This window comes from Lepus europaeus, unplaced genomic scaffold (assembly GCF_033115175.1).
Source record: "Lepus europaeus isolate LE1 unplaced genomic scaffold, mLepTim1.pri SCAFFOLD_106, whole genome shotgun sequence".
NCBI lineage: Eukaryota > Metazoa > Chordata > Mammalia > Lagomorpha > Leporidae > Lepus > Lepus europaeus.
The window spans coordinates 397,141-541,319 of record NW_026909024.1 but is presented as its reverse complement, the minus strand read 5'-3'; the positions used below and the strand labels follow the sequence as shown (position 1 = coordinate 541,319).

Genomic DNA, 144,179 nt, shown 5'->3' with positions numbered 1-144,179 from the left:
ATGAGCTGTTTCATTTCATTTTGATTCCTCCTTAATATTTCATTTTCACGAGAGAGATTTTCTATCTTGTCCATTAAGGATTTCTGTAGTTCAAGAATTTGTTTTTGAGAACTTCTTAATGTTCTTATCAATTTTTTTAGATCTGCTTCTTGCATTTCCTCTATCTCTTCATCTTCATAATCTTGGATTGGGGTGTCTTGTTCATTTGGGGGCATCATTCATAGTGTCTTCCTTGCTCTTGTTACCTCGGTTTCTACGTTTGTTGTTTGGCATGTTGGAAATAATTTATGTTTGTTTTTTTTTTTTTTTTGCTGTGGTGTTTTTTTCTCGTTATACTATGCTTCTAAGTGGGCTGTCTGCTTTGATGGATCCTTAGTGGCTGTGATGTGTGTGGCCAGAGAGCTCCGCTTGATTCTTCAGGTTTAAGGCTGTGCAAAAAGTGACTCACCCAGATTGTTCTCTCCCTTGCTCCTTGCTGGATCGCTCTCTCTCTCTCTCTCTCTCTCTCTCTTTTTTTTTTTTTGACTCAGTTGGGAAGTAATTTGGCACAGGTGAGTGGAATTGAGGGTAGTTGAAATCTGTCCTCTGTGAGTATTCGTTTGATCTACCCCTGGGACGACACAATGAGTTTATGCAGCCCTCAATGTGTTCTCAAGTTTCACCAAAGTTCCAAAGTTACTGAGTTTGTGAAGTCGTTGGCGGTGCTTTACCTATGTAAAATGGCGCCTGCTCTTTGTTTTGCTTGGTGAGTGAAGAGAGAGGCCTCTGCTTTTCCCCCACAATGTCTCGGGTTTCTGACGTCTTTGTCTTACCTTCCGTTCATTTCCACACTGGCGAGATTCTGCGGCTCGTCTCCCGTGGTTGGGTTTCCACGCGGTGGGCTCCCTGTAGGTCCTCTGTGTCACATCCACTAGATCTGGAAGCATTTCCTCTGCAGTTTTTTTTCTTGAGTCTTTTCCTGAGGTGCTCCAATCTACAGGCACCGGCTCAGCCACCTTCTGAGGCCTCAGCGGCTGAAGTTCCAGCACCATTATCTCCTTAGTTTTTTAAGTTGTTGGTATATTCAGCATTTTAATCCTTTGTAAGATAGTTGGTTTGAAAATATTTTTTCTAATTCTTTTGGGTACCTCTTCAGTCTATTAACCATTTCCTTTGCTATGTAAAAGCTTCTTGGTTTGAGATAGTCAGACTTATTTAGTTTTGCTTTTGTTGTCTGTGCTTTAGGGATCTTATCCAAGAAGTCATTCCCTACATCAATGTCTTGGAATGTTTCCCCTAAATTTCCTCCAGCAACTTAATAGTCTTGGGCTTTAATTGTAGGTCTTTGATCCAACTTAAGCTGATTTTTGTATATGATAAGAGGTATGGATCTAATTTCATTTTTCTACATATATGCATCCAGTTTTGCCAGCACCATTCGTTGAAGAGATTATCCTTAATGTATGGTCAAAAATCAGTTGACTTGATGTAATGTGAATTAATTTCTGAGCTCTCAATTCTGTTCCATTGATCTATTTATCAGTTTTTATGCCAGTACCATGCTGTTTTAATTACTATAGCTTTAAGTATTCTGATGCCTCCAGCTTGGTTTTTCTTACTTAGGATTGCTTTGGCTATTTGGTGTCTTTTGTGATTCCATATAAATTTTAGGATTTTTTTCAACTCTAAAGAATGATATTGGTAGTTTGATAGGGTTTGCATTTAATCTGTTAATAGCTTTAGGAAGTATAGATATTTTGTTTCTTTGAATTGATGAGCAAAGAATTTCAGTTTTTAGCATAGTTGATGTTTTCTTTCATCAATGTTTGATAATTTTTTTGTAGAGATCTTTCACTTTGGTTAAATTTATTTCTAAATATTTGAGATTTTTGCAGCTATTGTGAAGAGGATTTCTATCTTGATTTCTTTGGAGGACCATTGTTTCTTTTCGAGGTATCATGGAATCCTGCTTCTTATTTCCTGTGCCCCTATACTGATGTCTGTGTATCTGGCATAATAGTCTCCTCTTCTTTATGGAGCAGGCTTTATTGGAAAATAATTTGTAGCCCAAGAGTGTAGCCCCTGAATTAGTTCTTTTGCTTTAATCAGTGTCAACTGTGTCTATAAGTGACACAGTGGTCTGGTTTGCTGCAATAAATAGGTGTAGCTATGTGAATTTTAAAAAGGCTACATCTTAAACTAAATATATAAAAAATTTTCATGAGACTCAGGCAGTAGACCCATTGAATCCAGATAAATGAGCCAGCCTCTTAACCAAAATAACCAACTATGTGCATTTACATGCATATAACTATGTATCTCTCTGTGTGTAAGATCAACTAAATTTTTTATATTCCTCACTCTTCAGGTGACAAAAAAACCTCTGGAAGCCTGGTAGATGCACTGTTGCACGTACTGCCCCCCCCCACACACACTTTCTTTCTTTCTCTTTCTCTCTCTTTCTCTCTTTCTTTCCTTCCTTCTCTGAAAAATCCTTCATTGTCTGACTGGTGGGGGACTTAGCATCCTTTTCACATGTTTTGGCTGGGCTGAACAATACTGGAAACAAGGAGTCTAGGAGTACTTCTTCTTTTTTTTTTAAAGATTTTATTTATTTGAGAGGTAGAATTACAGACAGTGAGAGGGAGAAATGAAGAGAAAGGTCTTCCTTCTGTTGGTTCACTCCCAGATGGCTTCAATGGCCAGAGCTGCACCAATCTGAAACCAGGAGCCAGGAGATTCTTCTGCATCTCCCATGTGGGTGCAGAGGCCTAAGCACATGGCCATCCTCTCCTGCCTTCCCAGGCCATAGCAGAGAGCTGGATTGGAAGAGGGGCAACTGGGACTAGAACTGGTGCCCATATGGGATGCTGGCACTGCAGGCAGAGGATTAACCTACTGCTCTATGGAGCCAGCCCCCCAGAAGTACTTCTAAAACAGTCACATCTGATAACATCTGGCACATCTTTACATGATTTGGCCCAGAAGAAAGGATCCATGATTCATCCTGGTCATGGATACATAAGCCACGGTGCTTGCAGAAATGGGTAGTGTCTGAGGATCAGCTGCCAAATCTTTGGCCTTTCCCTTCAGTCACATGTGGACAAGTATAGTGGCTGCAGAGAGTCAGTGCCAGGAACTTGGCTCCCACATGCTCCAGCTTTCTTTCCATGCCATTAAGTGGTTTTTTTTGTGATGGGCTTTGATATTCCCAGATGCGCTTGGACAGAAGTTCCTTTGTTGTTTGCTGACATGAAAGCAATGAGACAGCAACACTTTATTTCATGATCTGAAATGCACTGGAAATCCAAGGATCTTTGAAAATGTTGGTGGCAAAATGGCATCAAAATATGTTTATATATATATATATTTAAATGCATATCTAGGGTTTTTTAAATATTTATCTTATTTATTTGAAAGAGTTACTGAGAGAGATAGAGACAGAGAGAAAGGTCTTCCATCCTCTGGTTCACTCCCCAGATGGCCACAAAGACCAGAGCTGCTCCGATCTGAAGCCAGGAGCCAGAAGCTTCTTCCCAGTTTCCCACATGTGTTCAGGGGCCCAAGGACTTGGGCCATCTTCCACTGCTTTCCCAGGCAATAGCAGAGAGCTGGATCAGAAGAGGAGCAGCCGAGACTAGAACCAGCAGAAACATGGGATGCTGGCACTTCAGGCCAGGGCTTTAACCTGCTTTGCCACAGTGCTGGCTCCTCTAGGTTTTAATAATATGCATTTTTCGCAAAATTTCTGAAGACTCTTCATATGTATGGGTTTTAATTTTCTGCACCAAAATGAACATATATTTAAATTTCATTTTCCAGGAAGGCTTTAAAATGCCCCTGCATGGTGACAGAAACCTGAAGCTTGAATAGGTTCTGTGAGTGTGCAAGTTTGGGTGCATTGTTTCCCATTTTTGTCTCATAGAGATTACTCATGACATCTGTGATGAGTTCTTCCCTTCTGAGAGAAAACTACCACACCTTAGAGAAGCTGTAGGACTTTCTGCCTAGCTCTGTCCTCAGCCAGGGCCAACACAGAGCAGTGGTCTCTGAGGTAGCCCTTCTGGGCTGCTGAATAAACAGTTGCAGTCCTCACCATTGCTCTGTCCACCCAGAATTCTCCCCATAGTGCAGCACTTACAGCAGTAATGTAAGTTCCCATAAAGCCTATAGGGCATGGGGACACTAATTTGCAATTTGTCTGTGCTGGACCAGGAAACATCACGAGAAACCTTCCTATCTACCTCATCTTTTACCTAGATCTGGAGTCATCTGACCACTGCCTGCAGCACTGTCCTGTGCCCACTGTCAGTCCCATCCACTAGATCCAGGGATTTCTGAGATTTTGGCCAACATTGTTGAGTTGAACACCACCTCACAGCTTCTTCAAGCCTAACTCTGATCTGGTTGTGCAGTTCCGATCTCTAAAATGTGGTCTCACATCTGAGACCAGGTCTCAAAAATGAGGCTTTCCCAGCCAGCCCCTAGAGTGAGCTGGGGTGTTCTGGCAGATACACTGCCAGGGACCTTGCTGAGACAAGTGCTTTCTGGCCCTTGATGCCCCTGGAATACAAAGAAGTGAGGAAAGGTTTCTCTGCTAAGAGAGATGAAAAGGAGGATGCATCTCAGTGAAAAGGGGAGAGGATGGTGGTGGGAAATGATAGGCAGACAGCTCTGGGAGGCTGGCACAGTGAGGCTCTCAGCATGAGCCCATTAAGGAGACTGGGCATGTACATGGACTGGTTGTGGGTGGGTCCATCTCTGTGTTGGGCAGTGAACTGGGGTGGAGGTAAAACAGTCCAGTTCCAGTTCTGGAATACTCACCTGGACCCCATGCCAGCTCCCTACCTGGCTGAGCAGCTTGATCTCAGCCCTTTCCAAGCTGAATTTCATCTCCTTCCTTTATGTTGGCCATGTTCCAGTTCTGGAGGTCAGCTCAGAAACCCACTCTGGCATTTGGAATATTCTCTCTTGAGCAGTCACTCTGAACACAAATGTCTGCCAAAGGCCTCCACATGCCACTCAGACAAGGTGACATCTGAGTGGGGACCTAAAGGATGGAGACAATAAGATATGTGCATGTGTGAGGAAGGGAATTCTAAGTAAAAGGACAAGCAAGTGCAAAAGACCCAGTATAAAATGTGTCCAAGCTCTGCTTCTCTTTGGTCCAGATTAAAGGAAAGGAAAGCATTAACAGCCCTGGTTAGTAGAGCCTACTATGTTATGCAGTGTTAGTCCATCTATCATCACTATGATGAAGTCCCAAAGATGGAGACTTATAAAACAAGATACTTATGGAACTCATATTTCTGGAGGTGGGAAATTTGAAGGCTGAATGGTCTACTCTGGCCTCTGGTGAGGACCTAATGGTCAATGGGATCATGACTGGAGCAAGTGTATGAGGAAGAGATCAAATCACAAAACAGGAGGTCAGAGCCATGGAAGGGGTCAGATTTGCTCTCTCAAGAGAATGGTTCCAGTTACAAAGGTTGGATGCAACCAGTTCTGTTCAGTTTTATCAGGGACTGTGAAAAGACAGTTCTGCAAAGATAACTGTTATGGGATTGCAAGTTACTATGCAACATGTATGCATACTATTATGGGCTGTTAGCATGTTAGGAAGCCTCAGGAAGCTTGCTGTTAAGCAAAGGGAGAGAAGCACTCTGTTGTCCTCCATTTTAGAGGGAAACAAACAGCTGTCCCAGAAGTAGTTTCAGCTGTGCCTTCCCTCAGTCTCTCAATCCTCTCTATTCAACACCCTGTGCTCCATGTATTGAAGACTTGGTCAATTTCTAGTTATCAAATCCAGTGCTTGGGCTTTGTTCAATGACAAGCAACCTTAATTGGGTTTCATAAAACATATATTGCCCATGAATACACAATCTTAGTCATCTGTCCATACTGTTGTCCATACTCTGACCTTGAGAGTATCTGACCCAGAAGCAGATGTCAACATTCCAGAAGGTCATTGTATTGTAATTATATCTAATGCAGTCCAAAGAATAAACTTCTGTGTAACAAACTGCTGTCCAAAAATCTGTACGACTTAGAAAACAAGACTCACATACTTACATTTTTATATGTGACTATGTGCATGTATATTGAGGCCCCTAATACAAAAATGAGTAAGACACAAAAAGCAATTAATAAAAGAAATACAAATCATTGAAAACCTCAACCTTCTTCAGTTCAAAAACTGCATATTAAAACACTGAAGATGAACATTTGACACAGCAGTTAAGTCGCCATATGGGATGCCTGCATCATATAAGTGAGTGTCTGGTTCAAGTTATGGGTACTCTTGTTTCTGATCTAGTTTCTTACTAATATACATTCTGGGAAGCAGTAGTTGGTGGCTCAAGTACTTGGATCCCTGTCAGTTTTTATTAATCATTTTTGCTTAAAATCTGTTCTTCCTTAGGAGTAAACTTGGCCCCTTCTTGCAGTCCCCAGGCATTGCACAAAGGGATTCACATCACTGTTGGTGCGTTGTGCTGTACTTAAGCATGATGCAGTTCATCATCAAAAAAAAAAAAATGCAAAGATCTGCAAAAAAAAAAAAAAAGGTTCATAGCAGCACTCTTCACAATAGCCAAAATTTGCAATCAACCAAGTTGTCCATCATCAGATGAATGTATAAAAGAGTGTATATACAAAATTAAATATTATTAAGCTCTAAAATGAATGAAAGTCAGCCATTTGAAACAAAATGGATGCAACTGGGAGGACATTATGTTGAGCGAAATAAGCTGGATTCAGAAAGACAAATACCACATGTTCCCCTTGTATGTCAGAGCTAAAATTTAAAAAAACAAAATGGGAGAAATGTCTGTATCAGTTTTGCTGCAAATATAGCTTTGTAAAACTTTTATACCTTTGTGAAACCAATGGTTCAGAATGTTATACTAGGGGTAGTCATAGTGGCATAGTAGTCTAAGCTTCTGCCTGTGGTGTTGGCATCCCATATGGGTGCTGATTCATGTCCAGGCTGTTCCTCTTCCAATCCAGCTCTTTACTTATAGTCTGGGGAAGAAATAGAAGATGGGCCAAGTTCTTGGGCCCCTGAACTCATGTAGGAGACTCAGAAGAAGTGCATGGCTCCTGGCTTTGTATTGGCTTTGCTCTGACTATTACACCATTTGGGGAGTGAACCAGTAAATACAAGACCTTTATTTGTCTCTCCCTCTCTGTTTGTAACTCTTCCTCTCAAATTAATAAATTAAAAAATCTGAAAAAAATGTTATATTAGTATAGTTGTTATGATCTGGGATTACTTTAAATTTACTGCATATGTGTGCAATGGTCATTTCTTTTACAGGCAGAGTGAACAGTGAGAGAGAGAGACAGAGAGAAAGGTCTTCCTTTGCCATTGGTTCACCCTCCAATGGCCGCCCGGCCAGCGTGCTGCGGCCGGCGCACTGGGCTGATCCAAAGGCAGGAGCCAGGTGCTTCTCCTGGTCTCCCATGGGGTGCAGGGCCCAAGCACTTGGGCCATCCTCCACTGCACTCCTGGGCCATAGCAGAGAGCTGGCCTGGAAGAGGGGCAACTGAGATAGAATCTGGCACCCCGATCGGGACTAGAACCCAGTGTGCCAGCACGCAATGGTCATTTTTCCATTCAATTATTATTTATAGCTGTTGTCTATATTCCCACTAATAAGACCTTTTTTGCTTTTACTTGTTAAATTTCTTATTATGTGAATAGCAAACATTTTACTGTGATGTTAATTTTTCTAAAAGATTTTATTTATTTATTTGAGATGTAGAGTTACAGACAATGAGAGGAAGAGACAAAGAGAAATGTCTTCCTTCCATTGGTTTACTCCTCAAATGGCTGCAATGGCTGGAGCTGTGCTGATCTGAAACCAGGAGCCAGAAGCTTCTTCCAGGTCTCCCACATGGGTGCAGGGGCCCAAGCACTTCAGCCATGTTCTACTGCTTTCCCAGGCCATAGCAGAAAGCTGGACTGGAAGAGGAGCAGCTGGGACTAGAACCGGTGCCCACATGGGATGCCAGTGTCACAGCCCCTGCTGCACCATGGTGCTGGCCCTGTAATGTAAATTTAAAATGTTATTTCACAAACAAAAAAAAATAAGAAGGAAGGAGAGTGGATAGTAGGGGGGGAGGAGGGAGTGAGAAAGGAAGGGAATATTATTATGATAGAATTGTATCTACAATGCACATTGAGTGTGTTAAAAACAAATTAAAGATTAAAATTAGAAAAAAATTAAAGAAAAAACTTATAAGAGCCGGTGCTGTGGCACAGTAGGTTAATCCTCCACTTGCGGAGCTGGCATCCCATATAGGCACCAGTTTTAGCCCCAGATGCTCCTCTTCTGATCCAGCTCTCTGCTATGGCCTGGGAAGGCAGTGGGAGATGGTTCAAGCACTTGGATCCCTGCAACTGTGTGGGAGACTGGGAAGAAGTGCCTGGCTCCTAGCTTCAGATCAGCTCAGCTCCAGCCATTGTGGCCATCTGGGGAGTAAACCAGGGGATGGAAGACTTTTCTTTTTGTCTCTCCCTCTCATTGTTTGTAACTCCACCTTTCAAAGAAATAAATAAAATCTTAAAAAAAAAAAACTGCTAGTAGGCTGATAAAATACCATGTATATAAATTAAAACTATTAAATAAATCCAAATGCATTTTAGTTCATTTGAGTTAAATAAATCTCTGATACACAGATTATTTAAAATTTGTTGATCAAGCTAAAGATGATTTTAGAGTCATCAACATATTTTGTACCTGAGGTTGCAGGTCAAGCATAAATTATTTAATAGGTATTTAAAGTCATAAAATTATAACTTATAAAAAAGATTTATTTATTTTATTTGAAAAGCAGAGTTACAGAGAGAGATGGAGAGACACAGAGAGATGTCTTCCATCTTCTGGTTCACTCTCCAAATGACCGCAACAGCAGAGCTGAGCTACTATGAAGCTGGGAGGCAGGATTTCCTACAGCTTCCCAATGCAGCTGCAGGGGCCCAAGGACTTGAGCCATCTTCCAGTGCTTTCCCAGACTACAGGAGAGAGCTGGATCAGAAGTGGAGCACCTAGAACTTGAACCCATATAGGATACTGGCACTGCAGGTGGAAGCTTTATCCACTAAGCCACAGTGCCAACCACAAAAGTATAACTTTTCTTAAAAAAAAAAGTTTATTTTTTTATTTGAAAGTTACAGAGTGAGAGGGAGAGACAGAGAGAGAGAGAGGAGATCTTCTATTTGCTGATTTACTCCCCAGATGGCCAGGGCCATAAAGGTATAACTGTTACATAACAATAAATCATGCAAGTAGAAGTATGATGCAATCAATGTTCATTTCTTCCCATATGTAAGTTACAGTCGAGTTTCCAATATTGTTCTTTGCCAAGAATATGACTTGATAATTACCATGCTTTTCTAGTATTTTAGCTTATTTTTAAAGATTTTTTTGTTTATTTGAAAGTCAGAGTTAGAGACAGACAGATCATCCATCTGCAGGCTCACTTCACAAATGACTGCAATGGTCAGGGCTGGGTCAGGCTAAAGCCAGGAGGCAAAAAATCTTCATCTAGGTCTCCATGTGTGTAGCAGATGCCCAAACACTTGGACTATCTTCTGCTTTTTCCAGGCCTTTCGTATGGAACTGGATCATAAGTGGAGAGGCCAGAACATGAATCGATTGCCCATATGAGATGCCAACACTGCAGGCAGTGGCTTTTACCCTCTCGACCACAATGCCAACCCCAATATTTTAGTCTATTTTTTAAAGATTTTTTACTTGTTTGAGGGGTAAAGTTACAGGCTGAGAGAGGGAAATACAGAGACAAAGATCTTCCATCCACAGATTCACTCCCCAAATGGCTGCAATGGCTGTAGCTGGGCCAATCCAAAGCCATGAGCCAGGAGCTTCTTCTTCTGTGTATCTCATTTGGGTTCAGGGGCCATCTTCTACTGTTTTCCCAGACTATAGCAGAGAGCTGGATCAGCAGAGGAGCAGCTGGGACATGAACTGGTGCCCATATGGGTTGCTGATGCTTCAGGTGGAGGCTTAGCCCACTATACCACAGTGCCAGCCCTGTTTTAGTTTCTTAAGTAATCTAGTTATAATTGCTAAAAACAAATTGGGTAAATATAAAAGAGATAAATGTTTCCAAATATCAATCTATGTACTTTTGGCTTCTTAGGCTCTATAAATGGCATCTGATCCTTTTGTAAGTGTGTTTTCATAAACTTTTGATACATAGTAGTTCAAAACTGCTTGCTAGTGTTCAGTAAAAATTAAGTTATTGAGGGTAAGAAATAAGTTTAATCAATATATGGAAATTAAAATTTATAATGGAGTTAGCAAGTCTATGTTAGAAGCGCAAATTACATATATGAAATTTTAAAAACTAAAGACCTGGGACTGTGTTGCAGTGCAGCAGAGTAAGCCTTAGCTTACAACACAGGCATCTCATATGAGCAGTGGTTCAAGTCCTGCCTACTCTGCTACAGTGCTAGTGCACCTGAGAAAACAGCAGAAGATGGCCCAAGTCCGTGAGCCCCCGCCACTCACGTGGTAGACAATGACAGAGTTCTTGGCTCCTGGTTTTGTATGGCCCAGCCCCAGACATTGTAGTCATTTATGGAATGAACAAGTTGATAAAATATCTCTGTCTTTCTGTTTCTCCCTCTGCCTCCCTGTTTCTCTCTTTCTATAACACTGCCTTTTACATAAATTTTTTAAAAATTAAGCATTAATACCAAAGTTATACTGGCATATAACTAGAATTTGGCCATGTATGTTAAACAACATGATTTTTAAAAGTATATGTTGACATGTTAGTAAAAACCTACAAAAAGTTTGATCTTTAATTTTAATATCCTTTTTAAAAGTGTAACTTTTAAAAATAGTTTCTATATAATTTATGACCCTCTGTCAACTTTCTAGACTATAGTCTGCAAACTATTTTCTCCTCCTTGATTCTGACAATGTTATGAACTGACACTAAATATATTATTATATTAGAAGCCAATGATTATAAGATAACTTTGTTCTTTACTCTGGCTTTTCTTGATAAATTCAAATTTTCCCATGTAATCAGATAATAAGGGATATTCTTCTATGCAAAGTTTTCTTGTATAGATTTAGATTTTTTAAAAATTTATTTGAAAGGAAGAGTATTAGAGAGGAAGAAAGGGATAAAGAGATATTTTTCCATTCAAGGTCTACTCCCCACATGACCACAATAGCCAGGGGATGGGCCAGGCTAAATGCCAGAACATATAACTCCATCTGGGTTTCCCAAGTTGGTTGCCAAGGCCAAATAACTTGGCCCATCTTTCAATACTTTCCCAGGCACATTAGCTTGGATTTGGATCAGAAGCAGAGCAAACAGAACTCAAACCAGCTGTGATGGCAAATTATTTTTTGGCCATCTGCTGTGCACAGACTTGGTTACTTTCAGTTTGATCTGCAAGAAATATGCTACAAGCCTTGTAGTATAAAGAAACAAGCAGTTTATTTAAGTAGCACATTTTCAGAAGCAGAAGAGAAAGAGAGAGAGAGAAAGGACTGGGGGGGGGGAGTTCCTAGGAGTAGGGGAATCAACCCTGGAATTTACCACTAGTCAATCTTCACACAGCACCGGAGGAGGATCCTTACTGAGAATGAAACATCATCAGTAATCATCATGGGCAACACAGCACTGGAAAAGGATCCATACTGAGAACTAAATATCATCAGTAATCATCACAGGCAACATACAGCAGTGGAAAAGGACCCATACTGAGAACCAAACATCATCAGTAATCATCACAGGCAACATACAGCAGTGGAAAAGGATCCATACTGAGAACCAAACATCATCAGTAATCACGGGCACATTCAACATTCAGCATGACTGCGTGTTCTCCCAGGATGAAACAGCAGCAGCAGAGGCTTGCTCTGGCTCCCTTTTAAAGCCCCAAGAACAAAGATGGCTCATTGCTGGGATTCATGGCAAGCAGTGCGTCCCATCCCAGATCTTGGCCAGAGGGCCAAGGTGGCACGCACATTTCAAGATGTTCCTCAGACTTCCACCCGAGGACATGCCATGTTCTGCCTTGTTCTCCTCCCAGGAACTGGACAGGTTTCAGGGAACAGAAGGTCACTCAGCGACAAGTTGCTTACTAGAGCTGAGCCTGGACACAAGCCTCCCCATCCTAAAGAGCTGTCCTTACACCAGCACTTGGATATGAGATACCACTGTTGCAGGTGACAGCTTAACCTGCTGAACAACACAAGCTCCACTGTTTACATTGTTTATATAAACTTAGACACATACTATTCCACTAATTAAATTTGAGTACTTTTCCATCAGTTTGACTTTTCTGAATGAGCATCCTATTGGGAGAACAAATACACTACAAGAAGTTTTTCTCTATCTTTTGATAATTAAATAAGGAAAAGAAATTTTGCATTTTGTCAAAATAATCTCTTACGTTCTCTGCTGTTTTTGTTTGGTTTAAGTGTTTGAAGATTGACTCAGTGTTAAAATTTGTTGTCATAATTATGCAATTGCAATGATTCTGAGAATCTAACGTATTAATAAATTCCTTAAAAAGAGAAGAAAGCTAAAAATGATATTTGATATATTTTAAAAATGTATTTAAATGACTACTTTATAAATGTAATTAAATCTGGTGTATAACTGGTTAAACCACTCTAATTAAAAATTATTATTATTTCATAATTATCAGGGATACTATTTGGATCAAATATTTTCAAAGCATTTGGTATCTTTGACAGGTTGCCTCAAAATCAAAGTTCTACAGGCCGGCGCCGCGGCTCACTAGGCTAATCCTCCGCCTTGCGGTGCCGGCACACCGGGTTCTAGTCCCGGTCGGGGCACCGATCCTGTCCCGGTTGCCCCTTTTCCAGGCCAGCTCTCTGCTGTGGCCAGGGAGTGCAGTGGAGGATGGCCCAAGTGCTTGGGCCCTGCACCCCATGGGAGACCAGGATAAGCACCTGGCTCCTGCCATCGGATCAGTGTAGTGCGCCGGCCGCAGCGCGCTACCGCGGCGGCCATTGGAGGGTGAACCAACGGCAAAAGGAAGACCTTTCTCTCTGTCTCTCTCTCTCTCTCACTGTCCACTCTGCCTGTCAAAAAAAAAAAAAAAAAGAAAGAAAGAAAAATCAAAGTTCTACAGTAAGTCCTTTGACCTTGAGATTTACAGATGAGTCCCTGGAAATCCTCAAAGCCTGTAGTTCTCTTCTTGCAGAGATAATACCTAATTAGGCTTACTTTAATTGTAGGGAAAGTATTGTCAAGTTATAAAATCATAAACTTTAAGATACATTTATGTTAATTTTTATATATGACATAAATATTCTACAGATTATGTAACACTTAGATTTGATGTTCCTATTGAGATTTTATTCATCATGATATCTTAATTTAAAAGAAGAGTGGTTTAGGATTTTTTTTTTTTTTTGGACAGGCAGAGTGGACAGTGAGAGAGAGAGAGACACAGGGAAAGGTCTTCCTTTTTGCCGTTGGTTCAGTTCAGCGCACCACGCTGATCTGATGGCAGGAGCCAGGTGCTTATCCTGGTCTCCCATGGGGTGCAGGACCCAAGCACTTGGGCCATCCTCCACTGCACTCCTGGCCACAGCAGAGAGCTGGCCTGGAAGAGGGGCAACCGGGACAGAATCGGTGCCCCGACCAGGACTAGAACCCGGTGTGCCGGTGCCGCAGGATTTTAAAAAGACCTTTAAACCTGTCCTATCCTATCATTGTCTAAAGTGGTGGAGTATTTTGGAAAACATTGTTGTCTTTAAAAAAAAAACTATATATGATGGAAATAACTGCATCCCCTTGTCCATTGCTAAATTATTTTCTGAATTTCAATTTTTTAAAAAAATTATTTATTTATTTATTTGAAAGGCAGAATTACAGAGAGAAAGAAAGAGACACAGAGAGAAACAGATCTCCATCTACAGTTTTTCTCCCTAAATGACTGCAAAAGTCAGGGCTAGACCAAGCTGAAGCCAGGAGCCTAGAACTCCATCTGGGTCTCTCACATGGGTGACAGGGGCCTACATACCTGGGTCATCTATGCCATCCACCTCCACACTGTCAAGAGGTTCAGCTGCTCAGCACTTTGCCAATTGCTTTCCTGGAAGCCCTTCCACAGACATTATCCTTTCTTTCCAACTAGATGGATCAGGGCATTTTCCAAACCCTCCTGCACTTTGACCCAGGAACTATGACCCTTCTCACTCATTCTGACTCTTGCTCAGCCTCCCCTCACCAGAAGTCCTTAAATCTGTGCTGCCATACCTATTGTCTGGGTTAGGATACAGGTTGTTGGCTTGTTGGCTATAAATATAAAGTCATGTTCCACTTTCTGGTTTGCTTTCTTTCCCATTATGAGACCAAACCACTATAACATAAATGCAGGGCCAAAACTCTTGTCTGGCTCTCTTAACCCAAGGTTTCCTTGCCTACTTTTTGCCAAAAAGAATTCACTGACTTGAGGGAGTGATACAATACATTGACAAGATTCTAATCACCAGACTCAAAGAGTCATCGGCTTCTCTAGTAGATAAGAATCTTGGTGACCAATATTGTCCTTGGATGGATAGTGTAGGGAAATTCCAGGTCTGGGAAGAACGTAACTACCACCTGCATGTAACTCCTAGGTGAACTTAAGCCCACCTGGCCATCATAAAGTCCCTAGAGAGCATAGCATCACTGAACAAAGGAAGGTCACAAGCACCAATGACCAGGAACTTGGACATGAGTTGATCACACACCTCTTAGCTTCAATTTCAATCTATAAGAACCATCAGCCTAACTCCTCATGGAGCCTGAGAGTTAAGTAATACCTGCCTGGCTCCTTGCTTTATGCTTTGTAATAAATATCTACTTTCTTCCAGCACCCCAATGTCAGTGATTGGCTTTCTGTGTGGCTGAGATTACCAGATTAGGGGGCTTTTTTTTTTTATTTATTTTTGACAGGCAGAGTGGACAGTGAGAGAGAGAGAGAGACAGAGAGAAAGGTCTTCCTTTGCCGTTGGTTCACCCTCTAATGGCCGCCGCGGTAGCGCGCTGCGGCCGGCGCACCGCGCTGTTCCGATGGCAGGAGCCAGGTGCTTATCCTGGTCTCCCATGGGGTGCAGGGCCCAAGGACTTGGGCCATCCTCCACTGCACTCCCTGGCCACAGCAGAGAGCTGGCCTGGAAAAGGGGCAACCGGGACAGGATCGGTGCCCCGACCGGGACTAGAACCTGGTGTGCCGGCGCCGCAAGGTGGAGGATTAGCCTGTTGAGCCATGGCGCCGGCCGATTAGGGGGCTTTTATAGCATCATCTCCAATTAACGTGGAGCAACAATTTGAGGAATGAAAGAAATGAGATGAAAATTCTTCATGAACAACAAGAGCTGCCACTGACTTATCAAACACTCATTTCTTGTTTCTTACTCGTGTTGGCTTCAAAAATGAGAAAATAGTCCTTACATTCCAGAATTCATGTCTGAGTTCACACTAGAAAGCTTCCTAAAATGCTATGGTGAAAACAAGCCCAAGCTTAACAAGGTATTAACATTGTTTGATGAAAGATTATTTTTAAAAAGATTTATTTATTTGAAAGGTGGAGTTACAGAGAGGCAGAGGCAGAGAGAGATCTTCCATTTGTTGGTTCAATATCCAAATGGCCACAACAAAAGGAGCTGACAGATCCAAATCCAGGAGCCAGGAGTTTCTTCCAGGTCTCCCACATTGGTGTAGGGGCCCAAGCTCTTGGGCCATATTCTACTGCTTTCCCAGGCTGTAGCAGAGAGCTGGATGATAAGTGGAACAGCTGTGTCTTGAATAGGTGCCCATATGGGATGCTGGCACTGAAGGTATTGGCTTTATGTGCTACACCACAGCACCAGCCCTGAGATTTTTTTTTTTAAAGATTTTTTAAAAAGTTACTTGAAATGCAGTTACAAAAAGAGGCAGAGAGACAGTGAGAGATTTTCGATCTGCTGGTTCACTCTCAAATGGCTACAATATGGGGTTAGGCCACACCAAAACAGGATCCAGGAACTTCTTTTGAGTCTCCCATGTCAGTGCAAGGGACCAGCACTTGGGGCATTCTCTGCTGCTTTCCCATGATCCCATTTCTGGATCAGAAATGGAGCAACCTTGTCTTGAACTGGTGACCATATGAGATGCCAGCATTGCAGGCAGAGGCTTAACCTACTACACAACAATGCTAGACCCATAAGAAATTTTTTTCAGTTGCATATTTGTTTTTTGAAAACCTTTGTGAAAGATATAAAAATTAAAGCATATTTCTTATACTTGTGGCATATTGCCCATTCTGTGAAAGAAAGCAGGAACCAGTTAAAACAAACCAAATCCAACAAATTGCATTATCTGTGGTATCTATTTGCGCAGTTGAAATCAGGGCTGTCTGAGAATAGCCCATTCCAATAATAAGTGATTACTGTCCTTCCAACACATTCATGAGGCTGAGCATTTCAGATAAGAGATGACTCCACTGCTATAGGCCACCATAGAAACTTCTGTAGCTGCATATACCTCTGAGTTAGCCATAGTGTTTCTGACTTCTGCTTCCCTTTCCTCTCTGTCCATTCATCACTCCACTCTCAGATGTGGCAGTCCTATCCATGTGGCTTTCAGGCCCTGATTCTGGCCATGCAGCTGTGATGTCTTCTTCTTCCATGGCCCTGGCCCCTGTTCTTCCTGAAGTAAAGAGGCCTTCCCAGATTGCCCATTAACTCAATCATTGGAATCTGGTTGAGAAATCATAGTAGAAGTTTATTCAGCAATAAACTGAAGGTTTCAACCCAGAAACTTCCAGGCAGTTGCTTGGGCTGGCTGATTCACAAACCTATGTATGGTGACAGGTTTTATGCTTTTGTTGCAAGGGGAAGGAGAGGAGAAGAGAGAGAGAGAGAAAGAGACAGAGAGAGACAGAGACAGAGAGAGAAATCTAACCATTGGTTCACTCCCCAAATTGTTGCAATTTCCAGGCCAAAGCCAAGAGTCTAGAACTCCATCCAGGTCTCCCATTGGAGTGGCAGGAGCCAAAGGACTTGGGCAGTCTTCCAACACTTTTCCAGGTGCAGTAACAGGGAGCTGGATAACAAGTAGATAACAGTGCTAATATGGGATGTCAGCATTGCAGGTGGTGGCTTAAATCACTGTGCCACAATAATGATCCTGAAAATGAGTATTGTAATTTTTAAGATTTTGGATCATCCTTTTATAGGATAGGGGTGGTGCCTGGTATAGGGCCTAATTGAATAGTTAAAAGAGGTGGAGTTTGGGGCACATCTTCTTCCCACTGTTTCTCTTCTCCCTTTTCTGGGATATTGCCAGGCAGAGGGCTTTCCCAGCCTGAAATGTATGAAATCTCTCTGGAGTATTATTTTACAGAGTTATCAGACAAAGCAACTCTCCTGGTGCTTGACCAGGAATGGTTAGTTCCTTAGAAAGACCCTGGGAACTGGGACCCCACCACCAACAACAGCAAGGTCACCAAACATGGACATGACTTTCAATGTGTGAATACCTGGCCAATTCCAATGCATGCTTCTGAGGCAGCTGTGTTATAAGAAAAGGAACAGAGACCAGACTAGACACCAACAGTCATATACATCACCTGTCTCCTTCCAGGGGATGCGCTGTGCCATTCCAGAAATGTCAGAAAGAAGACCATCTGGAGTTAAAAATGGCAACGGTGGCAGCAGCAGCAGTGATGGCTCCTCTGGACTGCCCAGGTTTGTGCCGCAACTTCTCCATGGTCTGCTCCATCTTGGAGTGCTACGGGCCACTGCTAGACCTGCCTGAGTTGTGGTTCCCAGAGCTGGAGGGGGTGCTTCAGGCACCGCCACTGGACATCGGCCAGGGAGAAGTACCAGAATTGGTGAAACTCATTAAAGCTGATGAGGAAGATTGGCAAATCTATTACAGTAGACAGATGGGAAAAATATTTGATCAAAATATGCCAAGAATTTAACAACACCTGGGTATGGGAGATGGAGAAGAAGGGCTATCTTGAAATGAGTGTTGAATGCAAATTAGCACTCTTAAAGTATTTCTGCGTGTGTCAGTTTGATGACAATCTTAAATTCAAGAACATTATTAATGAGGAGTGTCACTCCCCCGCATGCAGAAGAACGACCAGGAACGCTGTTGATTCCCCTTCAGTAGGGCTGTATTACAAAGAATAAGAACAGCATATAGAAAAGTAAAAGAGAAAAGGAAAGAAAAGTCCCAGCCAGTCCTTTGTTTGGCATATATATTCTGCTCAACCAATCAGTTCTTAGATCACGCGGGCGCCGTCCAATCATCCTCCTGTCCACGCTGCTTCTCTGTGTCGCATGCATTGCTTGGTATTTTCTCATCATGTCCTTGGTATGTTCTTCACTGCCTGTTATTGTACAAGTTCTTATCATTGCTGCCAGACTCCCTGACGCTGTCTAGAACTGCACAAGGTCAGGTCGACTGGTACGTACACTGTCCAGAGGGCTGTGGGAGAGGGCCCAGCCTCCCACAGATCCCCCTTCTTTATACATTTAATGGCATGGACTCGTGCCTGTCTTAGGTGCCCCGCAGTGCTTACTCTGCTTACCCGTCATCAAGGATACAGGAAGCATGTCCTGTCCTCTGTCTTAGGTTGCTAGAGAAGCCTGCAAGTGCTTATCCTTCGTTGACTACCGGTCCACCCTAAGAACAGTGTAGAAGCAAATGGTTAACAAGGCAGTTACAATTTAGGAAGAGATAATTTGAGGCTTCCATGGTGTAGTAAGGCAGTGCACAGAGCATTTTCCCACAATGCAAGCTAAAATCACAACAAATAGCAACAATACCGCTCCTAGGAACAATTCTTTGAACCAAGACAAATCGAGTAACCAGGAGGTAAGCCAGTCAAAGAGACCAGGGATTCTGTCTTGGGTGAAGTGTGTTGCTTTTTCACATAGTTTTTGTATTTCTAGAGTTATACTATGAGAATTATCCGTAAGGTTGAAACAATACATGTTTTTTACTTGATTACTTTTTTTTTATGATGAAGTAGTAGTAAGATAATCTATGGCTGCCCTATTATTTAAGATTTCCTATCTCAAGACCTGCTGTTCATCGTTGAGCAGTGATAACGCTTTGGAGGTGCTGTTGATATTTTTTACCATAGCACAGGCCAGTTTTACTACAGTCTTATAAGCACCTACTGCTAGGCCAGGGACTCCTACAAGAGAGAATGTCAGCGCATCAACCTCTGCCTTGGAAAACAAATTGACACTCGCATCGCACGACTCATCTAAAGCTGTCAACGCACGTCTCTTACCACGTACAGTTTGATTAACGGTTAGCAAATCAGGAAAGGGAAGGAAAACAGTTAGTCGGCTAAGGCAACAATGGGTGCCATCAGACATTAGCAGGGATATAATTAAAAGTGAAATTACCACAAGAGAAAAACCATCCTTTGGGAAGAGGGTTATGCCCTGTACCATAGGAAATCGAAAGGGTTTTGTTACAATGCAGACCATTACCCAAGTTTATACATTTTAAGGTACAATTTTTTATCTCTGTACAAGTGTTGTTCTTCGCGATAGCTATCAGAGGAGTCCAGAGTCGTATCCCTTTTGCAGGTAATTTATATGATGGGGTTCCCCAGTTATATGAGTCCTGATATGTAATGGTTTTATTAGGGAATTGAGAGAAAAATGTGAGATTCCTGATTTTCTCTGTTGGATGACAAATGGGAAGAAGGCATGAACCCAAAATGGTTCCTACATGAAGATCTTGTTGAAGGCAAATGTCAGAACCTGTAATGTGTGCGAGGCGCATTCAAATACTGTCATACTCAAAGGAGGCTCCATGAATAATAGTCATACCACTACAGATCATCAGGCACAGAGTTATCTTCTCCCCCTGCCTCCACATCATCTTCAGCTACTGGTGGTTTTAGCAGACGGATTCTTCTTCCCGGAGCCCAGATGGGCTGTGTCGCTCCCTGTGGGGAAAAAAAAACACCTCCTACCCTTCGCAAGATCTGGAACGGGCCTTTCCATTGATTATCTTGTAAATCTTTTCACATTGTCCATTGTATTGATTCTTTATCCATGGTCTGAGTATGCATCTCTGCAGGGGTTTTACTCTTGCCTTTTTTGTTAAGAAAATTAATAGTATACAAGGCAAAGGCCAAGGCGTCTTTATTGGATATAGCCAATTCCCCTATCCCCCCTTTTTGTTTCATTAGAAAAGTCTTTAAATAGGAATGTGTACATTCAATGAGAGCTTGATCTTGAGGATTGTAGGGGGTGCCTATAACATGGGTGATACCAAATTCTCGTAAAAAAGCGGCAAAGTGAACAGAGGTGTAGGCGGGACCGTTGTCGGTTTTAAGAATATGAGGCACACTCCAAGTAGCAAAAGCGGATAAACAGTGTTGAATGACTTGTTGAGTCCCTTCCCGTTGAGTGGCCATAGCCATAACGACACCGGAAGACGTGTCAACGGTAACATGTACGCAACTTTGTTTCCCAAAAGAAGGGATGTGTGTAACATCCATTTGCCAAATGTGACCTGGCATCAGGCCACGAGGATTAGCACCCGTGGAAATAGTGCGCAGCTGGGTTGTTATGCATTTTTCACATGCTTGAATAATGTCCCTCGCTTGCTTCCTGGAGATGTGAAATCTGAGGCTCAGAGTATGAGCATTGACATGCCACTTAGTGTGGAAAGCTTGAGCTTGTTGTAAAGCAGAACAGGCCAATAAAAACCTGGAATAATAGTCAGCCAGCCTATTGCCTTTAGTAAGTGGTCCTGGTAATTGAGAATGTGCTCTAAGATGCCCTATGTAAATGGGTTGTTGCCGAAGAGTTAATAGGCATTGAATATCTGTTAAGTAAAGGTAAACAGAGGATGATTTGAGTATAAGGCATGGTGTGGCAAGTGTTTGAATCGCATTCACAACATATGCACTATCTGATAATATGGTAAGAGGGCCATCCATGTTTTTTAACACTGTAGCTATGATAGCAAGTTTAGCACGTTGGGGAGAGGGAGAGGCTGTTAAAACAAAAAAATGGTGCTTGTTAACAATAGCAGTCCCTGTGTCTCCTTTAGCGCCATCCATAAAGACAGTGGGGGCTCCCAGAATTGGATTTTTTCTTACTTTAACAACTCGTTTAATGGGAACCTGGGCATAGAAATTTACTAAAGGATGTCAGGGATAATGATTGTCTATCGTAATTTGCAAGACAAGGGCTAGATAAGCCCATTGCCAACATTCCCTTATAAAAGCTTCTATAGCTTCATGAACAAGAGGCACTACACAGTGGGTAGGAAATTTGCCTGCAATTTTAACAGTTCTTTTGACTGCTATAAGTAGCAGATCAGCTACCGTAGTTCCTTGTGTGTATAGCACACGGGGAGCCTGTGAGTGCAGGTAAACAAACAACAGAAGTCCACCTTATCAAATAATTGCAAAGGGATATAGTGTTTCCATAAACACTAAAATTTCTAAAGGTTCCTGGATATTGCATCTATTCATGTGTATAATTTTAATTTGGTTTTTAATTTTATTTAAAGCCATGCGGGCCTCTGCAGTCAAGCTGCAAGGAGGATTCAATTGAGCATCTCCCTCTTATATACGAAAAAGAGGCATCATGTCTTCAGTGGTCAATTTACAGTAAGGGCGGAGCCAATTGAGATTACCGCAAAGTTTTTGAAAATCATTGAGAGTATGTAATCCATCCATTGAGATTGCAAAATCTAATGGAGTTACTGTCTCCGGTGTGACCCGTAGTCCTAAGTACTGAACTATGTCACCCTTTTGGACTTTTTTCAGGGCAACCTGTAGCCCGGCTTTCTCCAGGAACATCAACAAGAGGTCATAAGCAGCATAAAGGTGATTTTCATCGGGTGTAGTAATTAATAGATTATTCATGTAGTGATAAATTTGTATCCCGGAGCACTTTTGTCAAACAAGTTCTATAGCCCAATTAACATATAATTGACAGATAGTAGGACTATTAGTCATTTCCTGAGGCAGTACCTTCCATTTATACCTCTTGTTAGGGCCTTTATGATTAATGGACAGGGCTGTGAAGGCGAATCTCTGTGTGTCCTGCTTATGCAAGGGTATGCTAAAAAAACAATCTTTTAAATTAAGGACTATTAATGGCCAATTTTTTTGAATCATAGTAGGAACTGGGAGTCCTGGCTGCAAAGCCCCCATAGGCTGCATCTGCTGATTGATAGCCCTTAAATTATGTAATAAACGGTATTTTTTGGATTTTTTCTTGATAACAAAAATGGGTGTATTTTAAGGAGAAGTAGACGGCTGTAAGTGACCCGCCTGTAATTGCTGAGACACTATTTTGTGGATGGCAGCCAGTTTTTCCTGGGTTAGGGGCCACTGTGGTATTCATTTTGGCTTGTTATCAAGCCAAGTTAATGGCACTGGCTACAACTTAGTGACCCCTATGAAAAACCCAATCCTGTCTGTCTTTGTTCCCTTGGGGTTGAATGGAGTCCCATATGCCCTTTCCCTCCAGACCTAATCCACCTCCAGTATATTTTATTTTTTGCATTATGCACCATTCTGGGGAAGCTTCCAGTTGACAATTATTAGTTAATGTAAGTCCCAATTGTTCCAAAACATCTCTTCCCCATAAAGAGATGGGAAGAGTACAAACATATGGTTGTACACTGTCTTTATTTTCTTCCTGATCTTTCCACTGAAGAACCTGGGCACTTGGAGATGGGGCTGTAGCTGTTAATAATTCTACTAAGGTGTTATCTCCTGGTTGTAATGGCCAGGATGGTGGGCAATTATTTTTAGCTATAATGTTTACATCGGCCCCTGTGTCTAACAAACCTTGGAAAGATTTTTCCTTGATTATTAGAGTCCATAGGGGCCGATCTGTTAGGGACATGGACAAGGCTGCGAATTTAATTTTTTGAGACCTATGGTCAATCTGGGCTTTTAATAACATTAAAATTTGTGCTATTGGCTCCTGAAGTTTAATTTGAGCAATTCCTTTTGTAGATTGCAAAAGCACCTTTATTCTTTCTGTAGGAAAATGCACAACCCCTGTAATTACCATGAGACCTTTTAAAGCATTTGTTGCTTTTCCTACAATAATTTTGAGCCCTTCCCTAGGGAGCATACCATTTTTGGCATCTACCTCAATAGCTTGCACCCCCATTTGAGGTGTTAAAATTGAATGCTCGGTGGCTCATAACTCTGTACAGAACATGCTTGAGCCTTTTGAGACTGAGGCACCCACTGATTGTTGTAGCCCCGGGGTGCGGGGGCTCACACTTCATTTTTTGACCTTAATGAACCTTGTGGGTTTCAGTGTTCCTGTGCAGTAGCAGGAGCCAAAGGATTTCCTGATCTATCAGATGTGGAATGGCACTCTCTGGCCCAGTGGTTGCCTTTGCCGCAACGGGGGCAAAGTCCAGGCTTCTTTTGGTTGCCTCCCCCTGTTTGCTCTCTAGCAGTGCCCTTTGATCTGTAGTTCCTTTTTAAATGTCCCTCTTTTCCACATTTAAAACATTTTGTTCTTTCCACGTCTCTCCTGAACTGTTGTGCCATAGCAACTGCTGCGTGTGCTCTTGATGCTATATCATCCATAATGTTTTTACATATTTTTAAAAAGGTGGGGATATTTTTATGCTGCCAGGGCCTAAGAGCCTCCCTGCATGTCTTATTGGCCTGTTCACATGCTAGTCTCCTCACAAGCGGCATTGCTTCTTCTACCCTTCTACCGTTTCAAAAATGTTTCCTGCTGTTTCCATAAGTCTATTAACAAAATTAGCATACGGTTCGGTAGAACCTTGCACTATTTTAGTTAAAATATGCCATATCTCTCCCTTTCTCGGAACCATCCTCCAAACTCTTCTGGCTAATTCTCTTACTTGTAATAATACTGCTATTGGCATACGAGCTTGATTGTCCGGATCCGTAAAATTGCCTTCCCCATTTAACATGTCTTCATTTCAATGTGGGTTTCCTATCCTATGATTTTGCTTAGCTTGCTCCTGGGCTGTCTGTAAGCAGCAGACCAGAGAAGGAAGTCACCTCCTCCCAATATGGCCTTTGCTAGGTTCCTCCAATCATTAGGTATTAGTCCCTGTTGACCTATGTTTTTCAGCACTGCTTGTGTAAAATTAGCATGCGGGCCATACAGTTGCACGGACTGCTGTAATTCCTTTAAGAGCTTATGATCCGGGGGGGGGGGGGGGTGTCCATCCCCGGTTTCCCTGTTGATCCTGTAGGACAGGGAATACATGATTTGGTATTTGATATTTCTCCCAGGCGGGCCTCTGATAGTCTCGAACACTGGGTTTGATCCACTACATCTCCTCCTCCTCATCTTCCCAGTCCTCATGTTTGCCTCGCGTCTGTACCGAGAACGGTTCATTTTGTGTCAGTGAAGATTTTGGCAACGTTAATGGCCGATATCTGGGTGGATCATCCTCTATAGTTAAGTTAGCTAATCTCGTTAAGCTAGGATATATTTTTGGAATCTCTTTAGGGGCAGAAGAACCTTCTCCCTTTATTTCTGCCCCTTTTTCCTCTTTGATATTTTCCATGGGATCATTTTCTGCTGGCTGTCTATCTCCCCTTCCTGCTTCAGAGCCCTTGGCATTAGTTTGGCTGCCTCTCCAGGATTCTTCTTGTACTTTTTCTAAAAGTTCACTCCCTTCATCAAGTAATAGAGCTATTCTATTGGTAGGGTCTTGTAGAGCCTGTTCCATTAGCTGCCAAAGTCTCAAGACCTCTACCGACTCACCAGCTGCACGGAGCTGTCGGCCTACTTGCCGCCATTAAGGCAGCTCTAAATCACCATACTCCACAAACCAGGAAGATGTTCTGGCTACAGCTCTCGTAAAAGCACAAACTCTCCGGCACACCGGGTTCTAGTCCCGGTCGGGGCACCGATTCTGTCCCGGTTGCCCCTCTTCCAGGCCAGCTCTCTGCTGTGGCCAGGGAGTGTAGTGGAGGATGGCCCAAGTGCTTGGGTCCTGCACCCCATGGGAGACCAGGATAAGCACCTGGCTCCTGCCATCGGAACAGTGTGGTGCGCCGGCCGCAGCACGCTACCACAGCGGCCATTGGAGGGTGAACCAACGGCAAAAGGAAGACCTTTCTCTTTGTCTCTCTCTCACTGTCCACTCTGCCTGTCAAAAAAATAAAAAATAAAAAATAAAAAAGCACAAACTGCAGCTGCCTTTTCCGGAGTTCCTGTGGTCTTTAAAAGACGACTCAATAACAGCTGTAAATGAGTAGTGGATGGCGTGTTGCCCATTTCTTACCCCTATTTATTATTATTATTATTATTTTTTTTTATTTTTGACAGGCAGAGTGGACAGTGAGAGACAGAGAGAAAGGTCTTCCTTTTGCCGTTGGTTCACCCTCCAATGGCCGCCGCGGTAGCGCGCTGCGGCCAGCGCACCGCGCTGTTCCAATGGCAGGAGCCAGGTGCTTATCCTGGTCTCCCATGGGGTGCAGAGCCCAAACACTTGGGCCATCCTCCACTGCACTCCCTGGCCACAGCAGAGAGCTGGCCTGGAAGAGGGGCAACCGGGACAGGATCGGTGCCCCGACCGGGACTAGAACCCGGTGTGCCGGCGCCGCAAGGCGGAGGATTAGCCTGTTGAGCCATGGCGCCGGCCATTATTTTTGTTTTGTTTTGTTTTTTTGTTTTTTCCCTAGCATCTGCTGTTTCTCCCCGGTACTAACCAGCTTTTACTCCCAGCATCTGCTGTTTCTCCCCGGTACTAACCGGCTTTTACTCCCAGCGAGCCGAGTCACCGCACCAGTTGTCACTCCCCCGCATGCAGAAGAACGACCAGGAACGCTGTTGATTCCCCTTCAGTAGGGCTGTATTACAAAGAATAAGAACAGCATATAGAAAAGTAAAAGAGAAAAGGAAAGAAAAGTCCCAGCCAGTCCTTTGTTTGGCATATATATTCTGCTCAACCAATCAGTTCTTAGATCACGCGGGCGCCGTCCAATCATCCTCCTGTCCACGCTGCTTCTCTGTGTCGCATGCATTGCTTGGTATTTTCTCATCATGTCCTTGGTATGTTCTTCACTGCCTGTTATTGTACAAGTTCTTATCATTGCTGCCAGACTCCCTGACGCTGTCTAGAACTGCACAAGGTCAGGTCGACTGGTACGTACACTGTCCAGAGAGCTGTGGGAGAGGGCCCAGCCTCCCACAGAGGAGGATGCTGATGCTATGGGTTTCCAACCAATTGGGTGAGACAAAGTTAGCCTCATGTACTGGTACCAGTTGGATCAGGATTGCAATGTCAGAATGTACATAAAGGAACAAGATGATCAAGAAGGTTTTTCATGGAAATGCATTGTCAGAAATCGAAATGAATTGGCTGAGACCCTTGCACTCCTGAAATCACAGATTGATCCTGTACTGCTGAAAAACTCTTCCCAGGAGAGTCCCAGCCTAGAGGATGAAGTGACCCAAAAGGAGGAAGAAACACCTAAACAAGAGGAACAGAAGGATAATGAAAATATGAAAAGCAAAGAGCAGCCAGCAGATTCAGAAAACCATTCTGCTGCCCATGTTGTAGAGGACCATTGTGAAAATAGAAAAGGAAGAGGAAAAGGAACTTGTGAACCCACTAGCCATAGTCAACCTGGAAAAAATCTTTGCCAGAAGTTAAGGGAAAAAATTATCAAGGAAGAAAGTGATTCTTTCAAGGAAAACGTCAAACCCATCAAAGTGGGAGTAAAGGAATGTAGAGCAGATCCTAGGATCCCAAAGGTAATGTGGAGAGGCTTGTGATGTAAGGGCCAGAGAGATTGGACTTCATTGGTAGCATTAAGTCTTCTCAAGACATCATGGAGAAATCTACTGAAGAAAAAGAAAAACTTAAAAATGACCAACTGGCCAAGATACCACTAAAAAAAAAAAAGAGAGAGAGAGAGAGAGAAATTAAACTGAGTGATTATTTCAACAGTCCAGTGAAAGGACCTTTGTGTAAATCTGTTACTCCAACAAAGGAGTTTTTGAAAGATGAAATCAAATAGGAGGAGGAGATTTCTAAAAGTGTTTGTACAATCACCACTCTGATCCATGAAGGGAAGCAAATGGCAAGTGGAGAAGTTAGTGATGACAAGGTAACTCCAAATTTTAAGACTGAGCCAATCGAGACAAAGTTTTATGAAGCAAAAGAAGATACATATGGTAGCCCCTGTAAGGAAAGAAATGTCATCATGGAGGAAAATGGAGCAGAAGCCTTGAACTCTGTCATAACAAGTATGAAAACAGGTGAGCATGAGAAAGAAGTGGTCCCTGCAGGGAAAGAGACTGGTAGGTCAGTGTCAGCCCCAGAGACCCAGACTCAAAAAGGGCAGATAGGAGAACCTGATCTTGCAGAAATGGAAACTGAGTCTTCTGAGATGGCAAAGGATCTCCCTTTAAAAGTTGCTTTTTTTACCACTGACTCCTACACCATGAAAGTTGAAGACCGATCTCCCAAAGGTAAGAAGGATAAACGTCTACCAGTCCTAGAATGTCTTGAAAAGTCATAGAAGTCCAAAAAGATTCTTTATGATAAGGATCTGCAAAGGTCGAGTCTAATAGCAGAAGAAGTTCCAAGGAGTTCTCGCAAATCAGAAAAGAGAGGTTTTCTTGGGACACCTGAAATTTCTCAATCACCTACATTGACTTCCCACTGTGAAAAACTGAACTCAGAAAATGAAGTGGTTGAAAATAAGAGTAAAATTCACGTTGGTCACTCTCTGGAAAAAACAGATCCAGATATCCTGAAAGAGGACTCTGAGTCCATGAAGGTAGAAATGGATAATCCCAACAATACTCAGACCTCTGGCATAGAGGAGCCTTCTGAAACAAAGCGTTCTATGTGAAAAAGCAAATTTAAATATAAGTTGATTCCTGAAGAAGAAACTGCCACCACTGAAAATACAGAGATAATCTCTGAAAGGCAAAACGAGGGCATCAAGTTAACAATTAGGATATCAAGTCAGAAGAAGACAGATTCTCCTCCCAAAATTCTAGAACTAGGACACAAGAGAAGACAGAAAAAGAAGAAGAGAAAGCAAATATGGGTTGTATATTAAGGAGGTCTCCAAGAATATCTAGGCCCACAGCAAAAGTGGCTGAGATCAGAGACCAGAAAGCTGATAAAAAAGGGGGGAGGGGAGAAGATAAAGTAGAAAAGGATTCAGCAGTTCACAAAATACAGACAAAAAAGAAAATTTGAAAAAACTGGAGAAAGATACAAATTCTAAAATAAGCAAGGTAAAACCCAAAGACAAAGTTAGATGGATTGGTTCTTGAACATGCGGCAGCAGTGATGAAAGTGAAGGGTCTGATAGTGAAAAATCATCACGGCTTCAGAAGAGGAAGCAGAAAAGGAAAGTGAAGAAGCTGTCCTGGCAGATGATGACAAACCATGAAAAAAAAAATGTGGCCTTCCCAACTGTGTTGAACTCGTGTATGCCAGTGTGAATCAGCAGTGTCCAGATTACGTGTGTAGGGATTGCCCGGAGCAGCCCACCCCTTTGCCATTGGATCAGGACTTGAATTTTTGAATGCTGCAGTGCGTGTATGCTACAAAATCACCTTTATTTATGCTTGTAAAGTAATAACCCAGTTTTAGGGAGACCGAGGATCAGGGTTCTGCTTTCATTCTACCTGATTTAGCTATGGATGTCTTCTCTGCTAGCAATGATACACCACTCTCAGTCAAGAAGTAATCAAGTAGGGTTTTACAATTTTCTAAAATGAGCAGTTCTTACAAATTTTTTAAAAGAATACTTTCAGAAGAATAGTACTGGATTTCTATGGAGCTTTGGTACTTAGGAAGTAAACTCTTCAAAAGTGGCCTGCATAAGAAGAACCAATTTTCAATCCATATTACACACAGTTCATAAGTGAGGCTATTGAAGAAACACTGTTGTTACACCCAATTCTGAACAACTGTGCTCTTTCAATAAAACTGCATATGAAGGCAAATTCTTTTTAGTTGAGTAGAAATGTAAAGAAAGTTCCTTCTATGTGAGTAGAATATACCGAAAAATGCTGTGAGATCATATAGTTTTGAAAAATTCATTAAATGTGGTTCTCTACTTTTTTCCTAGAAAGTTATGGGATATGTTGGGAAAAGTGTGGGATAGAGACATAAATTAAGATCTTAAATTTTTTAAAGATTTATTTTATTTATTTGAAAGAGTTATAGAGAGAGGTAAAGACAGAGAGGTCTTCCAGCTGCTGGTTCACTCCCCAAATGGCTTCAACAGCCAGAGCTAGCCGATCCCAAGCCAGGAGCCAGGAGCTTATTCTGGATCTCCCACGTGAGTGCAGGGGCCCAGGACTTGGGCCATCCTCTGCTTCTTTCCCAGGAACATTAATGGGGAGCTGGATCAGAAATGGAACAGCTGGACTCAGACCGGCACCCATATGGGATGCTGCCACCCAGATCCTGCTTTAATCACCTCCTTCTCTGTATCTTGAATTTTTTTTTTTGGACAGGCAGAGTGGACAGTAGAGGGAGACAGAGAGAAAGGTCTTCCTTTTTCCGTTGGTTCACCCTCCAATGGCCGCCGCGGTAGGTGCGCTGCGGCCGGCGCACCACGCTGTTCCGATGGCAGGAGCCAGGTGCTTATCTTGGTCTCCCATGGGGTGCAGGACCCAAGCACTTGGGCCATCCTACACTGCACTCCTGGCCACAGCAGAGAGCTGGCCTGGAAGAGGGGCAACTGGGACAGAATCGGTGCCCCGACCGGGACTAGAACCCGGTGTGCCGGCACCACAAGGCGGAGGATTAGCCTGTTAAGCCACGGCGCCAGCCTGTATCTTGAATTTTTAATTGAAAAATTAGAGTGATACCACATATCCCCAGCAGCTTTATTTGTTTATTTTTGTTTTCTTATTTTTTTTCATTATTTAGAGAATACTTTATTAGTTCTGTAATCAAACCCACGTAGATAAGACCTTACATATTTAATACAGTGCGTTACCCCTGTACAAATGGAAAAAAAAATTAAGTTTAACGTTTCTAGACCAATATGGCTGTTAATTTCTGTACAATGCCAACTCAACACGGTAAACTGGGATACTTTTCTCAAAGTTGACAGCACAGCTAAAGTTTCCAAAAATTCAATTATATATATGTATATATATATATATTTATATAAAAAGACCAGTAATAGCAGTATGTTATGTATCAATAGCAGCAACAGCTTTTCCAGGTTCTGCAGTCATTTTGAAGGACCCTTATGGGGGAGAGGGACAAGAAACTAGGCCTGGGCAGATATCAGGGGCTTCTTAAGAAGTTAGATGTTCCCCAGAGTCCAGCGGGCAGGACGTTCTCTGGGAAGGAAAAGTCAATCCCCTTCAGAGAACCTCTAGGCATGCCCAGAGCAGAGCTGCCACTCCCCTTCGGAGAATCTCAGCACTCTCCTCAGTACTCTCCTCAGCTGGTTCCCTCAGCACTCTCCTCAGCTGGTTCCCTCAGCACTCTCCTCAGCACTCTCCTCAGCTGGTTCCCTCAGCACTCTCCTCAGCACTCTCCGGTATGCTAATTGTCCCTCCGAACCAGCCAATCCCGTGCCACCTCTGCATTCCATATGCTAATTCGTTGCCTATATAACCTGTGTGAAACTGCCGCTCAGGGCTCCTCACTGCCTGAGGTGGGGGCCCGTTTGCGCAAACGTTCAATAAAAACCTCGTGCTTTTTGCATCAACTGGTCTGGATCTTTGGGCGTCCTCCCGAGTAAGTGGGCATCTCTGCAACTGAGAGGTCCAACATTTTGGTGGCCCGTACGGGGATTTTAGGTCGCCCTCAGACCCATTCTCTGCGGACCAGTTGGAGGTATAATTAAGTGTTTTCTGTTTGTTGTTCTTCGTCTTGAGTGTTCTGACTGGCCAGTACCTGACTCTGTGAGACCAGTGGGGGAGGCAGGCGTGCCCAGCAACCCCTGGTCCGTTCCCCGGAGGACGCTCCGGTCTGTGAGACCAGTGGGGGAGGCAGGCGTGCCCAGCAACCCCTGGTCCGTTCCCCGGAGGACACTCCGGTCTGTGAGACCAGTAGGGGAAACCCTCGGTCCATTCCCCCGGAAGACGCTCCCGGGGTGGTCTGGAGGTGGGTCGGAGACCAAGTCTCCCTCCTTCCCGGGGAGGGCTGGTCAGGCAGCCGCTCCCAAAAATAGCGCAATAGCGTTCGATTTGTCTTAGCCATGTGGTATGTCTTGCTTACTGTATATGTCTGTGCATTGGCTGTTCTTTTTGTTTGGGCTAAAATCCTTGCACACATGGGTCAACAAATAACCACCCCTTTAAGTCTCACTCTAGATCACTGGAAGGACGTTCGAGAACGCGCGCGCCACCTCTCATTGGAGGTTAAAAGGAAACAATGGGCAAAATTCTGTTCCTCAGAGTGGCCGGCCTTCGAGGTCGGCTGGCCAAGGAACGGCACTTTTAACCTCGATATTATTTTACAGATTAAGGCGCGAGTCTTTCAGCCAGGATCCAATGGACACCCTGATCAGGTGCCCTACATTACCACGTGGGAGGATCTTTCACGCAACCCCCCTCCCTGGATAGAACCCTTCTCCTTCCCGACGGAGCCCATACGGACCCCGTTACCCCTTCCTCGGCCATCCCCAACTCCTTTAATACCTTCCTCCCCGATACCCCCTCCTCCTATCCCGGTTGTGCCAACCTCCTCCCTATACCCTCTGAAGGAGATTCGAGATCCAAAACCTGACAAGCCACCGGTTCTTCCGGCTGATCAGGACTTTCTGCTCTTTGACTCTCCCCCACCCTATCTTCCCGGCCAGCCTGCTCCCCCGCAGGAACTCCCACAACAACCAGAGCGGGATGTGCAACCTTCTGCACCATCCCCTGATTCCACGAGGGCAGGGGAAGAAGTCTCAGCGCCTTCCCCGCCCTCCAGCCGCCTGCGCCTCCGTCGGGGGCAGGCAGGGGGCTCGGGAAGCGTCTGGAATTCGCAGGCTTTTCCTCTTCGCTCGGTGACTGGCCAGATGCAGTACTGGCCATTTTCTGCTTCCGATCTTTACAATTGGAAAACCCATAACCCCTCTTTCTCTCAGGACCCCCAGGCTCTGACTGGGCTGATCAAGTCATCCACCTGGGATGATTGTCAGCAGCTTCTGCAGACCCTCCTCACTACTGAGGAAAAGCAGCGTGTCTACCTTGAGGCACGGAAAAACGTCCCTGGAGCAGATGGCCGACCGACCCTACTGCTAAACGAAATCGAGGAGGCGTTTCCCTCAACCCGTCCTGATTGGGACTACACCACCGTTGCTGGTAGGGAGCGACTTCGTCTTTATCGCCAGATTCTCCTTGCGGGTCTCAGAGGGGCTGGAAAGCGCCCCACCAATTTGGCCAAGGTACGTGCAGTAGTACAGGGGGCTGAGGAAATGCCGGCAGGCTTCCTAGAAAGATTAATGGAAGCCTACCGTACGTACACCCCGTTTGACCCCCTGGCAGAGGACCGGCAGGGAGATGTAATCATGTCCTTTATAGGACAGTCAGCGCCGGACATCCGCAATAAATTGCAGCGGCTAGAGGGGCTTCAGGGGTATACTATACAAGATTTAATGAAGGAGGCAGAAAAGATTTATAACAAAAGGGAGACCCGAGAGGAGAAGGAGGAAAGGATCCGCAAGGAGCAGGAGGAAAGGGAAGACAAAAGAGATAAAAGACGTAATCGAGAGCTTAGTAGAATTTTGGCCACCGTAGTGCAGGATACAGAAAGGAGTAGACCAGGACAGAATAGGGACTTGGGAGACAAACGAAAGCCTCGGGTGGAAAGAGATCAATGTGCCTATTGTAAAGAAAGAGGACACTGGGTCAAAGACTGCCCGAAGAAAACACAGGGACCAAAGAGGAGACCAGTTCCAATCCTGTCCCTGGAAGAAGACGACTAGGTGAGTCAGGGCCAGGAGCCCCCCCCTGAGCCCAGGATAACCCTTGAAGTGGGGGGCAGACCGGTAACCTTCCTGATTGACACGGGAGCCCAGCACTCGGTACTGACTTCAGAAAAAGGGCCTTTAAGCTCCAAGACTTCCTGGGTTCAGGGGGCAACTGGAGGGAAGTTATATCGCTGGACAACCAATCGAGAGGTCCAGTTAAGTACAGGACTTGTGACACACTCGTTCTTACTAGTGCCAGACTGCCCCTACCCCCTCCTGGGCAGGGACCTACTCTCGAAGGTAGGAGCCCAAATTCACTTCCATGAGAAAGGAGCTACCATCACAGACTCAGGAGGGCGGCCCCTCCAGGTATTAACACTACGCTTGGAGGACGAACACCGATTATTCGAGAGGCCCTCGTCCACCATGGCTCCCCTGGACCCCAAGTGGCTCACAGATTTTCCTCAGGCCTGGGCAGAGACTGCGGGAATAGGGCTGGCCGTCAACCGGCCTCCCTTGATCATAGATCTGAAGCCCACGGCCATTCCCATGTCAGTTCGTCAATATCCGATGGGCAAGGAAGCTAAGGAAGGTATCCGGCCACATATCCAGAGACTGTTACACCTAGGCATTTTAAAACCTTGTCGTTCACCTTGGAACACCCCCCTACTACCAGTAAAGAAGCCTGGTACGGGTGACTACCGCCCGGTACAGGACTTGCGGGAGGTTAACAGGAGAACGGAGGATATGCATCCCACAGTGCCCAACCCCTACAATCTGCTAAGTACCTTGCCTCCGACCCACGTATGGTACACTGTGTTAGATCTAAAAGATGCATTCTTTTGTTTAAGACTGAGCCCTCAGAGCCAATCCATCTTTGCTTTTGAGTGGAAAGACCCAGAGACCGGGTTTTCAGGACAACTCACCTGGACAAGGTTGCCCCAAGGATTTAAAAACTCGCCTACCTTGTTTGACGAAGCTCTGCACCTAGATTTGGCCGACTTCCGAGTCAATCATCCGGACCTGGTCCTCCTGCAATATGTGGACGACCTCCTCCTTGCCGCTGAAACTGAGCAGGACTGCCTAAAAGGTACCGGGGCCCTGCTACAGAGACTGGGGGAATTGGGCTATCGAGCCTCCGCGAAAAAGGCCCAAATATGTCAGAAACAGGTGGCCTACCTAGGCTACCTCCTAGAAGGAGGGCAACGGTGGCTGACAGAGAGCCGAAAAAGGGTGGTTGCTCTAATTCCACCCCCCACCGATGCCAGAAAGATGCGGGAATTCCTCGGGAGTGCGGGATTCTGCCGCCTTTGGATTCCTGGGTTTGCGGAGCTGGCAGCCCCATTGTACCCCCTCACGAAGTCCAATGCTCCCTTTCAATGGAGAGAAGAGCAACAGCGGGCGTTTGACAACATAAAAAAGGCCCTATTGTCAGCCCCAGCCCTGAGCCTCCCTGATATGACCAAGCCCTTCACATTATACGTGGATGAGAACAAGGGAGTGGCGAAGGGAGTGCTAACACAAATGCTTGGACCCTGGAAAAAGCCGGTGGCATACTTTTCAAAAAAGCTAGACAATGTAGCGGCCGGCTGGCCTCCGTGCCTCCGCATGATAGCGGCCGTGGCAGTTCTGGTGAAAGACTCGGATAAATTGACTCTAGGCCAACCTCTCACCATAGTGGCACCTCATAGTGGCCCTGGAAGGCAATGGAGGATGGCCCAAGTGCTTGGCGCATCTCGCTGATCCAAAGCCAGGAGCCAGGTGCTTCTCCTGGTCTCCCATGCGGGTGCAGGGCCCAAGGACTTGGGCCATCCTCCACTGCCTTCCCAGGTCATAGCAGAGAGCTGGCCTGGAAGAGGGGCAACCGGGATAGAATCCAGCGCCCCAACCGGGAATAGAATCTGGTGTGCCGGCGCTGCAAGGCGGAGGATTAGCCTAGTGAGTCATGGCGCCGGCCTGTACTCTAAGTTGTAGACCATAGTTAGTTTCAGACCATAGTCTCATGGTGTGGGGGGGTGCTTTCTCAAGATAGAGTCTCAGTTGCTCTAAAATGGAGTCCCTGCTGTCAAGGTATCACTTCAGAGTAAGTCAATCACCAATCAAAAAATAGAAGAATACTTCAATTAGAGCTATTATATCTAATATGGTAGTGACTAGTCCCATATGACTATTGAGAAATTGAAATGTAACTGGTTCAAATTGAGATGCATTATTAGTGTAAACTACACCATGGATTTTGAAGGTGTAGTAAAAACTGTGAAATGTCTGTTTTCAATTATTTTCTGCTGCTACTATAGGATATCACATACTGAGTAAGTTATGAACAATATAAGTTTATTTAACTTATTGTTCTTGATGCTACAAAGTCCAAGTTGTAAGAACTGCATCTGGCAATGGTTTTCTTGCTGTCTCATAACATGGCAGAACATGGCACATGGCAGTGAAAGAGAAGGAGGGGGGCAGAAAATAAAAACCATCAAAACATCTTCAGTGCCGGCCTGAGAGAGGTCTTTTATCTGATGGTCCACTTCCCAATTGGCCACAATGGCTGGAGCTGCACTGATCTGAAGCCAGGAGTCAGGAGCTTCTTCTAGGTCTCCCATGTGTGTGCAGGGGCCCAAGGACTTGGGCCATCTTCTACTGCTTTCCCAGGCCATAGCAGAGAGCTGGATCAGAAATGGAGCTGCTGGATCTCAAACTGGCACCCATATGGGATGCTGGGGCTTCAGGCCAGGACATTAACTTGCTGTGCCACAGCTCTGGCCCCTGGATTAATGTTAGGATTGTAATTTGTCCATATCCCAAATATGATTTAGGTCAATACCTGGACTAATATCAAGATTGTATTTAGTATTGTTAAGATTGTAATTGGTATTCTCATGATTGTAATTGATATTAGTTTTGCATAGGCCTTAGGTCAGCTTGACCCTAGCAACTATGTATTCTCCCCAACCCTAACAACCATGTATTCCCTCTCCCTTCCTTGTGGTTTTTGCCTTTATAAACCCTGTTGCTTTGAGATTAGTGGTCCAAAGTTTTTTAGTGCAGAGCCTATTCTCAGCCACTGGCAATAAAGGACTCCAAAGTTTATCAGTGTGTGGTGCTCCTCTGTCAACATGTGTTCAGACACAACAACTCTTACAGGTAAATAAACATCTAGCTTTCCTAACACTGAACTTTCTTGCATTTTTTACAAGATTTACATACTTGTGATTCAATATTCAACATTTATATTATATGCATGTGTCCATAAAAATGTAGCTAAGTATGCATTTTGTTATGGCAGTGCTTCCTTTCTTATTTTTCTTATATATATCCTGAATGTTATAATTGTCTTCTTTTTATTAATTTCAGAGTCTTGGTGTCTTTTAATCTAACTCTTCCTTGTCTTCCAATGGCCTTCCAGTATAGTGCTCTGCTGGTCAGCTCCATCATAGAATCTTCAGTTTGCATTGGTCTCCCATATGTCATTTGCCTGTTTCATTTGTTCATTTTGGTCAGATTCACAATTTGGTAATTTTATACTCGTAAGGAAAAAAAGCCTGGTATAATGTTCACATTATCAAAATGAATTACAGACTCAATATATCCTATCAAAATCTCTATGAGTGTTTTTTTTTTTTTGGCAGAAACAGAAAAACCTTTCCAAAATTCATACAGAACCTCAAGGGACTCCAAATGTCCAATACAATTTTGAAAAAATAGATTTGTAAGTCTCACATTTCTTGATTTAGAAACATTATTGAGCTGATGCTGTGGCATGGTAGGCTAAACCTCTGACTGCAGCACTAGCATCCCATGTGGGCATTAGTTTGGGTTCCAACTGCTCCTATTCTGACCCAGTTCTCTGCTAATGGCCTGGGAAATTAATTGAAGATGGCCCAAGTGCTTGGGCCCCTGCACTCCTGTGGGAGACCCTGAAGAAGATCCTGGCTCCTGGCTTTGAATTGGCTCATCTCTGGCCATTGCTGCCATTTGTGGAATTGACCAGCAGATGGGTGACCTTTCTCTTTGTCTCTTCCTCTATCTGTAACTTTACCTCTCAAATAAAAAAAATTAAAAAATAATTTTGAAAATTACACATGTACAATTCTCAAACCACTAGGGCCCTGGCATCAAAGCAAATATACAGAACAATAAAATAGAATTTAAAAAATTGTATTGGTGAGATTTCCAAGACCATTCAGTGCAGAAAAATAATCTCTTCAACAAATGATGGTGGGAAAACAATATACTCACATGCAAAAGATTGATGCTATAACTTTTTTTGTTTTGTTTTTGAGAGGCAGAGTTACAGACAGAGAGGGAGAGACAGAGAGGAAAAAAAAAGAGAAAGATCTTCCATCCACTGGTACACTCCCCATATGATCACAATGTGCTGAATCGCACACTTCCCACCTGTACTGATTGACTTCTGCTTTGGAGGTAAAATTGTTATCCTTGGGTCTCTTTGTATCACTCTCCAGGAAATCCCCTCCCTTCCTACAGGGTCCTCTATCCCAGTCTTCCTCTGCATTGGCTTCTCCACTCATCTGTATGGAGTATATCCTCCAGGAACTGTCTAAGAAGGCAAATTTCTGAAATATTATTTAGATTTGCCTGCCTGAGACTGTCTATTTTTCATCAAACTTGATTCATAACTTGGGTTGCTATAGAAATCAATGTTCTTTTACTTTTAGAGGCTTTTCCATTGTCTTCTAGCTTTTAGTACTGCCATTAGGAAGTTGCTGATCCTTTCTGTGTGAACTGTTTTATTTTCTGGGAGTTTATGGACTCTTCCTAATTCCAAATATAATGCAACTTCACAATTATGCTGGAAGTTTTTGTTTTGTCCTTTTCATTGGACTGTGATTGAGTCCCTTTCATCCCAAAATACATATCCTTTGGTTCTAAAAAGTGTTCCGTCATCCATGTTCTCTTTTTCTTTTTAAGATTTAATTGCTGGGTTGTTAAACCTCCTGGACCCAAATTCTAATTTTCCTCTGTTTTCCTTCCTACTTTCTATTCTTGTTTTGCTTTACTTTTGGGAAATTTTTTCATTCAATTCTTCTTTTGAATTTTTCATTTCTTCTACATTTCTAATACCCAAGGACTATTTTTTGTTCCCAGAGATTTTTATGGCATACTGTTGTTCTTTCATAGTGCAAACATTTTCACTGAGGCTATAAATGTCAGATTTTGTTCCACCTGCATGCTTCCCACAAGTTTCTTTTCTGTTTGATTTTATCTTTCTCATGTAGAAACTATCCTATCATAGCTGGCTTGTTGCTCATGATTAAAGTGTATATACTAGATTGAAAGTGAAAATTGAGGATGGGGCTCACTGACTTGGCTTTCACTATACAGTGAAGACCACTGTACAGTGTTTATATCTTTATGCTCTGTGCTTATACAGATCAGATTCCCCAGGGTGTGTTTTTCTAGCCTCTACATGGAGGGTGAAGTCCTGAGTGCTGAATGCAGGAGTTCCTTGGGGAAATCTTCAACATGTGTGTGTGTTCATCAATCCACGTCTTCTCAGAACAAACCCTTGCATTGTTAAGCTGGAGACTTGGTTGCCTTCATCTCCCATTCCCCTGTATCCCTTCCCCAAGGCACATAGCTCCAATGAAGAACTGTTGAGCTTCTGAACATCTTGAGGCAGAGCATGTTATTTTCAGTTATCTCCTTGGCCAGTGTAGGTCCAACTTTTCTGGGTCTACTGACTATACATTCACCTTCTGCTTCCACAGTTTTCTACACTTTTGCTTCCTCTGTCTTACTCTATTTTTCAAATTTAATCTTTTAAAAATTCTTGCATATTTTTCATGAAGTTTGTGGCATACAGCAAAATTATGTGATCAAGCTATCATGTTATCCCCAAAATCACTCTCCCCAAATAGACACATGGTTTTTGTTTTGGTCTATGTAACATTATTGAAGAAAATAAATTAATTACTAGCAGACTTGTTAGCTGATCACTCATCCATTGGCAACTTGCATCATTCATTCAGTGCTATCTTAAACAATGTATTGGAAGATAGATTAACTAATAGTTCCAAGCCTCCTAACAATTTAAATGAAAATCACAAATTGTTGGAGACCCTATTTTGGAATACAATGGGTGTTTGACTTCTAATTTCTATTCCCTGTAGGGCAAAAACAGGTCATTCCTTTACTTGTATGCATAAAATACACCACATTTTTTTGTTCTGCTGATGCTATAAATTCAATATCAATTCTCTAACTGCATCAGTGATGAGCATAAAGTACATCATTTAACCTCAAATTTCTAACAGTGGAAGGCTTAAACAAGAATGGATGCTGTTATAATAATGGTGCTTCCTTTGATGTGACAACTGAGCATCCATCTCCCACCCTTTCAGATTTCTTCAGCGTGTTAGAGTAGTGAAGAATGATTTTTAGACTCATAACCAAGTTAGAGTGAAGACATTTGCCACATAATACACATGCTTCACTTTTTAAAATAAATTCTGAATCTTGGGAAACTGTTCAGTTGCAACTACCTTGCATGGTTTTTTTTTTAAGATTTATCTATTTATTTGAAAGTCAGAGTTACACAAAGATAAAGAGAGACAGAGAGAGAGAGGTCTTCCATCCACTGGTTCACTCCCCAATTGGCTGCAATGGCTGGAGCTGTGCTGATCTGAAGTCAGGAGCCAAAAGCTTCTTCTGGGTCTCCCACATGGGTGCAGAAGTCCAAGGACTTGGGCCATCTTCTACTGCTTTCCCAGGCTATACTAGAGAGCTGGATCAGAAGTGGAGAGGCCAGGAGTTGAACCAGCACTTAAATGGGATGCCGGCACTGCAGGCGATGGCTTTACCCACTATGCCACAGTGCCAGCCCCTACCTTACAGTTTCAAAAGCAGTTATTGTCCAAAGCTGTAAGAACTTAAGTATTTTCAGATGAATATGTGAATGAATGAAGGGAGTTAAAAAAATTTTAGAAGATTAGATCTAATAGGGAAGCCACCAGATAAGAAAATCAAAAAAGAAACAGTAATTTAAAGTTTATTTCAGCTATATGCAGATTATTCTGAATTTAAGGTAGCATCACATGGCATACTTCTGAGTCCATTCCCAAGGTATTCTATTGTATTTATCTCTTTTTTATAGATTTGTGCAATCTCTAGCACTAGGGGTTCATCTGGATTTGGATCACATTGCAGTGAACAAATGGATAAAAGAACTTTAGAAATGGTTAAAGCATTAGACCACTGTGATCTTAGAATATCGAGACAAATGCTGTCATTACTGTTGACATTTGGATAATAAATTCTTGTTGTAAATGCAACATTAAGTGATTTGAAGGGGGTAGTCTGTAGGAAAATGAATTGCCAAAAAGAATACACTTCCATGATATGAGCTGTCCCGTAATTGTGACTTGCTAGTGAAGCATATCATCCCAAACTGGACCTGCAGAATATCATGCCAGAAGGTCACGGGCCAAATCACTAAATTCCTTATTAATCCATTTCAGCACTATAGTCTGTGCTTTCAGTCTGGTTCCTCTCTCAGCGTGTGCTCAGAAGTCTGGCCAAAACTTTTGATTATCCAGGGGGCAGGGAAGGATTGTCTCTTGGTCTCACATCGGCTCTGCCAAACACAGGTGCCTCTTCACCGCTTTGTATCAGTCCGCCAACAAGGCCGTTGCAAGCATGGGACGAAGCTAAGGATAGCAGGGAACACTTTATTGCCCACATGCAGGGCTTAGCAAATCTGATCCAACCTCAATGCATCTTTTAAAAAAATAAATATTCAGGATATATGTCTGTTTCCATTTATGTGAGAAAAAGATGAATCCATACAGAGATGGAGACATAGAAACAAGGCTGCTTTTACTTTTCATTTTTTATACTTTCATACTAATTGGTTTTTAATTTAAAAGTCATAGCTGTGAATAATTTGTAAAGACCTTGTCTTAAATGAAATCTTTTAAAGATCCAGTTTAGAGATTAGCATTGTAGTGTAGCAGGTTAAGCCTTTGCCTGTGATGCTGACACTTCATATGAGCACCAGTTCAAGTCCCAGATGCTCCACTTCCAACCCAGTCCCCTACTAATGCACATGGAAAAGCAGCAAAGGATGGCCCAAGTGATTAGGCCCTTGTGACTTATAGGGGAGATACAGATGAAATTCCATGCTCCTGGCTTTTTCCTGGTCCAGATTCAGTCATTGTAGTCACTTGAGAAGTGAACCAGCAGATGGAAAAACTCTGTCTCTCTGCAAATCTACCTTTCAAATATATACACATATATCTTTTAAAATATCCAGTTTAAAAATACTTGAAAAGAGCATGGTACAGCTGAAATGAACCTCTTGGAATCTGTTACCCTCTCTAGTTCCTCTCAATGGCACCAGAGGCCCCACTACTACAATTTGCAAGTTCACAGCTGCATATGTGGCTTCAGAGCCCTTAGAAGTCCTCCACACACCTAGGCCATAGGCCGTCTACTGCTGCGGAGAGATCCCACCTAGATCTTAATTGCTCATCCAGAGAAAAAGAAGCAGATAAGTGGTAGCAGTCACAGAGGGGATGGTGGTTGCAGGAGCGAATTTTGAGAATTGTTTTCCAAAGCTTAGTATTGAAATAAAAAGCTAGGCAACAATTTGCTAAGAGGCAGAAACACTTATTTGACAAAAGCATCTGGTCCAAGAGGAGATGAGGCAGAGTGCCAGAGCAGGACACCGGCTTTCAGGAAGTGCCCAGGGTTTTTAAGGCATTACTTTTTTTTCCAATTGGATCATTCTGGGGGGGGGGTGTCCATTGGGCAGGGGTTTCACATATGAATGTTTATTAGCTTGGGGCTCACAGAGATTGTGTGGGTCTCCTGGAGACAGTCTGTGTCCTCCTTAGAAGCTCAAACCCCTCTTCTGCTAGCTCAGGGTGAAAGATTGCAACCACACTGAAAGTGTGATTTAAAGCTGCAAGATCACACATGCATCTTGAGAAGCTATTAGTGGGGGAGATGCCAGCTGGTCTGGAAACAAGCTTTCCACTGACAGATGGCAGTCTGCTTGTGAAGGAATTCTACCCACATCTGAGAGACTCACAGACCCCCAGCCCCACTGGACAGCCTAATAAAGCCTCATTTGTTCTTAAATTGCCACTGACCAGACAACCTCCTTCCACTTAGCATAGCCTCCCCTGTCTGCCTTCTCACCTCTCCTCATTTCTCCTAGTTTAGACACACCATTATGAGACATTCTGGCTCACTGAAGCCTTGAACATGTCTGTTTGGCTGACTCATGTGTCATATAACCAAAACTGCTCTGATCCTGGTCCTGGGGAGCATCATTTCCTTGACCAAACATTTGTATGTGGCAGAAGAATCCAATCATTCAAGTAATTAGGCTCCAATTCTGACCCACTAATGACTAGGAAATTACTTGAATGATGTACCTCAGTTTCCTGATTTACAAAGTGGGTTGAGAATGGTAAATTCTTTCTAGCATTCCGAGAGGACTGGGGAAGTGATATATGTAAGTGTCTGCTGAGCATCTATGCTATATCGCGATTGTAGGTCTGATAGAAACAGAAAGTCATCAAAGTCAGGATGCCTTCTGACATGGAGTTTGAGGTTTAGTGAGAAAGACACAATTCAGTTTTCTGAAAAGAAATGTCAACCAACAAAGGGTAAGAAATAACAAATAATTGCACACTTGGTTCAGTGTGACAAGCAAATATTTGGTTCATTTTCAAACTAAGGTATGCACCTGAACGTTCTTAGGCAAACAGGAAGTCAGTAGCCAAAACAGCTGAAGCAAATGCTGGGAAGATTGCAATCTTGTAGTTACTCAGCCAAGGAGGAACCAGAGTAAGGACCTGCATGCTAGGAAACAAATAGCTTGCTGTAAAACACGCTGAGTGTGCTGTCCCACCAGGCACCCCATCTTGCAAGACCATTCATAGTTTCCCTTCTCAATGCACTTCCTGTGTCTTGAGTACATCCATTGAGTGGAAAGGTGAGGCTGTTTCTCACAACTTGGGGGCTCATCGGGGATCTCTGTACCTGCATGGAGTGGGGGCTCTAATAGAGGGGGAGACACATCCCATCCAATTGCATGTGGCCTGCTCTATCTGGGTGCCCTATCTCACTCCAGAAGCCTGAGACTTGTTATTTGGAGGACAGCAGAGGTGCCACAGAAAAGAAAAAGCAGGTACTGCAGCAACCAAACAACCTCACATGTGAGCCAAGTAGGAAAAATTAGAGTATAAGTATTGCATTGGTATTTGGGTATTTTTGGAGGTCAAGCATTTGTCACTGACACATATCCCAAGTATGAGGCAAGTATGGAGTCCCATTTTAGTTCCATTCTCCTTCAAGGGAAACAACTGGACATGGAGCAGTTGGATCCCAAGATGTGAAGGAAACCTCCACTACAGAGGTTTGAGCTCAAGAAAAATTTGAGGTGGTGTGCAAGAAAGCTCCCTTATGGGAGACTGAATACACATGTCCAAGAAATCTCCATTATGGGACATTGAGCACACAGGAAAACTCATACACAGAGATCGGTCAAACTGGGAAATAAAAATTCTAGGTCTAGGGAAAGGAGAACTGAGGAGGCTCCCTCTGACATTTCCCTGGATAGTCCACTGGGGAGAATTTTGGAGTCCTGGGGGAACACCTCTCAAACCAGGAACAAAGAAAAGCAAAACAATGATTAAGTGTTGATGTTTTATTTGACTTAAAGATCCAATTTATGAACCCTCAGTCTTTTGGTCCAAGTTTGGCTCAGATGAAGATTAAATATACCTTGGGGCTGGCATTGTAGTGCAGTGGGTTAAAGCTCTGGCCCAAAGTGCCAGCATCCCATATGGGCGCCGGTTCTAGTCCCGGCTGTTTCACTTCTGATCCAGCTCTCTGCTATGGCCTAGGAAAGCAGTGGAAGATGGCCCAGGTCCTTGGGCCCCTGCACCCACGTGGGACACCCGGAAGAAGCTCCTAGCTCCTGGCTACTGGCTTCAGATTGGCACAACTCCAGCCATTGCAGCCATATGGGGAGTGAACCAGCAGATGGAAGACCTCTCTCTCTGTCTCTACCTCTCTCTGTAACTCTGTCTTTCAAATAAATAAAATAAATCTTCTAAAAAGAAGATTAAATATACCAAGCTCTAGTTTTCTTAATTTTGTAATTAAGAGCTGGCTTGATAGACCAAAGAAATGCAAAAGATAAAGAGAAGCACAGAAATTTTTCAAAAGAGTAAAAACAAAAAGTAAAATTTATGATTTGCACTGTAGAAGAGACAGTTAAAAAGAGAGATTAGATCAGAATATTTCTTGCAAAAGGTGGGGAAATCCCAAATTTCAACAAATAACTAGGAGTGAAATACAGAAGGGAATTCCTAAAACTGTAAATGGATGTTACAGAACCAGGAGTAACAGAGGGAGGGATTCCAGATTCCAATATTTACCATGAAGCATTACTGAAGCCTCAAATCTATTTGGCCAGGTGATAGGAAAGTTCTGGAGGAGTTCCAACCTTCCACAGAGACTCAATTACTATAATATGTAGATGAACTTCTTTTTAAAGATTTATTTATTTATTTATTGGAAAGTCAGAGTTACGCAGGAGAGGAAGAGACAGAGATCTTTCATCCACTGGCTCACTCCCTGAATAGCTTTAATGGCCAGGGCTGGGCTAGATGCAAGGAACTTCTTGATCTCCCACATAAGTGTAGAGGCCTAAGGACTTAGGCCATCTCCTGCTGCTTCCCAGGCATATTAACAAGGAGTTGGATCAGAAATGGAGCTGCTGGGACCCACATAGGTATCCATTTGGGATGCTGGTATTTCAGGTGGCATCCTAATCCATTATACCACAATTCCAGCCCTGAATGCTTCTTTTTTCAAAGGTGTGACAGACCATTGGATTATCCTAATTAATAGGTAGACAGAATCCAATGTGTACATTAATCAGAGAAAAAGAGAACTTGGCAGATTGCTTCTTTCCCCTTATTAAACCACAAATATGTATATCATCTCCACAGTAAGGATGTCTTATATTTACTAAGCATTAAATATTCACTCACTGCATGCCATATCTTGACTAGTCCCCAGTTAAAACTTTCTGGTTCTTGTGGATGCTCCCAGCTATCCCTAGAAAGATCTCAAAACCTTCCCACTCACTTTTATCTCAGGCCAATATCTTTCTCGGCCTATTCAACATGAACATATTAAATGCCCTATACCATGGAATTCAACATCTACTGATTAGGGGATGACATTGTGCTGTATCAGGTAAAGTCACTGCCAGTGACACTAGCATCCCATATGGGTGCTGGTTCAAGTCTTGACTGTGCCATTTCTGACCCAGCTCCTTGCTAATGCTCCCAGGAAAGCAATGGAAGATGACCCAAGTACTTGGACCCATGTGGGAGACCCAGAAGTAGCTCCTGTCTCCTGGCTTCAGCATGACCAGCCCTGGCCATTATCTCTGCCTTTCAAACAAATGAAACAAATCTTCTTTAAAATCTACCAATTTTAGACTTTTACTAATTATAGGTTATAGTTTGAAGCAATTTACTGTTATGATTTATGAAATCTGTGAAATGATCAGCCCAAACATCTTGGGGAACACCTTGATGCTAAAATTATTGTGGGTAAATAAAAGAATTCAATGGACTATAAATAACTGTAGATTATAATTTTATTTTTCTAAGTTATTCAGAGTCAACCCTCTGTGAAAACCATGAAACAGTCTATACTTCTAGTCTAAATCTATCTCTCTGGCATTCTTGATCAGAGGGAGTTCCCCAGAAGTTCTGCAAAGGAGAAAAGATGGTTAATTTATTAAGCACTTCTCATTCTTTTTTTCTTTTTTTTTTTTATTTTTACAGGCAGTTAGACAGTGAGAGAGAGACAGAGAGAAAGGTCTTCCTTCTGTTGGTTCACCCCCCAGATGGTCGCTATGGTTGATGCGCTGTGCTGATCTGAAGCCAGGAGCCAGGTGCTTCCTCCTGGTCTCCCATGCGGGTGCAGGACCCAAGCACTTGGGCCATCCTCCACTGCCTTCCCAGGCCACAGCAGAGAGCTGGACCAGAAGAGGAGCAACTGGGACAGAACCGGTGCCCCAACTGGGACTAGAACCCAGAGTGCCAGCACCACAGGTGAAGGATTAGGCTAGTGAGCCATGGCACCGGCCACTTCTCATTCTTAAAGTCATAATGCCCTTGCTATTTGCTATATGATGCAGTCACATTAGAAAATATCAAGGGGGGTTGGCGCCATGGCTCACTTGGTTAATCCTCCACCTGCAGTGCCAGCATCCCATATGGGCACCGGGTTCCAGTCCTGGTTGCTCATCTTCCAGTCCAGCTCTCTGTTGTTGCCCAGGAGGACCATGGAGGATGGCCCAAGTCCTTGGGCCCCTGCAACCACATGGGAGAACAGGAAGAAGCACCTGGCTCCTGGCTACAGATTGGCACACTGCCAGCCATGGCAGCCATTTGGGGAGTGAACCAATGGAAGGAAGACCTTTCTCTTTGTCTCTCTCTGTCTCTGTCTCACTGTCTATAACTCTGTCAAATAAATTTTGAAAAAAAGAAAATATCAAGGAAGGTGGCCAAGATGTAATAGAGAAGATACCTTATGATAAAAAAGTAAGAAAACATATGAGGCAACTTCAAAAATCAAGTACAAATATAAATGTTATTTGTTTACATAAGCTCCATGAAGTTCCAGACATTTTTAAAACAGTGATACTTGGCATTTAGTTCATTTGCAAACAATTGTGGCTCCTAGTAATTTGACCATGTCAATGCAGGGTTTTACATTATTAACTAAAGAAAACTGAATGTTCTTTAAAGATTTTTAAGATTCTAGAACAGGGGCTGGTGCTGTGGTGTAGTGGGTTAAAGCCCTGGCCTGCAGTGCCAGTATCCCATATGGGTGCCATTTCAAGTCCTAGCTGCTTGCTCTGCTTCTGATCCAGCTCCCTGCTAATGTGCCTCAGAAAGTACCAGAGTGATTAAGACTTTGACCCGGCCGGCACCGTGGCTTAATAGGCTAATCCTCCGCCTTGTGGTGCCGGCACACCGGGTTCTAGTCCCGGTTGGGGCGCCGGATTCTATCCCAGTTGCCCCTCTTCCAGGCCAGCTCTCTGCTATGGCCCGGGAAGGCAGTGGAGGATGGCCCAAGTGCTTGGGCCCTGCACCCGCAAGGGAGAGCAGGAGAAGCACCTGGCTCCTGGCTTCGGACCAGCGCAATGTGCTGTCTGCAGCGGCCATTGGAGGGTGAACCAATGGCAAAAAGGAAGACCTTTCTCTCTGTCTCTCTCTCTCACTGTCCACTGTCAAAAAAAAATTAAAAAAAAGACTTTGACCCCAATTTGGAGACACAGAAGAAGCTCCTGGCTCCTGGCTTTGACCTACTCATCCCTTGTCATTGCAATTATTTGAGGAGTGAACCAATGGATGGAAGACCTCCCTCTCTCTCTCTCTCTGTTTCTCTATGTGTGTGTGTGTATGTGTCTGCCTTTCTCTGTAAATCATTCAAATAAATAAAGTGAATCTTCACAAAAAAGATTATAGAACAAAAATAACTCAGAATAGGCCAAATGAGGTGTGTGATATAGATTCATAACTACTTCCTGTAGAAATAGTCAAAAAATTGTTCTTGTTTGATGAAAGAAATGAAGAAACATTGTCATGATGAAGGACTGCCTAGTGAAGATTGCCCACATGTTTTCCTGCTAAAGCTTTGGCTGACTTTCTTGAAGCTCTTTCCAAGTAAGTGATGTTATCATGCTCAATGATCATACTCCAGAAATACAACAAGCAAGACTCCTTGAGCATCTGAAAAACCATTTGCATAACATTTACTCTTGATAAATCTGTTTTGTCTCGACCATCTCCCACTCTGGTTAGCCACTTCTTCATTGGGTTTTGTCTTCAGGATCATTTTGCTAAGTCTATATTTCATCTCTTCTTAAAAATTCTTCCAAGAAATACTTCAGGGACTACTGAAAATTTCTGTAGAAAATTCTACTGTTATCTGAAGTTGATCTAAGTGCATCAAGTTTAGAACACATCAAAGAGTGTTTGCTCCATTTGAGCTTTTTTTTTTAACTTTTATTTAATAAGTATAAATTTCAAAAGTACAACTTTTGTCTTTTTGGTTTTTTTCAACTTTTAATAAATATAAATTTCCAAAGTACAACTTTTGGATTATAGTGGCTTTCCCCCCCACCATAACCTCCCTCTCACCCACAACCATCCCATCTCCCACTCCCTCTGCCATCCCATCCTTCATCAAGATTCATTTTCAATTATCTTTATATACAGAAGATCAACTTAGTATATACTAGGTAAAGATTTCAACAGTTTGCATCCACATAGATACATAAAGTATAAAGTACTGTTTGAGTACTAGTTTTACCATTAACTCATATAGTACAATACATTAAGGACAGAGATCCTACAAGGTAAGTGTACAGTGACTCCTGTTGTTGGTTTAACAATTGACACTATTATTTATGACATCAGTAATTACTTGAAGCTCTTGTCACGAGCTGCCAAGGCTATGGAAGCCTCTTGAGTTCACAAACTCCAACTTTATGTAGACAAGGCCATAATCAAAGTGGAAGTTCCCTCCTCCCTTCAGAGAAAGGCACCTCTTTCTTTGATGGTCTGTTCTTTCCACAGGAATCTCACAGAGATCTTTCATTTAGGTCATTTTTTCCCACAGTGTCTTGGCTTTCCATTGTCTTGGCCTGAGAAACTCTCATGGGCTCTTCAGCCAGATTCGAATGCCTTAAGGGCTGATTCAGAGGCCAGAGTGTTGTTTAGGGCATCTGCAATTCTATGAGTCTGCTGTGTATCTCATTTCCCATGTTGGATCATTTTCTGCTTTTTAATTCTATCAGTTATTATTAGTAGACACTAGTCTTGTTTACATGATCCCTTTGACACTTAATCCTATCTTTATGATCAATTATGAACTTAAGCTGATCACTTTGACAAGTATGATGGCATTGGTACATGCCACCTTGATGAGATTGATTTGGAATCTCCTGGCACATTTCTAGCTCTATCATTAGGGTCAAGTCCGAGTGAGCATGTGCTGAACTGTACACTCTTCCCTCTCTTATTTCCACTCTTATATTTAACAGGGATCACTTTTCAGTTAAATTTAAATACCTAAGAATAATTGTGTATTAATTAAGGAGTTCAACCAATGATATTAAGTAGAACAAAAAAATACTAAAAGAAATAAAAATAGTAAGTTGTTCCTTGACAGGACAAGGACTGATCAAGTCATTGTTTCTCATAGTGTCCATTTCACTTCAACAGGTTTCCTTTTAGGTGCTCAGTTGTCACCGATCAGGGAGAACATATATTTGTCCCTTTAGGACTGGTTTATTTCACTCAGCATGATATTTTTCAGATTCCTCCATTTTGTTGCAAATGACCAGATTTCTTTTTTTTTTACTGTTGTATATTATTCTATAGAGTACATATCCCATAATTTCTTTATCCAGTCTTCTGTTGATGAGCATTTAGATTGATTCCATGTCTATTGTGAATTGAGCTGCAATAAACATTGAGGTGCAGACAGCTCTTTTATTTGCCAATTTAATTTCCTTTGGGTAAATTCCAAGGAGTGGGATGGCTGGGTCATGTGGTAAGGCTATATTCAGGTTTCTGAGGAATCTTCTATTTGAGCTTTTGAGCCAGAATTGTGAAACATGAATCAGATGAGATATCTGCAGTGTTGGCCATTGTTTCTTTTTTTAATTTTTTTTTAACTTTTTGCCAGGCAGAGTTAGACAGTGAGAGAGGTCTTCCTTCCATTGGTTCACTCCCCTAATGGCCACTATGGCTGGAGCTGCACCAATCTGAAGCCAGGAGCTGGGTACTTCCTCCTGGTCTCCCATGTGGGTGCAGGGACCCAAGCACTTGGACCATCCTTCACTGCCCTCCTTGGCCATAGCTGAGAGCTGGACTGGAAGAGGAGCAACTGAGACTAGTACCTGGTGCCCCAACTGGGACTAAAACCTAGGGTGCTGGCACCACAGATGGAGGATTAGCCAAGAGAGCCATGGCCCTGGCTGGTCATTGTTTCTAATGTTGATCATCAGTCCCTTTTAAGTCATGATCAAGGTGAGGTTTTTCCATAAATTGATATAGGTGATCTGACATTGTAGGGTTCACATTCAACATTGTCTTTTTCCTTCTTAAAACAAGTTATTCTTTTGTAAATTGTTGATTCCTTTGAGGTATTGTCCCCATACACTTTTTTTTAACAAATGATCAGTGATTTCACCATTCTTAAATCCAAGATTTACCACCAATTTGATATTTATTTTTGCTCAAGCTTAGCAGAATTTGTGTTGCTCTGATAGGGGCTTTTTCCAAAATGATGTCTATTCTTGTTAGTGCTTCAAACTATATACTTTTAAGACATATCATAACAAGGTAGGGTGGACACCAAAACATCTTCAAACAGAGGCACTCACAGGACCCTGACAGTTTATGAAATAGAAAAGTTCTAAAACCAAGTCTAAAATTTATTTTTGAAATCCATCAGAAGAATCAAATCTCCCTCAACTCTACAATGACACTATTTTAACGTAAATAGCAGTAACCTTTACTTAAAATATTTTAGTATGTTGACTCGAGAAACCTTAAGACATGCAATTAAACTTTTAAAACATAAGGTTGACATCTCAACCCATCATAGAACATATTGTTGCTTTCAATAAAGCCATGTGAAATTAAAGAGAGCTCTTCAAAGCATCAAACATCTAAATTCACATGTATAGTGTGTCTGGACTTACAGAACATTTACAGTTTGTGAATGATGGATGTTACTTGATGATTTCTGATGGGCATGTTGTATTTTCCCAACTAGACAGAAATAAAGTTTAATACCCCCTCTTATGTGCTCACCAGTTCCACTATTTGTTAAGCATCTAGCACAGTACTAGATACATAATAATGGTGCTAAAATGTACATTTTTCATTACTAAATACTGTGCAAGTGTTTTATTTACCTTCACAGCTGTTCACATGAATGAGGAAACCGGTCATACAGCCAGAAAATGGCAGAGCTAGAATTCCCACACAGTTTATGTGATTCCCAAGCCCTTGAGCCCATGCCCATATTGCACTGGTGTCCAGTAAGTGACTCACCTCCTTCCAATTTCCTCCTCTCTATCTTCAAAATGGATTCTTGTGTTCTGGTCATCACTGACATATTTATCCAAACTAATGCTGAAAGGGCATCCTGTGACTTCATGTCAATATGAAATAGATAAACACTTTTATAGTCAATCTTGTTTTCATACCAGTTTTCCAGCAGCCCCACTTCTAGAGATGTAGCTAAAGTATATATTCACACAAAAATAAAAAATAATGCTCAAACTGTGTTTAGTAATGCCTACTATAGCATTGCTTGCAAAGAAAATGACTGGAAATTACCTAAATGCCCATGACTAAGAGACTGGCAAAATATTTTTTCAATGCAAAACTATGTGGTCCTAGAAAGTAATAAGATAGAGATGTGTGTATGGCTGTGGTAACAACTATAACAAATATTGCATCAAAAAGAAAAGAATGTTATATGGAACACAACATCACTATTGATTAGTTAAGCTACATAAAATCTATACAGTAAATTTTATACATAAAATCTGTAACAGTAAGTCATTTTGAATGTATTTCCCAATTTATCTTCCTTTACCAATAAAAATGCTTCTGTCTCTGAACTTGTACTCAGCACTTAGATTAAGAGCTAACAGCAAAGTTGAGACAGGGGAAAGATTAGCCATAGTAGAAGTCCTTAGCAGACAGGAAGGAAATGAAAGCCTCACCTCAGGGTTGAGGGACTGTGGGAGGAAGAGAGAGCTGTTGAGTTGGCAGAGGGTTGGATGTATATGATGAAAACTCTGCCTCCCTGGAGGCTCTTGCTCCTTTTCTGACTGACTTGAAGACACTGTCTCTCATGGCCTGTGGTACACTGCACATGAGGTGTGCTGAGACAAACAGCCCAGATTGGTGGGCAAGTTCTCCCTAGCCGCAGGATGGTAAGGGGGTGTTTAGGTCCCTATGTCTCTTGAGTGCTTAGTTTCCCAGGGCATCTTCCAAAGATGGGGTGTGGGGAAAGATGAGGCAAAGGATTATCCAGCCCTGTCACAGGGAACTGCAGCTGAGCCAGGCTAGACCCAGCCAGGGGAGTACAGCCTCAGGTATACTGGCATCAGGCTTTAAAAGCAGACACCAGCAGGATGACCAAGGGCACAAAATATGGCCATACCCATCCCACAGGCACAAGTAAGAGCCAGGTTAAGTGCCTCATGGGGCTGTATTGAGAAGGAGTGCTAAAGGATGGAGCAGTCTCTGGAAAGGCATTAAGTCAAAGTGCATAGTGAGGGAGCACTAACAAGAAAAAAGATAGCCTATCAGAGTAAATGGAGAAGCTGCAGTTTGTATATCCATATGTAGGGAATGAGTCAGTCTGTGGCCCACTACCCACAAGTACCTTGAACAAAATTTCAAGAATACTTACGTCACTTCTAGGAAGTGGAACTGGAGGTCAAAGGATATGAAAGGAGGGAAATTTTAGTACATTAGCAGAGAATTTTTTAAAAAGAAATTTGTTTATTTATTTGAAAAGCAAAGTTACAGAGAGGGAGATATATCTACCAGCCAGGGTTCACACTCCAAATAGTCATAATGGCTGCAGCTGGGCCTGTCCAAAGCCAGGAGCCAGGTTTCCCACATGCATGTAGGGGCCCAAGTACTTGGAACATCTGCTGGTTTCCCAGGTGCATTAGCAGGGGCCTTGATAGGAAGTAGAATAGCCAGTACTGGAACCAGCTCCCATACAGAATACCAGCATCACAGGTGACCGTTCTACCCACTACTTTACAATGCTGGCTCCAGCAGAGAATTTTTAAAGCATTTTAAATAATAAAACATCCCTAAAGTTGTACTCATGAAACTGTATTCCTTAAAAAATAAATTTAAAAAAAGAAAAGAAGATAAACAAACACCAGAAAATGTGGCAAGTTCCACTTCCACTTTATGCTCTATTTCTGCATAAAAAATTAAAATAGATCTTTGCTATAAACCAGTGACTTCTTATATTTGCTTGATCATTGATGAACTTCAGAGTCATTTTCAAATGAAAAGGGATTCAAATTTGTGAGTTCATCTCATTTACAGCTCACTGAATCAGTAGTGTCAGATTAACTCTTGCATTGCACATCTCAGAAAGAATTCCCAATGTGAATTGATTAGCCTTATTAAATATCCATGTCTTCATTTATTCCATAAGTATTTTTGAAATTTATTATGTAGTGGGCACTTTTATAGAAACTGATATATAGTGCTGAATAAACAAAATCCACATTCCCAGGAATTTCCATCCTAGTGGGAGAGAAAATGAACACACAGGCAAATTGGAACTACCGTAATCTCAGAGAGTGGAACATGTGATGATAAAAATCAATCAGTAAATTAGAGGTGGGACTTGAGCACCTCCTTGACTTGCATCCTGTGGTCTGCTTTAAGAAAAATCAGGAGAAAAGAAAGCTAGGCATCAGAAGCAATGTAAAGATAGGTGGCAGGCCTATTAAAGGTTGCTCTGTACAGTGATCTGCCCTCAAAGAGACCCAGCAGGCCAGTCCACTACAGTGGCTTTTAATGTGGGAAGCCTGGGATTCAGCAGAAATCAGCTTATGAAGAGCCCTGGCAGCTCTGCCAGGCAAGAGTTGGATCACTGGAAATGGACCTGCCCTGGAGTCGAAGGATGCCCAGGTCAGAGCCACAGATCTTGCAGGCTACAAGCTGAAAAGCCCTTCACTTGGCCAAGTTTCCAAAGTGACCACCACTGCTGAGGGTACAGCCAAGCAGGGTCAGTAACATTGCAGGCAGAAGATGCCACTAGCCTTAACCTTACCACCTCTCCTGCCAGGCCAGCTAGGTAATGGAAGTCAACAGGGTGCCTTCCCCAAGGAGGTTCACACCTCCCTTAGGCTGTACCCCATGTGAAGAGATAGATAGGTCTGGGCCTCATAACTTACAAGGCCTTAAAGCTCACCAGATTATTATCAGGCCCCTTCTGTCAGTTCTTTCCTTTTTTTAAAATATTTATTTTATTTACTTGAAAGTCAGAGTTACACAGAGAGACAAGAGGCAGAGGGAGAGAGATAGAGAGGTCCCCCATATGATGGTTCACTCCCCAGTTGGCCACAACAGCCAGACTGTCAATTTCTATTTGGCTTACACAGCACCTTTCTTAGGTCCTCTAATGATGACTCTGTCCTTTGTATCTAGCCCACTTAGGGCCTCATTCCTTTGTAATCATAGCCTCTACTCTAACATCAAGGGTTCTACTCCCCACCTCTGTGTATTGATGGTCCTTTCCCCTACTTAATGTTGTATGGTTGTCCAGAATTTCTCTACAGACAAACACCTCTACCTGAAAAAGTTGAGTGGCCTTTCTTCTGATCTTGGTTGGGATCAGCTTTAAACCACATTTATCAAACAGTCCTCACAAGGGTCCAGAGACACCACCACCATCATTTCCTCTCCTCTATAAAATCTTCTCATTACCTGGTTAATGCCACTCTTAGGATCATTGGTTTCTATTCTTACCCTGTCTTTTATACTACAGTGTCTGTTTAAGTGTTTACAGGAGTTAATAATGGAATGAACCAAGGCATTCAGCAACCAGGCGGTCAACCAAATGCTGTTGCTGCTACAGGGATATACTTGACTCCCCACCCAGGAGATAGTGGCTTGAGACAATGCCCCATGACAGTGAAGAGTATCTCCTTGCCCCATTCCAGCAGGAAGTAGCTCTAAAGACAGATCATTGTCCCTCTAACCCTCCTGGACTTTTGGGACTAATGTAATCCCATACAACTCCTGCTTCATAAAAAACTAAAAGTGGAGGATGTTAGTAAAATGGTGCAATCTTATCTATGGTGTGAACTACACCCTGACACCATCCTAGGCTCTAGCCCCCACTGCCATTGCTGGAAGCCAGGTAGCCACATGGCTCAACCACTGGTGTCAAGCTCCACCCCCATCCTAATGGGATTTGCTGCTCCTACTTCCCTGCCTGCCCCCTGGCAAAGTTTTAAAAGGACCTCTCTCTTTCTCTCCGTGTCCTGATCTCTGTCTCTCTCTTATACTCTTCTTCTCCCTCCTTTCCTTCTTTGCTCCTTCCCACTGGTATGTTGGGATTCCCCCAATAAACTCTTTCCCTTAAAAAAATCAATCATTAGGGGCTGGCACTGTGGCACAGTGGGTTAATGTCCTGGCTGGAAGTGCCAGCATCCCATATGGGCACTGGTTCGAGATCCAGCTGCTCCACTTCCAACATAGCTCTCTGCTATGGCCTGGGATAGCAGTAGAAAATGGCCCAAGTCCTTGAGCCCCTGCACCTGCGTGGGAGATCCAGAAGAAGCTCCTGGCTCCTGGCTTTAGATCAGTGCAGTTTCCAGCTGGTGTGGCCATCTAGGGGTGAACCATTGGATGGAAGACCCCCCCCTCCGCCTCTCCTCTCTCTGTGTAACTCTGACTTTCAAATAAATAAATAAATCTTTAAAAAATCAATCAGTAGGCTGGCACCATGGCTCACTTGGCTGATCCTCTACCTGTGGCACTGGCACCCCAGGTTCTAGTCCTGGTTGGGGTGCCAGATTCTGTCCTGGTTGCTCCTCTTCCTGTGCAGCTCTCTGCTGTGGCCCAGGAGGGCAGTGGAGGATTGCCCAGGTGTTTGGGCCCTGCACCCACATGGGAGACCAGGAGGAAGCACCTGGTTCCTAGCTTTGGATCAGCACAGCACGCCGACCCTTGGCAGCCATTTTGGGGGTGAACCAATGAAGGAAGACCTTTCTCTCTGTCTCTCTCTCTCACTGTCTAACTCTGCCTGTCAAAAAATCAATCAGTAAAGTAAAGAAAGTTAGTAGGTGCAGGGATTATATTGAATAGTATTCTTACTGGACTTCAAGGAAGTAGTTGTCCTTTAATAACATACTTTGAAGGAAAAATAACTCCAATGTCGGTCTTTGATTCTTTAAAGACTTATTTATTTAAAAGGAAAACTTACAGTGGAGATGGGGAAGAGTGAGAAAGGGAGAGAGAGAGGAAGAGGGAGAGGGAGAAATGCTTTTAGCTACTGGTTCACTCCCAAAATGACTACAGCTGCCAGGGCTGGTCCTTGCTGAAGCCAAGGAGCCAAGGACTCCATACAGGTGGCAGAGGCCCTAGCATTTGGGTCATCATCCACTGCATTCCTGGGCACATTAACAGGGAGCTGGATCAGTAGCAGAGCAGCCAGGACTCAAACTGGTATCATATGGGTTGCTGGCATTTCAGGCTGTGGCTTAACCTGTTGTGACACAATGCCAGCCCCTTTTAATAACATTTTAACAACATAAAACAGCACTATAGAAGGAATGCTACTGCAAGTCTGACACAAAACATGATAAGATAGCACAAATTATGGGAGTATGAGGAAGGTAGAGCATTTATCTGAAGTTTCTTGCATTTGGAACATTATAGGGCATGAAATTAGCATGCATATGTGTGAAAGTAGAGGTTTTATGTATTTATCTATTTTAACTTTTTATTTACTTATCTGAGAGCAGAGACACACAGAGAGGAATAAAGAGAAAGAAAGAGCTCCCATCCTTACCAGAAAGAGAGAAGTCTTCCATCCACTGGTTCACTCCCCATATGATCACAATGGCCAGAGCTGTGCTGATCCAAAGCCAAGAGCCAGGAGATTCTTCAGGGTCTCCCATGCAGGTACAGGGGCCTAAGGACTTGGGCCACCTTCCACTGCTTTCCCAAGCCATAGCAGAGAGCTGCATTGGAAATGGAGCAGCCAGGACTCAAGCCAGTGCCATAAAGGGTTGCTGGCACTGTAGGTGGCAGGTAAACTGTAGGTTTACCAGCTTTGCTACAGTATTGGCCCCAAGATCTAAGAATCATAACTTATAAAACCCCTCCTAAAATTGTGGATTAGGATATCTGAAAAATGTGGATCTGAATCGTGCTTTGCTTACCTTCTAGCCATGTGAATTAATTGACCCCTCTAGCCTTTAGTTTCCCCATACATAAAACATAGATTAGGGGCCAGCATTGTGGCAGATCAGGTTAAGTTGTCACTTGCTATGCTGGCATCCCATATCAGAGTGCTGGTTCAAGTCCAGGTGCTCTGCTTCTGATCCAACTTCCTACATACACCTGAGAAGGCAGTGGAAGATGGCTCAAGCACTGAGTCCCTGCTACTCACATTGGAGATCAGGGTGAAATTTCAGGAACCTGGCTTTGACCTAGCATTTGCCGCCATATGGGGGAGTGAATCAGTGGATGAAAGATATCTCTCTCTCTCTCTTTGTAACTCTGCCTTTTGATAAATAATAAACCTTTTAGAAACTTGGATCAGGGCCGGTGCCATGGCTCACTTGGTTAATCCTCTGCTGTGGCACCAGCATCCCATATGGGCACCAGGTTCTAGTCCCAGTTGCTCCTCTTCCAGTCCAGCTCTCTGCTGTGGCCCGAGAAGGCAGTGGAAGATGGCCCAAGTGCTTGGGCCCCTGCACCCACATGGGAGACCAGAGGGAGGCACTTGGCTCCTGGCTTCAGATCAGTATAGCTCTGGCTGTAGTGGCCATTTGGGGGATGAACCAACAGAAGGAAGACCTTTCTTTCTGTCTCTTTCTCTCTCACACTGTCTAACTCTATCTGTCAAATAAGAAAAAAGAAACTTGGATCACTTAGAAATATGGATGAATAGATTTGTGTGGGTGACACTGCCAGATTCCAGAGACATAAAAATGAATAATATAAAAGCCTTCACCCTCACAAAATGCACACTCTAGTGGGTGAGAGCCATCTACACCATCCTTCTAATACTGCACAGTAATCCCTCTGGACAGAAGTGGTTGCTGTCATCACACCTGTGGCAGAGATTGCAGGCTCTTTTATGTCCACTTCTCCTTTCCTTCTGGCTTTGTACTTGCATCAGACCTTAGGCCTCTGAAATCAGGGCCATGTAGCAGTGCTAGTAGAAGTTTGAGAGTAGGGGGATCAGGGGCACTTTGAAACCAATACATCTCATGGCCAGAATGTCACCATTTATATTCTCTTCTACTGCCACAATAGCCAAGGAAGTCAAATGCTGTGGATAGTGCAATTACAGGATGGAAGAGACTCCACGAACTCCATCAGCAGAGCTTTTTTTTTTAACTTTTATTTAATGAATATAAATTTCCAGTGTACAGCTTATGGATTACAATGGCTTCCCCCCCCATAACTTCCCTCCCACCCACAACCCTCCCCTCTCCCGCTCCCTCTCCCCTTCCATTTGCATCAAGATTCATTTTCAATTCTCTTTATATACAGAATATCAATTTAGTATAAAGGTTTCAACAGTTTGCACCCACATAGAAACACAAAGTGAAACATACTGTTGGAGTACTAGTTATAGCATTAAATCACAATGTACAGCACATTAAGGACAGAGATCCCACATGAGGAGCAAGTGCACAGTGGCTCCTGTTGTTGACCCAACAAATTGACACTCTAGTTTATGGCGCCAGTAACCATCCTAGGCTGTCGTCATGAGTTGCCAAGGCTATGGAAGCCTTCCAAGTTTGCCAACTCTGATCATATTTAGACAAGGTCATAAAAGACAGAGTGAGGATAGTAACCAATGATCCTAAGAGTGGCATTTACCAGGTTTGAACAATTATACAGCATTAAGTGGGGAAGAGGACCATCAGTACACACATGTTGGGAGTAGAGCCATTGGTGGTAGAGTAGAGGTTATGATTACAAAGGAATGAGGCCCAAGTGCACTAGACAGGGCCTAGAACAAAGGACAGAGTCATTATTAGAGGAGCTAAGAAAGGTGCTGTCTAAGCTACAATTAAGTTTTCTGATTGAGAGGCAAATAGAACCTGATAGAAGGGGCTTGATAATAATCTGGTGGGCTTTAGGCCTTGTAAATTCAGAGGCCCAGACCTATCTATCTCTTCACATGAGGTATATCCTAAGGGAGGTGTGAACCTCCTAGGGGAAGGCACTCTGTTGACTTTCATTACTTGGCTGGCCTGGGAGGAGAGCTGGCCAGGTAAAGGCAGGGGGCATCTCTAACAAGAAATTTACAGTTCTGCCTGCAATGTTGCTGACCCTACTTGACCATCCCCTCAGCTGCAGTGGTCACTTTGGAAGTTGGGCTGAGTGAAGGGCTTTTCAGCTTAGAGCCAATAAGATCTGTGGCTCTGACCTGGGCATCCTTCGACTCCAGGGAAGGTCCATTTCCAGTGATCCAACTCTTGGCAGAGCTGCCAGGGCTCTTCACAAGCTGACTTCTGCTGAAGCCCAGGCTTACCACATTGAAAGCCACTGCAGTGGACTGGCCTGTTGGGTCTCCTTGAGGGCAGATCACTGTACAGATCAGCCATTAATAGGCCTGCCACCCATTGCTTCTGCAGAGCTTTTAGAGGAGCTGCCCAAGAGAATAACCCAGACCTGCAGCCAAATTTGACTGGCTAAGTGACAAACTTCTGTTAATTTACCAAGAGTTATTGGTTGTAAATGACTACAGCATGCTCTTGCTTCACTAATTCACAAACGCCCTGCAAAAGACATTCTGAAAAAGCCAAAGAGCAGTGAGTACTCACTGGTGAGTGGAATGACAGCCAGGAGAAGAGGTGAAGAATGACCATGAGAACAGAAGGAGGCAGTACAAGGGCCCTGAGGATTGAGAGGGCCTGGAAATTGGGGAAACTGTAGGTCGTTCAGGTGAGCTAGGATACAAAGAGAAAGGGTGGGGACATGGGAAGACAGAAGAGGGAAGTCAGAGCAAACTGGAAGGCCTGTGGGCCAGGTTAGTAGCTTGTATTACTAATCAGTTAGTACTGTATCATGGAGAACATGGGAACAATGGGGCTGGGGAGGAGGAGACTTTGAGCAAAGGCTGACATGCTCCTCTGTGTTTAGAGAATGGATTGAGGATGGGCTAGAAATAAGCAAACAAGATCAAAGTATACCACTTATGGAAAGTACCTCCTATAGTATCTGGCAGACAGAAATATGTGGCTTCCCTTTTCCCTTCTTCTGCTCATTTATTAAGGTAATTGGAAAAACTTGTCCTCTCTGTAACTCAGAAATCTTAGTGATGGAAAGAAATGCTTCTTCAAAAATAAATGCTTTATTATATAAAAAGATATACACAAAATGTTCATTAAAAATGGAATTGAAAAATTAAATTTAAATTTAAAAAGTTTACTTCTTCACATTTCAATGAAGATCAAGACACTTTTGTGAATCACGATACTTTGCCATTTAATTCATCCCTAAGAACTGAGGTTTCTGGGAATTTAAACATGGTATTGCTGGATTTTTACATTAGTAACTAAAGAAAACTGCATGTCTTTAAAAAAAGTTTTAAGATTATAAAACATAAAGAAGTCATAGGGAGCCCAAACAGAATTATGGTATAGATGCCTAGCTATATCCCATGGAAATTCTCACAAACTTACCCCTTTTTGATGAGCTAAATGACCAATGCATTGTTGTAGTGCAGAAATACTCCTTGGTGAAGCTTTTTCAGGGGTTTTTCTGCTGGAGCTTTCAGATGTGATCATTCTCTGTTTCTGCTTTGACTGGACCACTTCCATCTCTTGGTAGCCATTGTCTTGATGTGCTTTGACTTAGGAATCATACTGGTAAATTCATGTTTCATCTCGCATTGTTGCAGGATGATGAAAGCCATCTCAGTTCTTATCTCACATTAAAGAAGAATTTCCATGCAGACAGGGACAGTGAGCAAAGCAAAATTTATTGAAAGTGAGAAACCCCTTGTTGCAGCAATGAGGAGTGTGGTTCCAAGAGAGCATCTCCCAGTTAAGCCTGTGAGGGCTAGCCATTTTATACATATAGTTGCTCTCTCTGGTTCCTTTCTGAAAACCATTCCTAGATTTAGCAAATCAGGGAGGAGTAGACTAACAGCCAATCACAAAGCAGGGATAAAAAGCAATCGGAAGGGTAGAATAGCAACCAGAGGGGGAGGGTAACAATTAGAAGACTAGAATAACCAACCAATCAGGAGCAAGGCTTACAATGCTGTATAGTCTTCTCTTGGCATAAAACTAAGTGTGGTTAAGACAGCTTCCAGGGAGAAGCACGCACTTTGTCCACTCTTCAAGGGCTTTTGTCTCTTTCTCACTCTGATAGGGATATGACCTAATGAGTTACCTAGTGTAACTCCTCATATTATTGCAGTGTTTGCAAGAAGTGCTTTTAGTTAAAAATCTTTCTATTGAAAACTGAATATTTCTATAGCTGTTCTGGGAACAACAGTTTTTGCACACCCACTGAGCAAAAATGTTAGTCTTTAGTTTTTCTAGTCAGAATTATGTGAGCTGAACAGTGGAGATGTCTGTACTGTTGGCTATTGTTTCTGTTGCTATTCATCAGTCCTCTTCAATTAGGGTATGAACAAGCCTAATGTTATCCTTGCAGATTGATGTGGATGGTCTGCCACTGTGGAAATTATCTTTAACATCACCTCATCCCTTCTTAAATAAATTTACCACTCATAAATTGCTGATTTCCTTGAGGCCTTGTCCACATAAAATTGCCACAAAGCATCCATGGGGTTACAATTTTCCCATCCATGCTGCACCATCAAGATAGTGTTCATTCTTCTTTTCCTGCAGAATTTATATTGCTCTGGTAAGGGCTTTTTCAAATTGATGTCTTTACCTTCTTAGTGCCCCAAACTAGATCTTGGGCAAACAGATTGTTACAAATTACTATGAGTTTATTTTGATGCAGATTTTTTAAATCCACACATACTTTTTTTATAGTGAGCATTTAAATGAACTTCCTGAGGAGCAGCCCATATTATAAGTTATTTACAAAATGGAAGGCTATGTTAACTGACTGAGGAGCTGTCCGTATTATAGCATTAAGTGAGAAACGCAAGTTGCAGAGTAATATACATTGCATAGTTCCATTACTGAAGACATAAATAAATAAGCAAACATATAGTTCAAGCTGTTATAGTTCTATTACTGAAGACATAAAATAAATAAGAAAATAGATAATTCAGGGCAGAGCCAAGATGGCGGAAGAGTGAGGGCGTGCACCAACAGTCCGGGAAAAGATAGTTTAACAAAAGTGGAGTTACTGTACCATCAGGAAGAGACTCAGAAAAAAAACTGCAGAGGAAACTCTTCTGGATCTAGTAGATGTGACACAGAAGACCTACAGGGAGAGCAAGGTGTCCCACTGCCCCGCCAAGCCGTACCGCGGGAGCAAAGCCACGAGATCGGAGCCGCGAGATCGGAGCCACAAGAGCGGGGAACCCAGCGAGCCCAGCGACAGAAGCCCAGCCACAGAATTTGAGCCCCAGCGCTGGAAGGAAAGGTAACCTGAGACATTGGATGGGAAGGTTAGAGCGTGGTCTGAGACCCCACGGGGGGAAACTGCACCAGGCTGACTGGAGGAGAGAAAAAAAAGTGAATAAATAAGGGAAACCGACAGGGTCACTAGCCTCTCTCTCCACTCAGCTTACAAAGATGAGCAAGACAAAGAGCAGGCACCATTTTACATATGTAAAACAAACTCCATAACCTAGGCAACACGGTGAGCTGTGTGGAATTTCTTCCCAACTGAGTCTAAAAAAAAGTGAGAGAGAGAGAGCAAGAGAGCAAGCCAGATAACAATCTGTGTGAGTCACCTTGGGCACACCCTTAACCCTGAAGAACCAAACAGACCTCTTTGGCCACACCTCCAAGATGCCAAACAAACATAAAAACCAAGGTAACAAGAGCAAGGAAGACACTATGATGCCCCCAAATGAAAAAGACACCCCAATTCAAGATTATGAAGATGATGAGATAGAAGAAATGCAAGAAGCGGATCTCAAAAAATTGGTAAGATCATTAAGAAGCTCTCAAAAACAAATTCTTGAATTACAGAAATCCTTAATGGACAAGATAGCAAATCTTTCTCGTGAAAATGAAATATTAAGGAGGAATCAAAATGAAATGAAACAACTAGTAGAACAAGAAACTGTGATAGTGATGAGAAACCATAATGAAATGAAGAATTCAATAGATCAAATGACACACACATTAGAGAGCCTTAAAAACAGAATGGGTGAAGCAGAAGAGAGAATATCGGACTTAGAAGACAGAGAACAGGAGAGGAAACAGGCAAATCAAAGAAAAGAAGAGGAAATTAGAAATCTAAAAAATATTGTCGGGAATCTACAATATAGTATTAAAAAAAAACCCAACATTCGGGTCCTAGGAGTTCCTGAAGGCATGGAAAGGGAGAAAGAATTAGAAGGCCTTTTTAGTGAGATACTAGCAGAAAATTTCCCAGGTTTGGAGAAGGACAGAGACATCTTAGTACAGGGAGCTCATAGAACCCCTAATAAACATGATCAAAAGAGATCTTCACCACGACACATTGTAATTAAACTCACCACAGTGAAACATAAAGAAAAGATCTTAAAATGTACAAGAGAGAAACATCAGACCACCCTCAGATGATCCCCAATTAGACTCACAGCTGACTTCTCATCAGAAACCCTACAAGGGAGGAGGGAATGGCAAGATATAGCCCAGGTACTAAGAGAGAAAAACTGCCAGCCCAGAATATTATATCCTGCAAAGCTCTCATTTGTGAATGAAGGTGAAATAAAGACCTTTCACAGCTAACAGAAATTGAAAGAATTCATCGCCACTTGTCCAGCCCTGCAAAAGATGCTTAAAGATGTGATACACGTAGAAACACAGAAACACGGTCATCAATATGAAAGAAGGTAAAGGAAGGAAACCTCACAGCAAAAGATCACAGGAAACCCAAAAATGGTAGGGCAAAATTGCTACTTATCGATAGTCACATTAAACGTTAAAGGCCTGAACAATCCAGTTAAAAGACACCGAGTGGCTCATTGGGTTAAGGAACAAAACCCATCTATTCACTGCTTACAAGAAACACATCTTTCTAACAAAGATGCACACAGACTGAAAGTGAAAGGTTGGAAAAAGATATACCATGCCAACAGAAATGAAAAAAGAGCTGGCGTAGCCATCTTAATATCAGATAACATAAATTTTACCACAAAAACTATTAGGAGAGACAAAGAGGGGCACTATATAATGATTAAGGGATACATTCCACAGGAAGATACAACGATTATCAATGTATATGTGCCTAATTACAGGGCACCGGTTTATTTAAAAGACTTGTTAAGGGACTTAAAGGGAGACTTAGACCCCAATAAAATAGTACTGGGGGACTTCAATACTCCACTCTCAGAGATAGACAGATCAACAGGACAGAAGGTCAACAAGGAGACAGTAGATTTAAACGACACTATAGCTCAAATGGACCTAACAGATATCTACAGAACATTTCATCCTACATCTAAAGATTTTACATTCTTCTCAGCAGTACATGGAACCTTCTGTAGGACTGACCACATACTAGCCATAAAGCAAGTCTCAGCAAATTCAAAAGAATTAAAATCATACCATGCAGCTTCGCAGACCATACAGGAATGAAGTTGGAAATTAGCAACTCGGGAATCCCTAGAGCACGTGCAAACACATGGAGATTGAACAACATGCTCCTGAATGAACAATGGGTCATAGAAGAAATCAAAAGAGAAATCAAAAATTTTCTGGAAGTAAATGAGGATAACAGCACATCATTCCAAAACCTATGGGATACAGCAAAATCAGTGTTAAGAGGAAAGTTTATATCAATAGGTGCTTACATCAAGAAATTGGAAAGGCACCAAATAGATGGGCTTTCAAGTCATCTCAAGGATCTAGAAAATCTGCAGCAAACCAAACCCAAAGCTAGTAGGAGAAGAGAAATAATTAAAATCAGAGAAGAAATCAACAGGATTGAATCCTAAAAAACATTACAAAAAATCAGCCAAACGAGGAGCTGGTTTTTTGAAAAAATAAACAAAATTGACACCCTATTGGCCCAACTAACTAAAAAAAGAAGAGAAAAGACCCAAATCAATACAATCAGAGATGAAAAAGGAAACGTAACAACAGACACCACAGAAATAAAAAGAATCATCAGAAATTACTACAAGGACTTATATGCCAGCAAACAGGGAAATCTATCAGAAATGGATAGATTCCTGGACACATACAACCTACCTAAATTAAACCAGGAAGACATAGAAAACCTAAACAGACCCATAACAGAGACAGAAATTGAAACAGTAATAAAGGCCCTCCCAACAAAGAAAAGCCCAGGACCAGATGGATTCACTGCTGAATTCTACCAGACATTTAAAGAATAATTAACTCCAATTCTCCTAAAACTATTCAGAACAATCAAAAAAGAGGGAATCCTCCCAAATTCTTTCTATGAAGCCAGCATCACCTTAATTCCTAAGCCAGAAAAAGATGCAGCATTGAAACAGAACTACAGACCAATATCCCTGATGAACATAGATGCAAAAATCCTAAATAAAATTCTGGCCAATAGAATGCAACATCACATTAGAAAAATCATCCACCCAGACCAAGTGGGATTTATCCCTGGTATGCAGGGATGGTTCAATGTTCACAAAACAATCAACGTGATACACCACATCAACAGACTGCAGAAGAAAAACTATATGATTCTCTCAATAGACACAGAGAAAGCATTTGATAAAATACAACACCCTTTCATGATGAAAACCCTAAACAAACTGGGTATAGAAGGAACATTCCTCAATACAATCAAAGCAATTCATGAAAAACCCATGGCCAGTATCCTATTGAATGGGGAAAAGTTGGAAGCATTTCCACTGAGATCTGGTACCAGACAGGGATGCCCACTCTCACTACTGCTCTTCAATATCGTTCTGGAAGTCTTAGCCAGAGCTATTAGGCAAGAAAAAGAAATTAAAGGGATACAAATTTGGAAGGAAGAACTCAAACTATCCCTCTTTGCAGATGATGATTCTTTATTTAGGGGACCCAAAGAACTCTACTAAGAGACTATTGGAACTCATAGAAGAGTTTGGCAAAGTAGCAGGATATAAAATCAATGCACAAAAATCAACAGCCTTTGTATACACAGACAATGCCGTGGCTGAGGAAGAACTTCTAAGTTCAATCCCATTCTCAATAGCTACAAAAACAATCAAATACCTTGGAATAAACTTAACCAAGGACATTAAAGATCTCTACGATGAAAATTACAAAATCTTAAAGAAAGAAATAGAATAGGATACCAAAAAATGGAAAAATCTTCCATGCTCATGGATTGGAAGAATCAACATCATCAAAATGTCCATTCTCCCAAAAGCAATTTACAGATTTAATACAATACCAATCAAAATACCAAAGGCATTCTTCTGAGATCTGGAAAAAATGATCTGAAATTCATATGGAGACACAGGAGACCTCAAATAGATAAAGCAATCTTGTACAACAAAAACAAAGCTGGAGGCATCACAATACCAGATTTCAGGACATACTACAGGGCAGTAGTTATCAAAACAGCATGGCACTGGTACAGAAACAGATGGATAGATGAATGGAACAGAATAGAAACACCAGAAATCAACCCAAACATCTACAGCCAACTCATATTTGATCAAGGATCCAAAACCAATCCCTGGAGTAAAGACAGTCTATTCAATAAATGGTGCTGGGAAAATTGGATTTCCACGTGCAGAATCATGAAGTAAGATCCCTACCTTTCACCTGACACAAAAATTCACTGAACATGGATTAAAGACTTAAATCTATGACCCAAAACCATCAAATTATTAGAGAGCATTGGAGAAACCCTGCAAGATATAGGAATAGGCAAAGACTTCTTGGAAAATAACCCAGGAGCACAGGCAGTCAAAACTAAAATTAACTATTGGGATTGCATCAAATTGAGAAGTTTCTGTACTGCAAAAGAAACAGGAAAGTGAATAGGAAACCGACAGAATGGGAAAAATATTTGAAAACTATATTACAGAGAAAGGGTTGATAACCAGAATCTACAAAGAAATCAAGAAACTCCGCAACATCAAAACAAACAACCCACTTAAGTGATGGGCCAAAGACCTCAACAGACATCTTTCCAAAGAGGAAATCCAAATGGCCAACAGACACATGAAAAAATGTTCAAGATCACTAGCAATCAGAGAAATGCAAATCAAAACCACTATGAGGTTTCACCTCACCTCGGTGAGAATGGCTCACATTCAGAAATCTACCAACAATAGATGCTGGAGAGGATGTGGGGAAAAAAGGGACACTAACCCACTGTTGGTGGGAATGCAAACTGGTTAAGCCACCATGGAAGTCAGTCTGGAGATTCCTCAGAAACCTGAACATAACCCTACCATTCAACCCAGCCATTCCACTCCTTGGAATTTACCCAAAGGAAATTAAATAGGCAAACAAAAAAGCCATCTGCACATTAATGTTTATTTCACCTCAATTCACAATAGCTAAGACCTGGAACCAACCCAAATGCCCATCAACAGTAGACTGTATAAAGAAATTATGGGACATGTACTCTATAGAATACTATACAGCAGTCAAAAACAATGAAACCCGGTCATTTGCAACAAGATGGAGGAATCTGGAAAACATCATGCTGAGTGAATTAAGCCAGTCCCAAAAAGACAAATATCATTTGTTTTCCCTGATCAGTGACAACTAACTGAGCACCAAAGGGGAAACCCGTGGAAGTGAAATGGACACTATGAGAAACAGTGACTTGATCAGCTCTTGTGCTGACTGTTGATGTACAATGTAATACTTTATCAATTTTAGTATATTTTTTGTTCTAGTACTAGTTGTTGAACTCTGTAATTAACACACAATTATTCTTAGGTGTTTAAATTTTAACTGAAAAGTGATCCCGGTTAAATATAAGAATGAGAAAAAGAGAGGGAGGAGATGTACAATTGGGGACATGCTCAATCGGACTGGCCCCAAATGATGGAGTTAGAAAGGTGCCAGGGGATTCCAATACAATCACATCAAGGTGGCATGTACCAATGCCATCTCACTAGTCCAGGTGATCAATTTCAGTTTACAATTGATCACACTGACAGTTCTAAGAGTCAAAGGGATCACACAAACAAGACTAATGTCTGCTAATCCTAACTGATAAAACCAAAAAGGGTGAGAAGGATCCAACATGGGAAGGGGGAGACACAGCAGACTCATAGAATGGCAGATGTCCTAAATAGCACTCTGGCCTCAGAATCAGCCCTTAAGGCATTCGGATCAGGCTGAAGAGCCTATGAGAGTATTTTAAGCATGGAAAGCCAAGACACTCTGGGAAAAAAAAAAAGAAGAAGAAGAAGACCTAAATGAGGATCTCAGCGAGTGTGATCCCAGTGGAAAGAATGGGGCCATCAAGGTAGGAGGTACCTTTCTATGAAGGGAGGAGAGAACTTCCACTTTGACTATGACCCTGTTGGAATAAGATCGAAGTTGGCAAACCCTAAAGGCTTCCATAGCCTCGGCAACTCATGACTAGAGCCTAGGGAGATTACTGATGCCATAAACAAGAGTGTTAAATTGTTAAATCAACATCAAGAGTCACTGTGTACCTACGTCTCATGTGGGATCTGTCCTTAATGGGTTGTCCAATGTGAATTAATGATATAGCTAGTACTGAAACAGTATTTTTACATTTTGTGTTTCTGTGTGGGTGCAAGCTGATGAAATCTTCTTAGTATATACTGAATCGATCTCCTGTATATAAAGATAATTGAAAATGAAAAAAAAAAGCCCTTGGTGTTAAATTGGAAATTACATAGAAAATTAATCAATTTTTTTAAAAAAAATATCATGCAGGATCTCTGTTATTAATGTGCTGTACACTTATTTAATGCTATAACTAGTACTCCAAAAGTACTTACTCACTTTGAGTAGCTATGTGAGGGCAAACTGTTGAAATCTTCATATATAATAAACTGATTTTCTGTATATAAAGAGAATTGAAAATGAATCTTGATGTGAAAGGAAGGGGAGAGAGAGCGGGAAAGGGGAGGGTTGTGGGTGGGAGGGAAGTTATGGGTGGGGGGGAAGCCATTGTAATCCATAAGTTGCACTTTGGAAATTTATATTTATTAAATAAAAGATAAAAAATAGCATTTCAAACACTGTACATTTCTGAATAAACATGATATAAAATCAAAAAAAAGAAAATAGATAATTCAACACTATTCATGTATGAAACCTATTGGTATCCAGTTTTTGAGCCTGTAGCAGCATAAGAAATGCACTGTGGGTTATTAATAGCAGTCACCTCTAGGGGTTTGTAGTATTGTCATAGTTCCAATAAGCATATGTTACTTTTATATATTTTAATTAATGGAAACCTTAAAAGAAAATTATCATTCTAAAGAACTGAAAATGGCAATGCACGTCCTATAGAGACTGTTGTCAATTTCAATCTTAAAACCCAATCTGTTGGTGTAAAGATTTCTCTTTTCAGTCCAAGTTTCCTTTACTTGCTTGAATTGAACTGCTTTAAATTTAATGTGCTACCTTGAGTTCTCTGTGATTATTAATTCCAATGGATTAAAGCAAGACTCTAAGGGAATTTACATAGGTTCAGGCTTTCAGAGATGATTAGTCTCTGAGTAGAATCCCTGCTCACTCTTAGAAAATATTCTCATCATGAATATAAATTATAGTACTTTGAACTTGTGGGATAAAGGTAATCACCTTCCAAAAATGACATGCAAATAAAGCTGAATCAATGAAAATTCTTTCAGGTCAGTTACCAGGGTCTGTAGTAGGTGCTGGTGAATTAAGCCTGAGTCACTGAAGAAAGGCATCAACCTTAGGTATAGAGTATCTGAATTTAAGTGTCCCATGCTTTCAATTTCCAACCTTTCCTACCAAGCATTATGAGAAACAGCAGTCTGATCTTTCCAGTATATGATATAAGCATGCTAAATTCCATCCAAGTGGAAATGTCCACTAGATTGTTTCTAATTCAGAGGCTACAGACATAAATTTGTAAGTCATCTTAGAGAGTTAAAAAAGTCACACATGGGGAGATGGCCCACAGAAGACATATTGAGAGGAGTATCTGATTCAGCATTTTGATTAATATCTCAAAGTCCCTGAGTTCAAATCTTTTTTAAAAAGTTTATTTGAAAGACACAGTGGCAGAATGAGAGGGAGATATTTGTCTCACCCACTGGTTCACTCACCAAATGGCTGTAACAGCTGGGACTTGGCCAGGCCAAAACCAGGAGCCAGTATGTGTGTTTATATCAGGGTAGGGCAAAAGTAATTCATTGTGTCACATGAATCATAGTCTGTGTTTGCCAATATTTTAAAACCTATTGTTTCCTACTCAAAAAATCCTTAACATGTCTGTGTAGGCTAAATAAGCCCCTTTCACTTTTTTAAGATTTATTTTTGTTTATTTGAAAGAGTACAGAGTGAGAGGAAAAGACATAGAGGAGAAGTCTTCCATATGCTGATTCACACTCCAAATGGCTATAATGACCAGAACTAGGCCCAGCAGAAGTCAGGAGACATGAGTGTCATCTAGATCATTTGCATGGGTGGTGGGGCCCAAGTACTTTGACAACCTTCTGCTTCTATTCCAGGTGCATTAGCAGGGAGCTGGATCAGAAATAGAGCAGACTCAGGGCCAATATTGTGGCATAGTGGGTAAAGTCACCCACTGTTATTGGCAGCACCCCACATGGACATTACCTCTTGTTCTGGCTGCTTCACTTGGATGAAGCTCCTGGCTTTGGTTTTGGCATGGCCCAGCACTGGCCTTTGAAGAAATCTGGAGAGTGAACCAGTGGATGAAAGATCTCTCTCTCTCTCTCCCTCCCTCCCACCCTCCATCTCCCTCTATCTATCTCTTGCTTTTTCTCTCCCTCTCTCTCTCCCTCTCCCTCTCCTTTGCTCTCACTCTGTCTCCCCATTTCTCCCTCTCTGTAACTTTGAGTTTCAAATAAATAAATAATTCCCTTTTTTTTGAAGAAGGTATATCCACCTGATTATCACTTTTTTTACAGGCAGAGTTAGACAGTGAGACAAAGAGAGACAGAGAGAAAGGTCTTCCTTCCATTGGTTCACCCTGCAAATAGCCACTACGGCCTGTGTGCTGCACTGATCCAAAGCCGGGAGCCAGATGCTTCCTCCTGGTCTCCCATGTGGGTGCAGGACCCAAGCACTTGGGCCACCCTCTACTGCCTTCCCGGGCAAAAGCAGAGAGCTGGACTGGAAGAGGAGCAATCGGGACAGAATCTGGCATCCCATCTGAGACTAGAACCCGGGGTGCCAGCACCACAGGTGGAGGATTAGCCAAGTGAGCCATGGCACCGGCTCAAATAAATGAATAAATCTTAAAAAAAGAAGTTGTGTGTCTGTGTCAGACTTGGCTGCAAGTGGTTTGCTGAGCCTATTAGTACCCTGAGCAAGATTCACGCCACTACCTGTGCCCTGCAAACACATCTCTGTCAGGAACGTAGTGGGCAACACCAGGTCTGAAGACTTATGGTGAAAATTTTGTTGTTATGATCCTAAAGTTCATGTGTATGTTCCACTTGATTTCTACATTCTCCATCCAAGAGGATTTGCTTACATTCAATTTGAGGATGCTCATGATTCCAAAAATGCTTTACATAACTTGGACAGAAAATAGATTTGTGGGCATCAAAAATACAATTTGCACAGGGCAATCAGAAGACACCAAATCAGAAGAAAGCCAAGGGAGGGAGGAATGTGTAGAGTTCTTCATGTCATCATGATTTGACAAATATAGATGTTCTAGAATCTAGTGTTATGAAGGGAGAGCAAGAAGTCAGTCTTTTAATTACATGTCTAAGTCTTATAGCCCTAGAAAGAGCAGACTAATTAGAAGACTTCATGGTAGCAGAAGCCGTTCTAACATTGTTAGATTCAAACACCAAAGATTGTGATATCCCAGCCCAATAAATAATTGGAGACTAAATCACATTCTAGGTCTGCAACTCACAAAAAAATTAGAGGTACCTCTAAAACAGGTTCCAAAACACATTATAAGTCTGGCTCAAGTAATGAAAAGGAATCAGGGAGAAAAGGACTACCTAAATCCAAAGCTCAGTCAAGATCACAGTCTAGGTCTAGGTCAAAATTTAGATCAAGATCTTAGACTAGTCCTAAGTCCAGTGGCCACTGATAACATAAACCATGATAATCTTTAGGCATATATCATTAATTTATCATAGTTTGGTTTACTTAAATTATCAGAAGTACAATGTTGTAATGATGCTTTAGAAATACTTGTTAGCTTTCCATGTATCAGGTTATAATTAAAATGACATGTTATTAAGAAGCCACTCTGAGGAGTCCAATTTACTTAATGTCATGGACAGGTACAAATTTGTGGGGTCTGCAATTTTCTCAAAGATTCTCATTATGCTTGAAGTATTCATTGAAAAGATGTTGATTGGCTTGAATTTGCAACATTGTCTTACTAAAAATGAAATTTCATATCCATATTTGGTAGAACTGGAAACCTAGAGCTGTAGCTTGCTAATAAGATAGATTAATACAAAATGAAGTAGCCACAGTATAACACTGACTGCTCAAACACAGTAGGTTCATGGTGAACTTTTATGTCTTGTTAAGATGTCTAGTCCCATGTTAATATTTTATTTATGGGGCTGGCACTGTGGTGTAATGGGTTAAGCTACTGCCTGTAGTGCTGGCATCCCATTATGAGTGTCAGTTCCAGACCCGGCTGCTCCACTTCCAAGCCAGCTCTCTGCTATGGCCTGGGAAAGCAGTAGAAGATAGCCCAAGTCCTTGGGCCCCTGCACCTGCTTGGGAGACCCAGAAGAAGCTCCTGGCTTCAGATGGGTGCAGCTCCAGCCATAGCAGCCAACTGGGTAGTGAACCATTGGATGGAAGACCTCTCTCTCTCTGCCTCTCCTTCTCTCTCTGTGTAACTCTGACTTTCAAATAAATAAATAAATCTTTAAAAAAGTTTATTTATGACACAGTTTAGAATAGTTTTTGTTAACCCCAGTACTTGGGGGAATGCTCCCCAACCCTGGCTGGATTAAACAGCATTTTCAGGGTGATTGAGATTTTAGCTGAAACACAGAGCCTTCACTGCTTTTATTCTGGCTTCTGTACAGATTTGGAATATACAAAAATCTCACCTTAGAAGTTGAGCAGATCATTGATGGTAGAAATAATTTGAAGTGGGAAAGAATGTTCTCACATAATTACTCTGAAGTTTAATGAGCATTGCTGACTAATTATCTTAGTGCCATTAGAAGTAAGTTGTTTCAAAGTAAGTTTTGTTTGTGTGAGTGTGCATTGTGTAAACTAAATTGTGATGTTTATAGCACTTAGAGTGTGTATTTGTATCAAAATGTGCCTACCTATTTATGAGGGAGGCTTGCTTTTCACACTTCAGTTTTATTTAATGTGTGGCAAGCTGAGAGACAACACTCCCATTTTAGGTGAGGTTGTGTTGTGAAGTTTAAAATATTTCAGGAAAAGGATCCGTTCTAAGCAAGAGTCATCTCTCAGCTTTAGTTATCAATGTAGCTGGCTAAAAATGAGGAAATAAAATCCTTAACCATTTATAATTTCTGTAATTTCTCTGAAAGATTTCTTTGCGGAACTAAAAGTGACTTGACATATCCAAACTCATTTCAGAGTAAGAAGCTAACATCTTTTTAAAATCTCAGATTGTTTACTTGTAGATCTAGGTAATATTGTGGGGAAAAAATTTCTTTCAGAGGAGTACTCTTTCCAATTTTGTTTTGGAAACCTAGGTTTTGCCTGTGAAGAACAAGACAATGGTTTTTAGATACTGCTTGTGGATTGTGTTTGAGGGATTGATTCTAGGACTGTTATTTATTGGATAGTATTTCTAGCTTTCATTTATTTACTATTTGCAGTTAATGTTCATGTTTTGCTATACAATCATGTTATGCACATTTCTTTAACTTTTTAAGATTTTTTTGGATGTATAAACAACAAAGTCAATTTTTTATTAAACTGTTACACACTATTAACACCTGTATTTCAAGTTTGCAAGCAGCCATGCAAAAGTGTACATGAATAATTCACAATCTATGAAAATTATGAAAACATCCTTGCTACTAATACATTCCTAAATACAAAAGTGACTACCATATTTGTATGAAGAAGAAGACCTAAATGAGGATTTCAGTGAGTGTGATCCCAGTGGAAAGAACGGGGCCATCAAGGTAGGAGGTACCTTTCTCTGAAGGGAGGAGAGAACTTCCACTTTGACTATGACTCTGTCATAATCAAATGAGAAGCTCATTTTCAAAACAGATAAAATTCAATCTTTAGGTGTGGGTGGCATCAATGTCAGGCTGTTTTTTTTTTTTCAATTTCTTAGTCCTTTGGGATCATTAAGCATGCAAAAACATTGCACAGGAGAGTCCACAAAGGAACTAAGGTTGTTAGGACATCCCATTAAGCCATAGCTAGAAATGCCTCTGGATCATTCATATCAGATGCAGAAACACTTGACTTGGTCCTGCTGGACTAAGTCATCCATCATGACATCCATCATGTCCACATCTACCTCTGCCCTCTTCTGCCACCATGTCCTAGGTGGCCTAGGTCTCCAAAGTTGATCTCTAGCTAAGATGTTATATCATTTGCTGGTTTCCAGAAATGATAGGCCAAAATAGAATCTTCAGCATGAGCCTCTTCACACCTTGTTTATGAAAAACAAATCCTTTCATTGCCAGTCAGCACCTTGATTTGATTTTCAAATATTAAATTCTAGTTTTGTCCTGTCTTTATGAATTGTCTTCCACTCATCCAAAGTAATTTCATTTGTACTCTCTTCTTTTACCTTTTCCATTCACATTTCCCTATTTTCCATGTTGGCCACTGGATGTTCTTCACCTTCAAGTGTTTCCTCAGTCACATTTGATGAATCAGTCAGTTAATTCATCTTTGAAAATTTCCCATTTGTGAGACCCACAACCTCCACATTTGTCTACCTGCTTTAGACCACTGTAATGTGATACAGATCTATTGCTTTTACTGTGTCTATCAAATTCACATTTGCCATGAGAACCAAATCCATCTCCTAGGCCCATTCCACATCCATGGCCTCCTGACCTCTTCTAAGACCACCACTACCTCAGGTCAGTCAATTATAAATGTATCAACAGAAAACTCACCTCTCATCTGCTAATATCCCTGCCCCTCTGAAGCAGACCTGAGGCAGCCTTGGGCCAACAGTTCTGCCTCAACTTCCACTGGTAGACCTGGTGTTGGGAAGCACTCTTTGCCAGAGAATGACATTTTAGTTTTATGTTCCCAATTAAAACTTTCCCCTATTTTTATAAATTGTTGATTTCTTGCATACTTTACAAAATGACTATAACTTTGCTAAACAAAGTACCATTTTTTTTTGTCCTGTGCAATGTTGAGATAGTGTGATGACACTGACAAACCCTTATCCCTTATGATGATATTGGTTCCCTTTTCTTTTCTGTTTTTTTTTTTTTTGTATTTTTTGTATGACTTTTTGTCCTCTTTCCAGTTGTTAGGTTAGGTTTTATGATCTGAGAAAAAAGAATTACTGGAGTCTGAGAATAGAGGAAAGGGGATTTTTCTTGGGCCTTTTAGGATAATTTCCCCTCAGGTAATTTAGAAAAATATCTAAATTGCATTCAAACTTCGAACTACTTCAAGAAGAGGAATCTAATGCAACCAAGTCTGCAATGCTCACAAAACATTACAGAAGCAGATATTCTGTGAATAAGTCAGAGATGATTAAAATATTCAAGGGGTCATTAAGTTGATACTGGCTTCTATTTGTGGTGTGTTTGTGTTTTTGCATAGTATTTGCTTTCATTAGGAGAGGATGTAGCAGGAATAGTAAGATGCTGGATTTGACAATCTGTGCAGAAATGAATCAATGGAAATAACAGGGCAGATCCTGTTCTTGCAGGGCAAGGATAGTAGCAGGGATTAAAGCTTACCCTAATGGCCCTTTAGTTTGTTTTCTTTGCTTGTGTTTGTGTTTCATTTTTTTGGAGCAGTTTCCATTAATAAAGGTTTTGGTTTGTGGACTTAATTACAAGGGGGTATGGCTTTGGAATGTAGACTGGGTCCCAGGGTGACCCTCAGCCTCAGAGCTCCCCCAAACAGCTGTGGAGCCTCTGTGCTAGGAGAGACATCTTCCCTCTCTTGTTGAATGACATTTTCCTTTCCAAGATGCATATAATCTCCTAGTGGATTACGTCCTTCCTCCCAAAACGTGCCTTCTGAGCAGTTGGTGCTTTAGTGGGTTTGAGTCTTGGCTGTTTTGTTCTCCCTGGCCTTTAAACACTCCTTGATGTTCCCCACCTGTCTTTGCTGCAATTTCCCCTGCCACCCAGGGTGTAGGACTTTCAACAAGAACTCTTTCCTTGTTCTTGACTTGTTCACCCTGGAAGGTTAAGAATTTGAATCAGTCCCTATGGGTCAATCCTTTAAGACCTATTAGAGTTAGGTATTAGTCCTTTCACTAGGCAGAAACCATGTATCATTTATCATTGACACGTGGTACTCATTACTCATTTTTCTATTGTGGGTAGTGTTTAGCCCCTGGCACTGATTCTCAGCCTGAAGCCAGTGAATCCCTTCAGTTATAGTTAAACAAAGTTTTTATAAGTCATTTTTGCTCACACTATAAGAAGGTTTACCCAGTCATCTCAAGCTAATTAGAAGCTCTGATTGGCAGCTTTAAATTTCTTGATTAAAAACTTAATAGTATTAGTCTTTTAATAATAAAGGTGCTGTTAATGAAAAGAATGAGAACGATGCTACTTGGTGCTTAAAGAAAATATTTTGATTTAATGTATGTACCAGCTATTGACATTTCTTTATTGTATTGAAAAGTTTTCTTTTAAATAAATAGCAGTTTTTCAGTGTTTGAAAGAAAAGAAAACCTGCTTCTTCACCCTTTTCTTCAAGCGGTTTTGCAAATATTCATTCAAGAAGTGGTCACCTTTTGGTCCTCTCTCAATTATTTTTCCTTCACCCTGAAGCTGTTGATCAGTCTTTTTCCAACATGTCTTATTCCTTCTTTCTTGAACGCCACAGGTGGCTGCACCTTCTCTTTCTTGTCAACCAGGCCAATCTGGCAGTGAGTTTATTGGTCTTTCTGGGACTCTTTCTATGGCTGTTTGCCTGCTGCTTTGGAGTTGGTCTGGGCCTCTGCCTGAGCTGCGTTATCTGCCCCGGGGACTCCAACACTCCCCACCCCCAGCCCTGCCTCGGCCAGCTTCTTTTTCTCTTGGTCTCTGCTCCTTTAGCATCTGGAATGGATCAGATTCGATGTCAAATAACTGATTGAATTGGTTGGTAACCATGCAGAGAAGCCTTCCTGTAGGTGCCCAGCCCTGATTGTGGCTCAGCGGTGCTTTTCTCCACAGACTGCTATGGGTCGCCTTGAGTTAAGAGCTCCTGCTTCAGTTCTTCCCACAAGATGATTCAGCTCAGGGGGAAGGAGTCTACTTAACACTGTAGTTTTAGGGGCCGGCGCTGTGGCACAGTGGGGTAACACCCTGGCCTGAAGCACTGGCATCCCACATGGGTGCTGCTTTGAGACCCAGCTGCTCCACTTCCAATCCAGCTCTCTGCTATGGCCTGGGAAAGCAGTAGAAGATGGCCCAAAATGCTTGGGCCCCTGCACCCATGTGGGAGACCTGGAGGAAGCTCCTGGCTTCAAATCAGTGCAGCTCCAGCCAGTGCAGCCAACTGGAGAGTGAACCATCAGATGGAAGACCTCTCTGTCTCTCTGTCTCTCTCTCTCTCTACTTCTTAAAACTGTAGTTTTAAAAATAAAACTACTAGCAGTAGTTTTTCAGTTCTAGAAAAAGTAAAAGTTGTGGGGTTAAAAGTTGTATTTTCTTTCTTATGGGATCTTCTAATATTGTATTTTTATATGTCCTTTTTAAAAAAAATATTGTGTACAACCTTTAAAACATCAATGTTGGGATCAAAAGAAGACCCAGCCTATTTTCTACTTGCTGTAAGTTAAGCAAACATGTTTTAATAAAAACAAAATGAAGGAAAGAAAATTGAAGCAGTCAGAACATGAACCAGTGCCCATATGGTGAGCCTGTTCAGTTGGGCTGGGCATCTGTGGGCCTCTCGGGCTTTAGCAGAATGTCTTTAGCATGCAGGCTGTAGGCTGTGACAGTGTGGTTTGCTCTGAGACTTGCTCATACATCTCCCCATTGTAGCATCCTGTGCTACAGCCTGTGGTTTGGACCACGTCTTCAAGCTAGTTACAATTTTTCACTCAGAACTAGCAGAGAGAGGGCTGAGGCCACCAAAAGAGGAAGTTAGCATTTAGAAATTCCCATTCAGGCTGTCACCAACAAAAATACCACTATTATTATGGGCCCCAAGCCAATGAGCATACAGTATGTGAAACCCCCATCCAATGGGAAAGCCTGTAAGATGTCCCAATAAGAAAATAGTAAATCCTTAAAAACCCAGTGCACTTTTGGAAAACCAGTGTCCCACTCTGGCACTCCATCTCACCTCTCAGATGAGCTGCTTCACTTTCACTTGCAAAACAAAGAAGCAATAAAGTTTCTATTCACTTGCCATTGTTTCCAGGCTTTTTCTCTTTACTGGGCTAAGGAAAGGAAACCACTGAATTCAATCCAGTAACTACTCTCCCCTCTGTGACTGGGAACATACTAGATGCTGGCTTTGTGGGTAGCATCTTGGCCTGCTATGCCACAATATGGCCCCTAAATAAACCTTTACAAAGAAAGTCATAAAATCTAGAAGACACAAAAGAAATAAAATAAAATCTGAGTCACATAAATCAAAACTTTCTTCAAGGCAAAAACACCATAAACTAAACATTAAGAATCTATGGCGGCCGGCGCCGTGGCTTAACAGGCTAATCCTCTGCCTTGCAGCACCGGCACACCGGGTTCTAGTCCTGATTGGGGTGCCGGATTCTATCCCGGCTGCCCCTCTTCCAGGCCAGCTCTCTGCTATGGCCCAGGAAGGCAGTGGAGGATGGCCCAAGTGCTTGGGCCCTGCACCCGCAGGGGAGACCAAGAGAAGCACCTGGCTCCTGGCTTCGGATCAGTGAGATGCGCTGGCTGCAGCGGCCATTGGAGGGTGAACCAATGGCAAAAAGGAAGACCTTTCTCTCTGTCTGTCTCTCTCACTCTGCCTGTCAAAAAGAAAAAAAAAGAATCTATGGTAGATTAGAAATTCCTGTGAAAAACATAAGTTTGCATTTTCAAGTCTATCAAGAATATCTTCATATCGGGAAAGTGAAATAAAAGTAATTCTCAAATGTTTGACCCAGCTGCAGCCACTGCAAACATTTGAGGAATGAACCGGTTTATGGGAGCACTCTCTCTCTGTTTCTCAAAAACAGTTTTGAAAATCACACACACACACAAATTGTATGAATTAAGCTTTTTTTTTTAACTTTGATGATTATTTCTGAGATATCAATTGCAAGGAGTTCCCATCTGTCACTCATACATCAATGCTGAGTTCCAACCAAGTGCTTGAAATATGCTATATCTTGGCATGAAAAAGGCAAAGTTCTCAAGACACTCTAAGTCCACTATGCAGAGAGAAACCATGATAATAAAAGGGGTCTTCAGAACATTGATGGGAAATGCATACTACAAAAACAGTGCATAAATTTTGATATTTTTGCCTTAAAATAAACTCATATTAACTTATTATAACATATCTGAACAGGATGTAGTTTGAAGTGCTAGGATATATAAGGCAACAATTTCAAAAGAGCTCATAATGCAACATAAATTCTGAAAACACAGAGAAAACTCCACATTGATGGTGCAACTCAAGTGGAAGAATGGTTAAACAACTGGTGCCATATGGAAAATGTATGGCAACAGCAATTGAAGAGAATCAGTGGTGTATGAATAGATAACTCTTTTGAAAAATTAACTTGAAGGACAGGCAACAAATTTCATGTTTTTCATATATATAGTTTTTTTTTTTTTTTTTGACAGGCAGATTGGACAGTGAGAGAGAGAGACTGAGAGAAAGGTCTTCCTTTGCTGTTGGTTCACCCTCCAATGGCCGCCGCGGTAGGCGCACTGTGACTGGCGCACCACGCTAATCCGATGGCAGGAGCCAGGTGTTTATCCTGGTCTCCCATGGGGTGCAGGGCCCAAGCACTTGGGCCATCCTCCACTGCACTCCCTGGCCACAGCAGAGAGCTGGCCTGGAAGAGGGGCAACCGGCAAAGAATCTGGCACCCCGACTGGGACTAGAACCTGGTGTGCCAGCACCACAAGGCAGAGGATTAGCCTGTTGAGCCACGGCGCCGGCCCATATATATAGTTTTAAGAGTATAATGATACTTCCATCCACACTCCTCCTTCATATTCCTTTCATATTTTAAGGTTTGCTATGGACAAACTTTTAATTTACTTTATAATCACAAGCTTAATCATCCACTAAATAAAAGGCTCAACAAGTAGTAAGTAGAATAACCACTGTTCCTCAGGAGTAGAGACAAGGAATATAGGACTATAAACAATCAAATCTATGAGGGCTAGGATTGTGGCATAGAAGGCTAAGCTGCTGCTCACAGTGCACCCCATATGGGATGCTGGCTGCTCTACTACTGATCCAGCTCCTTGCTGATGTGCTTGGGAGGGCAGTAGATGGCCGAGTTCTTGGGCCCCTGCCACCCATGTGGGAGACCCAGAAGAAGCTCCAGACTCCTAGCTTCGGCCTGTTCCAACCCCTGCTATTGCAACCATTTGGGGAGTGAACCAGTGGATGGAAGGTTCTCTCTCCTTCTCTCTCTCACTCACTCTCTCCCTCTCTTTCTCTCCCCCTCTCCCTCTCTCCCCTCTTTCTGTATCTCTGCCTTTCAAATAAATCTTTTTTTAAAATCAAATCCTAAAATGTTAACACTATTCATATACATTATATTGTTTTGTACTCTGTATATTAATTACCAGAAATCAGGAAAAATCTATGATATTTGTCTTTTGAGGACTTGCTTACTTTACTAAGTATAATGATCTCCACTTGCATTTATGGTTCAAGTCCTGGCTAATCTGACTCCACTTCAACATCCTGCTAATGTGCATGTTGGGAAGCAGCAAATGATGACTCCATTCCTACCACCCACATAGCATACCCAGATGGAGTTCCATGCTTCTGGATTTAGCCTGGTCCAGCCCTGGATTTTGTGGGTATTTGTGGATATCCCAGCAGATAAAAATTTCTGTCTCTGCCTTTAAAATAAAATAAAAAATATTTTTTAAAAAGGGTAGGCTGTGTCAGTAAAGCTTCTGCCAGTGACACCAGCATCCCATATAGGTGCCAGTTCAAGTCCCAGATGCTCCACTTCTGATCCAGGTCCCTGCTAGTGTACCTGAGAAAGCAATGGAGGATGGCCCAAGTACTGCACCCATGAGGGAGACCCAGAAGAAGCTCCTGACTTCTGGCTTTTGACTGACCCAGCTCCAGCCATTGAGACCATATGGAGAGTAAACCAGCAGGAAAGATTTCTTCTCCCTCTGTGTGTGTGTGTGTGTGTGTGTAACTCTGCCTTTCAGTTAAAACAATGAATAAGCTCAGGATCATTGTGTGTAGCAAGTCCAAGACCCACTGAGCATTCAGGCTTGGAGGGAATTTGGAGAGCATCACTGTAATAGAATTCTGAGATGGGAGATTATCTTGCCCCAAATCTTCCAGTTTTTCTTTTTCACATAACTCATATCTGTCAACACTCACAAAATATGAGAAACCAAAGATGCTACTAAAATTAAAAGTCTACTTCAGATGTTGCTGTGGACTATTTCTGAGAGGAGGAGTGCAGTGGGGGTAAGAGGGGTGGAGTCACCACACAGACACCAGGAGTCAGGTGAAGGCTGGCCAGAGGTGAGCAGCCCACAGACTCATTTATTTCAGTTGGTACAGCAGCTTATATAGATGAGTCAGACAATCCAGTCAAGGGGTGGTTTATGCCCTAACCAATCACAGCCTGTTGAGAGGCAGGCTCCATTGCCAGGTGGGTTTTGAAATCATTCTTAAGTAACTGACGCTCACTTGCCTGTGGCCATCTTAGCATGGCTTTATCATTCCACCACATTTGCCCCTTTTCATTTATATTTGAGCAATGAGAGGCATGATCCTTAGTCATATCATTGTTGACCATGTTTCCATGTGGTCTGTATACATGGCTGTGCCAGTCTTAGGTTGTCCCCCAGGGGATCTTACCCATAATTGACTAACCAGCCCTCAAAATGGGAGAACACAGGAGTTCTTGCTCAGATGGAGGTAGGAATGAGGAACAATGGTAATCAGGAACAGAGTGACTGCATACAGGCTGTGGGTCGTTTGAGTGGCTGACCAGAGCTAGTGGAGTATAAAGCAATCACAGATGTGGCTGTGGGCAATTCCTCAGGGTAGGATGATAAAGCAGCAGCTTGACAATTGATAGCAGGTGCATCCACTAACAAGGCAGACTCTCAATCTTATTCAGCTGGTTCTAGTTGACTGTCAGTTGTAGGCACAATATTTCTGGCTGGTACCGAAATGGGCTGCCCCACTTTCTCTGGAAAGAAGCATATCCTTGGCCCTTGGTTAGCAGAGGGTGTGATCTCATCCATTCTCCTGTCAGGGGGTCTTTCCACCTAACCATAGGGGTTGAGGTCTGGGATGGAAAGGATCTCCAGTGTTTATAAGCTGGGCTGACCCTTTGGGAACCAAAAGTAAGAAAATTGATAGTGAAAAGAACCTCAGTCAAAGCAAACAGTGCATCTGGGGGCATGAGATTGTTTTTCTGTCTTTGTAAGAGATATTTAATAGTCCTATGAGCTGTTTCAATGATTGCCTGTCCCTGTGGGTTGTATGGGATACCTGTAGCAGATTGTATGTTCCAGGACCTCAGGAATGAATTAATTTCCTGTGATGTATATGGTGACCCATTATGTCTTATGGTCCAGGGGATAAAGAGGACCAGCATGGCTGACTTAACCACCTTTATCACATTACTAGCCTTTTCCCTGGGGGCTGTTGCAAATACAGCCTCTGAATAAGTATCTACCACCACATGGGCAAACTTAAGTTTAACAAAGGAGTTAATGTGGGTGACGTCCACTTGCCAGAGCTTATTAGGAGGAAGGCCTCGAGATTTCACTCCTGCTTGTTGCAATGGGCCTAATGGGGCGAGTGGGACACCATTCTTGCAAGAGCACACTAGGTGTTTGCATTGAATCATTGTTAGCTCTGGGCAAAGCAATTTTATGTTGCTTGCTGACATATGAAATTTTTGGTGTAGAATATGCGCTTGTTGTAGGTGTCTGATGGAAGCCATATTGCAGAGATAAGATGATCAACCTTTTCATTGCCTTGGAAAATAAAGCCAGGTAACCCAGTATCTAAGGGGGCCTTGAGGGTAGATATGATTATGACAAATAGAGACACCCAAGGGTCATATCTAAGGGTTTTTAAATTGACAACTGGGTGTTGATCTTTTCTATAGTGGATTTGGCTGCTGATGTCAATGTGATTTTTGAGGAAGGGCTGTCCCCCTTAGTAAGTCAAATAGTGATCTAGGCTCTGTAGGTGTTAAGGGAAGGAAGGGCTTCAACCAATTGAGTTGGCCACATAGTTGCTGAAGTTCATTAAGAGAATATTTATGCTTGACTTAGATTTGGGCCCATTGGAGATATATGGGAGGAGATTTGATAACCCAGGAATTGAAAAGGAGGAAAATGTTGTGCCTATTCTGTGGCAATAGACAAACCCAGGAATTGTAAATTTTTTATTGTCTCAATTAGACAGGCCTTCAGAGTTGCTGCATTTTCATAAGCAAGTAACATATCATCCACATAATGTATGACCAACCACTGATCTTTAGGTGTGCTGGTTGCATGAGAAATGTGTCTTTGACAAATGGCAGGGCAACTTTTCATGCCTTGTGGGAGTACTGTCCACTGAAATCTTTTTGTGAGGAGCTAGAAATTGGGCTCCCATACTGTAAAGGCAAAGTAGGGCTTATCCTGCTCTGTGATGGGAATGGAAAAGAAGCAATCTTTGATATCAATGGTAACTATGTGGAATCTGTTAGGAATGGCCCCTGGATAGGGAATGCCAGCCTGGAATGTTCCCATCTTTTTTATGATTTTGTTGATGGCTCTCAAATCCTGTAGTAGCCTATATTTTCCCTGTTTCTTTGCTATCACAAAAATGGGTGTGTTGTGAGTGCTAGTGGAAGGCACTATGTGTCCCTTTTCCAATTGTTCCTGTACCAATTCTGTAAGGATGCCAAGTTTGGGTTGTGATATTGGCCACTGTTCTCTCTACCCAGATGTTTCCTGTTTTTTTCCCATTTAATGGGGATTGGGCCTGGCTTTTGTATGAGGTGAGCAGTGGCTGCTAGAATTGGGGGTGAATCTTACTTGTAGGCTCTCCATTAAAGCGGTTGGCTTGTGGAGATTTGTGATCTGTAGTAAGGACCATTTGCATTTGTGACAGCACATCTCTCCCCCATGAGGTCATGGTAACCTCAGCAATTAGTGCAAAGATGGTTCCTGTATCTCTGCTGTTATCTTGCCACATTATAGGCATGATGACACGATCAGCCAATTTTAATCCTCCAACACCTTGGAGGTCGGGCCTGGGCACTGTCTTCCAAAGTTGCATTTTTCTTGTGTCCCTAGCTGTTAAGACAGTGGCATCTGCCCCTGTATCAATTAAACCCACAAAGGCAAAGTCATCTAAGTATAGGGTCCATTTTGGCCTCAGATTAAAGATATCAACCAGTTAATGGTGGTGGGACGCCCTCTTATTTGCTGGGCTGAGGGCTGCCCCGCTGAGAGTGTTTAAAGGCTTGGTCTTGCAATCTTTTGTCCAATGAAAGACTTTTTTACATCTCGGCCACACCATTTTGGGCTTGCCCCGTCTGTCAGTGTTTGGGCAGTTTTGCTGTAGGTGTCCTGTTTCCTGACATCCCCAATAAACTGGAGGGTCATTAGACTTCCTTGTGTTCAGTCTGTTAATGGCTGCAGTTAGGGCTTGTATAGCTTGTATGGGTGTATCAGCAGGGTTTACCTCCTTTATAGCTACTATCCATTTAGAAAGGTCTTCATTATGGACTGGGGCAATTGCAGCTTTTGCCTCTGGTAGCGCCTTCCCAAGCTAATTGTTTGACCAGATTTTCTTGATTGGGGCCAAGCAATAATCTTTTCTCTACTGCTTCCAAGACTCTGGTAAGGAAATTGGGAAACCATCCGCCTGGGCCTTGAACTAGGTTTCTAAAGAGCTGACTATAATTAGGAGGATTTATATTTTTTAAGGCTCTAAGTGCCAAATCTCTGACCTGATCAAAATAGGTAACTACTCCAATGCAGGCCTGTTCATGAGAATATATGTAGGTACCATTGCCTGTAAGCATATCAAAGGTTACTGCTATTTCATAGGCAGCATTATTCCTCACCACGGTTACAGCCGCTTCCTCATAGGAGGCTTTTGACTGTAAGAACTGTGGTCTTGACAGATATGCTTTGAGCAGTGTAACCCAGTCAAAATGAGTTTGAAGATTCGCTGCCCATTGTATGAGCACCTGTTCAAAGCAGGGAGTCAGAATCTTACTCTTGAGAAGCCTTTTTTGGCATAATAAGGTCATCTATGGGTATTGCAATCCAAGGCCTGAATTCTGCGTCCACTCCTACATTAACGGAAAACATGTGGGTGGGATGGGATCTAGCAGCTCCCCTGAGAGCCTGGGGTGCCCGGGGACTGCCACAAATGTGGGGATCCTCACTAGGTGCAGATGGGATGACCTTGCATGGGTTATTGCCTTGAGGTCATCTAAGTTCATCCCATGGATGTTTGGGGGGTTGCTGACTAGGCATTATTGCATTGTCTGCTGTCATGTCATTTTCACTGTGGGAGTTCTCTCCTTAAGTCATCAACTCTTGCCTGTGAGGATGAGGCCTGGAGTGACAGGCTCTTATCACTCACAGATTCATTATGTTTGGTAATCTGTGTGGGTTTCTGAGAGGGTGATATGTTTCCCATGTTTGAGTGCTTAATAGTGGCACACCACACTGATTCTAGCCAAAAGAAAGACACCCACAACACTGCTGCCATAACAAAACAAATCCTAGCACCTCAGTTGCTGATGGCATTATGCAAGGGGTTCCCTATGTTAGACGAACAGACAGTGGTGTATCAGATCCTAAGTATGGCCTGTGCTAAGTGGGAGACTTCCTTGATTCATTAGGTCAAGGCCATATGCCCACACAGTGTCTCCAGAGCATCACCTCTCTCAAGCGAGGGAAGATGACTTGGTTTTGAATTCTAGGATGATCAGTCCGTTATGTAAATTTGCCAGATGAACCAAAAGTAAAAGGAGGAGCGGAGAAGTGGCATTATGCTTCTGGGCAGTGTGTGCCTAACCTGGGGTCACTTAGACCGAGGACAAGGACAAAGAAAGGGGTACAGGAGGGGGTTCTGTGCTCACCCTCACAGAACCAAACAGCACACAAAACACAGAGGGGCCTACTTGTCGAAATCAAGAGGGGACCTCACCAAGTCCAACACGCTGTCTCTCTCAGTCACATTGGGGGCCATATGTTGCTGTGGATTTGTTCTGAGAGGAGAAGCACAGTGGGGGCAAGAGGCAGAGTCACCACACAGACCCTGAGAGCTGGGTGAAAGTGGACCAGAGGCGATCATCCTGCAGTGTGGGGCATGAGCGCGGCCAGGCCAGGCCAGGCCAGGCCAGGCCAGGCCCGGCCCGGGGGCTCCGCATGCGCAGCTGCTCCAGGGTGCCCCCGCCCGAGCTGCGCGGAACGAAGCCACGCGGAGCCAAGTAAGATGGCGCCCAGAGGAAGTAAGATGGGCGGAATCCAAAGTTGTTTACCACTAAAACTAATTGGCTGCGCAACAACAAGGGAGGTAACAAAACTAGTAACAAGTGTATAGACATAGGGCTAGTCCTATAGAAATCCCCCCATAAGGTGATTTTTTAAGTGATTGGTTGGTCCTTAGCCCTGCCCCAATGACTCTGCAGTTTTGTGTTATAAAAGGTATTATTATACAAAAGGTGACTGAGTCCTTGCTAGACTTGGCTCCCCGCTGCATCTGATTGTCTCCGGGACCAGGAGGCTGGGGAACGGGCGAGCGGCGCGCTTACCTTTCCTCGGACCCAGTCCATCCTTGTACGGGTGGACTAAGACCCAACATCTGGCGCCCAACGTGCGGCATGAACAGTTACTTTTTGGCCGAGGCTAAGCGGTCTCTCAGGGTAAGTGAAAACCTTAGTATGGTTTATGCAGTTTCGTCCCAAAAGGACCTGGCCTTAAAGGCCTCACGCTATATGTTAAAAAGTGTCTGGGAAGCCGTCATAACCTTGGCCCTTTGGATTCAGACGGCCAATCTCTTTTCTTGGAACACTTGGTCATGGGTGGAAAAACTCACCCTTAAGAGGGAGAGACACCTTGATACCGCCCTTAAAGCATCCTTCCACCCAGACGCTATAACCCTAGCTTCGGAGGGCGAGAGGGAGAAAGAGGAAGTGCAGGACTTGGGAGAGCTTAAAGCCTCAGAGGAAGATGGCAGGGAGAGAAAATGGGCTAAGTTTGATCAGGAATGCAGAGAGCCTGTGGAGGCACGAACTGTTGAGGTAAAAACAAAAGTAAAAATCGTCCCGCCTAGCCCATCCACCCTAGAAGGGCCGGGACCACCCCCATACCTCCCCGGGGTAGAGGCGGCCTCCCCCTATGTAGAGCCACGGAGGGAGCTTTGTGATCGGGACACTTATGATTGCCCAGGAGGGGAGAGGAGAAATGAGGCGACCTTTGCGGAAGCTTATCCGGTGGACATAAAGCAGCATAGGGAAGTGAACTCTGGGCCAGGGAACCTGCTGCCTCAGGCCTACCCTGTTAATTTAGCTCCAGGTGGTAACAGAGCTCTGGAGTGGTATCCCTGGGAAGCGAAGGACTTAAAGGAGCTTCGCAAGGCAGTGGTGGAAGACGGGCTAAATTCCCCCTGGGCCCAAACCCTGCTGCAAGATATAGCCTATCACCCATGCGTCCCCAAGGACTGGTTGGACATGGCCAAGGCAGTCCTCACGAGTTTCCAGTTCATAAAGTGGTGCACCTTCTTTAAGGAGGAGTGCCGGGTGAGAGCCAAAGCTAACGAAACAGCCCAGCCAGCTATCCCTATTACATATGCTATGCTGGCTGGGATGGGGGAAGGGTTCTCTACGGGGATCCAGCAAGCTGCGCTACCTGCTCCATACCGTGAACAAGTGAGGCAGGCAGGACTTAATGCTTGGTACAAGCTGGATGAGGGGCCCACCGAATCTCCCATCGTGGGGGTGCAACAAAAGCCAGGAAAGTCACTGCCAAATTTTGTAGTTAGGGTCGAACACAGTCTCCGTTGTAAGTTGCTGGCTGGGGACCTTCGGGATCAGTTTGTTAAAATGCTTGTTTGGGGAGAAATGAATACTAATCATCTGAAGGCCTGCGCTGGCCTGAGGGAGGCTCATAAATCCCCAGAGGCAGTTAAAACTAAGGTGGAACTTTCAGGTGTGGCAGCAACCCCTAAAAGCCCAACACTGCCTCAACGCACTGCGCCTCCAATTCCGCCTATGTGGCCACCCCTTTATGGTTATTAACCTCCCTTGAATCGCCCGCCGCCATCTTGTAAACAGCGTGCTTACTCAACCCCACAGCCAGTCCTGCTAGGCCCCGACGTGCACAGTCTTCCCCGTAAATGGGGGACCATGGCTTTTCTCTGCACTCTCTTCCAGTCAGTGTAGCCTGTTGCACCAGTGCAGGCCACAGCCAGATACTCTAGGGAGACTAGTCCTTGGGCTGCTTTTTTCCTCTCCATTTACAATTCAATGCTGTCCTCACTAGGAGGGAGAAGAAAAAATGCCTTTGGCTACTGCTGGCCTTACCTAAAGGAACAAAAACCTTCATCCATTAACCCTTTCCAACCTAATGAGTCTTTATTTGCAGTTAATAAGACTTTTTCTCCAGCACTACGGAAGTCTCTCATTTTCTGCCGCTTTGTTTCAGATATGTTTCCCTGTCCTAAGCAATGGGCTCCCATGCTGATGACCAGCTCTTTTCTGTGCTGCTGTAACTTATCTGAGAGTTTGTGTCTCGAAGGTTTCGTGTCTTATTGGATTTGTCTGTCTTTAATGTTTGAGTGATTACCTAACTCTGATCAGATCTACCCCACAGCTTTGGTTATATTTACTAGTTTTTGGCTAAGCGGTTGACTCTCTAACAGTTTAAATTCTCAAATGGAGTCTAACAACTTTGGGACTTCCAGTAGGATCCCTGGAACTCTCAAAGGATGGGACTCTAAATTTGTTAAAGTAACAACTGTTTGAGTCAATTCAAATTACGCAAAGTATATTAAAATGTTGTAAATGGTGTCAGACCTATGCTGTATTCATGTTTTTGCTTTCCAGCTAGAGTGGTCTTATAAAAATAAGAGTAAATTTGTGTGTATAACATTGGTTCAGAAAATTAAGTTAATGCCAAAGCCCTTTGGTTTGCTTGGTAGCTCACTTGCTCGGTTTTACATGTCTTTGATATGCTTTAAACATGTTTCTCTTAATGATGAAGATCTTTTCAAAGTTAGCATGTGCTAGTGTCCATGTTTGCTGTCCAGGAGGAGTTAATGGTGTGGTATTCATTAATAATTCAGTGTCTTATGTATTGTGTACTTTTCACATCTTAAATTCAATAAGAGAAACTTTTTGAGTTTGTTAGCATGTATTGTCATAGATTGTCCATACATGACAATTCAAGACTATGTAAAAGTAACTACAGGTATAAAGTTTCAGAAGGTGTGAGCAAGTCATGAAAGGTTTTAAAAGGTTTACAACTTTAAAATTGTTTACAGAGTTTTCTTTAAGTTATGTGCTAATGCCAAAATTACATTGACCTAAAGTTAAAGTAAAAAAATGTATACTAATGTTGACAAATATCTAAAAATGGTCTCAATCGTAAATCTTAAAATCTGTTTTTGCAAAAACTGTAACGTCTATTTTAACAGTGTCTGCTTAATGGGTTACTCTGCCATTTCTAAAGTTAGGTCCTTTTTAGCTCTGTTAAATAGTTCTGAGTTATGTGCGAATTTTGTGTACTAACTCTTATGTTCAAGGTGTTTATTTCTGGTTTATTCAATAACAAAAAAACATAAAATTCATGTTCTGTCAAGGTAATCTGTTGTGTACTCTACTGTCTCTGTTAAATTCAAATTGATAAAAAGCATTACTAAATACCTTTATGATTAGATCTGCTCTAAAAGTGTTAAACTCAACCTGTCTAATGAAGGGTTATCATTTCAGGATTCTAACCAGATACTCTAAGTTCTCTTGGCACCTTTAACAAACTTTCTAAAAATCAAAGTTCTAAATTCTCTAAACTTTTGGTATCTTCAAAAGGGCCCCTGGAGATATCAAAAGATACATCTCTCATCTTACAGAGATAATAACCAATTGGGATGTTTAAAAGTACTACCAAGATGTAAAATGATTCAACACTCTACTAAAATTCCTCACAACCCACAGAAACAGGGTATGGTGGAAAAAAACCATCACTGCCTCAAAAAACAGTTATTAAAACAAAAAGGGGGAGTGGCTACCCCCCATCTACAGTTACATAAGGCCTTGTTTACTATCAATATTTTAAATTTTTCAAAAGAGTCAAGGGAGTCAGGGTTCCAAAAACATTGGGGACATTTAACCCCTAAACCTCAGATGCTCGTTAGATGGAGAGACCCTCTCACCCAACTCTGGAGAGGGCCTGACCCACTGATTCAGTTGGGAAGAGGATTTGGCTGCGTATTCCCCATAGGGGAGTTAACTCCAATTTAAATATTGGCCAAAAATATCAGGCCTATGCCTGATGCAAGTAACAACCCACCCAGGGAGCAGTTTGCCCCTGAGGGAGATCCCCTTGTCTTTCCTCTTTCAGAAATGGATGGAGATCAAAATCGAAAGGCAGGCGATGATGTGGACACTACTCTTTGCTGTGATCCTGAAGTGCCTGGCCCAGTGACGGGGGATTCGATGACCCAAACGAGATCATCAAAACACTTCAGGAGGACCAGAAAAAGATGAAGAAAACTCCAAGAAAGCCTCTTTTGGACGAGCCTTAATGGACTCTTTCCCTACCTCTTCTCTCTTCTTGGACTGCTTCTTGCCCTGCTTTTAATCCTTGCTATTGGCCCATGTATAATGAATAGGCTTATACAGTTTATACAACAGCGCATAGAGGCAACAAGGGTAAGACAGGTTGAGGTTCATTACCAGAGGCTGCTAGCCACAGAGGGCTACGATCCCCTGAACTGGGGAAGCGCTCCCGGTGCTCTCCACATTGCCAATGACGGGTAAGATTCCGGATGGACCGGAACAACCTAAGACAGGCGGTGGAGAAAGCTCACCACGCCCCCATAATTACAAGTCACGCGACACCCCAAGACGGGTAAAGCACCCAGCGTCCTGCACCAACCTAAGACAGGGCTCATGGCCAAGCTGCCTGGGTTACCAATGACGGGTAAGGGCAAGGACGGCTGGGGGCAACCTAAGACAGGGATCGCGTGCTAAAACAAAAAGGGGGAATCTGTGGGGCATGAGCGCGGCCAGGCCAGGCCAGGCCAGGCCAGGCCAGGCCCGGCCCGGGGGCTCCGCATGCGCAGCTGCTCCAGGGTGCCCCCGCCCGAGCTGCGCGGAACGAAGCCACGCGGAGCCAAGTAAGATGGCGCCCAGAGGAAGTAAGATGGGCGGAATCCAAAGTTGTTTACCACTAAAACTAATTGGCTGCGCAACAACAAGGGAGGTAACAAAACTAGTAACAAGTGTATAGACATAGGGCTAGTCCTATAGAAATCCCCCCATAAGGTGATTTTTTAAGTGATTGGTTGGTCCTTAGCCCTGCCCCAATGACTCTGCAGTTTTGTGTTATAAAAGGTATTATTATACAAAAGGTGACTGAGTCCTTGCTAGACTTGGCTCCCCGCTGCGTCTGATTGTCTCCGGGACCAGGAGGCTGGGGAACGGGCGAGCGGCGCGCTTACCTTTCCTCGGACCCAGTCCATCCTTGTACGGGTGGACTAAGACCCAACACTGCAGACTCATTTATTTCAGTTGGTAAAGTAGCTTATATAGCCAAGGCAGACAATCTGGTCAAGGGGCAGTTTATGCCCTAACCGACCACAGCCTGTTGTGAGGCAGGCTCTGTTATGTGGGTTTTGAAATCATTCTTGAGTAACTGACACTCACTTGCCAGCGGCCATCTTGGCATGGCCTTCTCATTCCACCACATTCAGAGAAACCCTACATCCAGCCAATGATTTTGTTAGATGTCATAAAACCCAAGCCTCTTCCTCTTTTTTAAAGATTATTTATTTGGAAGGCAGAATTACGGGGGGGGGGGGAGGCGGTGACAGAGAGACAGAAAGGGATCTTCCTTCTACTGGTTCACTTCCCAAATGGCTGCACCAGCTTCATCCAGAACTTCCACATGGGTGGCAGGGGCCCAAGATTTGGGCCATCTTCTGCTGCTTTCCCAGGTGTGTTAGCAGGGAGCTGGACCAGCAGTGGGGCAACCAACATTCAAACTGGCACCCATATGGGATGCCAACATTGCAGGCATCAGTTTAACCCACTGTGCCACAGTACCAGTCCTTCAAGCCCTTTCTTAACCTTTCAATAAGATCAGTGGGACCTGAAAATTGACTGACTGAGTGGTAATGCAATACCAGACAGAAACAGCCCTGGATCCAAATGTCTTCATGACAACTGAGCTGCCCCAGACTACACAGCTGGCATTTTCACTAGTCTCCTTGGACACACTATGAGGAAACTTAACATGGAGAAGGAATTTCTATGATGGCTTCTTTGTTGGAAGAATCTGGGACAGATTGCAGCAACTGTTCAGGCACCAAGTCTCTGAGAAACCCTTTGGGGATAAGAAACCATTTCCATTCATCTTGATCTCTTGCCAAGCTGCAACTAGTGAAGCTAGCCATGTCTTCCCGCCTGTCTCCACCTTTCATGCTCCCCCATCTCGCCCACAGGAAAGTAGCACTCAAGAATCATGATCCTAGTGAGTGATCACACCCTAGTGAGTGATCAGAGGCCTCATTCCATGGTCCCTGGGATCACAATACTACAGCTTAGACATGGAGCACTGTGGAGACCTAGCAGCGAAGGAGGAACTAGAGGCTTGGCAGAAAAGTGACAACATGGCCAGTCCAGGCTTCCTGGTCGATCAAGACCCTTAAGGTCACCCTTACACTAAGAGAGAATCACCTTTTGGGAACTGTTCATGAAAGGGCTATGAGTCAAGGACTCTGTAATGTGCCACACACAAACACACACATAAATAGTTACACATGGCTTCACTATTTTGAAGAAACAACCTTTGTTCTTTGACAACCTACATCCATCTCGATTTTTTCATAGCATTTCATATCAGACCAGGTGGAGTCTTCTTCAGGAATAAAAACTCTCAATGTCTCAGAATTATAGAGCGCTCAACATGTTAAAAGAATTTCGAGCCTGGGGAAGGAGAGCCGAGGGAGGGCATGTGCGGCGACAGCGGCCTTGGCATTGGAGCCGCTAGTTCCCTCCCTCCTGGGGGAACAGCACCGCCACCAGCGCGCGGGCCAAGGCCAGGGCGAGCCGGGCGGGCAGCGCTCCGGAGGACGGAGGAAGGGAGAAGGGTGGGCGAAGGGGCGGCCGGGCGTGCGGGGAGGGTCTCGCTCTCCTGACGACCAGAACCCGAGCGGGAGACCCTGGCGGCGGCGCCTGACACTCGGCACCTTCTGTCGTGCAGGAGGGCGGCTTGTCCGAGGCTGGCGGGGCCAGACCCGGGCCGCTGTTCCCGCAGGCCCCTGCGCCGCCGCCCGCGCCGCCGTAGGGCTCCTCGGGTGCCCCCGCCGCTGGCTCGGGCTCCTGAGGTCCGGCTACAGCTGTGGCTGCGGCGGGCACGGCCCAAGAACCGGAAGGCCATGGCTCGGATCAGATCGCCCAGAAAAAGGCACAGCTGCATTCCGCTCCGCGGGCGAAGAAACTGGAGAAGCTTGGAGTGTACTCCTCCTGCAAGGCTGAGGAGTCCTGTAAATGTAATGGCTGGTGGCGGAGGCGATGTCACCCATGCTGTATGACCAAGTCACAGCTGCGGGATGCAGAACTCAGCAAAGCAGGAAGCCCCTGACTGAATTGAAGCCATCTTCTCTGTTGTTTTTATTAGGCTTAATAATGATGTAATCATTGGGTTTGAGTGTGAGAATAATGGATATCAATCTAGGCAAAATTGTTGTTTCTTGTAAAAAAAAATGAGTTACAGGAGGTGACTGGAGAAATGAGGAGAATCCCCTAAAATTTGTATAGAGTAAAATATTATTAGAAACATGAGTAATGAGTTTTATGAGAAAATAGAACAGAAAGAGCATGCAGGTGCTTGTTCCCACAGACCTCCCCTTTGCCTTACACAGGAGTATATGATGAGATTGGGAGGTACGTAGTTAATATTACAGCAAATGGAAGGATGAACAAGCACTACTATTCTTACAAAGGTTAAGACCTTATGCCCCTGCTTGGAAATGTAGAACAAAGGAACAAAGAACACTTACATTAAGCAATGAAGTAGGTTTTATAAAAAACACAGTTGTTGGAGGTGTGGTTTACCTTTAGAAAAATAGGATATAATCATTAGAACTTTCTCTATACAGTTTTAACCCTTTAAAATAAATCGATTAACATATAAAATCTTAGACATTTTGTCTAACACCTTTAGATAAGTTAAGCAAGTTTCATATAGCTAACATACCCACTATGAATAGAGAAAAAATTAGTGGAAAGCTTATGATGAGGCCATGAAAGGAAAACAAAACAAAACAAGATTAATAGAGAAAGTTACGCATAGATGATCACTTGTGATGTGTTCTTTCCCAGAAAGAAGAGAGACTTGGGACAAAGAAGGCTTAATCAAAAGTACATGTAAAAAGAGTATAAGATAAAGCTAGAAGAAGGAACGGCAAAATGATGCCTTCCCTTGCCACCTAAACCTCATCCCTTCATTTCCTTTCTTTGCTAATGCCTCCCCTCCTTCAGGATCTCCTGGACCTTCCGAGGCTGGACCACAGCAGGCTGGAAAAACCCCGACCCCTCTCCCACTCCCCTCAGAGCCCATCTGCAGCAAATAATCGTCAGTCTAATGGAATCCTGTCAGGGTGGTAGCCATGCCCTAGCTGCTCATTTTTCTCACCTGGAGAATGTGTCAGAGGAAGAAATGAACAGATTCCTGAGAATAGTGTTGGATATGGAGCATCTCTTTACTTGTGTCCAGAAGGAGAAAGATGCGGATACCATGCAAGGTTATTTCTACCTATTTAAGCTCCTGAGACAGTTTATTTTACAAATAGGAAAGCCTGTGGTTGAAGGCTCCTTGGAGAAGAAACCCTCATTTGAAAAGCCTAGTATTGAACAGGCTATGAATACCTTTGTACAATATAAAGTTAGTCACCTGCCATCAAAAGAAAGACAAACAATAGTTGAGTTGGCAAAAATGTTCCTAAACCACATCAACAATTGGCATTTGAGGCACCATCTCAATGAAGACTGTGATTTCCCAATGTTGATATTTCTGGATATGAAGAGAACTACACAAGGTGGCTGTGTTACCACAATGTCCCACAGTTCTATGACAGTCTACCTCAGTATGAAACCACCCACGTGTTTGGGAGAATATTGCTTTGCTCAGTCTTCACTGTTATGAGGAAACAACTCCTGGAACAAGCAAGACAGGAAAAAGACAAACTGCCTCTTGCGAAACAAACTCTGATCCTCACTCATTTCCCTGGGATCAGGAGTAGCAGTCCTGCCTGCAAAGCTTCTTCTGGGCTAGAGGCAAACCCAGGAGAAAAGAGGAAAATGAATGACTCTTATGTTCTGGAGGAGGCCAAGAAACCCTGAGTAATGGGGGATATTCTGATGGAGTTAATCCATGAGGTGATGTCCACCATCATGGACCCTGTAGCAATGCTTGGACCAGAGACCAATTTTCTGTCAGCCCATTCAGCCAGGGATGAGGCAGCAAGGCTGGAAGAGCACAGGGACAGGATTGAATTTCACCTGGTTGGCAATTCCCTGAACCAAAAATCAAACAAGAGGATCCTGATGTGGCTGATAGGCCTGCAGAATGTGTTCTTCCATCAGCTGCCCCGAATGCCAAAAGAGTATATCATGTGACTTGTCTGTGATCCGAAACACAAAACCCTCACTTGAATTAAAGATGGCCATGTTATTGGTGGTATATGTTTCCATATGTTCCCAACCCAAGGATTCACAGAGATTGTTTTCTGTGCTGTAACTTCAAATGAACAAGTCAAGGATTATGGAATACATGTGATGAATCATTTGAAAAAATATCATATAAAACATTACATCCTGAACTTCTTCACATATGCGAATGAATATGCAGTTGGGTACTTTAAGAAATACGGTTTCTCCAAAGAAATTAAAATACCTAAAGCCAAACATGTTGGCTATATTAAGGATTAGGAAGGAGCCACTTTAATGGAATGTGAGCTAAATTCTCAGATACCATATGCAGAATTTTCTGTCATAATTAAAAAGCAGAAAGAGATAATTTAAGAACCGATAGATGGGGCTGGCACTATGGTGCAGTAGGTTAATTCTCTACCTGCAGCACCGGCATTCCATATGGGTGCTGGTTCTAGTCCTCTTCCAATACAGCTCTCTGTTGTGGCCTGGGAAAGCAGTAAAAGATGGCCCAAGTGCTTGGGCCCCTGCACCCACATGAGACACTGGGAAGAAACACCTGGCTCCTGGCTTTGGATTGGCACAGCTCTGACTGTTGCAGCCATTGCGGAGTGAACCAATGGACGGAAGACCTTTCTCTCTGTTTCTCCCTCTCACTGTCTGTAACTCTACCTCTCAAATAAATAAATAAAAATATTTTTTTAAAAAAAGCTGATAGAAAGCAGGCCCAGGTTCAGAAAGTTTACCCTGGACTTTCATGTTTTAAAGATAGAGTTTGGCAAATTCCTATAGAAAGCATTCCTGGAATTAGAGAGACAGGCTGGAAACCAAGTGGAAAGGATAAAAGTAAGGAACCCAAAAACCCTGACCAGCTTTACAGCATGCTGAAGAACATCCTTCAGCAGGTGAAGAGCCATCAAAGCACTTGGCCCTTCATGGAACTGGTGAAGAGAACAGAAGCTCTGGGATATTATGAAGTTATAAGGTTTCCCATGGATCTGAAAACCATGAGTGAATGCCTCAAGAATTGGTACCACATATCTAAGAAATTATTCATTGCAGACTTAGAGTGAGTCTTTTCCAATTCTAAAGAGTACAACCCCCCTGAGAGTGAACACTGCAAATGTGCCAATATTGTAGAGAAATTCTTCTTCAGTAAAATTAAGGAAGCTGGATTAATTGACAAGTGATGTTTCCCCCTCTGCTTCTTAGAAATTCAAGCAGTGTGCCTAATGCAAGGTGGTTAAGTTGGACAAAGAATTGGACAAAATGTGTTGAAGAGACATGTAATAATTAGCACTTTTGAAAAAGAAACAAAAAACCTCCTTTTAACTTTATATATATATATATATATTGACATAGAACATATATATATACATATATATATATATATATAAATAATTCCTGTATATGAGGAAATTGCACATCTTCTGGAGATTTGGGGAGTCTAGAAAATTTCAGACCATGAATGTTTCCACATTTTTCTAATGGAATGTGAGAATTTATTTTTATTTTTTATTCTGAAGAACTTTAAAGAAAGGATACCTGATTTTTAAAAACCCATAAAAGGTGAAATACATTTGAAGTCTCATTGTAGACCTTATATATATTTTTTAAAACACTCATTTAAATGAGATATTTTGAACAGTTCTGAAAAATGCAGCTTTGCAAAAGCAACTGCTTTGATTTCTAAGAAAAAATTTAAATAATGTAACATTTTATAAGCAATTTCCTCATATGTTCAATTTCCTCATACACAGGTTTTGAGAAAACCCTTGGCCATTCATCTTGTTATGGTTGTCTAATGGACATCCCATAGAAAATTTACATTAATAGCACTAAATGGATTAAAATCTATTCCATAAAATAAAAATGTTCTATGTCAAATGTTCTATGTCTGGAGTTTTGATAATTCTGTCTACCTACAACAAACTTGTGAGTTCATAACCATTATTTTAATAATTCTTTTCTCTACATAAAAGTTTGATATATATTTGACTTTGCTTATGCAAGCCATAAGTACCAAAAGGTAATTTCCCAGGCCACAAAGGCATAAACTTGAAAACACTTAAGATTTAATCCATGCATTTTAATAGGAAAAGATTTATAGTTTACACATATATCAATATGGTGAATCCTTTTCTAAAATAAAGATTTATTTCTTTGGTATACAGAACACCATTTATAAAGTATACATGAGGATTTTTTATTTTTTATCTCTCAATTTTGTTTGTTGTCAGTGGTGAACTAAATTCCAACCAAGATTTTCTGTCAGTATTTTAATACCTATATTGCTATATAGGTCTAAGGTAACATCTCACTAAACTACACTATACAGCCAATCTTATTAACCTATCATCAATTTATTTTCTAATTATGCTACAAAGAAAAGTGGGACTTCTGCTATCCCAAATCTGGGAAAATCAACTAATATACAATCATAGAAATAAAGGCCATCCTGATAGTCTCTACACTAATTGTTATGATGCAAATTTATTAACTGGTTTATGTAAAGGATGGAGCTTAAAAAGTGTATTTATCTTAATTTTTCTATCAGCATAAATAAATTTAAATGATCAGCAATAGTCATTAAAAACCATTGCCAGTGATAGTCTGTGAAGAAAAAAAACCCTACAAATGGCTATTAAGTTAAATTAAAAGTGTTGTTTTTGATACAAATGAGATATTCAGAATGCTCACATGGAAAAATGCCTCAATTTTTTTAAAGATTTATTTATTTATTTGAAAGTCAGAGTTACACAGAGAGAGGAGAAGCAGAGAGAGAGAGAGGTCTTCTGTCTGTTAGTTCACTCCCCAGAAGGCTGCAATGGCCGGAGCTGTGTCCATCTGAAGCCAGGAGTCAGGAGCCAGGAGATTCTTCTGGGTTTCCCACGTGGGTGCAGGGGCCCAAGGGCTTGGGCCATCTTCTGCTGCTTTCCCAGGCCATAGCAGAGAACTGGTTTGGAAGAGGAGCAGTCGGGACTAGAACTGGCACCCATATGGGATGCCGGTGCTTCAGGCCAGGGTGTTAATCCCACTGTGCCACAGCCCCGGCCCCTCATCTTTTTTAATATAAAAAACTACCTTCAGTGGTGTCTAGATTTCTATGAAAAATGATGATACAGTTTGGATTAAGTTATTTTGGACTGGTTTTAATAGTGCTTTGTATCAGATCTGCCAATGCATCTGTCCAGCTTGGTATCCTGTGAAAGTTTGTTATTTTCTTGGTAGACATTCTTATAGAGTATTGTCTTTAAAATGAGATTCTTTTCTATACTGAAAACATTTTTATCTTTTCTAATTTAAAATTAATATTTTCTTATAGATATTGTGCAATAAAGCTGAAGTAGAATGTATAGTTTTACAAATGTTTTAACAGCTGATAAAATTTTACATTTGTAGAATTAATATATTGTACTGGTACAAAATAGTTTTAAATTATATTTTAAAAAGCTAAAAAAAGAGTTTCATAAAAATTATGTCACTATGAAGACTAAATGTGCTAAATATATTCATATTGCTAAAACTAAACATGAGACTTAGCTTAGAGAGACTAAGACATTCTATTTCTAGGAAATAATCTGATAAGAAACAAGGAATGGAGATGAAAAACATCATCACCAAGCAAGTATATCTTGCCGTCACATGTGATGTTCTCCAGTGGGTTCTTAGAACCTTAATTTTGAGGGAAGAGCAGAGGGGACCAGAGAGTGCTTTGTGTGCTTAGCTCCTGCCCATGACACTGAACTCAGAAGTGAGATATTTGGAGGAATTAAAGATGACTTAAATAACTGATTACAATAAATTAACTGTCTCCAAATTGTGATGAGAATCCTACAGCTCAAGTTTAGAAGGCCTTCCCACAGATGGAGAAGAGACTGCATTGACACTCAGCTTGAATGACCTCCCCGGGCCTGGGGAGCAAGGAAAGTGAGGCCCCTTCAAGATAAATAAAGCCATTTTTCATCATCCACCCAGATTCTGAACAGCTGACTTCCCAACATTTGCAATCAGAACACGCTCTTCTAGGCCTAGAGATCAGGAGGAAGTGATACAGAGTTGTCCAAGGCATTGTTGCCCCTCCTAAAATGTCTGAGGTTGCCCACTGCAGTTGGGGGAAGTAATGCAGCATGTAGAAAAACAAGGACAGAGAACAGATTATCAACCTACAGTTTAATTTTTTTTTATTTGAAGAGCAGAATGACAGGGAGAGGGAGAGAAAGAGAGATACAGAGATCTTTCATCCACTGATTCACTTTTCAAATGACCACAATGATTGGGGCTGCATGAAGCCAAAGCCAGTAGAAAGGAACTCCATTTGAGCCTCACACATATGTAACAGGGTCCCAAGTAGTTGGGTCATCTTCTGCTGCTCTCCCAGGTGCAGAGAGCTGGATAAGAATTGGAGATGGGGGGGAGGGGGGGACTAATGCTGTGGCTCAGTGGGTTAATGCCCTGGCCTGAAGTGCCAGCATCCCATATAGGCACTGGTTAGAGACCTGGATGCTCTACTTCTGATCCAGCTCTCTGCTATGGCCTGGGAAAGCTGTAAGAAGATGTCCCAAGTCCTTGGCCCCCTGCATCCATGAGGGAGACCTGGAAGAAGCTCCTGACTCCTGGCTTTGGATCAACACAGCTCCAGCCATTGCAGCCAACTGGGGAGTGAACCATCAGATGGAAAATCTCTCTCTCTCTCTCTCACATACACACACACACACACACACACACACACACATATATATATATATCCTCTCTCTGTGTAACTCTGACTTTCAAATAAATAAATAAATCTTAAAAAAAAAAAGAATTGGGTGGGGACCAGTGTGGTGCTGCAGCAAGTTAAGGCACTACTTGTGATGCTAGAATCCTCTCCCACTCTGTAACTCTGCCTTTCAAATAAATAAATCCTTTTTTAAAAAATAAACTGACTGCCCTGACATGTAGGAAGACATGCCTAGGCATGAATTCTGGGGGATGCTGACAGGGCAGAGTAGTTACTCTGAGGACACAATCAGGCCTACACAGGTAGGACAAGAAGCAAAGCTGCCAGTTTGTCTTGCTCCTCTGCATACACTGCCATTCATCTGCCTCTCCCATTTGTAGCAGGTTCACCAGCCATTACAGCCTGTGTTCTCCTGTAAGCCTTCCAGTGGACTACTGCTGAGGTGGCACAAACCACAGTGTGTGTGGATGTGTGTGTGTGAATGTTTGTGCACATACACTCAACAGAGCTGGGAACCAGGGTTGCCAAGAAAACTCCTAGGCTCTAACAAAGGTGCCATTGAGAATAGTGGGGAACAGGTACACACTTTCCACTGAAAAGATAAAGCTGTATGATGTATTGAGTCACCAAGTTCAAGTATTAAAAATTTTTGAAGCCAGTTTCCAGAAAGCAAAAGCAACCCCACATTACAGAGGCTTATCCCGGGGATGTGTGGGAGAGGGTTCATTAAGTTCAGGACAGAGAGCTCCACCTAGAGGATCTATGCTGCTCAACACCCAAGGTCAATAAAAGTAAAACCATCAGTCAACTGCCATTTACAATGTCAAATTAAAAGCCCCCTGTGCCCCAGAGGACTTCAATTTCTGCTTGAGAAACAGAGAATGCATGGCCTCACTTTCCCCAACAGTTGAGTCCTAATTCTATGCACAAGGTCAGAATACAGAGATGCCCCATACCATAAATGCTCTAGCAGAGGTCATTGTTAGAGCAATCTTAGGAATCTTCTGCAAAGTGGAGCTACTGCTTATAATGTTAATCTAAGGTTTTGGAAGGAATTTTCCGGTGCCAAATGTGGTCCTAATTTCAGCCTGGAGACATCCTCAAGCAGTCTGGGAGTTTGGAGACTTGTGGGGACAGCCTGGTTCTGAGTCTATTTGCATGAAATGAGGACTGCCCTGGAATTGAAGTCATTCTAGAGGAAGAGGATCTGTCCATGCTTATCCAGTAAGGCAGCCTCAGCTTTGGAAGAGAAGTTGCTTCCACGGTAAGCCATGAGTTGTGCCTGTGTTGGTAGTTTTCGCCAGTCATGGTCTGATTCAAATCAAGTCACAAAGTGCACAGCAGCTGTGAGGACAGGTTCTAGGCCTGCTGTGACATCCCCATCAAAGACATGAGCAGTATTTTTCCCATTTCTGCCCAGAACCAAGTTGGCCTCAGTAACTGGAGGGCTAAGGCAGATACAAAACCTGTCCAGATAGTTGTGCCCCAGAGCAGCAGTATCTCATCCATCTGATAATGAACATGCTTGTTGATTCCATATTTTGGTTATTATGGACAGTGCTGTCATAAACATGGTGGTTCAGGTAACTCTTTGATACAACATCTTCATGTCTTTTTATATATATCCAGTAATAGGAATGATAGATTATTTTTGCAAGTCTATTTTTAGTTTTTTAAAAAAAATCTCAATACTGTTTTTATAGTGGCTGCAATAGCTTGCATTCAATGAACAGTGTAGAAGTGCTCCCTTTACAACATATCCTGGGCAGCATTTGTTACTCTGTCTTTTGGATAATAACCATTCTGACAGGGGTGGGGGAATATTTCATTGTGGTTTTGATTTGCATTTCCTTGAAGGCTAGTGATGCTGAGCATTTTTTCATGTATTTGTTGACATTTTTATTTGTGCTTTTGAGGACTTTTGAGGTCTGTTGTCCATTTCTTAGCTGGATTGGATTTTGTTGTTGTTTGGTTTATTGAGTTGCTAGTATATTCTGGATATCTTTTGTCAAATAGGTAGTTCACAAATATTTTCCCACTCTGTTGTATGTCTTTTCACTCTATTATTTACTTTGCTCTGTAGAAACTTCTGCTTTTAATATAATCCTATTTATTTAGTTTATTTTTTTGTTGCTTGTTTTGGGGGTCTTATACAAAAGAAGTCATGGTCTATACCAATATCTTGGAGTGTTTCCCCTTATCTTTCTTCTAGCAACTTCATTAAACTTGGATCTCTAATACATCCTGAGTTGATTTTTTGGTATATGGTGAGAAGTATGTATCTAATTTCATGCTTCTCATGCATACATCCAGTTATGTCAGCACCACTTATGGAAGAGATTATCCTTATTCCACTGTATAGTCTGGGCACTTTTGTGAAAAATCAGTTGTCTGTAGATGGATTAATTTCTGGATTCTCTTTTGTTCCAGTGATCTATGTGTCAGTTTTTATGGCAGTACCATGCTGTTTTTTTTTTAAAGATTTATTTATTTATTTGAAAGTCAGAGCTACACAGAGAGAGGCAGAGAGAGAGAGAGAGAGAGAGAGAGAGAGAGAGAGAAGTCTTCCATCTGATGGTTCACTCCCCAATTGGCTGCAATGGCTGGAGCTGAGCCTATGCAAAGCCAGGAGCCAGGAGCTTCATCCAGGTCTCCCACGCAGGTGCAGGGGCCCAAGGACTTGGGCCATCTTCTTACTGCTTTCCCAGGCCACAGCAGAGAGCTGGATCGGATCGGAAGTGGAGCAGCTGGGAATGGAACCACTGCCCATATGGGATGCTGGCACTTCAGGCCAGGGCATTAACCTGCTACACCACAGCACCTGCACCCATGCTGTTGTTTTTTGTTTGTTTGTTTTGGACAGGCAGTGTTAGACACTGAGAGAGAGAGAGAGAGAAAGGTGTTCCTTCCGTTGGTTCACCCCTCAAATGGCCACTACAGCCGGTGCACTGTGCCGATCTGAAGCCAGGAGCCAGGTGCTTCCACCTGGTCTCTCATGTGGGTGCAGGGCCCAAGCACTTGGGCCATCCTCCACTGCACTCCCAGGCCACAGCAGAGAGCTGGACTGGAAGAGGAGCAACTGGGACAGAATCCGGCACCCCAACCAGGACTAGAACCCGGTGTGCCAGCGCCACAGGCAGAGGATTAGCCTAGTGAACCACAGTGCCGGCCTCCCATGCTGTTTTACTTACTATAGCTTCAGGCTGGTGTTATAACATAATGGATAGAGTCATCACCTGCAATGCCTGCAATCCATATGAGTGCTGCTAGTTCATGTCCCAGCTGTTTCACTTCTAATTCAGCTCCATGCTAATGGGCTGGGGGAAGTAGTGGAAGATAACCCAAGTATTTGGGCCTTGCCACCATGTGGGAGACACTGATGAAGCTCCTGGCTCCTGAGTTTGGCCTGGCCAACCACAGCCATTGTAACTATTTGGGGAATGAACCAGGAAATAAAAGATTTCTCTCTCTCTCTCTCTCTCTGCATGTTGTGTATGTAACTTTGACTTTCAAATAAATAATTCTTTTTTAAAGTTTTATTTGTTTATTTGAGAGGTAGGGTTACAGACAGAGAGAGACAGAGGAAGAGAAAGTTCTTCCATCTGCAGGTTCACTCCCCAGTTAGCTGCAATGGCCAGAGCTTAGTCTATCTGAAGCTAGGAGCCAAGAGCTTCTTTCAGATCCCCCATGTGGGTGCAGGAGCACAAATAATTGGGTCATCCCCCACTGCTTTCCTAGGTGCTGGATCAGAAATGAAGCAGCCAGGGCTTGAATTGGTGCCCATATGGAATGCTAGTGCTGCAGGCTAGAGCTTTAACCTGCTGCACCACAGCACAGGCCCCTGTATGTTTATTTTATAACCTGAACTTTACTGAACTGGTTTATTAGTTATAAGAGCTTTTTAGTGAGGGATGTGGGTTTTTCTATGTCACATTCAAACATGGATATTTTAACTTCCTCCTTTCTATTTTGATGCCCTTTATTTCTTTCTCCTCCCCAATTGCTTTTGCTAATACTGTGAGTACTATATTGAATAAAAGTAGTGAAAATAGATATTTTTTGTCTTCTTCCAGATCTGAATGGAAGATGCTTTCAGATTTTCCCCACTCAGTATTTTATTGCATGTTGAATTATCATAAATAGCCTTTATAATTTTGAAATATATTCTCTCTAAATCTAATTTGTGGAGGGCTTTTACCATGAAGGGGTGTTGAATCTTATCAAATGCTTTCTCTGCCTTGACTGAGATGACCATATGGTTTTTGTTCTTTTTTCTGTTAATATGACTTATGACATCTATTGATTTGTAAATATTGAACCAACTTTGCATTGCTGAGATAAATCCCACTTGATCATGTTGTATGATCTTTTTGATGTTAATCTGCTAGGGTTTTTTTTTTTTAGAATTTTTAAATCTATGTTCATCAAAGATCTAGTATACTTTTCATTTCATATTTTGTCTTTGGTTTGGGTATCAGAGTGATGTTGACCTCATAGAAAAAAATTTGGCAGAGTTCTGTCCTGTTCAATATTTTGGAATAGTTTGAAGACAATTGGAGTTAGTTCATTTTTAAACGTTTTATAGAATTCAGTAGTAAATCCATCAGATTCTGAGATTTTCCCTCATGGAAAACTTTTAACTAATTCTTTATCTCATTGATTGCTATGGTTCTGCTTACATTATCTGTATCTTATTGATTTAATCTTGATATTAAGTCATGTGTTTCTAGGAATTTATCCATTTATTTGAAGTTTTCCAGTTTATGAATACAGTTTTTATAGTAGTTTCTTAAAATCCTTTGTATTTTAGTGGTGTCAGTTGTAATATCTCCTTTTTTATCTCTAATTTTATTTATTTGAGTTTTTTTTCTCTTTTTTCTTCATTAGTCTGGCTAAAGGTTTGTCTATTTCATTTATCTTCTCAAAAAACCAACTTCTCATTTTGTTTATTGTATTGTTTTCTTATTTTCAATTTCATTTGTTTCTGCCCTATCTCTTATTATTTCTTACCTACTGCTGATTTGGAGTGTAATTTGTTTTTGTTTTTCTAATTTTAAAATATTAATTGGGGCCAGCACTGTGACATAGCAGCTAAGGCCACTGCCTGCAGTACCGGCATCCCATATGGGTGCTGGTTCGAGTCCTGGTTGCTCCACTTCTGAACCAGCTCTCTGCCATGGCCTGGAAAAGCAGTGGAGAATGGCCCAAGTCCTTGGGCCCCTGCACTCATGTGGGGGAATCAGAGGAGGCTCCTGGCTCTTGACTTTGGATCGGCGCATCTTCAGCCATTGTGGCCAGATAGGGAGTGAACCAGCTGATGGAAGACCTCTCTCTCTCTCTGCCTCTCCTTCTCTCTCTGTGTAACTTTGACTTTCAAATAGACAAATACATTTTTTTAAGATTTAAAGATTTATTCATTTATTTGAAAGAGATACAGAGATAAAGGGAAGGAGAGAGAGAGAGAGAGAAAGAAAAAGGAAGAGAGGGAGAGAGATCTTCTACCCACTGTTTCATTTGCCACATTCCCAAAATGACCACAAAGCCTGGGCTGTGGCCAGGCTGAAGCCAGGAGCCAGGAGCTCCATCCATATCTCCCACATGAGTGCACGGACCAAGGACTTAGGCTACCTTCTGATGCTTTCCTGGGGCATTAGCGGGGAGTCTGATCAGAAGTGGAGCAAGGGCCGGCGCTGTGGAGGAGAGGGTTAATGCCCTGGCTCAAAGCACTGGCATCTCATATGGGCACCAATGCAAGACCTGGCTGCTCCACTTCCGATCCAGCTCTCTGCTATGGCCTGGGAAAGCAGTAAGAAGATGGTCCAAGTCCTTGGGCCCCTGCCCCTTCATGGGAGACCTGGAAGAAGCTCCTGGCTCCTGGATTTGGATTGGCACAGCTCCGGACATTGTGGCCAATTGGGGAGTGAACCATCAGATGGAAGACCTCTCTTTCTGTCTTATTTTTTCTTTTTGGACAGGCATAGTGGACAGTGAGAGAGAGAGAGAGAGAAAGGTCTTCCTTTTCCATTGGTTCACCCCCAAATGGCCACTGTGGCTGGCACAGTGTGGCCGGCGCACTGCGCTGATCCAAAGCCAGGAGCCAGGTGCTTTTCCTGGTCTCCCATGCGGGTGCAGGGCCCAAGCACTTGGGCCATCCTCCACTGCACTCCTGGGCCATAGCAGAGAGCTGGACTGGAAGAGGAGCAACTGGGACAGAATCCGGCACTCTGACCAGGACTAGAACCCGGGGTGCTGGCGCCGCAGACGGAGGGTTAGCCTACTGAGCCGCAGTGCCAGCCCTCTCTCTTTATCTCTGCTTCTCCTTTCTCTCTGTAACTCTTTCAAATAAATAAATAAATCTTAAAAAAAAAAAAAAAAAGAAGTGGAGGGCCGGCGCCGTGGCTTAACAGGCTAATCCTCCGCCTTGCGGCGCTGGCACACTGGGTTCTAGTCCCGGTCGGGGCACTGATCCTGTCCCGGTTGCCCCTCTTCCAGGCCAGCTCTCTGCTGTGGCCAGGGAGTGCAGTGGAGGATGGCCCAAGTTCTTGGGCCCTGCACCCCATGGGAGACCAGGAGAAGCACCTGGCTCCTGCCATCGGAACGGCGCGGTGCACCGGCTGCAGCGTGCCTACCGCGGCGGCCATTGGAGGGTGAACCAACGGCAAAAAGGAAGACCTTTCTCTCTGTCTCCCTCTACTGTCCACTCTGCCTGTCAAAAAAAAAAAAAAAAAAAAAGAAGTGGAGCAGCCATGACTCAAACTGGCATCCATACAGATGCCCACATTGCAAGCAGCAGCTTAACCATCTATGCCACAATGCCAGCCCCTCTAAATCTTTGAGATGTATCATTAGATCACTTATTTGAGACTTTCTCTTTTAAATGTAAGGACTTGATATTATAAACTTCTCTCTTAAAACTTCTTTTGCTTTATCTCACAGATTTTGATATGGTGTGTTTTCATTTTAATTTATTTCAAGAAAGTTTTATATTTTCTTTTTAACTTCTTCAATGACTCATTGATCATTCAAAATGTTTTATTTCTGTGTCTTTTTGAGTGCTGCATCTTCTTGTTGGTTTCTAATTTTTATTCCTTTGTGGTCTGAGAGGATTCATGGTATGATTTCAGTCTTTTTAAATTACTGAAACTTTACTTGTAGCCTAATAGATGGCCAACTATGACAATACTCAATGCGCTAATGAAAAGAAGGTTATTCTATAGTTGGTGGGTGAAATGTCCTGTAAATATCTGTTATGTCCACTTGCTCAACAGTATGTTTCAACTCTGATTTATCTTTATTGATTTTCTGTCTGCTTGATCTGTCCATTGAAGAGAGTGGGGTGTTGTAATCACCCACTATTATTGTATTGGGGTCTCTTTCCTTTAAGTCTAATGTTATTTGCTGTATATATCTGGGTGGTCTTGTTTTGGGTGCATAAATGTTTATGATTGCTATATCTTCTTGCAGATTCAAGCCTTCTATCAAAGTACAATGTCCTTCTTTGTCTCTCTTTACCACTTTTTATTTAAAGTCTGTTTTATCTTATATGAATAGCCACTCCTGTTCATTTTTTGTATCCATTTTCCTGGTATATCTTTTTCTAGTCCTTCACTTTCAGTCTATGTGTGTCTTTATTCGTGAAGTGAGTTTCTTGTAGCCAACATGTAGTGGGGTCTTGATTTTTTTTAACTATCCAGCCAACGTAAGTCCTTTGGTTGTTGAATTTAATCCATCTATATTAAATGATAGTATTGATGAATAAGAATTAACACCTGTCATTTGGTTGATTGGGTACTGATTTTACCTGCTCTGTTAGTGAATTTGGTGGTATCATATGTTTTCAGGATGTTTACTTCTAATGCAGGACTCATTTCAGAATTTCTTATAAGACTTGTCTGGTAGTGGTGATTTCCTTCAGTTTTTCTTATTTGAAAAATAGCTTATTTCTCCCTCCATTTTAAGGATACCGTCTCTCAATACAATCTTCCCGGTGGAAAGTTCTTTTCCTTGACGACATTGAATATATCATCCCACTCTTTTCTCACCTGTTTGATTTCTTCTGAAAAGTCTGATGTCAACCAAATTAGTTTTTATATATAACTTGATACTTTTATTTTAACCTTATTGCTTTAGTATTTTCTCCTCATCCTTAACTTTTGTCAGTTTGACAACAATATGCCTTGTAGATGATATTTTTTGGTTCAGTCTGCTTGAAGTTCTTTGAGCTTCTTGTATCTGGATAGCCACATTTCTTTCTCCTTTTTAAAGATTTATCTATTTGAAGGCCGGTGCCACAGCTCACTAGGCTAATCCTCCACCTGCGGCGCCGGCACACCGGATTCTAGTCCCAGTCAGGATGCCGGATTCTGTCCCAGTTGCCCCTCTTCCAGGCAAGCTCTCTGATGTGGCCTGGGAGTGCAGTGGAGGATGGCCCAAGTGCTTGGGCCCTGCACCCCATGGGAGACTAGGAGAAGCACCTGGCGCCTGGCTTTGGATCAGCGCAGTGTGCCGGGTGCAGCATGTCAGCTGCAGTGGCCATTGGGGGGTGAGCCAATGGAAAAGGAAGACCTTTCTCTCTGTCTCTCTCTCTCTCACTGTCCACTCTGCCTGTAAAAAAAAGAAAGATTTACTTATTTGAGAAGCAGAGTTACAGAGAGAGAAAGAGACAGAAAGAGAGGTCTTACATCTGCTAGTTCACTCCCCAAATGGCCACAAAGGTTAGAGTTCAACAGATCCAAAACAGATAAGGAGGAGCTTCTTCCAGCTATTTCAGGGGCCCAAGCACTTGGGCCATCTTCTACTGCTTTTCCATGCCATTAGAAGGAGCTGTATCAGAAGTGAAGCAGCTGGTACCTGAACTGGCACCCATATGGGATGCTGGCACTGCAAGCGAGGTTTAGCCTACTACATCACAGTGCTGGCCCTGATGTCCCTTTCAAGACCTGGAAAATTTTCAATTATTGTTTGATTTGGGAGGCTTTAAACATCTTTTCTCTTCCCTTCTGCTTCAGAAATACCTATAATATAAATATTCAGTCATTTAATCATATCCCAAGTTTCACATAGAATTTCTTCATTCTTTTTAATTTGTTTTATTGTCTGATTAGGTTATTTCAAAAGTCTTGTCTGCCAGATTAGAAATTCCTTCATTCATTTGGTCTATTCCTTTGTTAAAACTCTCAGTTATATTTTTTTTTCTCACTGACTGAAGATTTTATTTTCAAAATTTCTATTTGGTTCTTCTTAATTATTTCTGTCTGCTTACTAATATTTTCATTCATGTCACTCATTGATTTACTCACTTGTTTAATCTGTCTATATGTATTCTCCTGATTGCATTAAGTTTCCTTACAATCACTATTTTGAATTCTATTTCCAGAATTTCATAGTTTCCTTCAGTCTGAAGAATTATTGTGTTATTTTGGAGATGTCATGCTAGCTTTCTCTGTCATGTTTCCTATGTCCCTACGTTGACATCTGTACATCTGGTATAGTAATTCCTTCTTCTTTATGAAGTAGGTTTTCTTAAAAAAGAGTTTAAGGTTTGGATGAAATGCAACATATCACTTCGCTGGTTCTTTTGGCTTTGGTTCTAGGTAATTCCAGAAGTTCAGTCTCTCAGTTATATCTTTTGTTTTAATCAATGTCATCCTGTCTATAATTGACACACTGGTCTAGTCTGCTGCAAGCCATAGGATTAGAAGCATGACTTTGAGATGAAGGTAGGTTTCCTAGGCTATGTATCTTCAGTCCACACAATTTTGTATCAGTTACTCTGGAAATGTGAAAGCCATTGTCTTGGTGGTGGGTGCTGATGTCAATGTAAATGACTATTCCCTTGTCCCAGTAGCAATCCTGGTGATTGTAGGGCTTGTGGCATGAATTTCTGTGACTCTATGATTGTGTAAAGTGGATGAAATGAACCCCTCCTTTGGTCTTGCTAGGAAAGTGCAACTGGTGCTGCAGATTATAATGTCCAAAGCCCTATTTCTTGGAATGGGCAATGTGAACTGAACCCTGCTCCAGTTCCACAGGGTGATTTTAAGGCACACAGGAAATTTTTTCTCTGGCAGGTATGAGTCCCTAGAGGTGGAATGCAGGTGAGTTCTCCCCTAGGTCCATTGGGTAGATTTCAGTGGGATTAAACAAAATCAAACTGATTGTTATAATCCTGGTGTTATATAGTACAGCAGAGTCATTACCCAAATCTTCTAGATGGAAGTGCATTTTGGTGTTAGTTCCCAGAAGCTAAGTGTCACCCCACCCCCACTCCCAGCTCACATACAGTGGGTGAACATGGTTCTTGGGCTAATACTCCCAAGCTCCAATTGTTACAAGATGAATGGGACACGCCCTCTACCCCACAACTTGCCCTTACTCTGACTCTGACTGTCTTCTGATAGCAATGGTCCAGAGATCACTTGTGTGAGTTTTTCCAGGAGAGTCCAGCACTCTATGGGAATAAGGGATGGAAGGGAGACAATGTGAATTCATTTCTTTGAGTGTAGCAATTGCTCAGACCCCAGTCAGCTCCCCAGGATAAAGTTACAGTCAGTGAGTGACTGTGAAATTCTTAGCATGTAAAGCCACAGCCTGCAGTGCTGACATCCCATATGGGTGCTGGTTTGAGTCCTGGCTGCTCCACTTCTAATTCAGCTCTCTTCTATGGCCTGGGAAAGCAGTAGGAGGTGGCCCAAGTGCTTGGGCCCCTGTACCTACATGGGAGACCTGGAAGAAGCTCCTGGCTCTTTGCTTTGGATCAGCACAGCTGCAGTTTCCACCATTACAGCCAATTGGGGAGTGAATCAGTGGATGGAAGACCTCTTTCTCTCTCTTCCTTTCCTTCTCTCTCTGTATAACTCTGACTTTCAAATAACTAAATAAATCTTTTTTAAAAAAATGACATATAAAAACTTCTTCCTACTTTTACTTGGTAAGATGTCAACTCAGCTTGCAGCTGTCTGTACTGTGCTGCCCATCTCAACCGTGTTTCTGTCCTCTTTCCTCACTGTTCCATGGGATATTCATTCTTTTTATTTCACCTCCACTGAATATTTCTGTCAGTCAGACCTCTGGAAAGAGATCATTTCTTTGTTTTCATATCCTAATGAAGCTGGTCAGTATGACTTTACCCTATTCAACCATCTTGGATCCTAGGAATGCTGCTTCTTAGGGCTAGACTCAGGGATGATCTAAACTTCAAGTTTTCCCCAAGTTGAGATTCTGATGATGCTTAAGAATGTCATGTTTCACAATATTCACCCTGAACTAACATCAAAATTATCATTTATTAATACTATGTGTCAGGCACTTTGTATAAGTGTTAGGCAAAATGTTCACCACTAAACTAACTTGAAGGGAAATGTTTAATGACCACTCATTAGGAAATAAAGAAATTGAGTCTCAGGATAAACAGGCCTGAAATCACAGGTCTGTTTGAATTCATGTGTGACCAACTCTGCAAGATTCTTCTTGCCAAGGATACCAATGGACTGTTGACTTCATTTTTTTAAGGGATTTCCTGACAACATTAGAACATGAATTGGTCTTCCAGTGGTGTTTGTTTTAGAAACACTTAAATGATAATCATTCTGGTTCTCTTTCCAAGATATGTGACAATGATTTTGGGTGTGTTAACAGCAAGAGGGAATCACAGAAGACAACTTGTATCTTTCAACACTGGCTGAAAAAGACAGCTGCTTCCTGCCTGCATAGAATCAGTTATGAAAGTGTCACATTCACTGTTAGCTATTCCTTAGACAAACCCTCCCTCTAGAGGCCAGCAAAGAAGGGGATGGATGTGAAGAATATTATGTGTGTGAATTTCACAAGCCATGTTAATTCTTTGTTTTTTTTTAAGTTTTATTTATTTGAAAGAGTTACAGAGAGAGGTTGAGAGAGAGAGAGAGAGAGAGAGAGGTCTTCCACCCACTAGTTCACTCCCGAGATGGCTGCAACAGCTGAAGCTGAGCTGATCCAAAGTCAGGAGCCAGGAGCTTCTTCTGAGTCTCTCACATGGATGAAAGGATCCAAGGACTTGGGCTATTTTCTACTGCTTTCCCAGGCCATACCAGAGAGCTGGATCAGAAGTGGAGCAGCCGAGACTTGAACCGGATGACTATATGGGATGCCTGTGCTGCAGGCCGGGGCTTGCACTGTGCCACCACTGTGCTCTACCCCCCCCCCCCCGCTGGTCCCACCATCTTAACTCTTTGTAAAAGCCAATTTATTTTTGAACAGGCATGGCCAGAAATTATACCTGTGTTGAGATTGTCACAACTGTCAGATGTTAACAATTCTAGTAATTTTAGCTCATTAATCCTGGGTTAGCTAGCACAGGGCACATTCTCCTCTCTGGATTCCCTGTGCTAAAGTCTTTCTCCACAACCTTGACCTTCGAGTGAGATAACCTGCACTGACCTCTGATTCACCCATAAAAGGAGATTCATCCCAACATTCACAAGGGAAGGGGTGGAAAGAGAGAATCTAGGGAAGAATCAGAGAAGAATCCCCTCCCCCATTGCCACCTTCTACAGCTATTGGGCTGTGGGATAGTTGATTACTTAATTATCCAATTTTTCAGGTATCTAAGATGTACAGTGGAAGCAGCTGATGACTTAAACACTATGTGTAAAAGGCACTTGAAATTCTTGAGAGGGGCAGACAGAGCACATGCTGAATGACACAGTTGCAAGGCTTATGTTGGTTCTGTCTTCTAGACCAACGAATTTTCCTAACATCTTTGCTTTTAGGAGATTGCCTGCTAGGAACCATTGAAGAACCAAAGTGACTCCATTTTAAAACAATAAAAAAAGCAGCCTCCATTTCCCATAGCAGACCCGAGTCCTTGTAAAAGCAGGCATTCAGGCATTCTGGAGATAGCAAAGCTTACCAGGGACAACTAGCTTGGTAGACCAAGGACAGCACAGTAGAGATTGCTAAACAAAGTAATTCCCTGCATCCAAAGCTTCTGTGCTGTAAGCTCCCGCTGTAACTCCCTGTGCCCAAAGCTTCCATGTTGTATATAACTCTTTTTTCCTGCTGATGTAGCCCTTTTTTCCTTTAAAAACTCTCCCAAACAAAGACCGGGGCCTCACTCGTTCCTCTGCTATGCCGGTTGGTTGGATGGAGTCCCTGTCGCAGCTTGTACTCTAGAATAAACCTTGCTTTTGCAGTTTGGTGTGATCAACTCTCTGGGGGTCTCTGTGGGGATCTAACGATCTGGGCACAACATAATCACCAGTGTTTTTGGTTTTTGGAGCTTCAGCTATAGCTGGAGTATCTTCAGGATGAGGTGAGGAATAAGGATACAAACATCAGAGGTAATGTTATGATGATAGACACCCTAAACTTGATCCAGGTCCTGAAGCATTGCTGACCATGAGACTGTGACACCTCTAAAAACTGGTGGATTTGGGGCTAATGCTGTAGCATAGGTTAAGCCTCTGCCTGTAGCACTAGCATCCTTTATGAGCACCAGTTCAAGTCCCAGATGCTCTATTTCTGATCTATCTTCCTGCTGATTGCCTGGAAATGCAAAATATGGCACAGTATTTGGGCTTCTGCTTCTCATGTGGGAGACCCGGAAGAAGCTCCTGGATCCTGATTTTGGATTGGCCCAGCTCTAGTCATTGTGAACATATGGGGAGTGAACCAGTGGATGGAAGACCTCTCACTGTCTCTCCTCCTCTGTAACTCTGTCTCTTAAATAAAGTCTTTTTTTTTTTAAAAAAAAAAGGGGGGGGAATCCTTTTTTTAAAAAAAAGATTGAGAGATTTTTTCTTTCCTGCCAGCATGTGGAGTTCTACAAGAAAGACTTTAATATATTCATTTTTCACACTGGCTCCATGGTCCAAGACCATAACAAAGGAGGCCCCAATCAATATTTGTTGCATGAGGAAAGCACACATAGGTGATCAGATATCAGCCACCTCAATGTTTGGAGGCACACAGGGTATGGGAGCTGGCTAACTCTGTGCACTTATGTGTCTTAAGAAAAAGAAACAGCAAGAATTGGAAACATTCCCAGTACTTCCAAAGGAAGAAATGAGCAGTCAGCGCATGTGTATCCACCTCTACTTCCTTTTCCATTGGTGATGTTTATCACCTTCCCCCATCCCTCACTGACAGTGATAGTGAGAAAGGTAGCCTAACAGCTTGACACAGTTCCTCCATTCCCACACAACACGGGGAGCTTGGGACATAGCTTTCCTTTCCAAATCAAACAACATAAAAGATCTGTTTTCTAATAAAACTCCTTCCTACCTAACCATGCAGCCTTTCTTTTCCAGGTAAGGAGTTCTGCTAGGCCAGGGAATGACAATAAAACCATAGATGAGGATGTCTAAACAGGAGGCACATATTCTGAGTTATGAAACCATGCATTATAAGTGAGCCTCCCAAAATTAAGGAGGAAAAAGAACAAAGAGAGATAGTGGTCAACCAATGAATTATTCTTCAAACAAAAATGTTTTGGACACCATGTATAAGTCAAAGAATGTTTATGATGAAGAAGTGAACAAGCCAGAAACAGGTCTTGCTTCTCTGTAATTTATATGCTGACACAGGAAACAAACATTAAGCAAAGAATGTAAGTGTGTTGAAGTTTAAAAAAGAAAAATGTGAAATGCACTGAGAACCTATCTGGTGATGCTAATAATGGGGGGGGGGGCTCTTACTAATCTTGAGGAAGGCAGTAATGAAATCTCACATGTGGGAGACTTGTGGCATCAATCAGGCCAAGACTGGTGGGAAGAGCATGTGAAATTAACACAAAGAACACTGCTGTTAAGACATTTAAGAGTGCATGATGTCCAGTGCATAAAGAACACTGGGGATGATTGAGATAGAAGAGAGAGGGAGGCTGGGACCAGGTAATTCACATGAACAGAATCCATGTTCAAAATTCTGGACCTTATCTCACAGGTGATGAGAAGGTATTGATGAATTTTAAGAAACAGAATGGCATCTGAGATTTACATTTTAACCTTTTAAGCTTCAGTGTGGATAGCAGAAGGAAAAGGGGCTGGGATATGACATTGGAGGAGCTTTCCAGAGGCCTTCATTGTAGTCCAGGGAACATATGAAAATGTGCTTAATTAATGTGGTAGTGATGACAAGAGAAGAGAAGGAAAGGCAGTGCTGAATATAAATGAAAGACAGGAGCTCTCTCACTGTGATTTTTGTAACAACTGCTCGTTATAGGAATTCCAAAGGATGCTTCAGAAGCTGTGAGGAAAGAAAAAAGTATAAGTTGGATAGTGAAATAAATGCTCACAGAAATATATTTGAGAGTGCTCATTCATTCAAATATTCTCTGAGTGGCTAGAAAGATGGCGCAATAGAGGAAGCAAATACTAGTCTCCGGTCTGTCATTGTGGTGCAGTAGATAAAGCTGCCACCTGCAAACCTAGCACCCCATGTGGGCAACATTTCATTTCCTGGCTCCTCCCTGCTAATGGCCTGGGGAAAGCACAGATGACCCAAGTGTTTGGGCCCCTGTCACCTATGTGTAAAACCCAACTGAAGTTCCTGCCTCCTGACTTCAGCTTGGCCCAGCTCTGGCCATTGTGGCCATCTGGAGAGTAACTAGTAGATGGAAGATATGTGTGTGTGCGTGTGAGTGTGTGTCCCTCTCTATATATAATTCTGACTTTCAAAATAAATAAATCTCTTTAAAGACTACTACTCTCCTCTGCAAAGAAGAACCAGAAAATAAATAAATAGGTGCATTTCAATGTGACTTACACTAGAACCCAGAAGGGGAGAAACAGGAACATTGTACAACACAGAGATTTGAGGTAGTAGCATATAGAATAGGGGGAAAAGAAACAACACTGGACAACAATGATGCTGGTTCTCTGACCAAGGGGAATCCCCTTTATACAAGAAAGGGTAAACAGAAAAGTCCCAGTAAGACCTTTTGCATTGAAGTCAGAAAAAATAGCAACAAACATCACAGGTTTGCAGCCCATTTATAGGTGACCTGGAGTCTGCACAGTAGTTTCACTTTTTTGAAAAAATTTATTTATTTATTTCAAAGATAGAGTTACAGAGAGGCAGAGAGAGAGATAGGTCTTTCATCCGCTGGTTCACTCCCCAAATGGACACAATGGCCAGAGCTGCGCCAATGCAAAGACAGGAGCCAGGAGCTTCCTCTGGGTCTCTGTCATGGGTGCAGGGGCCCAAGCACTTGGGCCACCTTCTACTGCCTTCCCAGGCCATAGTGGAGAGCTGGATTGGAAGTGAGGCAGCCAGGACTCAAATCGGTGCCCATATGGGATGCCAGCACCTCAGGCAGTGGCTTTACCTGCTATGTCATAGCACCGGCCCCAGCTTCATTTCTGAGAAGGTTCTTACACTGTTATCCTAGCTCCCAAAGACCAGGCTGCTGTAGCACAACAACAATACTGGGGACAGAATCATACTTCCAGCCTGTCATTAGTTGAGAGCTTGCACTTTGTGCAAACACTCATCCATGATTGCCAGATTTCAGGACTTACAATGTGTGCTGTACTCTCCTTATAATCACAGCAAGCCTGGAGTCAGATAATGCAGCACTTGGGTACTCCTCAAAGCTGCTAGTGCCCTAACACTTGCATTATTTACTACACTTCCCCTGCCATCACTGCTGGCCCACCCATGGCCCATGCCTGTTTCCAACAGGACCACATATACACCACACTTGCCACCATTGCTAATGTGGAAAAATCCATCATGTTTCCTATGTCATCATTTTCATTGTGGTGACTGGTCTCTCACCAACACTACTGTGTGCACGACAAATAGTAATGTTCTGGCCATTCATGTGGGAGACATAGATTGAATTTCTGGCTAAGGCCCGCTGGCCAATGTGGGCATTTGGGGAGAGAATGGTAGGTGAGAGATCTCTGTATATAAGTCTCTCCCTTCCTGTGTCTCAGATAAATGCATAAACACTTTAAAAATATATTTTTGAAATACTTAACAAAAGACTGGATCAAACATAAGAAATGATATCAGATCTTGAAGATGAGTCTTATGAAAAAAATGAGGACAGCTTTTGAGACCTTAGGAACACCATCAAGCAAGCAAATACTTAATTTTTGGAGGTCTATGAAGGCAAAAAAAAAGGAAAGACATAGAAAAGCTAACCCATAAGTGAAGCTGCTGGTTCCTGGGTTTCACTTGGCCCACTGCTGGCTATTGCAGCCATCTGGGGAGTGAACTAGTGAGTAGAATATTTCTCTCTCTCTCTCTCTCTCTCTTTCTCTCTCCTCTGATTTTCCAATAAGGTAATAAATGTTTTTAAAAACTATCCGAATAAGCTGAAATGGGAAAGAAACTGTTCAAACTCATTTTGCAAGGCTAGAATTATCCTGACACCACAGCTAGGCAAGGCCAGAGCAAAAACAGCAAAAGAAAAATATAGACCAATATTTCTGATCAATGTGAATTCAAGACTTCTCAACAAAATACTAACCAATAGAATCCTACTACACATCAAAAATTTCACTCAACATGATCAAGCAGGATTTCTTTTCTAAAGGAGAGCTACCTATATTTTTTTTTGACAAAGATGAAAAATAAGCAGGGAAGACAAAGATGACTCCAAAGTTTGGGGCATGAGTAACTGGGAGGGGGAGGTTGTCACTGAATAAGGAGTAAGGAAGCATATGAAAGAAACAAATTGCAGAGAAGTGTCAGGGTTTCACTTTGAACATAGTCAGTGTGAGGTACCTGGGGGATGGCGCCATGATAATCCTGAGACACTAACTTATATTCACATCTGTAGCTCAGTGTGCAAGAGTAAACTGCAGAAATAAATGTGAGGCTCATATCCTGTAGATGGTAAGTGAAACCTTGAGGCATGGAGAAGCCAAGAACAAAGAACAGAAGCAAAGCAGACCAAAGACAAGGCCCTGGGCTCTCCAACACTAAGAAATAGAACAGAAAAGAGGGAAGAATCAAAAAATACCTAGTTGGAGCAGCTAGTGTTACTGGATGAAAGCAAGGTGTTGCATGGAAGCCCAGAAAAGAAATTCCCCCAAGAATAGAGGAGTGGTGTCCTGTGCCCTGTGCTGCTGGATGACAGAGTGGGACATGGTGCAAGAGATGACCCTGTGCTAGCACTGAGAAAGCATGGGTGCATTCTCACAGAAGTGCTCGGAACCTCTAAGTCTTGGTTTAAAGACTAAATGCAAAAATCGAACTTAAAACACCAGAAGAGTAAATTTTTAAAAAGGGAAAATATTTTTAAAACCATAAATCAATAAAAATGAAAATGTGTCTATAGCCCTATAACAGACAGTTCCAAATGTGACTTCTAGGAGTGTGAATAAATTAATAAATAAACTTCTGGCAAGACTGAACGAGAAAAAGAAAACACTTGCGATTTGAGTGGAGAAAGTGGATGTCACCAAGTTTCAAAAACTTAAAGATAATATGTCACACATAACTTTGAGTCAATAATATTTTTGGTGATTAAGTGGATTTTATTTTTGGAAATTACATATTACCATAATCAATTTCATGAAAAAGAACAAAAGGATATATCAACAATCATTATACAGTCTGAAAAAATTTTTAAATATGCATAATGACAAATTAAAAACAAAATATGTACAATGTTTAAGCCCAGATGGTACTACTACTGTTGAACAGCGAATGCTGAGTGTCCTGTGTTGAACCTGGGAGGCCACCAGAGGGCACACAAACACATCTTTTTGAAAGAAAGAAAAGAAAGAAAGAGAGAGAGAGAGAGAGAGAGAGAGAGAGAAAGGAAGGAAGGAAGGAAGGAAGGAAGGAAGGAAGGAAGGAAGGAAGGAATTAAGACTGAAAGAACATGTAATTCCTGTTACTTGTTTAAAAAAAAGAGAGAGGCTAGAGTAATTTTGATAATGATGATTGATGAAAATAGAATGAAAAAGAGAACCATATGGTCATTTATGAATAAAATTTAAGTCTGCTGCCATAGCCTATGGGTAAATGCATCCAATTTCATCTGAATAAAATTTAAATCTTGGAAAGATGAATTTAGCAGAATATTAAGTTAATAATGCATTATGAAAAAGTAATTTTCAAACCAGGAATAAAAATGTGATAAAACATTAATAACCATCCTGGTGGCAAGGGAAGTGCTAGGCTCACACTTTGCAGTGGTGAGTAAAAAGCCTTTCTTCATTAGCCTCCCAGCAGAGGGAGGATTCTTCAAAGTACTCAGCAGAGGAAGGCCTTGCAATAGAAAAATATAATTCAAAATATTCACTGTTTCCTCCCCAACACAGGATGTGTTCACTGATGTAAAATATACACAGTGGCCTCTAATTAGAATTAATATACACAGAGAAGCTCCTGGGACTAATATAACATGTTCTCAACTGTCTCTAATATGAATATGATGTCCATGCCATAGTCCCTAGGATGAATCTCATATGTACACAGCAGTCTCTTCTATGAATGCGATGTCCACACTGTATTCTCTGGTACTAGCAGAATGTTCTAAAATAGATGACACAGGGCTGAAGACCAGTTAAAGAACTACACTAGTGAATCTTCACACTTGTCAGAAGGTTGTAGTAATGAAGATAGTGTGATGTTGGGGAAGAAATACATGAGTGGATAAATGAAACAGAATAAATGGAATGAAAATACAGCATGTAAATTTAGTTAACTAATTTTGTCAAAGGAACTATGCCAATTCAACACAGAACAGTCTGTTCCACAGATGTCAACTGAATAATTGTGGGGAAAAATTAACCACATGCAAACCACATGAGAAAAAAACAACACAGACACAAATCTTATAGCTAACCCAAAAATCCACTCACAATGGTCTATAAACTGAAATTTTCAAGTGTGAAAATTGGAAAAATTATAGAATGAAATATATATGCTCTGTCAGTTGCTGGGGAGGTTTTTAAATTATCTATTTTGCTGGGGAAGTTTTTAAATTATCTATTTATTTGTAAGTAGGGGAGGTAGAGACAAACAGAGCTCCCACCCACCAATTTATTCTGCAAATTAACAATATATCTGGGATTGGGATGAGCCAAAATAAGGATCTGGAAACTCAATACAGGTCTTTCACTTGACTGACAGAGACCCAACCCCATGAACTACACCTGTTGCCTCCAGGGTGTGCACCAGCAGGAAACCAAAATAGGGACCAGAACTAGGACCTAAACACAGGTACTACAACATGGGATGTGGGCATTCCAACATGGTGTTCCAACTTCCAGGCCAGTCTATGGAAAAAAAATGTAAAATGGTCTGACCTTGGTAGAAAACTGTCAATTGTACAAAAAATTAAGCGTAGAAGTACTGTGTGGGAACCAGTGGTGTATCATAGTACGTTAAGCCACCTTCTGCAATGCCAGGATCTCATATGTGCATCCTAGCTGCTCCACTCCCACTGCCTGCCTCCTAGTGCACCTAAAAAAGCAGCAGAATATGGCCCAAGTAGTTTGGCCCCTGCCATCCTTGTGGGAGATCTGGATGGGGTGCCAGGCTCCTGGCTTCTTCCTGTAACAGCCCCTGCTATTGCAACCATCTGGGGGAGTGAACCAGTAGATATAGGATCTCTCTGCCTGTATGTCTGTGTGTCTGTGTCTGTGTGTGTCTGTGTTTTGTGTGTGTCTTCCTCTCTGTAGCTCTTTCAAAGAAATATAATAAATCTTATTTACAACGGTTACCATATGATCCATCCATTTTTCTCTTAGATACAAATAAAAAAGTGCTGAAAACAAGTATTCAAACAGAAACTAGTACACTAATGTTTACTTGCTCCCTTGCTCCCTTGGTTAACCCTAGGTATCCTGGATAGTGATTCTCTTGGTGCTCCATCCCCCTATCTCTTACTATATAAGCCCCTGGGAACTGAAGGTCACATGCTTTTCCAGGCAACCCTGGACATTCAGGGTAGTACTGTCTGAATTGGCACTCTGCACGTTCATATCTCACCGAGGGACCTCTGGTAAATGTAGTCTTTGAGTTAAAAAGAAGAGTTTCACCAGACAGCTTCACTGTGTACAGACACTGCCTGAAGTGTCCAACATCATTTGGTTTCATCTACAGAAACTAACCACAGAAGTCCCCCATGTGTTATTCTTGCTCAGTTTCTATGCCTCTCAAATAAAATAAGAAATTTTTTTAAAGATTTATTTAAGTCAGAGTTACATAGAGAGGAGAGGCAGAGAGAGAGAAAGAGAGGTCCTCCATCTGATGGTTCACTCCCCATTTGGTCACAACAGTGGGAACTGCGCCAATCCGAAGCCAGGAGCCAGGATCTTCTTCTAGTTCTCCCACATGGGTGCAGGGGCCCAAGGACTTGGGCCATCTTCCACTGCTTTCCCAGGCCACAACAGAGAGCTGGATCAGAAGTAGAGCAGCTGGGTCTCAAACCAGTGCCCATATGGGATGCCAGTGCTTCAGGCCAGGTTGTTAACCTTCTGTGCCACAGTGCCAGCTCCAAAATAAAAAAAAATTAAGGGCCAGCATTGTAGCCTAGTGGGTAAAGCTGCCTAAAATGCTGGCATCCCCTTTGGGCACTGGTTTGGTCTCTGTTGCTCCACTTCTGATTCAGCTCCCTGCTAATGGCCTTGGAAAAGCAATGGAAGATGGCCCAAGTGTTTGTCCCCCTTCCACTTATGTGAGAAACACAGATGGTGCTGCTAACTCCTGTATTCTTCCTGGCTCAGCACTGGCTATTGAGGCCATCTGAAAATCTCTCTCTAGCGTGTGCGCTCTCGCTCTCGCTATCTCTCTCTCTCCCTCTTCCTCTCCCTCTCTGTCAAAAATAATTTTTTTAAAAAGAAAGAGAGCACAAAAGCTCCCATCCACTGAATCACTGTGTGCCTACAATAGTGAGACCCAAGATCTGTGAACACAATCCAGGTCTCCCACCTTGGTGCCAGGAATGAAATTAATTGAGCCATCACCATTGTGTGTCGGGATATATATAAGCAGGAGCTTGAAAAAGGAACCAGAGCTTGGAATTAAAACCTAAATATGGGCCGGTGCCACATCTCACTAGACTAATCCTCCACCTTGCGGTGCCAGCACACCGGGTTCTAGTCCTGGTTGGGGCGCTGGATTCTGTCCCGGTTGCCCCTCTTCCAGGCCAGCTCTCTGCTGTGGCCAGGGAGTGCAGTGGAGGATGGCACAAGTGCTTGGGCCCTGCACCCCATGGGAGACCAGGAGAAGCACCTAGCTCCTGGCTTCGGATCAGGGCAGTGCGCCGGCCACAGCACGCCAGCCGCGGCGGCCATTGGAGGGTGAACCAACGGCAAAGGAAGAACTTACTCTCAGTCTCTCTCTCTCACTATCCACTCTGCCTGTCAAAAAATGAAAACAAAAACAAAAACAAAAAAACAACCTAGATATGGGACTTGGACATCTTGACTACAGCCCACTCCAACACTGGCATTTTTGAGAGGAACCCTTCTTTTATGTTGTAGAATGTGTCTAAATTTCAGTTTTTCAGATATTTCTTCAGAATGGATTCAGGTCATATATGTTTAGCAGGAATACTATGGCCATACTTCTGTGCAATCTTTGTGCAAGCCACTAGATGGAATTGGAATGTTACTCCATCCCTGATGATATCTACTATTTATTCAGTTAGAGTTAGGGTGAGGGGTGGGGAAAGCATCATGGTTAGAGTTTATTGTCAGCATTGGGTCTTAGCTACTGTGTTAGACATATGGTGGCACTACAAAAAGTTCAAGGAAGGTGGAATTAAGATAAGTTGATTTTGGTACCAAAATTTTTAGAATCCACCCATAGTCTTTTCAGAATGCTCATCTCCCATAAATTCCAGATCCTCATGTATGCAAATTAGGAGGAGTTGTCATCTTCATTCTGGGGGACCTTCTATTCCAAGAACATGGGATTTATTTACCTATATCTTCTTAATATTTTATTATTATTGAGATAGCATTTTAGTTTACTATAGTCAAAGACTAAGTACTCCACTAAACAAAGAATTCAACAAATAAAAATTTAAAAGATCATATTTGATCAGGAAAATAGTGATGGTTATAAATAAAATTTGAATAAAAGTTGCTGAAGTTTACTCATGTAAAATAAATTTTAAAATAGTCACAAAATCATTAAAACTATGGTAATATATAACAATAATATATACTCTAATAGTATATGATTATTATTAATTCGATTTTTTAACAGCTTGGTAAAATACTGTTTGCTGTAAAATTGATACATACAGACATTTCTTCTTTTGATTTTTAAAATAAATTTTAACTCCCACATATAGAGAACATGTAGTATGTGTCTTTTTGTGTTCTGCTTATTTCAATAAACATGATGTTTTACAATTTCAATCATTTTGTGTCCTGTCTCGCGGGACGTCAACTAGGGCCAAGTACCTAGAATGGGGAATGAAAGGGACAGGAGAAACAAAGATGGCAGCAAGACTCTTGTCTGTTCAAGCTGCAAATTTTATTTTTCAACCACACACTTATATATCATAAAGGCAGGGTGTCAGGTGGGGGGAAGGAGGGGCATTTAGGAGGGCAGGATGTTGGGCAGGGGAAGGAGGGAGAGCTTATCTTGTAGCTCCAATGCTTGTGAAAGTAGGGGAAAGGTTACAAGTGCAAGTAGGGGAAAGGTTACAAGGTCTTAAGGCACAGGTCACACAAGGTTGCGTTATCAGTACTCTCTGGTCTGGGCTGCTTAGCTCTACTTCAGTAGTTTTCCACTAAGAGGCCACATGTTGCGTGGTCCCTGACAATTTTGATGTAAAGCTACAATTTCATTCTTTTTTGTAACTGGATAATATTCCCTTGTACAAATGTACATCAGATTTTCTTTATCCATTCATATGACGATAGAAATCATGGTTGATTCCATATCTTAGCTATAGTGAACAATGCTGCTACAAACATGGAGATGTAGATATCTCTTTAATACAGTGTGTTTGTGTCTTTTGGGTATATGGTGGGTAGTGAGATAACTGAATCATATAGTGAGTCTATTTCCAATTTTTACAGAATTCTCCATATTATTTTCCACAGTGACTGCACTAATTAACATACCCATCTACAATGTTTAAGAGTTTCCTTTTCGGGGCCGGAGCTGTGGCGCAGTGGGTTAACGCCCTGGCCTGAAGTGCCAACATCCCATATGTGTGCCGGTTCGAGGCCCAGCTGCTCCTCTTCCAACCCAGCTCTCTGCTGTGGCCTGGGAAGGTGGTGGAGGATGGCCCAAGTCCTTGGGACTCCTGCGTGGGAGACCCAGAAGAAGCTCCTGGTCTTGGCTTCGGATTGGCACAGCTCTGGTCATTGTGGCCATCTGGGGAGTGAACCGGCAGATGGAGGACCTCTCTCTCTCTATCTCTCCTCTCTCTGTGTAGCTCTGACTTTCAAATAAATAAATAAATCTTAAAAAAAAAAAGAGTTTCCTTTTCTTTACTTCTTCAACATCATTTATCTCTCACTGCCTTTTAGATAATAGCCATTCTAATATGGGTTAGGCAATCTCATTTTGGGTTTCATTTGCATTTCCTTGATGCCTAGAAATATTGAGAACTATTTTCTTACATTGGCTAGTTATTTATATTTCTTCCTTTTTGAGAACTGTCTGTTGATATCTTTTGTCCCTTTCCTAACTGGATTAGTTGATTTTTTGTTTATCTTTTTGAGTTGCTGATGTATTTTGGATATTAACCCTTTGCCAGATAAATATATTGCTAGTATTTTTTCATTCTACAGGTGGTACCTTCACCCTATTTATTGTTTCCTTTGTGGTGCAAAAGATTGTGAGTTTGATGTAATCCCATTTTTTTCTGGTTTTGATTTTTTTTTGCCTATACTTTGGGTGGTTTTCCAGGAAGTCATTGCCTACGCCAATGTCTTGAAGTGTTTCCTCCACATTTTTTCCCAATAACTTTATAATCTTAGGTCTTAAGTTTAGGTCTTTGATCCATCTTGAATTATTTTTTATATGGTGACAGGAATCTAATTTCATTCTTATAAACATACACATCCAATTTTGCCAGCACCATTTACTGAAGAGATTATCATTTCTGTAATGCATGGTCTGGGCATTTTTGTCAAAAATTGGTTGGTTGTAAGTACATGAATTATGACCTCTATATTCAGTTCCATTGAACTGTGTGTTGGTTATTAAATCTTTTTAATCAATATAGTATAGTTTTCCACATATAATTCTTATTTTTTTGAGAGATTTACATCAGGTATTTCATTATTTGAACAATTGTTCATGATATTGCATCTTTAGTTTCAGTAAGAAAGTTGATTTAATTTTTTATTTATCTGAAAGGCAGTGATATAGAGACAAGGAAATCTTCTATCTGCTAGTTTGCTCCACTAAATGCCCACAATAGCTGAGGCTGAAGCAAGCAAAATTTAGGAGTCAGGCAATTAATCCAGGCCTCCTATGGTAGTGAGAGGGACCTAAATAATTGAGCCATCATCTACTTCTTCCAAGACTGCACATTAGAAGGAAGCTAGAATCTGAAACAGAGCTCAGCTTTAACCTAGACATTCTATGGGATTTGGACATCCAAAACAATGCCTTATGTGCTGCTTTAGACATCAACCCCAAGAGAGTTGATTTTTGTATCTTTGTATTGCATCCTATAACCTTTCTGGATTTATTTGGTAGTCTGAAGAGATATTAAACAACAAGTTTCTTAGAATTTTCCACATGAACAGGCCAAAGTAGGACATCAGCTTCACTTCTTAATTTCTATTCAAATTCTTATATTTTTTATTTTTCTGTAGCATTGGCCAGAACTTCCAAGAATGTGTTAAATAAGGGTGGAAAAGATGTACATCCTTGCCTTGGCTCTAATCCTAAGAAAAAATATTCAGAAATTCAATATCAAATATGTTCTGTATTGGTTTTTTACTGATGCTCTGCATTAAGTTGAACAATTTCTCCTCTAATTTTTTGTGAAAAATTTTATCAGTAATAAGTGTTGAATTTTGTCAAATGGATTTTTTATCAATTGATATCATCACATAATTTTTTTTTCCTAAGACTATTAGCACTGTGGGTTGTATGAATTGTCCTGTACATGCTGAATTGAATTTATATTCCTGGAACAAATACCATTTGGTTATAGTGTATAATTTTTTTTTATTTATTTATTTGAAAGATAGAGTTACAGAGAGGCTGAGGCAAACAGAGAGAGAGAGGTCTCCCATCTGCTGGTTTGCTCTCCATATGGCCACAATGGCTGGAGCTTGGCTGATCTGAAGCCAGGAGCCAGGAGCTTCCTCCAGGTCTCCCATATTGGTGCAGGGGCCTAAGGACTTGGGCTATCCTCTACTGCTTTCCCAGCCCATACCAGAGATCTGGATAGGAAGTGCAGCAACCAGGACCTGAACTGGCACCCATATGGGATGTTGGCACTTTATGCAGCAGCCTTACCAACTATGCTACAGCACTGACCCCAATAGTGTATAATTAATTTTTTGTCTTACTAAATTTTTGCTATAATTTTAAATAGTTTTCTTCTATATTGCAATGTGTATGGTTTTCTAATCCTGAATCATTTTTGCCTGTATCTGGTATCAGAGTAACTACAATTTCATAAAATGACAAGAAAATAGTTCCCTCCTATTTTATTTTTTGGAAGAGATTGTGTACAATTAGTGTTACTCCCCCTTAAACTTTTGGTAGAATTCCCCAGTAAAACTATTTGGATCTTGATGTTTCTTTTGGGAGTTTAAAACTTATAAATTTTAAAACTTACAAATTTGGGACTTTAAAACTTACAAAAGCTGCACCGATCCAAAGCCAACAGCTGTGAACTTCTTCCAGGTCTCCCTTGAGGGTGTTGGGGCCCAGGGATTTGAGCCATCTTTTACTGCTTTCCCAGGTCAGAGATGGATTGGAAGTGGAGCAGCCAGGTCTCGAAATGTCACCCATATGAGATGCTGGCACTGCAGGCAGTTACTTTTACCTGCTATGCCTCAGCCCCCATGGGTGATTTTCAAGTGCATCATTCTGCTTCCAAGTGACTTAAATTCTTTCATTATCTTTATCTTATTATTTCCAGTAATATTTAATTGTGGCCAGAGGAAACATTCAGTAAGATATAGGTATATCATTGTGTTGTACAGAATCTGTCCCCTCTATATCAGGCACACGTTCTCCAGTGAGCTAGCATCCCCACCTCCCTACTTCACTTGCTCTGCTCAGCTGCTTTGCCTCTTTCAGCAGCTGAGTTTATAATTCCTGTTTTGTGGTATATTTTGATAAAGATTTCAAAAGTTTTTTTATACTGTTCATATTAATGTATAATGTCTAAATTATTAGTAATCTCTTAGAAATGATATTCAATTTTAGTAGAAGTTTTTCTTTTTTTTTCTTTTTTTATTTTTGACAGGCAGAGTGGACAGTGAGAGAGAGAGAGAGAGAGACAGAGAGAAAGGTCTTCCTTTGCCATTGGTTCACCCTCCAATGGCCACCGCGGCCAGTGCACTGCAGCCGGTGCACTGCGCTGATTCAAAGGCAGGAGCCAGGTGCTTCTCCTGGTCTCCCATGGGGTACAGGGCCCAAGCACTTGGGCCATCCTCCACTGCACTCACTCCCGGGCCACAGCAGAGAGCTGGCCTGGAAGAGGGGCAACCAGGACAGAATCCGGTCCCCTGACCGGGACTAGACAGATAGAGTTAGTGAGAGACAGAGAGAAAGGTCTTCCTTCCATTGGTTCACTCCCCAAATGGCTGCTACGGCCAGAGCTACACCAATCCGAAGCCAGGAGCCAGGTGCTTCTTCCTGGTCTCCCATGTGGGTGCAGGGGCACAAGCACTTGGGCCATCCTCTACTGCCCTCCTGGGCCACAGCAGAGAGCTGGACTGGAAGAGGAGCAACCGGGACTAGAACCTGGTGCCCATATGGGATGCCGGCACAGCAGGTGGAGGATTAACCAAATGAGCCACAGTTCCGGCCGCAGTAGAAGTTTTTCTTAAGTCTTTTTTCTCATACATGCTACAAATAATCATTTCCATTACAGTGTCAATTTTTTTTTTTGACAGGCAGAGTTAGACAATGAAAGACAGAGACAGAGAGAAGGGGCTTCCTTTTTCCATTGGTTCACCCGCCAAATGGCTGCCACAGCTAGTGTGCTGTGGCCGGTGTGCTGAGCCAATTTGAAGCCAGGAGCCAGGTGCTTCCTCCTGGTCTCCCATGCGGGTGCAGGGCCTAAGGACTTGGGCCATCCTCCACTGCTTTCCTGGGCCACCACAGAGAGCTGGACTGGAAGAGGAGCAACTGGGAGTAGAACCCAGGGTGCAAGAGCCACAGGCAGAGGATTAGCCAAGTGAGCCGTGGCTCTGGCCCATTACAATGTCTTATTAAGGTAATTGTTGTTCTGGTCACATAGCTTATGTAACTGCAGACAATTCTTTATCTTTCTCTTCAACATTGTTCCTCAAAATCTCAAGCAATTCAATGGCTTTCCTTGTGCTAAAATACTAAATATACATCATTAACATATTCTCAACCAAATATAAGCAAGCCATAGATTTTAACAATTTGCCTTCTTCTATATATAAAGTCAAACTAAAAATGATCCATAATGAAGAAGGAGATGGAAAAGAGAATGGGAGGTGGGATGGGAGTGCAGTGGGGGGCATGGGGGAAAGAACCACTGTATTCCTGAAGTTGTATCTATGTAAAAATGTATTCATTAAACAATAAAGAAAATTCAATATGATCTCATTAAAGTCAAGGACTCTTATATTGGGAAGAGCTGGCTGGTTGGGTTGTTAGGTAAAAGGAACATACTTTACTAGCCACAGGAAAAAAATATAAGCAAGTCAAATATAAATAATATCAAAAAGATCATATATGATGATCAAGTGGAATTTATCCTAGAAATGCAAGGGTGGTTCAACATTTTCAAATCAATAAGTATCATAAATCACATCAATATAATGAGAAACAGAAATGATATGGTCATCTCAATAGATGCAGAGAGAGCATTTGATAAGATTCAATACACTTTCATGATAAAAACCCTCCATAAATCTGATAGAGAAGAAACATACTCAAAATTATAAAGGTTTTATATGACAAACCAACAGCCAATATCATGCTGAATGGGAAAACACTGAAAGCATTTCCTCACAGATCTGAAACACAACAAAGGTGTCCAGTTTCACCACTCTTATTCAATATAATACTGGAAGTTTTATCAAGAGCAATTAGGGAGTAGGAAGAAAGAAAGAGTATCAAAATTGGAAAAAGGTAAGTCAAATTATTCTTATAGATAACATGATATTGCACATGAAAAACATAAACACTCCACCAAAAAGTTGCTAGAATAGATAAACCAATTCAGTGAAATTGCAGGTTACAAAATCAATATACAAAATGCTGTAGATTTTTCATACGCTATGATGAATTCACTGAAAGAGAAATCAAGAAAAAAATCCCATTCACAATGGCCACCAAAAAATTAAATATTTATGAATAAATTTAACCAAAGAAGTAAAAGATCTCTACAATGAAAGTTATCAAACAATGATGAAAGAAATCAACAAGGACCCCCATGAAATGGAAAGATATCCCTTACTCATGGATTGGAAGAATGATTATTATTAAAATGTCCATAGGGGCTGGCACTGTGGCATAGCGGGTAAAACTAACACCTGCAGTGATGGCACACTATTTGGGCAGCAGTTTGAGTCCCAACTACTCTACTTCTGATACAGCTCTCAGCTATGGCCTGGGAAAGCAGTAGAAGGTGGTCTAAGTGCTTTGACCCCTGAACCCACATGGGATACCTGGAAGAAGCTCCAGGCTCCTAGCTTTGGATCAGTCCAGCTCCAGCCATTGCAGTCATTTAGGGAGTGAACCAGTGGATGGGAGACCTATCTCTCTCTCTCCCTCTCTCCCTCTCTCTCTCTCTCCCCCTGCCTCTGTAACTCTGCCTTTCAAATAAATGAATCTTTAAAAAATAAAATAAAATAAAATGTCTATACTACCTAAAGTAACCTAAAGATTCAATGCAATCCCTATCAAACTATCGATGACATTTTCTTATAGAATTAGAAAAAAAAATCCTAAAATTCACATGGAATCACAAAAGACCTAGAATATCCAAAGTGATCCTAAGTAGGAAAAATTAAGCTGGAAGCATCACAATACCTGATTTCAATGCATAGTACAATTACTAGTATAGCAATGAAAACAGCATATTACTGGCATAAAATGTGACATATAGATCAATGGAATAGAATAGACAACCCAGAAATTAATCCACATACATAAAGAAAACTGATTTTTGATAATAGTCTCAGATCATACAGTACAGTAAGTATAGTCTCTTCAACAAATTGTTCTGGCAAACTGGATTTATGTATGTAGAAGAATGAAATTAAATTCACACCGCACACCATATATAAAAATCAACTCAAAATGTCCTAAGACCCAAATTTAAGACCTGAGACTATAACTGGAAGAAACTGTAGGGGAAACATACCAACATTGGTGTAGGGAAAGATTTCTTGGACAAGACCTCCAAAACACAGGCAACAAAAGCAAGACTAAAGAAATGGAACTATCAAACTCAGAACTTTCTGCACGGCAAAGAAAATGACCAATAGAGTGAAGACACCTCCAACAGAAGGAGAAGAAGACATTTAAAGCTACTTATTTGATAAAGCATAAAAATCCAGACTATATTAACACTCAAAAACTCAACAATAAAAAAAAAATCAGAGGCCAGCATTTTGGCATATTGGGTAAAACCTCTGCCTGTAATGTCAGCATCCAATATGGGTGCTAGTTCATGTCCCAGCTGCTTCACTTCTGATCCAACTCTCTGCTTCTGACATGGGAAAAGCAGCAGTGCTTGGGCCCCTACTACTCATGTGGGAAACTTGGAGAAAGCTCCTGGCTTTGGCCTGGTTGAGCCCCATCCATTGTAGCCATGTGGGGAGTGAATTAGCAGATGGAAGATCTCTCTCTGTCTCTGTCTCTCTTCTGTCTCTCACTGTCTCTATGACTCTGACTTTCAACAAAATAAATCATTTTTTTTAAATCCAAGGAAGTAATGAGCAAAGGACCTCAACATACAGCTCAGAAAAGAAAAAGAATGGCCAAGAAATATATGAAAAAATGCACAAGTCACTACCCATCAGGGAAATGCAAATTAAAACCACAAAGAGCCAGTGCCATGGCTCAATAGGCTAATCTTCTGCCTTGAAGCACCAGCATCCCAGGTTCTAGTCCCGGTCAGGGTGCCAGATTCTGTCCCAGTTGCCCCTCTTCCAGGCCAGCTCTCTGCTGTAGCCTGGGAGTGCAGTGGAGGATGGCCCAAGTGCTTGGGCTCTGCACCCACATGGAAGACCAGGAGAAGCACCTGACTCCCGGCTTCGGATCAGCGCGGTGCACCAGCTGCAGCGTGACGGCTGCAGCGAGACTGCCGCAGCGGCCATTGGAGGGTGAACCAATGGTAAAGGAAGATCTTTCTCTTTGTCTCTCACTCTCACTGTCCACTCTGCCTGTAAACACACACACACACACACACACACAATGAGGTACCACTTACCCCCTGTCAGAATGGCTGTTATCCAAAAGACAAAATGTAATAGGTTCTGCCAAAGATATGGAGAAAGGGGAAATCTTATACACTATTCATGGGAATATAAGTTAGTGCAGCCACTAAACAGAACGGAAATTTCTGAAAAAAGCTAGAAATATACTTGCCATATGACCCAAGAATCCCACTTCTGGGTATATACCCAAATGAAATGAACATATTCTATCAAAGATATACCTGCACCACCATTTTTATAGCAGCACTGTTCACAATACTCAAAATATGAAATCAAACAAGTGTCCATCAAAAGATGAATGGGTAAAGAAAAAATATATATGTATGTATGCAGTAGAATATTAATCAGATATAAAAAAGAATGAAATAGTATTTGTGGCTGGCACTGAGGTTCAGTAGGCTAATCCTCCACCTTGCGGTACCAGCACACCAGGTTCTAGTCCCGGTTGGGGTGCCGGATTCTGTCCTGGTTGCCCCTCTTCCAGGCCAGCTCTCTGCTGTGGCCCGGGAGTGAGTGCAGTGGAGGATGGCCCAAGTGCTTGGGCCCTGTACCCCATGGGAGACCAGGAGAAGCACCTGGCTCCTGCCTTTGAATCAGCGCAGTGCACCGGCTGCAGTGCACTGGCCGCGGTGGCCATTGGAGGGTGAACCAATGGCAAAGGAAGACCTTTCTCTCTGTCTCTCTCTCTCTCTCTCTCACTGTCCACTCTGCCTGTCAAAAAAAAAAAGAAAGAAATTATAGTATTTGCATCAAAATGGATACAACTGGAAGGCATCATGTTTGGTGAAATAAGCCAGACACAGAAAGGCAAATACTACATATGCTCTCTTATATGTAGGAACTAATATTAAGGAAGAAAAAAAAAAAGAAAAAATATATATATGTATAAATATTACTGTAAATACACTTTTACCATATTTGTTTTACATCTTTGTCAAAACAATGAGTTAGAATGACATATTACTACAGTTTTAGAGATATGTGATTGTTTTATAATTTACTGTATATGAGCAAAATGTATGAATTTTCTTTTGATTTTGCCTATATTCCTGCTGAATATTGCCTTTTAATTTTTACTTATTCAATTCCTCACTTAGTGGAGAATTAAGCCTTCAGCTAGAATATAAATTTAAAAATACACTATCTCATAAATTAAAAAGAAGGAAAGAGGAATAAGAGAAATATCATGTCTTGGAATTATATCTATGGACTACATTAAATTTATTCTCTTGATATTAATATCACATTAATGATAAAATTGATGAGAACTGTGTTATAGCAATTATCATACATTTGCTTTAACCCTGAGAATATAATGTATTAAAAATTCCTTTAAATAACTAAGACAGAAGCTGGCGCTGTGGTGTAGTGGGTAAAGCCACAGCCTGCAGTGCCAGTATTCCACAAGGATGCTGGTTTGAGTCCTGCTGCTCCACTTCTGACCTAGCTCTCTGCTGTGGCCTCGGAAAGCAGTAGAAGATGGTCCAAATCCTTGGGCCCCTGTATCCACATGGGAAACTCAGAAGAAGCTCCTGACTCCAAGCTTTCGATCAGCGAAGTCCAGCCATTGCGACCAATTGGGGAGTGAATCAGCAGATGGAAGACTTCTCTCTCTCTCTGCTTCTCCTTCTCTCTGTGTAACTCTGACCTTCAAATAAATAAATAAATCTTTTAAGAAATAACTAAAACAAATAGCAATTAATTGCAAACATAGTACATATTAATCCAACAATATCAATAACCCCTTCAAATGTGCTTTAGCTAAATACATCAATTAAAAGAATTTGACATGGGAAAATTTAAACCAACACCCAAATCCGTGCTGTGTATCAGAAAACCATTTTAAGTATACAGACAAAGGCTGGTGCTATGCTACTATAGGCTAAGCCATTGCCTGTGATACCAGCATGCCATATGAGTGCTGGTTCAAGTCCCAGTTGTTCCAATTCCAATCCAGCTGCCTGTCAATGTGCCAGGGAAAACACTGTATTATCACAAGAGTGGTTGGGCACCTGCACCTATGCTATAAGCCCAGATGGTGTTTCAGGCTCCTAGCTTCAGCATTGTTCACTCTCAGCCATTGTGACCATTTAGGAAGTAAACCAGCAGGTGAAATATCTCTCTCTCTGTCTCTCCCTCTCTTTGTGTCACTCTGCCTTTTAAATAAATTAATGTATCTTAAATAAACAAATATAAAGACATATGAGGAGTTTGAGGACATATCGGTCAAAGGAAAACACATTTCATTTGCATAGGAAAAAATTCAAAAGTGGTCTGGCATACATCATGGTGACAGTAGTTAATGACGATGTATTTGACTATAGAAAGTAACTAAGAGATTACATTTTAAATAGCTCCAATGTAAAAAACAGGTGTATGATAGAATGCATGTAGCAATTACCTTGGTTTATCCATTTTACATTATGCAAATATTTTCAACCATCATTTCTATGTGCTAAATGCAATCAATTTTTGTGAATTTAAGATAAACATTAAAATTGGTATTTTAATTTTTAAAACATTTTATTTATTTGAAAAACAGACTTATATAGATAGAAGGAGAGACAGAGAGATCTTCCATCTATTGGTTCACTCCCCAAGTGGCTGCAATGGCTGGGGCTGGACCAGGCTAAAGCCATGAGTCACCCATGTGGGTGGCAGGGGCCCAAGCACTTGGGTTATCCTATGCTGGTTTCCCAGGCATATTATTAGAGATGTGGATTATAAGTGGAGCAGCCAAGACTCAAACCAGTACCCATATGGCCTAACCCTTTGCACCACAATGCTTGCCCTCAATAAGCATTTTATTTTAAGATTTTTCAAATATTTTTCTATTTCTGAGCACTGCATATAGTATCATATTATAGGGATCAAAGAGTATAACCAGAAGGTTAAAAACAAATTTTTGAGTACCACTTCCATTTCTTACTTGAAGTGCAATAAAATCAATAGGACTATATTATTTCCACATTGAATACAAGTTAATAAAATAATTCCTGCAAATAATGTTGAGAACTTTATCTCAAATATTTGAACTATGATTTGAGATTTTCTAGTATACAACAGAACTAGACCGGGAGGTTACTACCTAAGCAAGAAAAATATATATCACTAGCAACTACATGAATTGAGACCATAGTTGTAAATTTACAAACTTGAGACAAGCTATACTTATTTGAGGAGTTAAGTAAAAAAAAAAATACAATCTGAGTGGCACCATCCCTAAACAGGAACTGTATCACATATGCAAAGGCTGTTAGGAAAAGGGTTACAGATTGGTGCCTCCTCACATTCAGCACCAAAATGTTAGGAAATGAGGCAGAGAATAGAGAGGAGGCAGTGTACAAATTTACAGCCAGACTGAATTCATTCAGAGAAAATAAATCCATAGAGGTGGGTGACCAACTGCCTGAATGCACATTGATGGAACATGTGGCAGAAGGCCCTGACCCCCAGGGGCCAGACCTTTTTATATTTTAGGAGGACTGGGGATGGGGGTGGGGCAGGGGGCAGCAGGCAGAGGGGAATTCCTGGAACTGGTCTTTCAGGTGTTTAGAGCAACTGGTCTTTCAGGTGGCTGTAAGGGGTCAGGTATGAAGGCAATGTGTGAGACCCAATTGAGTTTCAAGGGCAAGGAATACATTCCAAAGTTTTATCTTTTGGGCAATGAGGGAAAATGGCTGAGGCTCATGTCCTTATTCCATCTGAGGCCATATACTCTTGATAAAAAAAAAAAAAAAAAAAAAAAAAACCAACTTGGAGGGGCTGGCACTGTGGCATAACAGGTTAAGAAGCCATTGCCTGCAGTGCCAGCATCCCATATGGGCACTGGTTTGAGTACTGGGTGTTCCAATTCCAATCCAGCTCTCTGCCATTGCTTGGGCCCCTGCACCCACATGGGAGACCTGGAAGAAGCTCCTGTCTCCTAGTTTCAGATCCACCCCACTCCAGCCATTGCAGCCATTTGGGGAGTGAACCAGCAATGGAAGATTTCTATCTCTATCTCTATCTCTATCTCTATCTCTATCTCTATCTCTATCTCTATCATCTCTATCTCTATCACTATCACTATCACTATCACTATTTCTATCTCTTTCTCTGCCTCTGCCCCTCTCTCTTTACTGCCTTTCAAATAAATAAATAAATCTTAAAAAAAAAAACTTGGAAGGATCTATAGCATAAATTTAGCAGAATATTTTTTATGTACAGGAGCCTAACATTTTAGGTTTAGATTAGATAATCACTAAATAAATTATCAAAGGTTTTCTATGAATATTTTAGAAAAACAGCCCTTGGGGCCAAGAAAATGACTTACTCAAAACATCTATTTACTTACTGAGAGTAGTAAAAGCAGAAAAGGCAGTAATGCATTTTTTAAAAATAGATGTAATCTTTTACCCGTAAGCTCCATTACATCACAAGAATAAGGTGGGTTTAACATTTTACTTAAGGTCATGTGATTTTAACAATCTTAAAAAAGCTGAAATGTAAAATGTTGACTTGGCCACACCCACCATATACCTCCTGTTATTCACAGGAAGGGCAGACATTCCAAAAAGCCACAGAAGCATATCAGTTTTCAAAGAAACAAATACCTTAGAAATAAATCATTCTGCTTTAATAAATTATAATAATGTTAATGAAATTTGAAACTTCTTTAAGGGTAGAAGCCAAAATCCAAACTGGATAATCTTAAAAAAGCTGAAATGTAAAATGTTGACTTCCACTTAGATAAATGTATTCTTGTTCTGATCTCTGTGACTTTATTTACCTCCTTACCTTTATTCTTTGGCTTGGTGATAGCAGTGGCCCCTCAGCATTTCTAATTTCTTTCTGAAGGCTGTGGTGGCTGTGGAACTTCTCCACAGAGCTTGAATAGTGGCAAAATGGGAGTACATGTTCATCGATGAACTAAGCACTGGGTGCCAAGCAGTGTGGGTCAGAGTCTCATGGTGGAGTTTTTCCATGATCTTCTGGTGCCCACACTTAGCAGCAGCAAGATCTCAAATAAGTATTACAAAAGTAACATAAATATAAAGACACAAATTAAATATAAAAATATGCAGAAAGATAGACCATTAGAACAATCGTCCAAAATAACCCAAAATAGCTATATTCACTTCAGACTAAACTTAGAGGTCTCCCACATGGGTGCACCCTCTGCTGCTTTCCAAGTCACATTAGCAGGGAGCTGGATCAGAAATGGGGCAGCTGGGAATTGAACTGAGACCCATAAGGGATGTGAGTGCTGCAGGTAACAGCTTAAATTACTACAACATAGTGCCTGTCCCGGAATCTTTTTGGATGTCACTTCTAACACCAAAGTTGTCATGCTTCCTGAACACCAACCCAGTTCTCCAACACCTACTAATTATCAAACAATTCTGGTCCCATCTAGAGCTAGAAGAGAACTTGAAGATGCCAGACCCAAGCATGTTTGCTGTTTATGGTCAACTCTCTCCATTCTGAAGTTGTATAGTGAGCTCACAGTTATTGCCAGAAAGGGGTGTGTTATGAAGGATCAGAGCTACACCTATTACTCAGGAAATTATAAAGGCCTTAAAATCTCTGTGCTAGACAATAAGTAGAAAGCCAAATAATTTGTTTCTTATAACTACATTCTCAAATAAACTCTCAAATTCATAAACCCTTTCTCAGCCAGCAAAAGCTAACCTTCCCAGGCATCCTCAATGGGCAAAAACTCTACCTAAAAAAAACTACTCTGTGATACTATTTAATAAACAAACATATGGATTTTAGGATTTCCTAAAGATGTGGAAAGACAGAATCAATTAAAAGGTCTATTCAGTGAGGTAATAACTGAAAACATCCTTAATTTGGAGAAAAGGGGACAATCAAGTACAGGAAGCACATAGAACTCCTAATGGACATGACCAGAAAAGATCTTCAGCATGACACATGGTGGTCAAACTTCAACAGGAAAATATATTAAAAAAAAAAAAAGGATTTTAAAATGTACCTGAGAGAAATACCATATTGCCTTCAGAGGATCTCCAATTAGATGGACAGTTGATTTCTAATCAGAAACCTTATAGGCTAGGAAAGAATGGAGAGTCATAGTCTAAGTCTTATAAGAAAAAAAACTGTCAACTGAGAACTGAAGGTGAAATAAAGACCTTTCATAACAAACAGAAATTGAAAGAATTTGTCACCACTCAGCCAGATTTATAAATGATGCTTAAAAAGGATATGCTACACAGAGAAACAGAAAGGTAGTCATCATTATGAAAGCATGTGAAGGCAGAAAATCTCCTAGTAAAAGTACAAAGGAACGCCAAACCAAACAATAGGAATAGTTATGGGAAAATGGCAAGGCAAACTCCTTACTTATCAATAATAATCATATAAATACCCTAAATTCTCCAATTAAAAGATACAAACTGGCTGAATGGATTAAAAAAAATTCCTCTATTTGCTGCCTGTAAGAAACACACATGACTAACAACAATACATACAGACTAAAAGTGAAAGGATGGAAAAAGCTATTCCATGCTAATGGAAAGAAAAATGATCAGAAGTAGCACAAAAACTGTAAAAAGGCAAAGAATAGCATTATGTTATTATTAAAGGATCAATTCAATAGGAAAATGTGACTACAATAAATGTACATGTCCCAATACTAGTGCATCTGGCTATCTAAAAGCAATGTTAATGGATCTAAAGGGAGACACAGACTCATACAATAATGAGACACTTCAACATGCCACTTTCATCAATGGACAAATCAACTAGGCAAAAAAGAAAGAAAGAGAGAGAGAGAGAAAGAAAGAAAGAAAGAAAGAAAGAAAGAAAGGAAAGAAAGAAACAACAGAACAAATTAAATTTACACCATGGACCAAATGGACCTGTTATCTACAGAACATTTCATCTCCAAACTGAAGAATACACATTCTTTTCATCAGTGAATGGAACTTTTTCTAGGATATACTATATCCTAGGCCATAAAGCAGGTCTCAATGAATCAAAAAAATACCTGAAATAATATCATGTATCTTTTCTGACTACAATGGAATGAAGCTAGAAATTAACTAACTAAAGAAATGTCAGAAAACATGCAAACACATGCAGGCTGAACAACATGTTCCTAAATGAACAGTAGGTCATGGAAAAATCAGAAAAGAATTCAAAAAATTCTGGAAAACAAATGAAGATGACAATATAACATATCAAAAATTATGAGTTACTAAAAAAGTAGTGTTGAGGGAAGTTTATAGCAATCAGTGTTTACATCAACAAGTTGGAAAGGCAAAAAGTAAAGGATCTAACAATACATCTCAAGGATCTAGAGAAAAAAAACAAACCAAACCCAAAATCAGTAGGAGGACCAGAAGAAGAAAAAAATGGAGGATTTGGGAGTGGCATGCTTCAAAGGCTAGGGAGAAACAGTGAGGAGAATAATGTAAGAGGTACACTCCTGGTGGAGAATTAGAGAGAAAAACACCCAGGAAGCCCCATGGGAGGAGGGGAAATGGCCTGAACCTACAGCCAGAGAGTGCGGAGAGCCAAAGCTATGGAGAGCCAGAGCTGGCAGCATTCTTGAGATGGAGGGAGGATAGACTGTACCAACCCATGAGGTTAGAGCAGAGAGAGAATATGGTGTGTGTCCAGACTGGAGTCCAGGGTGCTGGGAGTTGCTGGCAGTTGTCAGTGGTCCTAGTGGAAGTGTAGAGGGTTGTTCAATTCCAACCAGTCACTCCAAAACAGAAACTGTGATCCAGCTGAGAGAGGGCAGTTGCCATTTTAAAACAGGACAAAACTACAAAAGCCTGCAGGTGTGCACATAACAGTTCACTGAGACAGGACACTTGAAGCTAGTGCTGGCAGCAGTGGCAGGCAGGCATTCAGCCAGTGACTCTGTGATGTGTATGATCCAGAACTTCAAACAGTGGGCATGGCCCACAGCCCCCACTGACTCAGACTTGGCTGGGAGGCAGCTGGACAGCAATGAAGGACAGAGGGGTGCCTGTGCCAGCAGTGTCCTCTGGACTCAACAACTATGGGAGACTTGAGTGCTGAGACCATGGGGACTCGGTGGCTACAAGTAAAGGTGTAGCCATAGCTGGGTATTGATTTCCGCCATGCTCCTGGAACTTAGGTGTTACCCTGGAGACTTGCCCCACCCTAAGGCATTGGCCAGAGCCCCTTGGCCACACCCACCATATACCTCCTGTTATTCACTGGAAGGGCAGACATTCCAAAAAGCCACAGAAGCATACCCCAAAGATAAAAACCAACAAAAGGAAAAATTAAAAATTAAAAACTCCACAAATGCTGAAAAATAAGAACCAAAATTCAAGAAACTAGAATAAGGAAGTCACCATGACCCTCCCAGAGGAACACAACATTTCAACATTACAATGCTAAAGTAGAGATCAAGGAAATGCCAGAAATGGAATTTAGAAAATTAATCATAGGATTATTCACTCAAAAAAAAATCAGAAGCAAATCCACAAAAGAAAATGATACATGACATGAATGAAAATTTTTTCCAAGAAATTGAGAACTAAAAGAGAAATCAAAATGAAATTTTAGAAATGAAAATTTCAATGGATCAAATAAAAAAGTGGTGGAAAGCTTTAACAGCAGCCTTGATGAGGCAGAAGAAAGACTATCTGAACTAGAGGACAAACTTTCAGAAAACTTACAATCAGGCAATAAATAAATAAATAAATAAATAAAACAAAAAGAAATTAGAAAACTTAAAAACAGTGTTGGAGATCTAAGAGATACTCTCAAATGACCCAACATGTGCATCTTAAGAGTTCCTGAATGAGTGGAAAGAGAGAAGGGAATAGAAAACCTATTTAGTGAAATAATTACAGAAATCTTCCCCAATTTGGAGAAAGAAAGAGATGCTCAAGTAGAGGAAGCACATAGAACTCCTAACAGACAGGACCAGAAAAGATCTTCACCACCACACATTGTAGTCAAACTTTCTACAGTGAAACATAAAGAAAAGATTCTAAAATGTGCACAAGAGAAACATCAGATTACTCTCAGAGGCTCGCCAATTAGACTCACAGCTGACTTCTCATCAGAAACCCTACAGGTTAAAAGGGAATGGTGAGGTAGAGTTCAAATATTAAAAGAAAAAAACTGTCAACCCAGAATATTATACCCTGAAAAGTTTGCATTTATGAATGAAGGTGAAATGAAGATCTTCCATAACAAATAGAAACTGCAAGAATTTGGCAACACTTGTCCAGTCTGCCAAAGATGCTTAAGGATATGCTACACACAGAAACACAGAAAGATAGCCAGCATTATGAAAGAATGAGAAGGCAGAAAACCCATCAGGAAAAGTACAAAAGAAATCCAAAGTCAACAATAGAAATATTTATGGAAAAATGATAGAATCAAGTTATCATTTACCAATAGTCACTTTGAATGTAAATAGCCTCAATTCTTCAGTTAAAATATACAAACTGGCTGAATGACCATAAAATAAGACCCATCTATTTTCTACTTAACAAGAAAAACATCTCATCAACAAAGATAGAAACAGATTGAAACTGAAATGATAGAAAAAGATAATCGATGGTAACAGAAACCAAAAAAGAGCTCGTGTTGCCATCCTAAAATCAGAGAAAATAGACTTTAACATAAAAACTGTTAAAAGAGATTAAGAAAGGCACAGAAAATTAGCAGGGAAACAATAAAGTTAATTGACGCTATAGAATACATATTCTTCTCATCAGTGCATGGAACTTTCTTTAGGATAGATCATATGCTAGGCCACAAAGCAAGTCTCAACAAATTAAAAAAAAAATTATTCCATGCATCTTCTCTGACCACAATGGAATAAAACTAGAAATCAACAACTCAAGAATCTCTAGAACATATATAAACACACAGAGACTGAACTACATGCTCTTGAATGAACAGTTGGTCATTGAAGAAATCAAAAAATTTCTGGAAACAAATGAAGGTGATAATACATCATATCAAAACCTATGGGATACAGCAAAAGCAGTGTTAAGAGGGAAGTTCATAGCAATTGGTGCCACCAGGAAAAACTGAAAAGGTACCAAATAAATGAGCTATCCATGCATCTCAAGGACCTAGAATATCAACAACAAACCAAACCCAAAACAAGTAGGAGGAAAGAAATAATTAAAATTAGAAAAGAAATAAAATTGAAACAAAAAATACAAAAAAATCAGTGAAATAAAAAGATGGTTTTTTAAAAAGATAAAAAAAAATTGATACACCATTGGCACAACTAACCAAAAAAAGAAGAAGAAGAAGAAAGAGACCCAAATCAATAAAATCAGAGATGAAAAAGGAAATGTAACAGCAGACATCATAGAAATAAAATAATCATCAGAAATTATTAAAAGAGCAGTATGCCAACAAACCAGGCAACTTAGAAGAAATGGATAGATTCCTAGATGCATACAATTTACCAAAGTTGAGTAATGAAAATTTAGAAAACCTAAATAGACCAATAACCAAGGTGGAAATTGAATAAGTAATAAAGACCCCCCCCCCAACAAAGAAAAGCCTAGGACCAGACAGCTTCACTGCTGAATTCTAGCAGATATTTTAAAAAGAACTAATTCCAACAAATAGGAGGGAACTATCCCAAACTCCTTCTATGAAGCATACGTCATCTTAATACCTAAACCTGGAAAAGATGGAACAGAGAAAGAGAATTATAGATCAATATCCCTAATGAACATAGATACAAAAATCCTCAACAAAATGGCTGATTGAATCCAACAAAACATCAGAAAAATCATTCATCATGACCAAGTGGGATTTATCCCAGTATTCAGTGATGGTTCAACATTCACAAATCAATTAATGTGATACACCACACTAAAAAACTGAAGAAGAAAAATCATATGATTATCTCAATAGATGCAAAAAAGCATTTGATAAAATACAATAACATTTCATGATGAAAACCCTAAGCAAAATGGATGTAGAAGGAACATTCCTCAACACAGTCAAGGCAATATATGACAAACCCATGGCCAGTATCCTATTGAAAAGGTAAAAGCTGGCAGAATTCCTCCTAAGATCTGGAACCAGACAAGGATCCCCACTCTCACCATTGTTATTTAATCTAGTCCTGAAGGTTTAACTCTAGCTAAAATCTTAGGCAAGCCAAAGAAATCACAGAGATACAGATCAGAAAAGAGGAAGTCAAACTATTCTTATTTGCAGATGACATGATCCTATATATAGGAGATGCAAAAGACTCTACTGAGAGACTACTGGAACTCATAAAAGAGTTTGGTAAAGTGACGGGATATAAAATCAACAGAAAATTTATAGCCTTTATATACACAGACAATGTCATGACTGAGAAAGAACTTTTAAGATCAGTACCATTCACTATTTGTTGAACTCTTTACTTAGTGTACGGTTGATCTTATGAGTATAAAGTAAAATGAAAATAGATCTTTATAAAAATTAAGACTGCAAAAGGAGAGAGAGAGGAGGGAGGGTGGGATGAAAAGTATCAATATGTTCCTAAGTAGTATATATGAAATACATGAAATTTGTATACCTTAAATAATTTTTTTAAAGCAGCAGTTAAGCCATTCAGTTCTGGGTTTTTCCTTGTTAAAAGGTCTTTATTACTGATTCAATCTCCATCTTGGTTATTGGCCTATTTAGGTTTTCTGTCTTTGGGAGTCAATTTTGGCAGATTGTATGTGTCCATAAAACATTCCATTTCTTCTAGATTTTCCAATTTGTTGATGTATACCTATTTGTAG

General features: G+C 41.8%; 5 pseudogenes; 3 read left to right on the top strand and 2 right to left on the bottom strand.

Annotated features, from left to right (window-relative positions):
• LOC133754459 (protein SET-like) overlaps positions 1-4,814 on the bottom strand; it is a 21,151-nt pseudogene extending 16,337 nt beyond the window's left edge.
• A 12,857-nt stretch (positions 4,815-17,671) lies between these two features.
• On the top strand, positions 17,672-28,540 carry LOC133754457 (remodeling and spacing factor 1-like; annotated as a pseudogene).
• Positions 28,541-61,537: 32,997 nt separating this feature from the next.
• Positions 61,538-72,051, top strand: LOC133754456 (serine/arginine-rich splicing factor 10-like; annotated as a pseudogene).
• Positions 72,052-74,336: 2,285 nt separating this feature from the next.
• Positions 74,337-84,554, bottom strand: LOC133754455 (SERPINE1 mRNA-binding protein 1-like; annotated as a pseudogene).
• An 8,511-nt stretch (positions 84,555-93,065) lies between these two features.
• Positions 93,066-97,361, top strand: LOC133754454 (histone acetyltransferase KAT2B-like; annotated as a pseudogene).
• The last annotated feature ends 46,818 nt before the right edge of the window (positions 97,362-144,179 follow it).